At 36.6% G+C, this 121,896-nt stretch overlaps 2 protein-coding genes across 3 annotated transcripts; one reads left to right on the top strand and one right to left on the bottom strand.

The window, feature by feature from the left end:
- Positions 1-550: 550 nt before the first annotated feature.
- On the top strand, positions 551-45,891 carry DECR1 (2,4-dienoyl-CoA reductase 1). 2 transcript variants are annotated; one of them, XM_045896263.3, is made up of 11 exons: positions 581-679; positions 14,529-14,571; positions 16,455-16,657; positions 18,932-18,989; positions 19,115-19,201; positions 20,397-20,544; positions 37,284-37,383; positions 41,663-41,735; positions 44,973-45,119; positions 45,573-45,635; positions 45,738-45,891. In XM_045896263.3, the coding sequence occupies exons 2-11, from the start codon at positions 14,569-14,571 to the stop codon at positions 45,795-45,797; spliced, it is 942 nt and encodes a 313-aa protein (XP_045752219.1). In that variant the 5' UTR covers positions 581-679; positions 14,529-14,568; the 3' UTR covers positions 45,798-45,891. The 2 variants fall into 2 exon arrangements, with proteins under 2 accessions (XP_045752218.1, XP_045752219.1); XM_045896262.3 differs by lacking the exon at positions 14,529-14,571 and having other exon boundaries at positions 551-679.
- A 5,939-nt stretch (positions 45,892-51,830) lies between these two features.
- On the bottom strand, positions 51,831-74,077 carry CALB1 (calbindin 1). The gene is made up of 11 exons (XM_045899209.3): positions 73,829-74,077; positions 73,204-73,280; positions 69,157-69,231; positions 60,284-60,367; positions 60,116-60,172; positions 57,040-57,117; positions 54,261-54,316; positions 54,136-54,175; positions 53,957-54,010; positions 53,048-53,119; positions 51,831-52,720 (listed from the first exon to the last, which is right to left on the bottom strand). Exons 1-11 carry the CDS (start codon positions 73,905-73,907, stop codon positions 52,607-52,609), a joined length of 786 nt encoding a protein of 261 aa, XP_045755165.1. The 5' UTR covers positions 73,908-74,077; the 3' UTR covers positions 51,831-52,606.
- Between the last annotated feature and the right edge of the window lie 47,819 nt (positions 74,078-121,896).

Raw genomic sequence — 121,896 nt, 5'->3', positions numbered from 1 at the left:
CAGGGTGTCCCGCGGAAAGTCAAAGCCGCCCAGAAGCTGCCCCTTTTGTTGGATTTCAAGCGCTTCGCCCCTGGACAAGGGAGGCTGAGTTTTAAATCCAAGATGTTACTACTCTGATGATGTATAATTCAGCGCCACACCAACCACGAATTAGACTAGAGGTAGGGGGCGCGGGGCGTCGCAGTCACCTAGACTCGCCCCGGCTCCCCTCTCCCCGCTCCAGCCCCGGGCCACCCCAGCTCCCCTCTCCCGGCTCCAGCCCTCGCCCCGCCCCCTGCTCCCCCTTCCGCCCCCCCTCCTCGCGCCCGCCTGGCCGCGCCGAGCTTTCCGCGCCTGCTCGGCCCCGATCCCGCCCCCGCTCCCCTTTCCGCGCCCCCCTCCCCCTCTCCCACCTGCCCCTGCCCGGCCCCGATCGCGCCCCCGATCGGCCCCCGCCTGAGCACCGGCCCCCGCCTCGGAGACCCGAGCGCTCTCCGGATCGGCCCCAGCCCTGGCTCCGGCCCCGCCCCCCGCCCTGGCTCCGGCCCCGCCCCCGCTCCCCGGCCCGGCCCCGGCCCGCCCCTGCTCCGTACCCCGGCCCCGCCCCCTGAGCCTTGCGGGTTTCCAGACCAAGTCCTGGAGGCCGAAGATGGCGCTGCTAGGCCCGGTCTTCCTTGTTCGGGGCCACGGTCCTCGGCGGGTAAGGCGACGCTGGAGGGACTGAGGGCCCGGCTCGCCCCCAGCGAGCGTCCTGCCCGTGCGGGTCTCCGGGACGGCGGCCGGGGGCGCGCACAGCGAGGATTCGGACCCCGGGATGCGGGGAGCCAGGACAGCGGATTCCGGGGCGCGGGGACGCGCGGGGGGAGTGGGAGCCGGGGGATTGGGGTTAAGAAGGAGCAAAGACACGTTCTGCTGTCAGAGAAAGTGTGTGTGAAGTGCATGGTGTGGCTCTCAAAGTTTCATGTCCCTGGAAGTTTCAAAATTGTGTGTAAATAGGTAGAAAGACTGGAGGACACTCACTGCACACGTTGGCCCTTTGAGGGATGGGAGAGGAACTGGGGTGGGAGTGGGGTCCCAGGGAGCACTGGCCTTGTATGAGTCCTTGTTTTATGAGGAAAATCCATTCATGTGTTAGTTGTGCAAATTAAACATATAATACAAACATATTCACTTAAACATTTTTATAAGAAGAAAAAAACCCAAACCCAGCTGTCCAGACTCCCCTTCCTAGAGATAAAGCTGGGAGAGTTGTATCTTAGGCTGGCTTCCACCTCTATCTCCCCCATGCTTTGGGAGAGACAACTTTTTGTTTTGTCAACTTATGTATGTCCACTGGACCCAGAGTCCAAATAAAAAATGCAAGTGAAGACAGCTGGAGAGGATAAGGAAAGAGAAAGGAAGATATAGAAAAAAGCAGTAATAAAAAAAAAAAAAGAAAAAAGCAGTAATAGCCAAGACAGTCCCTTCCCCCAAGCAAATTCAAAAATCCTAATAAACTAAACCAAAAAGTTCAATTCCCTTAGCCAGGTAGAAATTATTCTGCCAGCCATGAAAAAAAAACTTTTTTAGTCCAACAGAATGGGCAGCCATGGTGTTCTTTTTTGAAAACCGGAGACAGCAGTTCCAAATGTGAACATGAGGAAATAGTATGGTTAAGTCTCTCAAGTAAGAGAACTTTCTTTTAAAAAGTGGTATTTGTTCAACACTAAGGTTTTGTTGATACCGTTTTCCTGTAAAGATTTTGGTTATAAGCCATTATGAAAGAAGCCTGTGTTTTCTGGCCTCTTCTCGAACTTTCTCTGTGTACAACAGCTCTGTGAGGTAGACAAGAGCCTTCAGAGGTCATCGTCTCCCCCAACCCCCAACAAATCATTAGGACTGTAGTAATAAGGTCACACAGACCATATCCCAACTCTTCTGAAGTGTCAGACAGTATTAGACAATACAGTATGAGAGGGAGAAAATGAACTCATTTAAAAATTAACTGTAATCTGTCAATTTTGAAATTCTTTTGCTTAAGAAAAACAAATTTTGAGGTTCAGGGTTCAGAGCCAGCAGAGGCGCCTTTTGGTGTGTTTTGTTTTCCTGGCACATGCAGCCTTGGGTTTGAATTCCTGGGAGAAGCATTTTCACATCTGTGAAGTGGGAGGTTGTTCCAGGGAACATCATGTTTTTGTGCTCAAATACTAGTTATTACTATTAAAACTCCTAATTTGAGTATTTTTGTTACCAAGAACCAAGAGAAATGTTTCATTTGTTAAACGTCGTATTTATGAAGTGTTATATTAAAATTGTGCTGTTGAGCTAGTAGGCCTCAATTCAGTGCAACAAACATTTATTTTGATCTCCACAAAGATCATTATAAAACAGTTTGCAGAACTGTCTCTGTGCCCGGCCCTGGGGTTGCAAAGATGGAAAAAAAAAAAAAATGACCTCTGCTCTCAAGTTGCTCTCAGGAAAATGTGCACACATTAAGTTGTTTATCAGGAAATGCTAATTAAGTGCCTATTAAATGTTGGGCATTCTTTGGAGATACTTGGTTGAAAAGGTACCTGTACCATTATTAAGCCTCATAGATATTTTTCAAGCTGTGGATAATCATGAGTGGACATGGAAATCAATTTTGTGGAGCAAAATGATTTTAAGAAAAATAGAATACAGTATGAAATACCAGAATTCATTCCATGTAGTAAAGTTAAGTTTACTTTGTGAAACCTGTTTTTTTTTCTCTTTTTTTTTATTCTTATGTTAATCCCCATACATTACATCATTAGTTTTAGATGTAGTGTTCCATGATTCATTGTTTGTGCATAACACCTAGTGCTCTATGCAGAACGTGCCCTCCTCAATACCCATCACCAGGCTAACCCAACCTCCCACCCCCCTCCCTTCTAGAACCCTCAGTTTGTTTTTCAGAGTCCGTCGTCTCTTCATGGTTCCTCTACCCCTCCGATTTCCCCCGCTTCATTCTTCCCCTCCCGCTACCTTCTTCTTCCTTTTTTTTTTTCTTAACATATATTGCATTATTTGTTTCAGAGGTAGACTTCCTTTTGTTTTTATCAAGAGTCATAACTTTAGGATTTTTATAAAAATGATATCTGACTAATATGAATTCAGGTAATATAGCTAAAAAAAAAAGTAACACAAGACCCTAAACTGGCCACCCAGAAATAACCAGTCTTGACATTTGGTGAACATCATTCCAGGTGTCTGTGCTGGTAAAAAGGATGGGTGCTGGTAAAAAGGATGGGGGCATAATTTTGCTTGGATGTATTATGTTTATTTTCCCCTTAGAACCGAAACAACATTGTTTTCATTGTCTTTTTTTTAAAGATTTTTTTAGTGTTTTATTTATTTATTCATGAGAGTCAGAGAGAGAGAGAGAGAGAGAGAGAGGCAGAGGCAGAGGGAGAAGCAGGCTTCCTGCAGAGCAGGGAGCCCGATGTGGGACTCGATCCCAGGACCCTGGGATCATGACCTGAGCCAAAGGCAGACGCTTAACCATCTGAGCCACTCAGGCGCCCAGTTTTCATTGTCTTCTAACACTGAATATTGTCAGGGAAAAATGGAAGGCCAGTGGATTTTTTTTTTCCATGTGTGTTTTGAGTTTTCTTTCTTTCTGAGCTTTCCTATCTGAAAAGCTTAAGAAATCTTTCTGTACCCAACCTAAAATTCCAGAATATAAGCTTCTTGGAGGCAAGGATTTATATCCTCTTTGTTCACTGCTGTATTTCTAGGCCTAGAAGAGTGCCTAGCATAGAGTAAACATGTAATAAATACCTGTTACATGAATGAATGTGTGTACTGTGTTGCAATATAAAGTGTATTTCTTGCTTTGCTTTATAGAATATATAAATGTCTGAAAACGGTAGTCTAGTAGGTCATCAGGATATGAGTAGACTGAAAATGCAGAGGTATGTTAGAATGCATATATAAACAAAATGGTATGTACCTGGAGGAGGCGGGGAAGGCTTCATGGAGGAGGTGGCTTCCAGGGCTGACTTTTAAAGGAGGAGTTGGAATATATGGGGCCTCAAATGTGATCTAGACCTAAGGAATAGCATATATCAAGAAGTGAGGGAGCATAGCCTATTTCTTAAAAAAAAAAAAAAAAAAGTGGCTTAGTATTGTGGAGTTTAAAATACAGGGTCAGAGAAGAGTGCAATGGAGATGAGACTGGAGAGGTTGCTGGGGTCAGGGCATGGTGGACTTCACTCACTCATATGGCAAATTGGGCATTTACTATTTGCTAGGCAGGGTACTAGGGATATGAGGATGAGAAAGAGCTGATTCCTGCTCTCAGGAAGCTTATAATAGAATGACATTATGGTATAATATGGTAAGTATTATGATGAGTGTTCTTGATCTCAGAAGAGGTCCAAAAATAAAGCATCTCTCTTCTCCAGTTTGGAAAACAAAGAGTAAAGATAGAGGCCAAAGTATCACTTATTACCATTCCATGTGAGAGCCAACTGGCCCTGTTAACTGGACTTCCTGAATTAGGCTGACTTGCTGCCTCAGAAGGACAGTAGAATTGCTCTCTGAGGGCAGCTAGCTCTCGAGGAGGAAGGCTTAAGGCCTACTCGTGCCCAATTATTCTCTCAAAATGTACCAGTCAGATAAACTATCTCCGGAGACCAGGAAACTAAGGGTGTGGAAAGAAGCCCGGAGTTACACTAACTGAGCTCCCCTCTGGGAAGGAAACGTCAGGATTGGGGAAGAAGCATTTCCCACTCCCAGTGGGAGGAGTGTACAATTTTTATGGAATATATTTTGGGGTACACATATAGGCTGAGACCTGAAGGATGAATAGGAGTTAGCTAAGGGGAGGAATATGAGAAAGTACTAGGTGGGAGAGTGGCTTGTGTGAAGGGCCAGGCTAAAGTGTATAAGTAGAGAGTAGGGAGGCAGGTGGGGAGAGGCTAATGAGCAGAAGCTAATGAGCAGCCAGTGGGCCACATTAAAGAGTGAGAGCTTTATCCTGACAGCATGGGAGTGGGTGTAAAAACAGGCATGTAGTCAAATCTGGGTACTCCTCTCTCCATGGTGGCCTCAGATCGGGAATGGCTATAGATGCAGAGAAACTCAAAGTCAAGTGATATTTAGGAGGTAAATTGAGAGGCCTTGGCAATTAGGAAGGTTGGGCCATATTGAGGTTATATAGCACCATCACAATTGTGAGCAGGAAAGTAATATTATCAGGTAAGACTTGAGATAGGGAGACGGGAAGTCAAACAAAAGTGATAGGAGTCTGCACTAAGGGCAGTGTTAGAGCTATTTAGGACTAAAACAAACTGGACTTTGTGGTTTGGATGTACTCTATGAAATGGAGCCCAGATTTCTGTCTGTGGCCCTTGAGCTAAGGGCCATGCCACTGAGAGAGGGCACTTACCAGGGGCAACTGGTTACAGGGATGGAGATAAGAATTTTAATTTTGTCTGGGAGTGTTAGGGAAGGCATCGGAACTCTTAGAACTACCTTTGAATGATGAATGTTGAGTGATGTGGGGATCGATTTGGTATAGATAGGGAGGTAGGAAACAGTTTATGTTTGGGGAACTCTGTGTATTTTGTTTTCCTGAGTGCAGATTGCAAGAGGGTAAAGAAGAGGGAAAAGAGGCTGGAGAGTTGGACAAGAGTCAAGTCACAAGGACTTGACATGCTGTGTGAAGCTAAGGAATCGACTTTATGCAGCTACCAGGGAGCTATAGATCGATCTTAAGGTGAAAAGTAGCATGAGCAGGTTTGCAGTATTCTGGAGGGCAGCATCACAGACAGGTTGGAGAAAGGAGACACTGGAGGCCAGAGACAAGAGATGACATAAAGTATGACCTCTGTATTTGTGGGTGACAGGAGATACGGACCTTTGAAGTCAAGCGGTGGATAGAGAGGAAAGATACTGACTGGGAGGTAAAATACGTGGGACTGGAGATGAATTGGATGTATCAGGTGAAGAAAAAGAGGCCTTGAAGGAGTCACTAGAGAGAGTCCCATAGATGAATGGTGGTTTCAGAGCTCAAATATGCATGTGAAGAAATTTCAAAACCAACTTCCTCCCAAAACTATAAAGCTAATTTTAAAATATTAAAAAATATGTACATGTCCACAAAGATCATTATAAAACACATCAAAAGAGGAGGGAATTTCTAAAGTTAGGGTTGTCTACAGCCCATAATAAAAGGCATTCCATCAAGGTTTGGCAACCCTTGGTTTTAAAGAAAATTCCAGGTAGAAAATGATTAGCATTCTCAGCTATCCTATGCTGTTCTCTCCCTGGGGTGATAATTCACCTTGGAATCAGAAATGCCTCAGTTTGTTTCCTAGAGTGGTGGGGGATGGGAGGGATGGGGTGACTGGGTGATAGACATTGGGGAGGGTATGTGCTATGGTGAGCGCTGTGAATTGTGTAAGACTGTTGAATCACAGACCTGTACCTCTGAAACAAATAATACATTATATATTAAAAAAAAAAAAAAAGGATAGCAGGAAGGGAAAAATGAAGGGGAGGAAATCGGAGGGGGAGATGAACCATAAGAGACCATGGACTCTGAGAAACAAACTGAGGGTTCTAGAGGGGAGGGAGGTGGGAGGATGGGTTAGCCTGGTGATGGGTATTAAAGAGGGCACGTACTGCATGGAGCACTGGGTGTTATACGCAAACAATGAATCATGGAACACTACATCAAAAACTAATGATGTAATGTATGGTGATTAACATAACATAAAAAAAAAAAAAAGAAATTCCTGGGTAAATATAAGTAAGTTAAGAGTAAGGGGACAACCATACTTTGGTCCCTTCCAGTCTGGGGAAACACCCACACTGCATTGCATCAGTGGTAGAACTGCAGGCTTTCGCAATTATTGAATAATGTTGCCATTTACATTTAGCCCTGAGTTAATTTTCTGGACTCCAAAACTGTATTTCCACCCGCAGGTTAGGTATGTTCACCTGAATGTCCCACAGGTGTTGCAGGTATGGCGTTTCCAATACAAAACTCATTGTCTTCAATCCTCCAACTTGGCTCTTCCCATGTCAATCCTGTCATTTATAGCAGCACCCAGCAAGTAGCCATGTAAACTCTCCCTTCTTGCTCACCACTTCCAGCTGGTTGGCTTCTGAATTCAGGCTGGACTACATGTTAAATTTGTGTGGAAAGTGTTGTCTTTATTTCTCCTGCCCTCGTTACTTCAACCCTAGACCAACACCTGTCTGACCGGTCTCCGTTTCCTTTTAGCTCAGAGTTAAATCTTACTTTCTAAAACACAAAAGCAATGCAAAGAGTAACAGAATACTGAGGTATAGGGGAGAGAGGTGGAGAAGGCTCTCTCAGCTGAATGGGCTTGATCTTTTCAGGAAAGTGGGGGGCCTCTTATCCACCTTTAGTGAAATAGGTCAACATGTGCTGAGGTTGGCTTTGAGGCAAGAAATAATTGGACCAGACAATATTAAGTACAGTGATAATTTATTATCTCCTCATTTTCTGGGCCCTTCCTACCAGCAAGTAATTTCATTTGCTAACTTCCTACCCCCTCTGATGATGGCATCCAGGTCTAAGCCATCATTACCTCTTGCCTGGCCTGCTACAGAAGCATCATCCCTGCTTCCAACCTTGCCTCCTACATTCCTTCTCAACATAGCAGGCAGAACAGTATAGAGTAGCCCTCTAAACACATATGTTTCCCCACAGCGTGTATTAGCTTTCAATATGCTAAGTATATATATTGTTTAATTTATCCCCACCCTCCAAAAATAATCTCTCAAGTAGAATATTGTATCTATTTTGCTCACTGCTGTATTGCCATTTCCTAGAAGAGTGCCTAGGGCATAGGAGATGCTCCTTAAAAACTTGTTAAAAATAGATAAATGAGTTAACCATACCATACCAAATCATAATATGTTAATCTCTAATATTTTTTCATATATGCAAATTCCCAAACCAAAACAAAGCCTTTTTAAGAACAGGGGTGTTATTTTTTTGGTTCAGAAAAGATAGTCATGTTAGTTATGACTAATGTGATGGGCATCAATGAGGTTACTCAAATGAGAGGTAAGCAGGAGTGAAGAACCCAGTTCAAAATTTCAAACTGCCTGCTAATTTATCTCCTTGATTTCATCTCCCTTTATTGGGAAGTATTCGTGAAGCATCTGTTTGGTCCACATCTAACTGCAGGCAAGTAAAAACTGTAATAAAAATGGGAAATATACCCTGAAGCTCAGAGCAACTACTTTTTCAAAGACTCATGTTCATTGCTATAAGGTGTATCATTACTTAAAAATGTAATTTCTGTCTTGCTACGGGCAACAACTGCATAATTCAGCCTAGCCACGGCAGCTTGGAGTCCAGCTCACTTTCTTTTATATTTGCTCAGCCTTACCTTCAAGTTGCTGTGGCAACGAGATCTGTGTTCTGCAGAAGCTTAGAATATCAGTGGCCTCTGTTCAGTGCCCTGCTTTAAGTGAAGGAGAGGGTAGAGGTACTCAAGCAATCCACACATGCAGAGAGCTCGAGTGCAACATGGCCTGTGGCAAGCCATTGATGTGGGTAGAGTTTAAGCTCCTCAGTTCTTTTACAGTCTGTAGGATCGCTATTGGTATGCGGGGGCGGGACAATTCTTCATTCTGCAGCACTGTTCTGTGCTGGAGCATCAAGTAGAGCATCCTGCCCAGCTCCCTCTTGTATTTCCAGATGCTTCCAGCTAAGAGCCACCTCTGCTGTGCTGAAGTGGCAGTGGTCTAGACATTGAAAAGTGCATGCAAAGCACAGACATGTGCCTTCTAACAACTGGACAAAATACATTGGGGAGTAGTTACTGGAGGCTTACTGTGTGCACAGACTATCGAGTTGCATTGGGAATGCAAAAATTCCCATTTTTCAAAGTCATCCTTTGAAAAATAAGATTGTCAGATCTTTATCAAGCTGATATTTTTATATGACAGTCAAGGCCCAGTCTGCAAAGCTCTTATCCTGTGAATTTGAGTCAGGATAAATTTATTCTTAAAAAATATTCATGTTAACCTAAACTAACAGGTACTGAGAAACCCCACAAAGATAAATAGGTATGTCATGTTTCATTTTCCTTAGAAGTATAGCTCACATTTAAGTGTGGAATATATAGACTTACACTTTAAATAACATTCTTGTAACACTGATCATATGCTAGTGTTCTTGCTGTAACTTTGTTTTCCTCTATACCCTTATTATATTGTGTGCTTGCATATATGATTTGATTTTGTGATAACTATTTTTTAAAAATATTTATTTGCTTAGAGAGAGAGAGAGAGAGCGCGTACAAGGTGGGGTGTGGGGGGCAGAGGGGAAGCAGATTCCCGCTGAGTGGGGAGCCCTGTGCTGGGCTCTTGATCCCACAACCCCAAGATCATGACCTGAGCTGAAACCAAGAGTTGGACACTCAACCAACTGAGACACGCAGGTGCCCCTATGTTAACTATTTTTAATAAAAAACTAATTTATGAACCTATCCAACACTACACAGTACAAAAGGATATCTAGTGACTGTACAGAAAGTCCCTCTTCCAAGAGGTTAGTGCTATGAATAGTTTCTTGTGGATCCTTCCAACAATTTTTGTTCATATATCAACATATGTATGAAGATATTTTCATTAAGAGACACCATACAAACGGGAACATTTTATATATATTTCCCTACCTTGGATTATTTTCCTTAACATGTAATGCCTTGCATTGCTGGTATTCAACAAATATTTGTTGAGTGATTGAATAACCATATATTGTTATTAGAATAGAATATATTAAAAGATATACAGTATTTTGTTATATGGATGTGCCCTAATTGGTTGGTTATGTCTGCTATTGAAATGCTGATAGATTGTTTTCTAGTCTTTTTGATTACAAACAATGCTTTCATATATTATATGTTTGACTATTCTGCATCCTTTGCATTTCTGAGTCCCTAAAAGTGAATTTTGAGATATGCTCGTCAACTTTTGCAAAAAGCCAACTGGGATTTTGATAGGAATTGCATTGAATCTGTAAATCAACTTGGGGAGTATTGTCATTTTAACAAAATTAAGTTTTCCAATCCATGAACACAGGGTGTCTTTTTATTTATTTAGGTCCTCTTTAATCTCTTATGATGTTTTATAGTTTTTAATTTATAAATTTTGTACTTTTATTACATTTATTAGTAGGCATTTTATTCCCATTGATGTGATTGTGAATAGAATTATTAATTTCATTTTCATCTTAGTGCATATCTTTGAACATAGCTTTTCCCTCCCACCCAAATGAATGAGTGTATCGTCGGATTAATTCCTAAATGTGGAGTTGCTGGGTTAAAGGGTGTGTATATTTTAGATAATATTTTGATATATGTTACCAAATTGGCCTCCAAAGAAGTTGCCCCAACTCCTATCAACAGATTTTAAGAGTGACTTTAATAAGCTATTTTTTGTACTATGTATTATGAAATTTTGAACCTTACCAATCTTGTGAGAGAAAAACGATATCTTCTTTGTTTAATTACATTCATCCAGTTACAAATATGGTTGTATTTTTTGCATGTGGACTATCTTTTTAAGGCCTTTGCCCAGTTTTTCTATTTGCAAATAACTTGTTAATATTCATGTATCAAGAGATTTGGATTTTGGGGGGTTAAACTAATTTTTAAGATGGCATAATTTAGAGTCATTGGAAGTGAGTATTTCAACTTGATGAAACAAGCAGCAGAGAGCTGGATTTGTAGCCATAGCTCCATAAGACTCTACTTGTCTGCACTCGTGTACTTTTGGCATTGGAGTCTGGCCAGTCAGGTGACAGTGAATAAAACAAGCATTTACTGAATGTCTAATTGGTGTTAGAAACCCTATTATAGTAATGAATGGAGACTGTTCTGTCTTCCTGGGTGCTCACAGTCTGGTGCAGAAAACTGATATCCTGATGGAGGGAAGGATTCATTTGGCCCATTTTTAACAGAGACATGTTCAAGAGTGTCAACAGTTTTTGACACTTTGGCTTGGTTTTGAAGGCTGGTTCTGCTAGGTTGACAAATAAAGTGGGGGGAGTTCAGGCAGATGATAAATCAGGAGCAAAGGCCAGAAGAAAGTTTTGGCAAGTTTCAGGAGTGCTGTGGGGTTGGTGGGCATTGGAGTATACCTCTAAGTGGTGGAACTGGTTAGAAGTAGGGCCAGGAAGGTAGGTTGAAGCCATGTTGTCCAGCTTGAATGTCAGGGTAAAGAGTTTAATTTTTGTATTTTTGACTCTGGAGGACATCAGTGTTGTTGTTGTTTATTTATTTTTAAGATTATTTATTTATTTGAGAGAGAGAGAAAGAGAGAGCAGGAGTGGGGAGGAGGGGCAGAGGGAGAGGGAGAAGCAGACTCCCTCCTGAACAGGGAACCTGAGGTGGAGCTCGATCCCAGGATCTCGAGATCATGACCTGAGCTGAAGGCAAATGCTTAACCAACTGAGCAATCCAGCACCCCATGGACATCAGTGTTTTTGAGGTATGGGATTTTAATGTGGAGGCCCAGTCAATTAGTAATGGTGACAATGATGGTAAGATTTCTAAGAGTCATTTAAATATTACCTTCCTTAGCTCCACAAATTCTGTGTGAGGGTCTGTTAATAGTGATTTTTACAGATTTGAAACTCAGTTTTCTTAATAGTATACCTAGAACATTAAATGATTATTTTTACATTGGTATAAAAAAATCATTTTTCTCCTTTCTATTTTGTATCGGATTCTTGGGTTTTATTTAGACGAGGAGTTATGCGCTCAAATGCCTCAAGTTCTGGATGGCCCTATAAATGACAGTGGTTGCCCAGTGAAAAGGGTTCATTTTACCTGTGTGTGTGGGGACTGGTCAGAGCTCAGGTGTTGTCTCAAGGGGGCATTAACTCAGTCTTATTAGAAGCTGGACCTGAGTGTTGGTAGAGCTTCTCATTTTTATCTGAATTCTCCCGGTATCCGAATATTGGCTCAAAAATTGCAAAATACTGGGCAGGCCTAACAAAACATCTGGCTTGGGTCACCAATCTGCCTTTATTGTAGGTGTTTATTCTAGCATTCGAGACCAGCCAAAATACTTAGGTAATTTAAGATTAAATCTCAATGCTATATAGTCTTCATCCTCTAGGGAAGAGACAGTCAAGACTCTTAAAAGAATTGCCATTCTGAGGATTAGAAGTATGATCACTTTTCATTAGTTTAGATGCTATCATTTAGGACCACATGAAGGAGGAAGATATTGTTTATATGATGTGGGAGAGTCATGAGTATGGAGCGGAAAGCAGATGATAGCTGGGTTTTTTGGGGGGAGGGGAGATTTTAGAACTTCTAATAAGTAAATTTGTTTGCCAAAATCGAAAACATTAGAGAGTTTAAGAATTTTAAATTTTAAAGCTGTCCAGAGAACGACAAATACCGTATAATTACACTCATATGTGGAATTTAAGAAACAAAACAGATGAACATAGCAGAAAGGAAGGAAAAATAAAATAAGATAAAAACAGAGAGAGAGGCAAACCATAAGAGACCCAGCTATAGGGAACAAACTGAGGGTTGTTGGAGAGGAGGTGGGCGCGGGGGTTGGGGTAACTGGGTGATAGGCATTACAGAGGGAACTTGATGTAATGAGCACTGGGTGTTACATGCAACTGGTGAATCACTAAATTCTACCCCTGAAACTAATAATACACTACATGTTAACTAACTTGAATTTAAATAAAAATTAAAAAAATAAAGATGTCCAGAGAAATAAATTTTGATATGAGAGATATTTATTTTCAGAAGACAACTTATTTCTAGAAAAAGCACAAAGCAAGATTTGAAAACTTAAAAGTCTATTTTGTATCCACTTTTTATGAGTCAAAAAGAAATGGCCAAAATGCTATTTCAGGTTATTCAGGATCCTTCTTTATAGAAGTAGGAGACCGAATAAAACATGATTCTGTGAGGTCTGTTCATCTCTATGGGTCTTAATATTGAAATGAACAACTTGTTTTTAGGCAAACAGATGGTTTGAATTTAATTTTTAATAGCATATATGCTATGAATTATCAGAAGGTAATATGAATTAAAATAGCATATCAATTTTTTCACTTTGGTTTGGTGGGAGAAACCAGTATTGATTAGATCAAATAAAATACAACAGGTAAGCCTGTGCTATGTAGTAACCTAATACCTTATAGATACTAGGAATTATTATCAAAGTGATTATATTTTTGCCTCTATATTCTTTCTTCTATTATTGGGGAGGTTGGGAAAATGTTTTAAGATAAATAAAAATATGTATATACAAATATTTTATTTATTTACTTAATTTATCTTTCATAAAGCACCACATCATATTCCCTGTACAAATCAACACTAATAAATAGAAGTTCCTTTTAGAGTCTTTGAACAATTAGAACACATTTTTTTCATTATTAATGGAAAATGACAAACTCACCAGCCTATTTGTGCAAATTTCCTGATTCATCATCTTAATGTAATAGTCCTGGAGGTGGCAGCAGCCTTAAGTAAAACTGTCATTTATGTAGAGAAAGATTATTATTGTAGGTTGCTTGGATTATTATGCTTTGGCAAAAGGATACAAAAAGAAAATGCTTTGTCAACATGAAGCTAAAGGAAATACAATGATCAGCATGGAACATAATCAGATTTACAAATTTGTCTTTACCAATTATTTTATACATGTTTTCAAATTCTATCTTTCAACAACACTTTTTCCTGATTATAAAAGCAAATCATACTTATTGAAAAGATTTTGAAAATACTAAATCCAGCCAAACAAAAAGCAAAAATAATCATCTGTAATCTCATCATCTAGAGATAATAACTGTGTAAGGAAAGTAGTGGATGGACTCTGAAGTCAGACACATCTTGGGTTTGAGTCAAGTCTTTTCTACTTACTGTTTGTCTTTAAAAGTTAGTTACTTGACTTTTCTATGTTTCAGCTTTTTCATCTATAAATTGGGGATAGTAATAGAATTTACCTTATAGGATTGTTGTGAGGTAATGCATTGAAAGTCTTTAGTAGACCTTTGCACATGGTAAATACTGAATCTACTACTTACTGTTGTTTTTTTGTTAGTCTTTTTTCCAAGCATATATTTTTATTTATAGTTAAGAACATATTGTATACTTTTTTCCCATATAACATCGTATCATATGCATTTTCTTGTGTAATTTCCAGTTGATAAACAGCCTTATCCTAAATCATTGACCATATTACCAGTTGTTTCTTTAGGCTAAATTTCTAGATATCCCAGACCAACTGATGGCAGCCCACTTAGCTTACAGGAATATTCTAGCAGGAAATGATAGATTCTGAGTTTTAATTTCCAACCATGACCTGATGGGGAAGATCATGTGCCTCTTTGGTGTGATCATTAAGCTCTGTGGGAGTTCAGTGAGTAGTGAGGAAATATATAAGATGATGATGAGGGAGGATTCTGGAGCCTGTCAGACCACATTTGAATCTTGGTTCTGTGACTTGGGCAATATGTTTAACTTCCCTGGGCCCCTCCTGTCCAGTGAGGTGTAAAAATAGTATCTATTTCATAGGGTGGTGAAGATGAACTGGTTTGATATCGAATCCTGACAAATGGTAAGCACTTAATGAAATTAGCTCTTTATTGTTTGTTATATTCAACACTTAAAGTTTGTTTTTATAATTAAATGTGAGAGAATGGCAGTGGTTTTCACAAGTAATGTGAGAATGTGAATTGTAAGACATAAGATAAGGCAATACAAATATTTTTAGTGTAAAATGTTATTTTCCCCCTATTTCAAATGTAACAAATAGTTATCTGTTCTAAATTTATTATCCAGAGACAACAAAGGAAGAGGCATTTGATTTAATAAACCTTATGAGGAAATTTTAATAGTTTTTTCAGTGATTCAAAAATGGAATGTGATTTTTATCCAAATTATTCTTGTTAAAAGATGAATATGCTTTATGTTATTTCTTTTTTTTGCATCTTTTTTTAGAATGCATCTTTCAACTAGGATCTTTTTTTATTTTTTATTTTTTTTATTAGTTTCAGAGGTAGAATTTAGTAATTTATCAGTTGTATGTAACACCCAGTGCTCATTACATCAAGTGCCCTCCTTAATGCCCATCTCCCAATTATTCCTTCCCCCCACCCACCTTCCCTCCAGCAACCCTTAGTTTGTTTCCTAGAGTTCAGCATCTCTTATGGCTTGCCTCCCTCTCAATTTTCATCTTATTTTTCCTTCCCTTCCCCTATGTTCATCTATTTTGTTTCCCAAATTCCACATATGAGTGAAATCACGTGGTATTTGTCTTTCTCTGACTGACTTATTTCACTTAGCATAATACCCTCTAGTTCCATCCACCTCATTGCAAATGGCAAGATTTCATTCTTTTTGATGGCTGAGTAATATTCCATTGTGTATATATGCCATCTCTTCTTTATCCATTCATCTGTTAATGGACATCTGGGCTCTTTCCATAGTTTGGCTTTTGTGGACATTGCTGCTATAAACATTGGGGTGCATGTGCCCCTTCATATCACTATTTTTGTATCCTTTGGATAAATACATAGTAGTGAAATTGCTGGGTCATAGGGTAGCTCTATTTTTAACCTCCATGCTGTTTTCCAGAGTGGCTGCATCAGATTCCATTCCCACCAAGAGTGTAAGAGGGTTCCCCTTTCTCCACATCCTCGCCAACATCTGTTGTTTCCAGAGTTGTTAATTTTAGCCATTCTGACCAGTGTGAGGTGGTATCTCATTGTGGTTTTGATTTGTATTTCCTTGATGCGGAGTGATGTTGGACATTTTTTCATGTGTCTGTTAGCCATTTGTTTGTCTTCTTTGGAGAAATACCTGTTCATGTCTTCTGTCCATTTCTTGACTGGGTTTTTTATTTTTTTGGGTGTTGAGTTTCTTAAGTTCTTTAGATTTTGGATACTAGCCCTTTATCTCATAAGACATTTGCAAATGTATTCTCCCATTACATAGGCTGCCTTTTAGTTTTGTTGACTGTTTCCTTGCTATGTTAGTGCTTTTTAAAGTTAAATTTAAGCAGAACCCCTGTAAATAATAATACTAACATTTATAAAGTGCTTGGCATATACTAAACAATGGACTTGGTATTTTACTTATATTTACTCATGTGATGCTTACAGTGTCCTATGAGTTAGGTTCTATTATTGTCTCCATTTATAGAAGAAACTGAGGCACAAAGTGGTTAAATCACTTGCTGAAGGTTATACAACTAATGAGATAATTCTGTCATATGTAGTCTTGCCCCAAAGACCATGCTTTTAACCTTCCATTCTGTTACTTAACATTCCAGTAGAAAAAGAGTCATAATTGATTAAATACAATACCAGTATGTTTACAGTGAGTTTGTTAACCCAAGAATTTGATTAATAATAAATTCAAGAGTAAGTTTTTTGAAATTCAACTATTTTGTGGAAATGCATTTATGAAAATTTCAATTAATCTTTTTTTCCCTTTCAGTTTTTCAGTTATGGAACAAAAATATTGTATCAAAACAATGAAGCTTTGCAGTCTAAATTCTTCCTACCCCTTCAAAAAGCCATGCTGCCACCTAATAGCTTTCAAGGAAAAGTGGCGTTTCTCACTGGGGGAGGTACTGGCCTTGGTAAAGGAATGACAGCTCTTCTGTCCAGCCTAGGTGCTCAGTGTGTGATCGCCAGCCGGTAAGTCACGCTCAGCGAGTTGCCTGGCAAGAGTCTGTTATAAAACAATTCTGTGCCATGATTTTGAAAACACTCTTTGCCAGAGTCTTTTGTTTTTCATCTTAATTTTCTACGAAATATCCTTTAGATTATTTAAATAAATTTCCTTGGAAAAATCAGTTACAATTTGTAATGGTAGAAATACAGATGGACCGTGATTTACATTGATTCAATTTAGGATTTTTCGACTTTACAGTGGTGTGAAAGTGATACATACATTCAGTAGAAACTGTACTTGAAATTTTGAATTTGGAACTTTTCCCAGGCTAATAATATGTGGTAAGATGCTCCTTCATGATGCTGGCAGTGAATCGCAGCTCGCAGTCAGCCACTCAGTCATGAAGATAAACAACCGATAATACAACCGTTTTGTACCCAGACAACCTTTCTGTTTTTCACTTTCAGTACAGTATTCAATAAGTTTACATGAGATATTCAACACTTTATTATAAAACAGGCTTTGTGTCAGATGATTTTGCCCAACTATAGGCTAATTTAAGGTAGGCCAGGTTAAGCTATGATGTTCAGTAGCTTAGGTGTATTAAAATGCATTTTCACATTATGGTATTTTAAACTTATGATGGGTTTACTATGGGTGTAACCCCACTGTTATGTTGAGGAAGATCAGTAATGATTGATTATGGAACTGATGATGTATACATTTCCCAAATTCAGTGATAAAATTTTTTTTCTTGTACCTGAAGCTTAAGTTAAAAAGTACTGTGTTGAGGCTGCTTTGTTTTCAGTAGGAGTGATTATAGTTACTGCTTCGAAGGATAGTTAGCCTTGTACTAGGATAATGGATATAATCCTTCCATTTTCTGTAAGATGGGCTGATGTTTCAAAACATCTATTGTGATAAATGTAGGAAGGATAAGGCCATGTAGATGGAATTTCTTACTTGGGCATATCCTGGGACCCTATAACTGTGTAAGTCTAGAACTTTAGAGACTGGTCAAAAAAATCTACACCTTCTTCCTATTTTGAATAGTGTAAAATTTTTAGATAAGCTGAATAAGAATCTGAATGACAAGTCACTATGTAATTTACAAAGGGCCAAAGGAATTTCTTTCAGATGTTTCCTTTAATGCAAATTGGCCGGAATATTTTTTTAAATATTATAATGTTTTTACAAATATTAAAATATTATTTTCTTTGTAACACTACATAATTTATTTTTTATATTTATTTCAAGAGTATAAAACAATGCATATAATGCTTTTTTATCCTTAAATTCAGTCTAAAATCTACTAACATAAATTTTATACATATCAGATTTTATATAGTATTAGTTCACGTTGTGTTTTCTTTCTAAAGGAGGCTTGGGCAAGGGAACAGAAATTATTGTAATTAAGGAAATAATTTTATTTATTTTATTTTTCATGTTTCAAGTTTTTATTTAAATTCTAGTTAGTTAACATATAGTGTAATATTGGTTTCAGGAGTAGAATTTAGTGATTCATCACTTACATATAACACCTAGTGCTCATCACAGGTGCCCTCTTTAATACCCATCACCCATCTAGTCCATCCCTCACCCACCTCCCTCCATCAACCCTCAGTTTGTTCTCTATAGTTAAGAGTCTCTTATGGTTTGCCCTGCTCTCTCTTTTTTTTTCCTTCCCCTATATTCATCTGTTTTGTTGCTTAAATTCCACATGAGTGAAATCATATGGTATTTGTCTTTCTTTGACTGACTTACTTCTCTTAGCATAATACTCTTAGTTCCATCCACATTGTTGCAAATGTCAAGATTTCATTCTTTTTGATCATTGAGTAATATTCCATTATATATATATGTGTATACATACACACACACACATACATACATGTATACTGTATTTTCTTTATCCATTCATCAGTTGATGGACATTTGGGCTCTTTCCATAATTTGGCTATTGTTGATAATGCTGCTATAAACAACAGGGTGCATGTACCCCTTTGAATCAGTATTTTTGTATTAAGGAAATAACTTTAAATCTGTGTGTAGATATAAAACAACTAGTTTAAAAGTAAATAATTCAATAATTGAATATTAGATATATAAAAATTGTAGGAATTTAACTTTTAGAAAGTGAATTCATTCAAACTGATTTGTTTATAGATACAGCTTTTGTATTTTGTCAAGATTGCATCTGTTTAAGCTATAGATTCTCTTTGTTTTTTAATTTATGGAATTGAAAAAATATGAAGTCATTTCAGAACTCATGCAAAGTACTGTGTGTTTATTTCTAGGAAGATTGATGTTTTAAAAGCGACTGCAGAACAAATTTCTTCTCAAACTGGAAATAAGGTACATTAAAAAGAGTTATTTAATTCAGATTTAGGAATTAAAGCATGCTTAAATAACTTATTCATGTTTTTGGTTTAAGAAGCTTGAAAAATTTAGGATTCCTTTTTCTCTCTGATATTTTTCAGGTTCATGCAATTCAGTGTGATGTGAGGAATCCTGAAATGGTGCAAAACACTGTGTCGGAATTGATCAAAGTTGCAGGACATCCTGATGTAAGTGTAATGGTGATGAGGCCAAAGTATGAGGTGTTTGATGTTGATGCCACCCACCAAAATGTGCTAAGGATGCACTAAGGAAATAAAATATTGATGTGAGCAAGTGCTATGTTGAGAAGCATGTATTTTTTGTCCTTAGGAAAGATCCAGCTTTGCTCAAAGCAGGGAACAGATTAGGTGAACTGCTACACCATTGCCTTTCGGAGATACTTTAAAAATGCATTTACAGGGCGCCTGGGTGGCTCAGTCATTAAGCGTCTGCCTTCGGCTCAGGTCATGATCCCAGGGTCCTGGGATCGAGTCCCACATCGGGCTCCCTGCTCTGCGGGAAGCCTGCTTCTCCCTGTCCCGCTCCCCCTGCTTGTGTTCCTGCTCTCGCTATATCTCTCTCTGTCAAAAAAATAAAATAAAATCTAAAAAAAAAAAAAAAAAATGCATTTACTGTCATATAGAACAAACTTGATTTCACTTTATTTAATAAGATTATGAAATAAGAAGAGCAGTTATCCAAGAGCACAATATCTAGTTTAAATCATGCATGCTCTTTGCTTTTCCTAATAACTTTTGATTATCTCTATCAGTAGAGAAGAATGGTACAAGTAAAGAAATCTATAAGATACTCCAAATTTTTCCTTTTAAGACCTGAGATGTGCATGGGTATTTTGCTGTTTTCTGGTTCACATATTGGAAAGAAGCAATTTCCTCCAGTAGTCTCAAAGAGAGCACTGTTCTAAGTTAAAGATATTTTCAGACAGACCAAGAATATTGAATCTGCTAATAGAACTAGGCAGAATCTTTATTGATAGTGAAGAAACATGTTATCAACCAAGAGTTTCATTGGGTAAATTAAGCCAAACTGTCACCAGAAATTAAAAGACATTTTGAGATTCCTTGAAATACAGTATAGACAAATGGTAGATATGCTTAATCTGTATTTGTTTTCTTAATGATAGATTCTACCCTAATTTTGAGACAGGGATTAGGATTCTGAGATTTGGTAGATAACACAGGAGATTTTCACAGACTCAAAAAAAGTAAAACCAAACCAAATCTCATGGTATTATTTTATAGCAGACTATCAACTTTAGCTTTATTGTATTATTTGTTAATAAGTTTTAGAAGTAAAAACTCTTCAGGGAAAATGTTCTTCCTTATCTAAAAAATTCTATTATTTGCCTTACTCATTTAATAGATTGTGATAAACAATGCAGCCGGGAATTTTATTTCTCCCACTGAAAGACTCTCTCCTAATGCTTGGAAGACCATAACTGACATAGTTCTAAATGGTACTGCCTATGTGACACTAGAAATTGGAAAGCAACTAATTAAAGCACAGAAAGGTATGTTTATTAATTTTTCGTATATTTATCGGGTCCCTACTGCACACAGGTTCTATGATAAGCCCTGGGATATTTTCAAAAGTCAATAGGACAGTATCGATACCTGTACAACTCATAGTCTAATGGAGAAGATAGATACTAAAATAATTACCACATGCTATGATATGAGCTATAATAAATACATATTTTGTGTGTATTGGAAACCCCAAGACAGGAATGACTAACTCTCCCTAGGGATGATTATCAGGTTGAGGAACAGGTGCAACTTGGGCTGAATTTTCAAAGATCTAGATGTGGAGAAGTGGGGGTGGAAGGAAGGTGGGAGGTAAATGTAAATGTCCATGGAAAGAGGCCTGATGGAGGAGAAAAATGAGGTTTAGGGATTGATGACAAATGTGATGTGGTTAGAGATGAGGAGGGAGAATGGTGGGAAATGACTATTTGGAGGTGGGTTGGGTGTAATTAGGAAAGTTCCCAGTACCAAAATAGAAAATTTGATTTTAATTCTGAAGGAAATGGGGAGTTATTTCCTTATGGATTTCTCTTGAAGGTGTTTCATGAAGAAAGTGACTTGATTGGAAAGGATACTGGCAACAGTGTGGAGGATGGAAAAGATTAGGGAAGCCATTCCGAAGGGTTTGACTTTTCTCTTGGCATGTAGCTGCATGACAAAATCAACAGGCCTTACTGATTAGATGAGAGAGTTTGTGCTGAGTGAATAGTTTGGATGATGATGATGTCAATGTGGTTGAGAACACCGGGGAGAATAGATCTAGAGGGAAATTCCTAGAACATTTTTGTTTAGTACTATGTACAAACCTTATAAAAGTTCATGCAATATAAGTAGTAAATATATGTATAATATATGTATGTATGTATATACTTATATGTCTAGAATCAGTGTATATATGTTCATTTAAGGGACACTTACTGATGACTTTTGTGTAGCAGGTCTTGTATGCCCAAATGACAGAGATGGACAAATCTCTGTCCCTGAACAAGGGGAATGGGTTGGGACTTGAAAGATAGGGGTATTTCTCAGGGTGGAGAGTATTCTGAGCAAGGAAAAGGAAGAAGAATCCTTGTGTTCCTTAAAGGATGTCCTTTGGGTCTTGAGGGGAGAAGAGAAGGCATGGAGCTGGCCAGTTTCCTTCCTCTGGTTCAGAAGTCTTTGCCTCATTAGATTCAATTTCTTCTTCTTTTAAAAAAATTTTTAAAAAGATCTTATTTATTTATTAGAGAGAGAGCAAGCACAAGCGGGGGGGGGGGGCAGCAAGGAGAGGGAGAGAGAGAAGCAGGCTCCCTGCTGAGCAGGGAGCCCGATGCAGGACTCGATCCCAGGACCCTGGGACCATGACCTGAGCTGAAGGCAGATGCTTAAGTGACTGAGACACCCAGACGCCCCATCAGTTTCTTCTTCTTTACTGTGTGGATAATTCTCAAGCCAGCTGGAGAAAGGATGTAGGAACAGGCAGAATGTTACTAGAGAGGTGCTGGCTGTTTCTGTGCATGTATAACCTCCATCCTTTCTCCATGCACTCATTGAAATCAAATCCCCAAGTCCCTCATTCCCACTACAGCAAAGTGGATATCAATTCCATTTGGAGTTTCCATGATTTTTGTTTGTTTTTGATTTTGTGGGGGTTTTTTGTTTGTTTGTGGCTTTTTTTTTCCCCCAGAAGAGATGAATGATTGGGAAGGGAGACAGAGAAGAATGGGCTGGCTCTTCTCTCTCTCTTTCCCTGTCCAAGGATCCTTGACCTCTGTGTCTCTTCTTTCTCCCTTTGACTCTATCTGATTTTCTCTCTCCTTATGTCTTATTCATTTCTATATTTCTTTCTCTGTCTCTGTCAGCTCTTCACTCTGGGTTCCTATTTTGCTTGGTCTCTCTCCTCTTTGTGTTTCTCTGCCTCATTGTCTCTTTTATTCCTTCTCTGACTCTTTTTTTTTTTTTTAAGATTTTATTTATTTATTTGAGACAGAGAGAATGAGAGAGAGAGAGCACATGAGAGGGGGGAGGGCCAGAGGCAGAAGCAGGCTCCCTGCCGAGCAGGGAGCCGGATGTGGGACTCTATCCTGGGACTCCAGGATCATGACCTGAGCCGAAGGCAGTCGCCCAACCAACTGAGCCACCCAGGCGCCCTCCTTCTCTGACTCTTGATTTCTGTCTGACTCTCCCTTCTTTTCTCATTATTGTCTTTCATTTTAACAGACTATGATCTATTTTTATTCTCACATTGGATTAAAATTTTGTGGGCTTCATTAAAAATATATTAGCTAAGACTTTTTAAAAGATGGAAGCCAGTTTTTATTCTTCCAAGATTCCTGTCAGTTATTGATGCCATAGCCTGACAGAGTTTGAAGTTGTACCACTAGGCTCTGGAGAGTACAATGCACAGGGTCTGTTCTGGTACTAGAGCAACAGTTAAGGAACTCAGGTGCTAATGATCTCTGAAGTATGTCAAAGAAGTCAGTTCAGGGGGTAAGCAATCTATGATTGTCTGTGGTCAGAAGTAGGTTTGGTGGTCTGGAATCGAAGGAGTCAGTCAAGGTGAGATATCCAGGGAAGTCAGACTAGAGAAGATAAGGGTACCAGCAACTGAAAGACAGACATTTGCTTGCAGGAATTGTTGACATACACTCGGAGAGGGGATAGCAGATGACTGAGGATCAAGAGAGCAGTGGCCGTAGCTAGAGAAGCTAAGAATTAGAAGGACATTATTAAACTATGTTTATAAGTAGCATTGATGCAAAATTAGTAATTATGAACAAATGAAAGATTTAGGAAACTCCTAAAGACATTAGCTCAGTGTGCTCTTATAACCACAAAGGTCAGTAAATACATGACTGATCCTTATTGAGAAGGATATTGAAAATATTATGCTGAGGTCCATTCATCTCTAGGATCATGTATCAGTATAAAAATTAGTGAACAGTATGGAAAAGAATACCTAATTTTATTGAAGAATGAGAGAACTTGCAATGAGAAGAGACTACAAAAGAGACTAATATGGGGTTTTATTTAAATCTAGTCACAAAGGATAGGATAAATATTAAATTTTTCCATCAAACCCTAGATCATTAGAAACAAGAGATACCTCTTGAAACTCACAAGAGGTGATTTTAGGACACGTAAGAAGTATTTTTTAAAAAGATTTATTATTTTAGAGAAAGGAAGAGTGTGGGTGGGGTGGGGCAGGGGAGAAGGAGGGAGAGAATCTCAAGCTGACTCCCTGCCAAGCATGGAGCATGACTTAGGGCTCGATCCCGAGATCACAGTCCAAGCCGAAATCAAGAGTTGGTTGCCTAACTGACTGAGCCACCCAGGTGCCCCAGGACAGATAAGGAATACTTTATTGAGGTAGCACTAATAATACGTTATACCACTATGGTACTTTTTAATTTACAAAGTACTTTCATATTATAGTATGCAAACAGTATGAAATCAAGATTATTACAAGCTGATTAAAGAAAAGAGTAAATCAATGCATAACATAACTTGAATGTATTAATTTTAGTTTGCTAAAATTGAGATACAATTTATATATAGTGAGATCCACAGATTTTATATGTTCAAATTGACTTTTGATAAACTTAAACACTTAGGTAACCATTGCCCCAGCCAAGACATAGAACATTTCCACTGCCACCAAAGGTTCCCTCTTGCTATCTTCTATTTACTCCTCACTATATATATATACTTTTTTTTTGAGAGAGAGAGAGAGAGAGCATGAGGGAGGGGAGGGAGGAGGGAGAGGGAGAGAGAGAATCCTAAGCAGACTCTGTGCTGAGTGTAGAGCCAACAATCTCATGACCTTGAGACCATGACCTGAGGCAAAAATCAAGAGTCAGACGCTTAACCAATTGAGCTACCCAGGCACCCCCACTATCTTAGTTTTTAATCCATTTTTATTGGATTGTTTGTCTTTTTTATTATTGATTTTTAGAAATTCTTTGTTTAATCTGAATACTTTGTCCGATATAGTATGTATTTAGAATATTTTCTCCCAATCTGTTGCTTCTCTTTTCATTTCCTTATCAGTATCTTTTGGGGAGCAGAAGAAACTACATTTTGACAAATCCACCAAACTGTTTTCCAAATTGGCTCTAGGAAGTTGCATTCCCAACAGCAATTTATAAGATGCATCTGCGCCACATTCCGGCCCACACCAGATTGGTTCTATTACATTTTAGCCTTCCTCAGTTTGTGTAGTGGTCCCTCATTTGTGATATTAACTTATATTTCCCTAGTAACTAATGAAGTTGAGCATCTTTTCATGTGATTATTTATCAGTTGTATAAATTCTTTGAAGTGTCTGTTCTAATCTTTTGTCCATTTTCTTATTAGGTTGTTTGTCTTCTTGGTGTTGAATTGAAAATTTATTTTACATATTCTGAATATAAATCTTTTATCAGATGTATGTTTTGCAAATATCTTTTCTCAGTCTATGATTTGTCTTTTCATGTTCTTAACAATGTCTTCTGAAGATGAAATATTCTTAATTTCGATGTTCAACATAATGAAATTTTTCTTTTATGACTCATGCTTTTTGAGTCCTAAGAGATCTTTCCTTAATCCAAGGTAACAATTAATTTCTCTGTTGTTTTCTTCTGGAACTATTTTAGTTTTCACTGTTACATTTAGGTTATCCATTTTGATTTAAGGTTTGCATTTGGAATGAGATAGCAGTCCAGGTGAATTTTTGGCATACATCTGTCCATCCTTTTCTCAGTGAAATACTTTGGTCCTATTGTGGAAAATCAGTTGATGATATAAATGTAGGTCAATTTCTGAGCTCTCTATTCTGTTCAAATGATATATCTATCATTATTTGATTACCTAGCTTTATAATACATACATACATCATATATAGATTACTTTAGCTTTATATTAACTTGACATCTGGTATTGTGAATCCTCCAACTATTATTTTTTTCAAAATTGCTTTCATTGTTCTGTGTTCTTAGCATTTTCATATAAATTTAGAATTCAGTAATTTTTACAAAAGAGTCTACTGAAATTTTGACCAAGGTTGTGGAAAATCTATAGATTATATTGGGGAGAAGTGACATTTTGACAATAACATCTTTCAGTCCATCAGCATGCAATGTCTTTCCATTTGTTTAGGTCTTTAATTTCTGTCAGCAATGTTTTGCTATTTTCAGTGTGTAGTCTTATATAAATTTTGTTAAATTTCTGCCAAATAGTTTTATATTTTTGGTGCTATTTTAAATTATACCGTTTTCTAAATTTTATAATTATTTGCTTCTGGTATTTAGAAACACAGTGGACTTGTTTTTGTATATTAACCTTTTTTCTATGAGCTTGCTACAATTACTTAATAGTTCTTACAGCTTTTTCAGTAGATGCCTTAGGATTTTCTATATTCTTAATAATTGTGAAAAAAGACAATTTTTATGTCTTCCTTTCTAATCTGTATTTCCTTTTCTTGCCTTATTTTACCAGCTAGGACTTCCAGTACAATGTTGAATAGCAGTGGTGAAAGCAAATATTTCTTCTTGATAGCAGGGGGAAAGCACTCAGATAGTCATCATTAATTAAAAATTTACCTGTAGGTTTTCATAAATGCTCTTTATCAGTTGAGGAAATTTGCTTCTGCATGTAGTTTGCTGACAGTTTTTTAAAAAAATCATGAATAGGTATTAAATTCATCTACCTTTATTGAGGTGCTGATTAGTATGGTAAATTCCATTGATTAATTTTTGAATTTTTAAACAAGCTTTGCGTTATGAATCTAAATCCTGCTTGGTTATGATATATTATCCTATTTGTATATTGCTAGATTTGTTTTGCTAAAATTTTCTTAAGGCTCACTTTTTCAGCTTCCAGATACTACTTTTAATTGAGTTTCTTAGAGCCATGACAGTGCTTGTTCAGTTCAGGGATGAGCCAGATATTTGAGGGGAATTTATATGCAGATGTTACATCCTCCTTTCCACCTGTTCTGGCAGTTCTCAGCTCTGATTTTTGTGAACAGATGATGTATTGGCTACAGCCCTGCTTTTTGAAATTGATATGTTTAACCTACATCCAAAAAATGTCTCTTGTGTCTCTCTGTCGAAAACATATTAGATGAGTGTTCAACATGTCATGATATACGTCCTATTTGGCTGTTTATCAGAATCTTAAATTACTTGATATTCAAATGAAAATATTGGCCACATATCCATGATTGTCTTTAAAAAACATACTTGTTTGGATTCTATCTAAATAAAACAATTTTTTCTTAAATTTTATTATAGGATAGACTACCCAGATATTATACTTGATTTTGGACTAGCTTTGGTAACTGAGTCACATGAACTACTTCATACCAAGAAGCTATAATTCCTTCCACATAAGATCATATGAGAATTCTGTAGTCATTACTGCAACTTCTGTAATTATTAAATAAAGATAGATGATGACCCAACAGGTGTTAGAATACTGAACAAGCAAAAAGCAAAACATTAATTATAAGGAAATGTTTTACTTTTAACCAAATTTTCTTCCTCTCTCTCTCTCCCCCTCTCCTTTCCTCCTTTCCTTTCATCTTTCCTTCTTTTTTAAAAACACCATTTATTGAGTGCTTATTCTGTATCAGGTCTTGTTCTAAATGCTGAACATTTATTAACTCATTTAATATTTGCAGTTACACTGTAAGATATGACCTATTTTATTCCCATATAGTTACAGGTGGATCAGAGTTAGTCTTTTTTAATAGATGACATAGATGTTTTAAATTCTCAGTTCTACAGATAAGAAACTATGGTTTATTAAATACCTAATAAGCATTAACTATTATTGTTAAAATTGACAATTGGCATTTTATTTTTAGAGAGAGAGAGTGTGTCTGAGTGGGTGCGGGGTGTGGAAGGGGAAGAGAGAATCTTAAGTAGGCTCCATGCTCAGCAGGGGGCCCTATGTGGGGCTGTGGGGCTCAGTCTCAGGACCCTGAGATCATGACCTGAGCCCTGAGCCAAAATCAAGAGTCAGATGCTTAACTGACTGAGCCACCCAGGTGCCCCTACAATTGACATATTTTTAAAGTCTAGTGAGAAAAAAGAAGGAATTGTAATTCAGTTTAAGTCATAGTCACTAGTTTATATGTGATACTTAGACACTTAGGGAGTTGTGATGTTTTTACATTTACTCAGCGTTCTCATCTATAAAACAAATTGCTTAATTAATTACTTCTCCAAGATTTAGTAATAAAACAAACTGAGAGCTACAAAAGCTTCATGAAAAATATAAATTGTTTTACCAATGTGCATGGGCTTCTTCATGCATGTGAATAAACATATGGTAGCCTAGATAATTTAAAGAATTTGGTGGAGATAATTTTCAGAGCTTCGGAGTATCTAAGCGTCAGGGATAGTCAGAAGCAGTCCAAGACAGCTTGAACCATGTGAGGCCTGTATGGGGGAGAGGGAGGGAGTGAAAGGTCACTGTTTAGGCAGATTAATCATGTAAAATGAGGGGAAAGAGGAAAGAGGAAAGTAAGAAACATCTCCAAAGGAAATTGTGGATAGATGGGTGTCATTGGAAGAATTCCTGAGGTAATCTTACCAGCAGCCTTGTGTAGAGGAAGAGTAAATTGAACCAATTCACTAATTGAAGAAAGAATTAAAAAAGAGAGCATCCTTTTGGTCAATAAATATGAAGAAATAGTTGAAAGCTTTGAACTGGGTAAAATACTTTATACCTTTCATATGCTAAGTTTTAATAAATTATCAGAAAACCCAAGGTTTTTAGTGATCTTGCTGTACTAGTCCCTAGTGTGTGAACTGTAAACACAAAAATAAATTTTAAAATAGTCTTATTTCCAACCCGTTGGTACTGTCCTTGGCCAGTTCCTTTTCCCTCACTCTCCGTCATCTAGTGCCCTCACCCTGTCTAATCTCACTTCCTTCCATAACCACCCCTTGTTTGGCTGTTCTTTTACATGTATTCTGACTAGAACCATTTGTCTCTAAGCAGTACAGAATCTTCATGCCCAACTCTAGTTCCACAACTCAATGAAAGATGCCTATTCAGGGGTGCCTGGGTGGCTCAGTCGTTAAGCATCTGCCTTCAGCTCAGGTCATGATCCCAGGGTCTTGGGATCGAGCCCCGCATCAGGCTCCCTGCTCCGCGGGGAGCCTGCTTCTCCCTCTCCCACTCCCCCTGCTTGTGTTCCTTCTCTCACTATCTCTCTCTCTGTCAAATAAATAAATAAAATCTTAAAAAAAAAAAAAGAAAGATGCCCATTCAGAGGCCATGATGCACACCTTAGCATTTCAAAGTACGCATGCTGCGTGTTGTTATTATTCCCTGTTGTAAGTCTTCTTGTCCCATCCACCAAGATTGGAAATGCTTTTACCTAACAGGATACATTACTCATATCCCACGTGCAAATCCTTTCTGCCCTGTCTCCATTCCTCTCCCCATGAGTTCCTAACTCATTACTAAGCACAAAGGTGATGCTTTGTTCGTGAAATGAAACATTTTTGAGACCGACAAAAACAAGAGGAGTTGAGGGCATATTTAACGCTTCTGTCAGTGATGTCAGTCAACTTCACTACTAGAAGAAAAGAAGACGACCGGTCATTTTGACAAAATCGAGTGGTATGGAAGCAGTGCTCCTTGTTTGACAAGAAAGGAATCGTAGATCAGGAGTAGAATGTGGCTATCTTTCAGTCATATGAGTGCAAGTTAAATGCTGTTTAGGTTTTAAAGTATATTAGGACCATATGGGTACCTTTCTGTGTATTGTGTCCATTGCCTTCCTTAGAAGAGTGGGTGCATTTAAAGAATGTTTAAAAACATTTCTAGGGGCACCTGGGTGGCTCAGTCGGTTAGGGTTCTTCCTTTGGCTCAGGTCATGATCCCATGGTCCTGGGATTGAGCCCTGTGTCAGGCTCCATGCTCAGCAGGGAGCCTGCTTCTTCCTCTCCCTCTGCCTGCCTGTCTGCCTACTTGTGATCTCTCTCTCTCTGTCAAATAAATAAATAAAATCTTTAAAAAAATAAAAAGTAAATAAAAAATAAAAACATTTCTAGTCATCATTTGGAATTTATTAAGGTAGCATTAGTATCCTTTTTAAAATCACTTTTGGGAGCGCCTGGGTGGCTCAGTCGTTAAGCATCTGCCTTCAGCTCAGGTTGTGATCCCAGGGTCCTGCTTCTCCCTCTCCCACTCCCCCTCCTTGTGTTCCCTCTCTCGCTGTGTCTCTCTCTGTCAAAAAAATAAATAAAATCTTTAAAAATAAATAAATAAAATCACTTTTTGCTGGAGTTATCTTGCTAGTTTGATGGAACATTTAAATTTCATTTGTTAAAATTTATTGTAGCAACCATATGTAGCTTACTTTGGTGTATTATGAAGATAATATAAAGGTAAATTTCCAAAATTTGGAAATTTTGAATCCTTTTTTCTTTTAAACTATGTAATTGGAAATTTCTTGGAGAGGCAATTTTACGTAGTGGTTAAGAGTGTAGGCTTTAGGGGGCGCCTGGGTGGCTCAGTTGGTTAAGCGACTGCCTTCGGCTCAGGTCATGATCCTGGAGTCCCTGGATCAAGTCCCGCATCAGGCTCCCTGCTCGGCGAGGAGTCTGCTTCTCCCTCTAACCCTCCCCCCTCTCATGTACTCTCTCTCTCTCATTCTCACTCTCTCAAATAAATAAATAAATCTTTAAAAAAAAAAAAGAGTGTAGGCTTTAGAATCACACTGTCTGTTCTCATCCTGGTTATACCTCTTAATACTCGTGTGAGCTTGAGCAGGTTCTTCTCTGTGCCTCAGTGTCTTCTGTAAATCAGGGATAATAGTAGAACTCCTCCCGAGGATTGCTATGATGATTAAGTGAACTAGTACCTGTAAAGTGTTAAGAACAATGCCTGGCCTAGACTAGTGCTCGGTAAGTGTTAGCTATTAAAGAAAATATTAAGTTCCTCCAAGATAAGTGTATTTTTACTACCTCTTTTACAAGGGGACCATAAAGTGTCTGAATTTGAGACCAGGACCTATAATTAAAATAGACTAGAAAAACCAGAGCCCTGATACCACTTATTGTAATTAAACTTGCAAATTTCAACCTATATGAAAGATGTGTATATTAAATGTTGAACTGAAATAAGGCTTTACTCAGTAAATAATATATTTTTAGGAAGTTATTTTGTTTTTTAAAGTTATATAATCCTCCTTTGATTAACTCTTAGAGCACTGATAATTTTTAGATTTAAATTTAATCTGAGCTTCTATTGAAAAGTGGCTGAGAGACAGGGTCCTCTGTTCCCTAATCCAAAAGACAGAGAAGCACAGTTTTCTCTTCTTGCCATGATTGGCAGTAAGATTAATTGCTGACAATAATGGAAGAGTTAAAACTGCAAATAATATCTCAATTGTATGTTTAGAAAGTATAAGGAGTCCAGTGTTACTTATGTGTAATGTATAATGCCAAGAGAGTTAAGAAATAAGGATAGGGGGTGTGGAGTTTACCCTCTGGAGATTAGTAAAGTATAATTGAAGAATCTTAAGAAGAGATACATTCTCAGTGGAGATTGAAGCATAATTGATGACTGAGGGGAAAACTCAGTGAAGAGAAGTGTTAAAGGAAAAAGAAGAAAGAACCAATGAAAGAATTGTCTAGTCCCAGGAGCTGTGAATCAGAAACACAGGTGGAGGGTCTTACTCTGGGGTATGGAAAAAGTTGATGGGTGATGTTGAGAGCCTAGGTGAAACTGCAGATGTATCTTTCCAATGGCATTCACCCTCAGTTTGTAATAGTGTTAAAATCCCTTCCTTGTAAGAGTGGAGAAAGCAGTACTAGTATTGAATTGAGGATGGATGTCTTGAGACAACATGGTGGCTAGGCATTAAGTGATTAATTCATGTAATTGTCTAGGTGGTAAATAAGCAAGTTAGAGCAGGAGGGAATTATAAGCCTAAAGAATATGAGAGGAAAAAACCCAGAATTTATAATGAGGTCTCAAGGAGCACATGCGGTATGAGGGTGTGAGAGAACTGGAAGGACAGGATCTAGAGAATGAGGCACTGTATCCATATTTTGGCATGATGACAAAGCTCAGGTTGTGGCTCTGTTGGGTAGTAGTGAAGGTTGTTGGGAATGGGGAGATCATAGAACTGTGAGATTTCTAATCTTGTCCACCTGGTTGTTGAATTCTATCAGGATGATGACAGAAGTTGGGTTTGAGATGTGGCTACAGATGCTTGTGTAGGTTTAAGGCCAGGAGTCAAATTTCAGCACAATTGGCAGAGTAACTGGGAAGACAAACATCAGTTGAAGTTACAGGTAGTAGTTAAAAAGCTGGATATTATCGGTTTCAAAATGGTGCTTTTTTCATGAGGGTAAAAGAATAATAGGTAGAATCAACAGCAACAATTAATTAATGAGTAATCCGTAAAATTGAATGACTTTTGCTGGACACTCCCTATTTTCCTATTTTACAGATGTTAAATCCTCAGCCCAGAGCAGGGAAGTGACTTGGCCAAGGTCACACAGCTGTACAACTAGTAAATAGTAGAATCAATATTCAGGCCCAGATATCTTTATACTATTCTACCTCTGTTGGTTATGGGAACTAAAATTGTTTATTATTTTAATTTTCATAACTTGGATTGAAACTAGATTTTAGAACTTTTGAGTCTTTTGAAATTGGACATAATCTTGCATTTTATTATTTTTAATAGACAATGTGATTTTTTTTAAAGATTTTATTTTTAAGTAATCTCTACATCTAATGTGGTGCTCGAACTTACAACCCAGATATCAAGAGTTACATGCTCCACTGACTGAGCCAGCCAGCTGTCTCTAGACTGTGATTTTTAGTGTTTCTTTGTTATTATTTTTTACCGTTTTTAAGTAATGAAGCCACTTGAAGCTTGAAATATGTGGTGATGAAGAGCTGGATTCTCTTATTAAGGCTACCATCACTGGGGGTGGTGTGATCCCGCACATCCACAAGTCTCTGATTGGAAAGAAGGGACAGCAGAAAACCATTAGAGCATTGTTTTAACTAACCCTCTTCCTCCCCATCATTGTACTATACCTGGGACAGAAGAAATAATGGGGATATGTGGAATTTTAAAAAGAGACAGATGGAAAAGCATAGATAGTTCCTGTAGATGCGATAAGAGACATTTGTATGTTCTTAGGCTCAAAGTTTGATAAAGTACCTTTCCATGTGGCAGCACTTGTGTGTTGACTGGCTAGGTTTCTCCTGTGTGTTTTATACAAAAAAAATGGAATTGATAAACCATTTTCTACAAAAAAAAAAAAAAAGACAGGCTATTTCTCCCTTTCTCCATTTACTTGATCTCAATAAATAACAGATTCATTTCTGCTTGTCTGCACTGGGATGTTAGAAATTTGGCATTTCCAAACCTCTTCTATAGGAAGTTATTCTAATTTAAAGAATTGGCCTTGGGATACCTGGGTGGCTCAGTCAGTTAAGCATCTACCTTTGGCTCAGGTCATGATCCCGGGGTCTTGGGATCAAATCCTGCATCAGGCTTCTTGCTAAGCGAGGAGCCTGCTTCTCCCTCTGCCTGCCGCACCCCCTGCTTGTACTCACTCTTTCTCTCTCTGACAAATAAATAAATAAATAAATAAATAAATAAATAAATAAATAAAAAATAAATAAATAAAATCTTTAAAAAAAGAAAAAAATAAAAACATAAAAAAATTAAAGAATTGGCCTTTCTTCAAAAAGAAAATTTATCAATGACTAATTGACTAATTGTCTAATTGACTAATATGACTAATAATCCTCAATGGGAATCTGAGAATTCTTTATTTTTGAGCTTTTAGCACCACTTTTCATTCTTTTTTTTTTTTTTAAGATTTATTCATTTATTTTAGAGAGTGTGTGTGAGTGGGGCAGGGGCAGAAGGAAACAGAGAGAAATCCTCAGGTGGACTCCACGCTGAGTCCAGAGCCTGACGTGGGGCTCTATCCCAGGACTCTGAGATCATGACCTGAGCCAAAATCAAGAGTCGGACACTTAACTGACTGAGACACCCAGGCGCTCTACCACTGTTCATTCTTTAAAGTCCAGCTGTGTTGTTCTACTCTGCAGCTTTAACCCAGTTAGGATAGTACAGTTTCAAAATTTTACCTCCTTCTTACACTCAGAGGCAGCGCTGTCTCATTCTAAGCAGTGGGTGACCCAGATCTTCTAGGCTGAGAAAATAAAACCTAAAGGGAGAAAGAAAAGAACAGTATCTTTCATCTTCAGTATCTGAATTATATAAAATGGTTTAATTCTTCCTCTTTCACACCTGAATAAACATTTGTTAAATCTGAATCAGAAGTTAGAGCACTTTCTACTGCAGCATTTGCTTTATATAAGTAATTATCACTTTTTAAGTAGTTTTTATGATTTTGCTGTAAGAGTGATGCAGTTATAGCATCTGTTGTCAATGTTCTGTAATTGTGTACATGATTGTTCTACATCCCCCCTTTTCCACAGAGTGATTTTGGAAGCAAAGTAATTTTCAGAGCTCTGAAAGAAGCAGAGTTTGATATAAAAAGGAGTTAACATAATGATTAACCATTATTTCTCATACCCTCAAAATGGCACTCCTGCCCCACTTTTCACCCCTCATGTTGTCCAGGATGTGCAGAGTTTTGTTACTATTTTGGAAAATGCAGAGGGAAGAGAAACTAAATATTTTTGGAGGAGGAATAAAATGTATCTGAATATTCTTCAAATTATTTTTATTATCTTTCAAACTTGTAGTCCTTTAAATTTCTTAAAGTATGTACTGCTTTATAAAATATATATAGTTTCATCCTTTTGCAAATATTAAACTTGCAATATTTTCTAGTGTAGAGCCTAATTAAGAAATAGAAAATCACTGATTTCTTAGCAGCTAAAGATTATTATTTTAAACTTTCATTCATTCATTCAATTTATTGAGAACCTATTATGTCCCAAGCACTGTTGATTACTGTAAGTTTGGTGTCACTTTTTAATATAGCTTTATACAGTCAGTTATTTTCAAAAGCAATTTGGAAAACCAAAAATGTAAATGTTTACTGACATATTTACTGCTTCTGACAGCCATCATTTCATCTGAAGATTTGAGTTTCTATTTAGTATCATTTTTATTTCGCCTAAAGAACTTTTTTCAGTATTTCTTGTAGTGCACATCTGCTGGTGTTGAATTCTTGCAGCCTTTGTTTGTCAGAAAATATTGCTTTTATTTTTGAGGCTATTTTTGCTGTGTACTGAATTCAGGGTTAACAGGTTTTTTTGTTTTGTTTTGTTTTGTTTTTCTTTTTCAGCACCTTCAAGTTATCATTCTCTTGTTCTCTAGCTAACATTGTTTCTGATGATGTCAGTGAATATTTTTATTATCTGTTCCCTTATTTATGTTGTTTTCTGTTTCCTCTGATTGCTATTAAGATTTTCTCTTTTGGGTACCTGGCTGGCTCAGTTGGTGGAGCAGGTGAGTCTTGATCTCAGACTTGTAAGTTCAAGCCCACGTTGGGTGTAGAGATTATTTAAAATAACATGTTGAAAAAAAGAAATATTCTCTTTATCACTGGTTTCGAGTGACTGCTTATAATATGCCCTGGTATGGTTTTCTTTGTATTTATCCTGCCTAGGATTTGTTTAGCACCCTGGATTATAGTTTTTGCCAAATATGGAAAATTTTCAAACCTTGTTTCTCCAAGTGATTTTTCTGCCCCTTCCTTCTGGGACACCAATTGTACACATGTTAGCATGCTAGATACTGTTCTACAACTCACTGAAGCTCTGGTTGTTTTTTTCCCTTCCCAACTATTTTCCTTCCATCGATCCTCCATTTTGAATGATAGGTGTTGCCTTGTCTTCAAGAGCATGGATCTTTTCTTCTACAACTAAGCCCATGCTTTAATTTTTCACTTTAGATATTGTATTTTTTTGCTTTAGAACTTCTATTTGGTTTTATTTTTGCATTTTGCATTTCACTTATTACACTCATTTTCCTTGAAATCTTTTAGAATATTTACAGTATCTTTTAAAGGTCTTTGTCTGCTAATTCCATCTTTCCTGTTATTTCTGAGGCTCTTTCTATTAACTGATTTTTCTCCCAGTTATACTTCTGTGTCTTTTTTGTGTAGCAAGTTTTGATTGCGAGCTATGAATGTTATGCTGTTGAGTGTTGTATGTGTATTAAAATTTTCCTTTGAAGTGTTTTGAATTTTATTTTAGCATATAGTTAAGTTACTTGTGGATCAGCTCCATCATTTCAGTGTTCATTTTTAAGCTTTATTTGGGTACATCTAGAGTAGCCTTTACTTTTGAGCTAATTCAACTCTCTCTTTTTTTTTTTTAAAAGATTTTATTTATTTATTTGACAGAGAGAGACACAGCAAGAGAGGGAACACAAGCAGGGGGAGTGGGAGAGGGAGAAGCAGACTTCCCACTGAGCAGGGAGCCCGATGCAGGGCTCGATCCCTGGACCCTGGGATCATGACCTGAGCCGAAGGCAGACACTTAACAACTGAGCCACCCAGTTTAACTCTCCTAATAAGGCCTGGCCTTTCTGAATTCTCCACTGAAAGTCCTGGATGTTCAGTGAAGCTGCCTAGAACTCACTCATCTCCCAGCCTATGTGAGCTCTGGGAATTGTTCAGCTTACAGCTCCCTGGCGGTTCTTTGCCTGGTCTAATGAAATCTCCCCTTAAACGTGTACAGCTTGATATTTGGCCAAAGACTCGAGGAGATACTCTGCAGATTTATGGAGCTCTATCTCTGCATACTTCCCTCCCTGGGGGAACTCTCCTCACAAATTCCAACTTGCTCAGTCTCCCCAAACTCTGATCTCCATCTCCTCAACTCAGTGAGAGTGCTATGTTTTGCTTGTATTTCCCCTCCTTATCTCACAGTCTATATAGTGTACAGTATATGTATGTATATACATATATATACAGTATGTGTATATTTGTAGTTTACACCATAGTATACTATATAGTATATAGTATATGTATAGTACCTTTAGGCAAAAGTCTGGGGTGACCTTAGGGCTCATTTCATTTTTCTTCTCTCAGGGATCATTGTCTTTCCCTGCTTGCTGTACAATATCTAAAAATAGTTGTATCATATAATTATATATCTTATACAGTTTTCTTGCTGTTTACAGGGGGAGGGCAAGTCCATCATGGCTGGAAGTCAAGTCCCTGCTAATATAGTCTTGATTCTGATTTATTCTTATTTTTAAGATTTTATTTATTTATTTATTTGTCAGAGAGAGAGAGAGAGTACAAGCAGGGGGAGCAACAGAGGGAGAGGGAGAAGCAGGCTCTCCACTGAGCAGGGAAGCCCAATGTGGGGCTCCATCCCAAGGCCCTGGGATCATGACCTGAGCTGAAGGCAGATGCTTAACCAACCGACTGAGCCACCCAGGCGTCCCTGATTTATTCTTATTTAAGTGGGTGCTTAGTTCATGGAAATCCAATCCAGCTGATTATGCAGGGGGTTATAGGGCCATGCCTCTGAGTTTTGGGTCACTGTCTTGACTCACCTGCCATAGGATTTCAGGTAAGCACAGACTGGGCCATCTTGAATGACAGCAAGATTAGCAATTTTATTAGATTACTCTCTCATTAATTTAGGGCTACTGAAGTTTAAAAAATGCTACATTTTTGTTAAATCCTCTTGAATCAGATCCCATTCTTGTAAATCATATTTTCCTGATGTGAATTGACTTAGCTGTATTGTTAATTACTATATCCTTTTCGAATTTCAGGAGCAGCATTTCTTGCTATTACAACCATCTATGCTGAAAGTGGGTCAGGTTTTGTAGTACCAAGTGCTTCTGCAAAAGCAGGAGTGGAAGCCATGAGCAAGTGAGTACTACTATGATAATCCCAGCACCGGAGATAAATAATGTACTTTGGTAGTTCATGGAGCTTAATTTCTCCTTTCTAGTCTCCATCCAGAGAAAAGTAAAACCAAAGATTAACTTGGATTCACTTAGAAACAGACGTTCTAGCTCTTGGATAAGTCTTATTTGTCTATATCAGCACTGTCCGATAGAACTTTCCGCAGTGATGGAAATGTTTTATAAATCTGCCCTATCCAGTAGCCACATACGAAACCCTTGAATTGTGGCTACTGTCACTGAGAAACTAAATTGTATTTAATTTTAATTACTTTAAAATTAAGATTAGATAGCCAAATGTAGCTAGTAGCTGCCATATGAGATAGCACAGGACTATAGCCTTTTTGCTCTCCCATATATCTTTATCGGTGCTGTTTCTAATTTCTGTTAAACACACCTTCATCCTTATATTGTACCTGCTGTGCAAGATTAATAGGACTAACATAAACCAGTGACCACTTGCCAGATCTTGTGGCCTTTTCTCAGCAGCATATGATTGCTTTTCGAATCTATTCCCCATTGGCCTTTTCTACTGTCTGTTATAATGTAGGTTCTCATCATGGCTTACTGTAATAATCCTATAATGTGTTTCTCTGCTACCAGTCTCTTCCCTCTTTATTTTTTATTCATCTTCCCACCAGAATCATCTTTCTAAAAATATGTCTGCTTATGATACTCCCTAGCTAAAATCTTAGATCATTTTTTCATTATTCTTTGGAATAAAAGCCAAACCTTAGTATGGTATTCTAAATAAACTTGTCCCTGGCCTTTGTTTATTCATTGATTAATTGGATAAATGTGTATTGTGTTCTTTTTGTGTGCCTGGCACTGCGCTAGGTCCAGGGATAGGGTATTGATAGAAGTAGAATAGTTCTCATCCTCCCCTGAGGGGATAGCATTATACTGTTTTTCTTGTGTTTTAATCTCTATTGAACTGCTCTGTATTTCCTTAAATATGCCATGCGTTTTCATCTCTCTATGTCTGGGCTATGCTGCTGTTGGAATTTGCTGTGATATTTTCCCTGCTTTCAAGGCTGTCATCATATCACCTCCTCTAGGAGGTTTTCTCTCATTGCTTTAGAACAGAATTAATTATTCTCTACTCTGTGCACCCTTAAAACTTTGTTTATTCCAATCTAGTGAGAAGACTAACACACTAATAAATAAATGCTATCTATAGATTTATAGATTCTAAAATAGATTCTAAAATTCTAAAAATCTAGTTATAGATTCTAAAATGAAGGTCATGTACCAATATGGTAAGGACACAGAGAAGGACATGCAAGGCTGCTTTCGAACATATTGTTAAAGCTATGTGGCCTCCCCACTGGGATGTGAGTTCTGTGAGGGAGGGACCATACCTTATTCATCTCAGTATACTTATTTCTCAGCAGGACCTGGTGCATGGCTGGTGCTCAGTGTTTGCCAAAACATCATTGTTCTTTTCTTCCAGTAGTCTCAAAGTATTTTTCAACATTGAAATCAGTAATACACATTTGTTTGAGATAAAAAGACATATTACTATACTTAGAAGTGGAATCTTAGTGTAAATAGAGGTAATTACTTTTTTAATGTCAGGTGGCATTGGAAATAAGGAATTAGAACTTGACTATTTTGGCATCATTTGTACAGTATCAGTATTTGTCTTGTTGGGAACTTTGATCTTGTTAGAGGTTTCAATGTCATGTCCTTTAAGAACTGTGATTCTGTGCTGCTTGTTTTTGTTTTGTTTTGTTTTATTGCATAGCATATTGCATGGAGTAGATACTTGGTAAATGTTTACTTCCTTTCCAGCCTGAGTTCCCGTCAGTCCTCTTCTCATATAGGACACAGTCATACTGGAATAGGCCTTGTAGGTCACCAAATACTGCATGTTGTTTGTACCTTTGTCCTTTACTCATACTGGCCCATTTACCTGGGCTGTCTTTTTTCTCCATCCTACACCCTATTATCTCCCATCCTCTTTTCCTCCCCCTTGCTTCCCACAATAAACTCCTAATCCTTCTTCAAGTGTCAACTCAAATATCACCTCCTCCAGGAAGGCTTCCCTCTTACTCTCACTAGACTTAGGTACTTTTTTGTAAGCAGTCATGGTGCACATTACACAATTCCCAGCAGAGTAACTAGTTTATTATACAACTAAGCTAACCTCCCTTGAGAGAGGACTGCTGTCTTGAGAGGCAGAGACTGCCTTCCTTAGAGGGTAAATAACACTTACAAAATGTTAACACATAGTAAATACACAATAAGCATCTGTTGATTTAACAACATAATGGCTAACATATATTGAGTATATTGTGCTTTGCATCTCAACATGCAAAACAAGCTCATGAGGTGGATTTCTTATCATGTTATGGTAGTTCTTCAGAATATAAGCTAATTTAATGAGAGCTAGGACTGGAAAAAGTGTATCTGTTGCACCTCTGAGCAGAGATAGGATGGCTTTTCCTCTATCTAGGCAGGTTTCCTTAATAGGTTGCTCAGTTTTTCACAGGATACCATAAACTGTGCTCAGCTTGTAATTCTGTTAAGACCTGAAGTTGCTGCTTCCCTAGCAGTTTGAAGCAGGTGCACTGCAAGTATGTGCCAAGGGGAGGTATAGTCATGAATTCTGTCAAAAGCATCACTCAGAAGCAATTTTTATGTATGATTTGCCTGAAAGAGATGCAGTTCACCCATTCTCTAAAATGCATCCATGGATTAAGATAGATTAACAGACTGTACTTGGAGCACTTGCCCCCTATCCTATAGAATGAGTTTTTGAAGTGATCTTGTCAGACTATATTAATTGATATCTTACAGTTTTGTAAGACTTACCTCTTTGTATCTATTGCAAGGATACAGTATTGTCTTACTGTATTATACAATTTTCATTTTAGAAGTCTTTTTGAAAAAAATATTTTTCTGATTTTTTTATCAGGAACAATTGTGCTTTTCCTGAGAAATTACCTTGCCTTTCCCTTACGGGCACTGCAAAGTGTGTAACTGATTAGGGCTTACCTTTTTTGCATTGCATCTTGGAAAGAATGGATGCAAATTTGTGACCCACCTATTGTGATTGTATAGAATGCCACAAAACATTTAGTTATTAGCTCCATTCTTGGCTCCTTTATCTTTCCTTATCCATTTTTCAATTCCTTTCTCCTTTCCTGCTTCCTTCTTTTGTCTGTGTCCTCTCTTTCCTTTAAATGATTTTATCTTCCTCATTTGCGTTATATGTATTTTTTAAAAGTTGTTACCTTAAGTCATTTTTTTATTTTTTTTTTTTTATTTTTTTTTTTTATTTATTTGAGACAGAGAGAATGAGAGACAGAGAGCATGAGAGGGAGGAGGGTCAGAGGGAGAAGCAGACTCCCTGCCGAGCAGGGAGCCTGATGCGGGACTCGATCCCGGGACTCCAGGATCATGACCTGAGCCGAAGGCAGTCGCTTAACCAACTGAGCCACCCAGGCGCCCTAAGTCATTTTTTAAAACTAGATTCAGTATATATACACACAGATATACATGAGTATAAAGTCCTAAAACGAGTTTAGATAATAAAAGTTAGACCTGTCTATCAAGTAGGCTTTTAAAACAGATTGCTTGAAGTTTCCATGTTTGCTATTATTGTTGTATTTTGCTTCATGACATTTAGTAAGATTTTGTTAGATTCCTATTTCCCTTTGAGTGCCGTGCAGCAATTGTATTAAAGCCTCGTTAAACATGGATGTGGTTAATATTTTATATCTATGTAATCCATCTCTTACTTAAAAGTACTCATGATGTTGCAAACATTGTAATCCAATGTACTATATATAAGTAGTACATGTTGCACTGAACTCCAGAAAATGTGGGGGAGGGGCATGATTCTCTCACCTCTTTATGCTAAATTATGATACTTATTCTAAAAATGTATTTTGATATTAGACTTAGTTCTGAAATGTAAGTGGTAGGTAGTATAGCATTGTGATTAAGGACACTAAGATGCAAATGGTAGATATTACAGCAGAGTGACTGAAGGCACAAACTCTGGAACTAGACCACTTGAGGTTTGTCAGTAACCAGATGACTCAGAGCAAGTGATTTAATCTCTCTGTGCCTCAGTTTCCTTGTCTGTAACATGAGGAATGATAATAGTACCTACTTGTTGGGGTTGTAGTCTCTGGCATATAGCAAGCATGCAGTGAGTCTGGATTATTAGTATTTTTGACATATAGTATAATATTTTAGAATATTAAAATAGTGGTGTTTATTTTAATTTTTAGGTCTCTTGCAGCAGAATGGGGTAGATATGGACTGCGATTTAATGTAATTCAACCAGGGCCTATAAAAACAAAAGTAAGTTTTAGTATGCCTGTTATCTCCTGAATGATTAAGGAATAAAATATTGATAGAAATATTCTGACTGTTGTGTGCAGGACTTGTCAGAGATGCCTGAGTTTGGATCCCTAGTGGTAGGGTAGAGGGCTTTGCCATTATCCAATATAAATGGAGGTGGGCAGGAATACAACAGCTATGTAACTTCTTGATAAGATTGATTTCAACCTCTTAATCTTCTGGGATCTTTTGTGCCATCCATTTTGGTATTTCGTCTGATTTGCTTCAGTAATCTGTTATTAACCTATATTTCTTAATCCTCACCATATTTTATGGATTCTTACTTTGATTGACGTCTCTTTTTTAGTTCATAGAAATGTAAGTATATTTTTATTTTAAGAGATGTTCTAGAAAGTTATCATACAGGCTTGGTCTTGCTATAGGTAGCATTTTCTTTGACTCACGTCTGTGCCTTTCACTTGCAAACACTCAATTATGCATGTCATTTAACTCCCATGTCTCTCTGATTACAAATCTTTCTGATGGCATGCTTTTCTCCTATAGTCAGTAATGCTTACAGATACTCATTGCAACTCATAATGATCACAAGTGCTGTTATAGTCAGAAGGCCCACAGGTTCTGTGTTCTCTTATATTGCCCCAGATCACTTCACTCTTACTTTTTGTTTTTATGTAAAGCAAGAATTTACAATCCCAACTGACCTGTAGCTCCGAAGGCCTAGGTGAAGAATGATAACTTGTTCTGGTTGTATAAATAAATAAATAAATAAATATTTAATCTAACAAAATCTTAATTTTAAATAATAAATTTTATTATTTTATTTTAAATAAATTTTAAATAATAAATAAATTTATAAATAAATATGTACGGTTGTATTACGTTAGAAAATAGTGCTGAGGAGCATTTGGATTGTAGGTAGTTCTGGGTGTTATATGGACATGGCCGCATTAGTTTATTTAGCAGTTTAAAGGGTGGAAAATGGGAAGAAGAACTACTTGAGTGAGTGAATCTTGATTATCTTGTCTGACACTCCAATAATAAAGAATCTAATACATTAATGGAAAAATAACTCAAAAGCATACATTAGGGGCACCTGGGTGGCTCAGTCGTTAAGTGTCTGCCTTCGGCTCAGGTCATGATCTCAGGGTCCTGGGATCGAGCCCCGCATAGGGCTCTCTGCTCAGCAGGAAGCCCGCTTCTCCCTCTCCCACTCCCCCTGCTTGTGTTCCCTCTCTGGCTCTCTCTCTCTCTGTCAAATAAATAAATAAAATCTTTAAAAAAAAAAAAAAGCATACATTAAAACATGATTCAGGGCAGCCCTGTGCTGAGCACTCTCTGAAGAGAAACCTGGAGTCACAGAAGCTTCTTTTTAGGACCCCAATCTCCAGGAGAGATCCCCTGCATTTTATTTATTTATTTAAAATATACTTGTTGAGGGACTGCTATGTGGGACGGTACTGAAGGTGCATTTGTTACAGAGTACTTGCCATCAAGGAGTTTACAGTGTAGCAATACAGGTATCCGTTGTACACAAGTAACAAGCATGTAGCTTTAAAGAGATTAAAAGGAAACGGAAGTGTAGAAACTACATAGCAATCCCGACAGAGCCAGGATTGGTGCTAGTTTGTATCCACCCAGGGAGGGCAGGAGGGCTGGAGGGCTCACAAGGAGCCTCCTGAGAGCTTGCTCTGTCTCTCACCTGTTTATTGAAGAAAACTGTCACCTAGACTTCCAGGCACTGGTACAGAGAAATTCAATATTATTATTATTCTTTCTTCTTCTTCTTCTTCTTCTTCTTCTTCTTCTTCTTCTTCTTCTTCTTCTTCTTCTTCTTCTTCTTCTTCTTCTTCTTCTTCTTCTTCTTCTTCTTCTTCTTCTTCTTCTTCTTCTTCTTCTTCTTCTTCTTCTTCTTCTTCTTCTTCTTCTTCTTCTTCTTCTTCTTCTTCTTCTTCTTCTTCTTCTTCTTCTTCTTCTTCTTCTTCTTCTTCTTCTTCTTCTTCTTCTTCTTCTTCTTCTTCTTCTTCTTCTTCTTCCTCTTCCTCTCCTTCTTCTCCTTCTTCTCCTTCTTCTCCTTCTTCTCCTTCTTCTCCTTCTCTCTTTCTTTCTTCTTCTCCTTCTTCTTCTTCTTCTTCTTCTTCTTCTTCTTCTTCTTCTTCTTCTTCTTCTCTTTTCTCCTTCTTCTCCTTTCTTTCTTTCTTTCTTTCTTTCTTTCTTTCTTTCTTTCTTTCTTTCTTTCTTTCTTTCTTCTTCTTCTTCTTCTTCTTCTTCTTCTTCTTCTTCTTCTTCTTCTTCTCCTCCTCCTCCTCCACCTCCTCCTCCTCCTCCTCCTTCTCCTTCCTCCTTCCTTCTTCTCCTTCCTCCTTCTCCTTCCTCCTTCCTTTCCTTTTTAAATCAGTGCACATGCATACTTCATCTTGGTCTGCACCTTCACATCATTAACAGAAGGCAGACATTGGTTGGCAAATTTAGTTACAGGGTTTTTTTTTTTTTTTTTTTTCTCAAGGATCTACTTGAATTTAATATTCCTACATACTTGTTTTCTTCCTTTCCAATTATTTTGAGAGAAAGAAGAAAAGGAATTTCCTTTTAAAGGTTTCCTACTTGAGTCACTTTTCTGCGATTATTCAGTCAAACAACATTAGTACCACTACATCCCCCACACTAAGCATGTACGGATTTCAGAGTACTATCATATACATTTTCTCATTTAATGCTCACAACAATTTTGTGAGGTAGCTAAAGACAGATCTCATTTTATTTATTTATTTATTTATTTATTTATTTATTTATTTATTATTTATTTATTTATTTTTAAAGATTTTATTTATTTATTTGAGAGAGAGAATGAGATAGAGAGAGCATGAGAGGGGGGAGGGTCAGAGGGAGAAGCAGACTCCCCGCCGAGCGGGGAGCCCGATGTGGGACTCCATCCCAGGACTCCAGGATCATGACCTGAACCGAAGGCAGTCGCTTAAACAACTGAGCCACCCAGGCGCCCAAGACAGATCTCATTTTATAGATGAAGGTAAAAAGGTTATATTTTCTGGTGATTTTTTAGGTCAGTATTAGGTAAAAAGACCTGTTTTGAGCTGAAGTGACTCTGGAAGAATTTGGCAAAATTCTCTGTTGTTTACAAGGCCTGAGGTATGAACAGGCTGCCATAGTAATATTCCATTTTATGCAGACTTGTTTCGTAAAATTTTTTAGTGCAACCTAACTATTTTCTTAATTTTTAAGGGTGCCTTTAGTCGTCTTGACCCAACCGGAACATTTGAGAAAGAAGTGATTGCTAGAATTCCTTGTGGTCGGCTAGGAACTGTGGAAGAACTTGCAAATCTTGCTGCTTTCCTTTGTAGTGATTATGCTTCTTGGATTAATGGGGCAGTAAGTATTGTTTTCTCTTGACTTTTTGGGGAGGTGGATTTGGGGTGAGAAGGCATTTTGTGGAACCATTCCTGACAATATTGAATATAAATATGATTTAAAATATTTTTAGGCTGTAAATAATATAAAAATATTAATATAGATTGTTTAGGCTATGGAATTTGTTCATTGATAAATTAATTTTATCAAATGCCAATTACTCTGGTAGACATGCCAGATGATCTTTAATATTGGGTAGAATTTGAAATTGTGGAGATGGGGGAAAGAGGATTCTAAAATGAGTAAATCAGATTAGGTTTAATCATGACTTTTCTTTTCAGACTTTGGGTTTTGATTGAAAGTGCCAAGGAGATGTTCTAGTCAATTAAGATGGGAAAATGGCTAATGGCTCAGAAACTTTTTAAAAGGAGTTAGTTTCAGAGTTGTTTTTGTTTTTGTTTTTTTTTTTTCCAGGTCATTAGATTTGATGGTGGAGAGGAAGTATTTATTTCAGGGGAATTCAACAGTCTGAGGAAGGTAATACCATTTTATGAATATAATATAATATTAGCAGCTAAGATACCAAGCTTTAAAAATATGCAAGAACCATATAAAATTGCCTTTTTCTGTTTGTGTTAGGTTACCAAGGAGCAGTGGGACATAATGGAAGGACTCATCAGGAAGACAAAAGGCTCCTAAGACCGCTCTGGCCTTCATCTTGGTTACAATGGAAATGATACAATCTATGATCTTTTGAATTATTTTCAAGTCTAATAAATTGTTAATTAACAAACATGGACTGAGTATGTATCATTGCCAGGCCAGTTGTAGTTAGACATTGTATATTAAGAGATACGTAGGATGGGATATTTTCCCTTCAAAATTTTTTTTAAGAATTAAAAAAAAAAGGCAAGTAAGAGAAGGCTTTGGTAGAGGTAAAATGCTTGGAAGTGCAGTGAAAGAAGCAGATATTATAACCTGGAAAAATCAGGAGAATCTTAATTGTGGAAGTAGCATTGAGTTATGTATTAAACCATGCCTATGGTTATGGGGCCTAAAAAAAAAAAAAAAAAAGAAGTAGAAGGTATGCAGTAAATTTAATGGACTCTGCCTTTCCATTATATTTCCTTTTCACTGAACTTGTGAATTATCTTCTTTAGAGAGCTCAATATTAATTCAAACAAACTTTTGCCGGGGCCTATTTTATAGCCTGGCATTTTATTTGGTACTGAGGATACAACATGAACCATCTACAGCCTTTGCCTTCTTAAAACATTATCTAGAAGGATAGAGAGACCTATAAATAATTATTTGCGATGCAATTGCGATGCAATGTGATAAAAAATATTATTCCAGCAGTGTAAAAGTGTGAAGGAGGAAGTAATTCATTTAGTCTCCAGAGTGTAGAGAAAATGACACTTAGGAGATCTCATTCCATCTCAGCTTTAAAGGAGGAGTAGATTTCTCTAGGTAGAGAAACTGAACAAGCTTATAAAATATATTTGTGTATAATTTCATTTCATTTCATATTTGGTTTGACTATTTTATCATCCCAAGAATCAAATAATAAACCCACAGTCTCAAATGTATATAGCTATAATTTTGAGCTTATATTAAAAAAAAGGTCTATTTTGCCTTCACAGGAATCACTCATAAACATGCTCACTAGACTGTCTCCATTGCTCAAATTACCAAGAGAGGGGACCAACTTCCATCTTAGCTCCTTTGAATAGATCTGCAAAGGAATCTAGTTTTCCTGTTTGACTATATATGCTGTGAGCCCCATATGGAAACACTTAACTACATTCAGAGTTAATTGTGTACATAATTTACATTAAATTGTATATATAAATAGGTAATGTTGTAGGTTTGCAATAAGTGGCCTTGACATTCTCAATCATACTGGGCTTTTTAAACACATTTTTCTTCTATTAATCATCTCTTAGTGTTTGCTTCATTATTATATATATATTTTAATATTTTTATTTTTTTTAAAGATTTATTTATTTAGGAGAGAGAGAGCAAGGGTGAGGGGTAGGGAGAGAGGGAGAGAGAAACTTTAGCAGACCTCCTCGCTGAGTGTGGATCCTAGGACCCTGTGATCAGGACCTGAGCTGAAACCAAGAGTGGGACACTTAACCAACTGCATCACCCAGGTGCCCACTCATTGTTGTATTCTATTACAAATGGTGAAGGAGGAAGAAAAACTTGTAAGCATGGAAGAGAAAGGTAGAAAAGAGAAATTATGAGCATATCAATTGATTGAAATTTCTTCCTAAGAAAGAAATGTTTTTAGGAAGTCTGAATGAGACATTATTGATGAATAGTCACTATATTTAATGATATACCTTGCGGCTATAACCATATCAATGTTTCACCTTAAGAATTGTTACTTTGCATAAGAATAAAAATAAATAAATAAAAAAAATAAAAGAATTGTTACTTTGTCATTTTACTTAGTATCTTCTTGAAGGGTCTTGCTTCCAATACCTAATGGAAGAGTTAGTACTCAGTAAATTAAAGTGAGGACGGTTGGTAACAATATCACCAATCTTACAATTAATAAATGAAAACAGCTCCAGGAAATGTTTCAGGCATGCAGTAACAGTTGTTAATATATTGTTCTTGTGCAAAAAACTAAAGCAGCAAGAATTTAAATGACTTTGAATAATAGAATTTAGAGCTGGGAAACCTTAGAAGATACGCCTTAACCACTTCATTTTATAATTGAGGAAACTGAGAGCTCAGCGAAGTTTTGACTTGCCTAAGGTCACTCAATTAGTCAAGGTTGTTTCCCAATTCGACTATTTCTTGGGATCATAATTTAAAACCAAGAGGCAATAACAGGGTCTTTATGAGATATAGCTCTATTGCAAAGGACTTCAAGGGGAAAAGCTTAGAAATTTATTTTGTTCTTGATCAATTTTATTATTTTGTTTATTGGACATAAAACTATTTATTAGGCTTTCATAAATTCATTCTCAACTTCAATCCCTTTAACTTGAATTTTCTTCTGAAGCCTTACATTTCTCAACTGTGAGGTAAAATTATCCTTGTTTGGAGACAGAATAAATGACGCTTAGTATAAAATCTCAGTTTACCCTGGCTGCAGAGGAGCTCTTGCCTGCTCTGCCTCAAACGTGCTCTCCCCTGAACCCAGGCTCTGCCACGGCAGCTTTCTTTCTGTTCCTTGGGGTTTTTTGACCTAGAACCTTTGCACTAGCTACTTCTTTGTTGTAGGAATGTGCTTTTCCTGATCTTTGGAGGGCTGGCTTCTTCAGAGAGGCTTCCCTAAATTCCTGCTCATGCACCATTAATTTTTTAAAACTTTTTATTTGATGTATGACTTCTTAATGGACACAAATCATGAATTATCACAAAATGAATACACTTGTGTAACCACCACCCAGGTGCAAAACAAAACCACTAGGAATCCAGAAGCCTTGCTTGTCTCCCACTGTGACTTCCCTTCTATGAAACTAGTCACTATCTTGACTTCTAACACCACAGCTAAGCTACTTTTGTTTATATAAGTAGAATCACACACTATGTATTCTTCTGTTTTTGGTTTTTACCTGTGTACCAATTGTTTATGTGCATTCTCGCTACTTGACATTCCGTTGCATGAATATACCACAACTTATATATTAGTTCTGCTATTGGAGATATTTGGGTTTCTAGTTTGCAGCTATGCCAAATACAATGATACTGTAAACATTCTTTTTTTTTTTTTTTTTGATGACAATACAGACCTTTCTCTGTCAGGTTGATAAAACCTAAAAGTGAAATTGCTGGGTTATAAGGTGTGTGTATATATTCAAATTTGGTAGATACTGCCAAAGTGCTTTCCAAAATTATCTCGATTTAACTTTTCACCCAGCAGTAAGAATTTCCATTGTGCCACATCATCACCAATACTTAGCATTCGATATCTCTTTAATTTTAACCTTTCTGATGAGTGCATGGCAGTATCCCATTTGTTTTAATTTGCATTTCTCCTGAGTACTAATAAAGTTGATTGCTTTTACTTATTTTGGCTATTTAGAGATCTTTTTTATTTGTAAAATGCCTACTCAACTTTCTTTTTTTTTTTAAGATTTTATTTATTTGACAGAGAGACATAGCAAGAGACGGAACACAAGCAGGGGGAGTGGGAGAGGGAGAAGCAGGCTTCCCGCTGAGCAGGGAGCCCGATGTGGGGCTCGATCCCAGGACCCTGGGATCATGACCTGAGCTGAAGGCAGATGCTTAACGACTGAGCCACCCAGGCGCCCCACCTGTTCAACTTTCTTACACATGTATTGGGTTATGCTTTTTAAAATTTATTTTTGGAGTAATGTTTGTATATCTCTGGATATGTACCTTTGTCAATTCTATGTGTTACAAATTGTTGGAGGAGGTCATCAAGACGACATGACCGCTGGTTGACCCCAGAGCTGCACCTGGGGAATCAGAGGCTTCTCACCCCTCCCCCACCCTTGGAATGTTGGTTCCACGTGCCCTCCATTTCCAGCTGGAGCGGTATTCAAGGACGCAGCTGGAGACAGCAATGCGTAGTTGAAACCACCTGGATGGTATACACGTGACTGAAGCCAGTTAAGGCCTCTATATAAGCTTTAAGATGCCGGTGGCGGGTGTGGGCATTTAGTTGTGGGGCTGCCCGAGACAAACCTCCTAAGTAAGTTCCCTAGCTTCTTAATCTGGTATCTCTAATTTGGAGTGGCCTGCTTCTTTCTTCAGTCTCTCCTTGCCCTCCGCCTATGGGGAAAAATTTCAGATTTCACCTGGAAAACTCCCGAGGTTTTTTGCCAACCCACATATCTTCTCACATTCTCATGTTTGATTTTTCATTTTCTTAGTAGTGACTTTTTGGGGACTAGAGTTCTTAAGTTTTTCCAACATATTTTTTCATAAGTTGTTGTTAAGGAATCCAATTTTTCAATCTGTTTTTTTTTTTTATAATTGGTTGTTAAGGAATCTTTCCATGCATGAGGGATGGGAGATATCCTAATACGTTGTTGTCTGCATACCTTTTGCATTTGGATTGATAATATACCTGCAATTAATTTTGCTTGTGATATGAGGTAGGTATGTATGAGCTATTTGTCCTGTCAGATTCATTTTCCACTCTTTGTTTTCTGCTCCAGGAGGCGGGCCTTCACTTAAAGGTAAGTGTGACTGATTTAGCTGAGTTGTAAGAATTTCTTTCCCTGATAGTGCTCGGGAGTTAAAGTTCACCATAATAGGCCAGGTGCTGGATTCATGACCATTATTATTATTATTATTTTAAATTTTTTTTAAAGATTTTATTTATTTATTTGACAGAGAAAGACACAGCGAGAGAGGGAACACAAACGGGGAGTGGGAGAGGGAGAAGCAGACTCCCTGCCGAGCAGGGAGCCCGATGCGGGACTCGATCCGGGGACTCCAGGATCATGACCTGAGCCGAAGGCAGTCGCTTAACCAACTGAGCCACCCAGGCACCCCATGACCATTATTATTATTGGCTCTCTACGAAGTCCCCCAGATATACTCCTCTCAGACTTTCTGTAGCTGTTGTTTTTCTTTCTTTCTTGGTGCTACAATTTTAAGAGTGCCAAACCTCTTATTTTGGTGTATACTTCATAATGAACAGGCATGTCATCTGTAATGAACGGATGAATGTAGAAAATCTGTGTATCCCTCCTACTTCTTTGGAGAAAATCTTTCACGAAGAACTATTTGATCATGTCAGTTGGGCAAGGAACTCCCCAATGCTTGGATTTTTTTGAGGTTTCTTTGTAAATCTTGATGTCAGAGGCTCCTGTTAAGGCATCCAATAATTCGCTTAATCAGGCAGATTGACATTTATTTAGATTTCTTAGGCCATAATAACTTGAGCATCTTACATTTTCACCTGGATTGATTACCGGTACATGTCAACTGACTTTTTGAGGAAGAAACAAAAATACAAGAGATTAAAGTATTTTCCTCTTACTTATTCTTCGTTAAATTCAACCTAAGGTCAGTGCTTCCATCTACACACTAGAAGCAAAGCCAATCTAACACATCATTTGATAAATTTTATTTTTTGGCAAGTCTCTTTTCTGCTCATCCTTGGGGGAAAGAGATACTTCACTTTTATTTTTTGTGATTTCTATGAATTGAGAAAAGTAGTGCTGAATTTATAGAATTGGGGACATTTAAACTGACCCAGAGCCATTAACTCTTTGGTGGTAACTTTATAAATTTCATACAGACACATATCGCTTAGCTCTTTGCTTCACAATCAAAGAATCAAATTACCACCTATTACATGTCAAGTGTAACCAGCACAGGATGTTCTAGCTACAAATCTATGAAACTGACTTGGATGTAGGTCAAAAGAGTGTTTTAGAATCTCCCTTGCTAAATAAGTTAAATGATTACATTAGTATTTCTCTTAAGATGTTATTTTAAACTCATTTGAAACTATTTGCAGATAGAAATAGAGCTATTTTGAATGCTGATCTCAATATGAAATATATAGAATTTACAGACTACACAAAATTATTGATATAACATTCAACAGTCAGGGTGCTATGAATTTTACATTAAAATTTAATTATGTAGTAAAAAATAGTTGTTATAGCTAGAAAAAAATATTTTCAGAGGCAGCAGATACCCTTGGTGGAAATGGACAGTCCTACATAGAAAGAAAATCCAGGAAGTATGCAAAGTAGACACCAGGATACTTGGCATATATAATTTAATCAGAGATCACACAATATGACATAAAAACAGCAATTGACTAGAATATAATCTGCAACACGTGAAAACAGTTTAGAAAATGGATTAAGGTCATACTCTGACAGTAGGCTTCTTGGAAATACAGATGTAGAATCAGACAGATTTATGTTTCATCTGGTGCTACCTTGTCATCAGATTAACTTGAACCAATAGCTTGGTATGGATTCAAGCAGTAGACGTGTTGTTGATTAACTAAGTCTTGTCTAGTGAGACTGTTAACCTCATAGAGCCACAAATAACTAACTATTGATCGATATTTTGGTATTTTTAGATGCAAAAGCACATTCTTCCTAATAATTGGAAATATAGCTTAAGACTATTTTGTGGGACAGACCTATGATTGTCTGAAATGATAACTTGTTAGGTATAATTCTCCTAATCAGTGACAAATGTGCATTTACACATCAGAGACTAGAATTTTATAGATTAATCCTAGTGGAATTTTTAGGGAAATCTTGTCCAACTATATTTATGAAAGCAAGAATATGTTCGGTTATTTTTTCAATTGGGTCTATTGGCTGGCTTAAGCCTAAGACTTTCTCCTTTTTCAGTCATATAGTTACAAAAACTGTACATTACATTGTAGAAACAAGCTGAAAAGAATGTGCCACATATCCTGGGTAATCATCTATATGCAGTTAAATTTACAGATACAAAAGAAAATACAGCCTACTCCCTTATAGTGCACAGTTATTTTTTAGATACAATGTATCGCTAGTAAATGGTCATGGTCACCAAATCTAGTTGTCTCCAGCAGAGAGAATGAGAGCAAGATCCGTTCGGTACAGCTTCCCCCCATCCGATAAAGCCATTATGCTTTTCTTGTATGTTGGAATATTATTAATATCCAGATCCTGTATAGGATATAGATGGCATTGTTATCCAGCTAAATATGGAAGTTAACCACTGTCAAATGATAAAATGTAGGATGAAAACTGCTTGTTACATCAATCCATTAAGAGCTAGATTAAGTTCTTCCCCAAATGTGAATAATCGCAAGGTTGTTTTAAAATCTATTTATCAGTTATACTGTTTTGGGCCAGTACCAAATCAGGATAAGAATTGAATTCTACTTCTGCTCTATAAATCTTTAAGGTAGATTTCCAAAAAAGGATGTGTGGTACTTCTGGATGGATCCTTATAGTCTGCTTAAGAAATAAGTGGCATGGTCACTAGATTACCTGTTTATTCTTCTCACACAGATCCTTCAGTAAAGCATCCAATTCATTTTCATCTATGTATCCATTGCCATCCTGAGGGAGCAGAAATAAACCAGTATACAACCAACTGGACAATAATGGGGAAAGTAATAGCTGATTCTTCAGAAAGTCTCCCCCCTGCATACTTGGCAGATATTCCAACATCTTAATGTCAGACCCTCAAAATTCTTACTTGCTCCAAAGGCCCAAAATACATGTGAATTGCCTCTCATGCAGCACCTTACATTTATAAAACACTTTGAATCTTTTGAAGTACTTTCATATATAATGTTTCACTTTATGTTAACAGTATCACCTCCTGTTGAAGTCATTAGTTGGTCATAAATATGTTCATGCGAACGAGGACCCTGAGGCCTGGGGAAGCCATGTGCTAGCCTGTGTCACACCAGGTAATGGCAGAGCTGTGCCAGAGCCCACAGAGGACAGATTTGGTCCAGGAGGAGAGAAATTAGAATAAAGGATGGTAACTATTGACACCACAAACCACCTTTCCTCATACACATGATGTTACCATCTATTACATGGGGGAGAATTCTGCTGGATATTTTCAACTAACTTAATCCTCATCCCACGCTGTAAAGTGGGTATGATCTCCTGATTACAAATGAGGAAATTGAGGTTTAGAGGAGTTTGGTATCTTTTTCAAAGCCTCAAAATAGATAAATTGTAGCATGGGACTTGAATCAAGATGCATCTAATTGGGACATACCGTACTACATTTCCTATGACAAGAATAAATTGGCTGAGTAATTTTAATAGCTCATGTTTCTTTTAATATGGACCTTGAGTTTGAGGGTTTTTCCCCTCTGTAAGTGAGGATTTTCCAAATTCTTCTAAGCAATCAAATTATAGATAAGAAAGAACTTTTACCTGATCATATAACTCAAAAGCTTTATTGAACTCTTTCCCACACATTTTGACTCCCTGGATGATAAAGAGAGCAAAGGTTAAAGTGCTACCATTATATTTAATTGCGTTTCCCTTGGCAAATCTCCCACAGTCTAACTTTTCAAGGAAAATATTGTTTATGGTAGGGAAAAGAGAAATACCTGAAATTTAAGAAGAAAATTCTCCTGTACAGGTAGTAACCTTTTGAGAGAGAAATATTAATAGATTAGATTTTTTTTGGACGAGGATCAACTTACTATAATACCTGTATACTTCCTAAACTCACCTGGCCATCTCAGTTAATTCCAGCTTCCCGTCATTATTTGAATCAAATAATTTCAGCTGAAAGACAGAATGTTATTGTAACCACTGAAGAATGATTTATTGCAGGAAGGAGAAGAAAATTCAAAGTAAAGTACTTTGAGTTATCAATTACTCATATAGACAGCAAAATTCTAGAAACTAGCTTTTATTAAACTTGGAGTGCAAATTTTCAGTTCTTTAAGTTGGGTCAATTGCCAAAGTTTATCAGGACAATATAGAATAGTCAAACAGGGTAATAGTGATCTTAGCTAGATTCTAGAATACCGTAATTTATATTTCTTGCAAATATGTATATTTGTCAAGATGTGGGAGAGATGGTGTCTGGCAGTATATAGCATACTCTAAAATTCTCCAAACAATGATATGAAAATAAATATTTGTCTCCCTCTTTTAGAGCATAAAAGTACAAAGAGAAGCAATAGGCAGGTAGTATGAATAAATTCTTAGAGAACAGAATTTTTGACTAATTTTCAATTGATTTATTTTCCCTTGGACTCTAGATACCTCCTCATTGCACTTACATTCACATCCTACACCAAGACCCATCCAGATATACACTCATACCCTTATTCAGGAAGCATGCATATTTTTAGAAAGTAGCAACTATTGCTGTACTATAATACATGGAGGGCTTATAGATGAGATGTATTAAAATGAAGGTTGTATGCTACACAACATTATTTTTGTTTTTTCAAAAAGGAATATGATCAGGGTCATAATGGGTATAGGTTTAGTGAAGTCTCTTTAGGGAGAAAAAGAACAGTCTATGGTTTGAAATGTAAGAATTCTTTGTAGGAGGGAGATTTTTTCAGGGTCTGATACACATTTTATAAACTGTTGACCATAAGTTCTGATATCATCAAACTGTCTACCAAGACACTGGACACTTGATCACGCAATTTAGTGTCTATAGGGGAATATTTCCCTACATATATATTTAAATCTTAATTAGTTCTCGATTAATTTGCATCTCGGATTTGAACTGGTTTGGACATTGAATCAGATATGCCAGGCCAATCCAACAGGGGGAAAACTCCCATCTGAGTAGTTTTTAAAAGACTGCTTCAGATTTCTACCTCGAAAGGAGTCTTTGCTTTAAATAGACATCCCATAAGGCTGGCACAAAACAGAAAATTGAGAAATGTAGGTTATTGTCCATTTCCCGTAAGTGGATCAAAGAGGATGCTTCCTTGCAATGAAAAATTTTTAATTGTTTTGAAATTAAAGATTAGTCCCACTTTATATTATTCTATAGTGAATAAGACAATAGTAAAGTTCTAGTGGTTTCTTTTTTCCCCCCTGAATAAAAGTAGGCTGACAGGTTGAAAGTAAACCTCATAACAGGTTTATAATCAAACCTTGTATAAAATGACTTTCCAGGGTAACTAAAAAGTCTAACTCCTTTATCAATCTAATAGAACATAATTTTTTTTTAAAGATTTTATTTATTTGAGAGAGAGAGAATGAGACAGAGCGAGTACATGGGGGGGGGTCAGAGGGAGAAGCAGACTCCCTGCCGAGCAGGGAGCCCGATGCGGGACTCGAACCCGGGACTCCAGGATCATGACCTGAGCCGAAGGCAGTCGCTTAACCAACTGAGCCACGCAGGCACCCAGAACACAATTTTTATAATATACACTTGTTTTGTGGGTTATTTATGTAAACCTGTAAGGTAAGAATTCACTGTACCTTTACAGTACTTAAAGCATGTATAAATATATGTACTGATTTGGACAACTTAAAATTTTGCCTGAATTTCAAAAATTAAAATGTTGCCAAAATATTGGCCCAGAGCTGAATCAGTTTGGCAAAGACTTTTCCTATAGTCCTAAGGCTATGAGTCAAAATGAGGAAACTACTACTTGAAATTAATGAAATTCATGGGCACTGGATTATTCTATCTAGAACTTCATAAATTTTTTCATCCCTAAAACATTAAAGGTCTATGTGTAAAGCAGTTTCCTTGGCTCTATTATCAATATTCTTTTTTTTTAATAAAGATTTTATTTATTTAATTGACAGACTGCGAGAGCTGGAACATGAGCAGGGGGGAGTGGGAGAGGGAGAAGCAGGCTTCCCGTGGAGCAGGGAGTCTGATGCAGGGCTCGGGATCATGACCTGAGCCGAAGGCAGTCGCTTAACCAACTGAGCCACCCAGGCGCCCCTCTATTATCAATATTCTATAAGAGATATTGGTTACACTTTATCATAGCATCAGTGTCAGGGTACATTTGGAACTCCTCACCCAAGCACCAAGACCATATTCTAAAATACCCTTTTTTTTTTTTGTCACTCAATAAAGTAGCTGTAAGTTTTGTTTAAACTCTAACAAAATTTATGATTTTGTGAGTCATGATAAAAATGGATTCAGAACCTCCAAAATGTTTTTAGTTATCTAATTTATATATCTACAATGTAACTTCCATGTGTATAAATTATATAATTTAGTGATATACTTACACTGGCTTTGTAAGAAAAATGAATGATCTTTTGATAGATATAAATTACCTCCACAAGAAAGGAAATGCTCATATGTTGAGCCTCAAATCCAATGACGACAGCACTCAGCCTTACAAGGTGTAAACATCCTTAAGTATTTCACTTTTCAAGTGAAATGATACCTGTATGCATGTGATACCCACATGGTTTATTTATTTCATCCTCCATAGCCTTGAGAATTAACGAGAACACAGTAATATTTCATAGGGTCTTGGCTACTGTCTCTCCAAGATCAGTCTTACCATTAGGTCTGTATACTCCGCTAGTTTTGTATCATCAACCGTCTTGTTGGCTTTTTCCAGCAGGTCCTTTAGAAAGTTCTGTTAAGACAAAGAACACTCAGATAAATGTCACAAGTAACTTACAATCTGTTTCCATTTCAGCTGCCTTGAAATGGAACGTCCCAAGAATGCAAAGAAAGCCTCTTTTTGAGGATAGAACTGGGTAAGGAGAAGACCTTAGAAGGGAGATTATTCCACTTGGTTCACTTGGCATTCCAGCCATGATGCTGCCTTTGACAGGTACGATATCTGCCTTTTACTGAGACCTGATCTTTTGTGGTCTATGTTGCACTGCTTTTATGACTTCAGTGTGTATCTGGATTGTGCACTGTGTAGGAATGTGAGTACAAGCTTGTATACCAGCCAGCCCAATGGGTGCATTTGTACATAATGATATCTTCATAAAATCTCATATGGCTTTTTTCTAAGAAACACAAGGGCCCCTCTCTCTGCCTTTGTAACATGAGGGAAAATTATTAGTAAGCCAGATGGAGAGCTACCTCTATTTTCAAGTGCATTTTCTATCTCACAAACTGTATTTTCACATCAGCTTATAGACAGTAGGAAGCTTGTTTCTCTGAAGGGCCAGTCACGTAGCTTTTGGGCTGAATGCAGTCCCAAACACCTTGGTTAGAATGCTTCAGCTGGCTGTTCAGACTAAGACAGTTGGTCACAAATGATGTTCTCTAATCCTTGAAGGGTATGCAAATCATATTAAAATACAGATTATTGTGGGAAGGATGAAAAAAGATAATTATTAATTTGGAGTTGGAGTTTAGGAGGGAGTTAATTTTCTTAAACAGAAATAAATCAAAAGCTTTACAAAATCCACATAAATGACAGTGTTAGCACTTAGGCATATAATATTCAATTTTGTCTAGCATTGTTCATTAGAGACTCCTTTATTTTTTCAAAAAATGAATTGATGCAGTTATGGAAAACTAAGTAGATACTGTGTTTGGATACATTGAGGGATTGGGTTTCTTTGGTTCTGCAGTGGTTTATCTTCTTCCCAAATATACCTGTTCTGCTGGGCTGATTTAACTTTATTCTTTTTGAGGAAGGAGACCTTTTTCTTGGTTTGATTAAATGTATTTTCATTTCAAGCATTCCATTTCAAATCCAAAGTGAAGCATGGAAAATTCAAAGTTATCTATTGGGGGTGAATTTTATTTTTGAGCCTTATGAGTCTTTTGTCAGAGATTAATTGGGTTAAAAAGCCTCACCAGAGACTAAAATGGTGGTCACAAAAATAGCCTGGGAGAAACCTCGGGACGCTGAGATTCAAAGTCGTGACTGAGAGCAAGTGATATTTTACTCTATTATGGATCTTAAAATTAGCTTTCTTGAAAGATCCATTAAAAAAGAATACCAACTTATCTTCAAAATTCCCCAGAGAGGAGGACTTCTATTTAGAATCTCTTTCTGAGAATAAAATGTAGAACAAAGAAGGTCAGTATTAGAAATGAGCTAAGGTTTTCATGATGAACTTGAAATGATTTTTAAAAGATTGTTTTTTTGTCCTATGGAATAAAAACACAATAGCTTAACTGTCACCTTGTGAGCTCCAGGTTGTGCTGCAAGTTTGTATAAAATATATTGTTTTCACATTAGAAATGTTTATATTTCCAAGAGGCTGCTGTTGATTGTGTTTTAGCAATTTTACTGTGGTGCATATGTCCTAGTTCCATCTCTAAAATTGTATGTGACTATGTGACTCAAGCCATGTTAAACCATGATGAGGAAACAGGGTTTGATATTCCTATTTCCACACTTGACAAGAGGAGAGGTAGCTCTTGATGACTGAAGTTTGGAAGCATGTGGTGTTGTGGCAGAAAAAATATTATTAGCATTATCCGATAGTCTAGATTCTTTCATAAGCAGCTAGGTAACATTGAAAAATTATCTAATCTCTCTAAATTTCAGTTTCTCTGTATAACGGGAATAATACCTGCTTTGCAGGTTTTCTGAGAGGATTAAATCTTAAAATAATTTCAAGCACCTAATATTATACCTGCCACATAAGTATTAATTTGCCTCCCTTTTAGTTACTCTATATCCTGAAGATTGACCAAAGAGGGTCTCTGGACTGAGAAATCTTGGGGTCGATTTAAGGAAATGAGAGAAAGAATGTTGCCATACTTCTAAAAGACTAGTAAATTATTGAGTTCATGAATAATACAATGTATTGTACCTTGTGTATTTCACAAAATCTTTCACATACAGAATTTACTTGAGCTTCACAATAAATCTGAGACAAAGGTGGTATTATCCCCATTTAAAAGATGAAAAAATCAGACAGAATAACTTGATTTTTAGATCTCTTTGCCTTCTCCTTTGTATCCTTTCCTCCCCCCCCCCCCACGAGCTCCTCTGTACATCTGGGAGAGATGAATTGAGAAATTCATTTTCAAAGTTAGAATTTTTCAGAAGTTAGATTATATTAGGACTTTGTTGACCTTGTTGAGAGGCACAAAGTTTTATGGAATGGGTAGGAGACTTGGAGGCAGAGGAGTTTGGGTTTAAATATTGCAGCCCAGCATCTTCTTTCTGTGTGGCCTCAGTATATCACTAAACCTCTCTTATCTTTTTCCTCATGAGGGTAGTACTAATCTCAGAACTGCCACAAAGATCAGATAAAATAATGTGCATAACATATAGTAGGTGTCCAACAAAATTGTTTCTTTGTCTTTCTCTTGAAAGAGAAATCTATTTATATTAGTTTAATTTATAAAGTAAAATGGCAAATTTCAATGAAAAGGAGCATCTTATTTGGCTTAGTATATTGTTATATCTGTCTAGCATAACCATTTGTTTATACCACAGAAAATGCCAATTTTTTTGCATTGCTGAGTAGAATTTGAAGAAGTACTTGAAGTCCCTTTTTTAATCGGGTACTTCATTAACAATGTGGAAGAGTGGGTGAAAATGTGCCATTGCTCAACAGAAGTTTCTTTTGTGGGAGGTTTTTTAAAAAAAGAGTTCATAATTCTATTTAAAAGGGAAAAAAACTTAGCACAGGTTTTTGTTTGCTTACCTTAAGCTCCTCAGTTTCTATGAAGCCACTGTGATCAGTATCATATTTTCTCCATGTCTGTAAGTAATTTTGGATAAGGAAAACCCAACACATTAAAAAAAAGCCAACAATTTTCCTACACTAAGTAGCTTTCTGAAGACCTCCCTCCTGGACAGAGCTCTGTTTTACCTTCATGAATTCCTCACAGGACTTGAGCTGCTGGCCTCGGAAGAGCAGCAGGAAGTTCTCTTCTGTAGGTAATACATGAGCCAACTGAAAAAGATTTAAAAAGTTGTAAGGGAAGCAAGCCTCTGTCATTACTTCCTGCTAAATTTTTCTTGAATATACTTATTAGAGGCAGTTTTATTGCCTAGAAAACTAGGAGAGGAAAAATGTTTGGGTTGACCTTCCCTTTCTGATACTTTGTTCCCTCAGAGAGCCATTGTCTTTTCCAAAGCTTGGGTGGCCTTGTGTGATGGGGCTCTCTGGTCAGTGAGGTGGCCACAGCAGGTGTACTCAGATAGCACTGGTTTGACCACTCCTCCTCTGCTGGACATCCACGCAGATTCATCCCGGTGGCTTGAACCCTTCATCTCTTCTGTGCCACAGAGCAGTGTTGCTCTCCTCAGGGTGCACAGAATGTGGTATATGTGGGGACATACATGTCACATAGGAGGAAAGAAACTATGAGAAATGCGAATGTAGGGTAAAGGAAGGAAGGACAAAAATGCATTCCCAGATCTGAGGAGAAAGCCTAAGAGAAGCAGGGAAGATAAACTGAAGACAGGGGCGCCTGGGTGGCTCAGTCGTTAAGCGTCTGCCTTCAGCTCAGGTGATGATCCCAGGGTCCTGAGATTGCGCCCTGCATCGGGCTCCCTGCTCAGTGGGGAGTCTGTTTTCCCTCTCCCTCTGCACCCCCCCCAATAAATAAATAAAATCTTAAAAAAAAAAAAAGATAAAGTGAAGACCGTTATAAGGCAGTGAAAAGAGAGGTGGAAAAGACAATTCACGATGAAGAGTGGAAATTGAACAGTAATAGGAAAAAACAGTTCTCAAACTGTTGGTTTTAGCTAAGAGGATGTCCACTGTCAGAATCCAGGGCTTGGGTTTATGATCTCTACTTCATGACCCTATGACCTGTGTCCTTAGTTCTCATTTCATAACTTTAGTACTGCCCCTCCTTTATTTTATTTATTTTTTTTGGAACAAAGGGCTCCAGATCCCATTTTAAGATGACTGTAATCTATCTGTTATGTGCAGGGAGGGAGGAAGGGAGGGAGGGAGCTGGATTGATGGCCCCATTGCAGGCATGGGTTCTATTCCTGGCTCAGCAGCTAATTAGCTGTGGTCCCCAGCAACTCCCTCAGCCACTTCTGGAACTTAGTACCCTCATCACTAAAATAAGGAGTTGAAGTAGAAACCAATGTCTCTTAAATGTACTGGGTTCAAAAGGACTTTGAGAATCTGTTAGAATCACTACGTCTTCACCATTAAAGAATGAACCTACGCATACTATGCTTCATCTAATTTCCTTGAAGTTCAGGCATGGACCCTTGTCCCTGGATTTTAGACCAAGCACCTGTGGTATGGATCAACCTTAAGTTCAGTATTAGTTCCAAAATTTCTACCAAATTATAGGAAAGTTTATCTCCCCCTGTCCCTTTAAAAAAAAATTTCACCCATTTAGGTATATTAAAAATTTTTAAGATAAAATGGATCATTTCAATTTATTTGCAAGTAATCTCTGTTTTTTTATGCCCATATAATATGTCCTTTAACTTGTTTTTAGGTCTTTAAAATAATACCTCAAATTAGATCCATTCAGCTTATAGACATTACATATGGAGGTGAAACTAAGGAACAGGCACATATATCTTACTAGAATGTTAATATGACTCTGTCAGAAGACATTTTCTTATTTTGGAATAAAGGTCACTAGTATAGTTGTGCAATAACATAAGCATTCATTTAGGAAATAAGAAATAGCTAATGCCAATTCTTTTAGTTATTGGTATGTAACTTGTCAGATACCACTTTGTAAGCTGTTGTTGGGCCATCCATTCAGGAGGGCAGGGACCATGCTTTGTCTGCATCTCCTGAATGCCCAGGGTGGTGCTCAGCATGTTATATGTCTGACATAAATGCTGGGGATTGGTTGATAATTTTACTTCATTAAAAATACCTACCTAACATGTTTTATAATATTTGTTTTTACTATCTTCATTCCAATTTTCTATATTGCTTGAATTTTAATAACTGTATTTTCACCAAAAAATAATTTTTCTTAAAAAAATTATACTTATCAAAATCCTCCAAATACATGAATAGAGGAAAAAAAATAAAAGAATGAACTAGTAAGCAATTACTAAATGTAAAATAAGGGAAAATTTAACCATCTTTGTTTCAAAAATTAAAGTTCATATAACTTGCATAAAGTTTAGAGGTCTCTAAAATGCCAAATATAGAGGCAGTAAAATTGTTCTGCATATATAGTATAAATGTGTATTTCTTTTCCCATGCCATTTTGGTCCTCCTTGGTTTCATTATTTAAAAAGATACAGGTTATATCTACATGCACATTTTCAATCTATTAATTTGAACTGTTAATGTTAAACTGAATATAGAGCCATCCTATTTTAGACATTAGAATGCATCTCAAACATTTAAAAGATTATAATAAGACAAGCCAGCCATTAAAAGAGAAGCAATGAATACATGTGGATAGGATGTAACTATAGTGAACATAAATCATCTTTTTAAAGGTGTGTTTCACAATGTAATGGTCCTGCTGTTGATGCTTTCATCAATATATTGTGAATCAATGTTTAAATTTCAGAGGTGGGTGCAGTAACTCTCCAGATCTAGTGTCTTAGAGCATATCTACAAAGTAGGAGAGGTCTTTTATTGAAGGTGTCAAGTAAGGCTGCTTTATTCTCACATTTGCTAAGTCCCTGCTGTCCATGGAAGTATTCAATACTGCCTGATCCAACGTTATTGGTAATTTCTTAATCCTTGGGCTGCCTGCCTGACCTTTTATGAACTCCCAAAACTTTGTTATGGGTTGGAAAATAAGGAAGAATATCAAGGCAATAAGTAGAAGGCAGATAGTTGTGACCAGAATTCCTCGGAGCGTCAGTTGTGAGAACTGGTGTCTGTCAGTGAGAGTGGGGATATAAAAGTTTGCCTGTCTCCCCTAGATGTATGAAGACTACACACATCTTGAGGATAGGGTCTGTGTCTTATTACTGTTTCTTTGCCCAGAACCTGCAAAAATGTCAGTAAATACCTTACTGAACTTATGAATGAAGGCAATTGACTATGGTCTAGGGTCAGCATAGGCTGTAAATAAAGTTCCTTTGGAGATAATTATTACTGACTTATTACTGAATTGTGGATAGGTTTGGGGTGGATATTGTGATGATCTACCCAGAGCTCCCTTTAGGTGCTGGGAATGTTATTTTGGGAGAGCCTTTAGGGTACCTTTGGGAGATTATCTAGGCTGAAGAGAGCTGCCTTCCCAAAGACACTGTGTCCTATGACTGATCCACATGAAGAGAAAAAGGCGCAGTCCTCTTACTCAATTTAGGACTTCTGTGAAGGGCCGTTGCAGCTTTCGAGCTCACTGTAGGGTCAGCTGAAGCCCCTATTGAGACTGTATCATGGCCCACTCTCTCCCTCTGCCCAGTCCTGTTCTTTTCATTTCCCCTCAACAGGTATGGTCCCAAGAGCACTTCCTAATAAATTTCCTTATTGATAATCTTCTACTTAGATCTGCTTCCCAGGGAACTGAGCATGTCACAGGGTTTTTACATCTTTGTTGTATTCCTAGGCATAATGTAGAACCCTTGTCTTATGTTTTGGAGTAGGTTGAAATTCTTTGCTATATCTCATATAGGTATGATTCAGAACCTACTAGGCACTGTGCTGGATACTGGGGATTCATAGTCACTGTGGGTAAGAACCTTATAGGGAGGCAGATAATTTCAAACATTATTCCCACAATTTCAAAAAAGGAGATGTAGTGATAAATCTAAGTATTAGGTGCAAAGAGAGTGCACACAAAGGGAAATTTTACTAAAAACATAAATGAGCTAAATAAGTCAAAGCACACATGAGGCGTAATTCTTAAATCCTAAAGACATTCATGGTACATGCTAGCCTCTTTCAACACATATTAGCAAAGCATTCAGTTCTTTCATTTGGAAACCAGAGAAGTATTTTTCCTAGGCAATTAAATGATTCCAGGAAACTTGAAAGGCAAATAATCTTATATAAACTTAAGGCTAGTTGAGTTTAATATTTGAATATGAAAAATTATATAAGAAGTGATTAAAAGTTTTGGCCTTCAGAAGAATTGTGTAGATTTTCAGTTTTTTAAAAAAAATAATTATAGCAAATACATTTATTGAGCTTTTAAGTATGCCAGGGTTGACGTATTTGTTTGACATGCTTTATCACATTTGATGTTGGTACTTATATACCATCCCTGTTTACAAAGAAACAGGCAGAGAGAATAAATGAACTGCTATCATTTAGTTTGAACCAGATTTGAAAACCGACCGTCTGACTTTCTTGACTTTTGGGGCCTTTGTCTTTAACCATCACCCTCCATTAAAATCTCCAATCAAAAACATTTTCCTAATCATTTAAAAATATTTATCCAGAGGGAAGTTTTTAATCTGACTTACTGTCCATCATTTCCCCAAATTCTGAGGTGGACAAGTAGTCTGCCATGAAAAATTACATTCACTATAGCTAAACTCAAGTGCTCAAATCCTACTGTGGAAGAAAAGAGGGAAAGTAGTGTCTGCTTCCCTGGGAGAGATGTTACAGTTTTAGTATTTAAATAGCTTTTAGATCTTTTTTTTTTTTTTTCCAGTGGATACACTGACCTGGGCAAATAGATACAAAAAAATTGAAGAGGATGGTAGTTTCCCTACACGTTGCCCAAGGGATCAGGTGAAAAGCTGAGAGAGTTGATATCCAACTAAGGGAAATATCTATACTTACTAGAAATTTCTTCTCTGGTACATATATTATCTGCTGAATCATTCAGTCTTCCTTTCTAATTATTTTAATCAGCCTTCCCTGCAATAGAGCTATTAGTCTGAATAAATTTAGAACATTTTTTGACTGTCATGGTATTTGTTAAAGTATCTCAGAATTTCAGTGCTCCTGTTTTGAGTTCATATTAACAGTCTCTTTATAAATGAACTATATTTGTGTGAATTTTAAAATCTAAAGACTTGAAATTTTAAAAGTTCAGAAGAACGACATCTATATACTACCCTTCATTTTACATATTTCTAGATAGCAAAAGCTTGTTGTTGGGAAGGTCAGTCCACTTCAGGATAGAACTTTGAAAATCACTATATTTTCTGATCTTTTGAACAAATTTCAATTAAAGTCAAATCACTTTAGCTTATTTCCAATGGGAAAGCAGACTATCACATGAATATCATTTGGTTTACCTTGATTAGATTTTTTTTTAAAGATTTTATTTATTTATTTGACAGAGAGAGACACAGCGAGAGAGGGAACACAAGTAGGGGGAGTGGGAGAGGGAGAAGGAGGCTTCCCGCAGAGCAGGGAGCCCAAGGTGGGGCTTGATCCTAGGACCCTGGGACCATGACCTGAGCTGAAGGCAGCTTAACGACTGAGCCACCCAAGTGCCCCTACCTTGATTAGATTTTGAGAAGCCCATCATTATACCTATTAAATATATAGGAACAACTAACTTCTTTTCCCTTTGAACACTAAAGCTACAATATCTTGATGTGAGTAGGTAGTTTATTATAAATTTTGGAAAACATGGGGTTTCCCATTCCATCATGGCTGGCTGGAGTGTGCGTATTTGTGTCCCATATTATATATAGGATTTCTTAGCAAGTGATACATGTCAAGTTGGAAAAAGAAAAGATGAACTTCATTTTATACAACTTCCTGGTGACACTAGAGGACATGTTATAAATTTGGGCATTCCCACTCTTCCTTTCCTCATTTTCAACATGTAATCTGTAACTTTCAATTTCTTCTTTCCAATGATTTTCAGAACCTCTTTACTCTCTTCACTCCTACTTACCCACCCTAGACCAAATCAACATGCCTATGAACTCCTGCAGTGATCATTCTTTCTGTTCTCCCATTCTAATTCTCTTCTCTCCAACTAATCACCACTCCACCCCTCCCCTTGCATGTGGCTGATAAATCAGATTAATGAAAAGAATTCTGGAATCATGGTTAGATCGAGGCTTGTATACACGTGTTGTCACTCCCTGACACTGGGACCTTGGACACATCATTTAACCTTTCTGGGTTTCAGTTTCTTCATCCTAAAATGAGGAATTTTGGCTAGTTTTTCCCTGGAGTCCCATCCAGCAAAAAATTCTTTGTCCTGGAATAGTTAAGTGAGACACATAAGAATGTATTAGAAAGTTTCTCTCCTTTTAGACTATTTCTTCTTCAGCTGATCTGAAAGTTTTGCCCAAATCATGTTTCAAATGCTTTAGCTGGATAATTTCTCTATACTTTGTGCATCCTTTTTTTTTTTTAAAGAGTTTATTTATTTATTTATTTGACAGAGATAGAGATAGCAAGAGCAGGAACACAAGCAGGGGCAGTGGGAGAGGGAGAAGCAGGTTTCCCGCAGAGCAGGGAGCCCGATGCGGGGCTCTATCCCAGGACCCTGGGATCATGACCTGAGCCAAAGGCTGACGCTTAACGACTGAGCCACCCAGGTGCCCCTATACTTTGTGCATCCTGTTCAAGGAGGCTTAAACTGCCCTAAGTAATCAACCAATTGAAGCTTGAAACTATTTTCTCTGAATGCAGAAAATGCTCAGATTGTTTATTATTTAAAAAAGGCAGAGTGGTTTAGAGGAACATGGCTGGGTTCTAGATGTTTCACCATTTATTTCTTATTTTTTCTTTAACTTTAGTCAAACTCTATTGAAGCCTTAGGTTCCCCAGCTATAAAAATAGGTCCTTATATTATATTTAGGCTTGCTTTATTTTGTCATTAGGATCAAATGAGAGAATGTATTTTAGAAATTGTATATTGTCATACTAATATAAATTTTCTTATTGTGATTACTATAAAAGTTCCTCAGTTCTTCATTTTAGCCTTCGTTAACGTCTTTATCCTCTTCTGTTACCTATCTTTTCTCACACACAAAACTTTTCTATAATAGTTTATTATCTCAAACTTCTAGAGAAACTTCTTTCCTCAAACCTCCAGGACAGTGCATCTGCTAGTGACCCCCAGCCTCTCATTCAAATATGCCTTCAAATTAGAATTCATAAGTGATTATATTACATAATGTATAGTAAAACCTGGATTCAAAACATACATTGAGTCCTTTTAAAAGTGTGACATGCATGTGAATTGGATCATGCTTTTTATACTATTGTTTAATCTACTATCACTGAAGAAATCAAGTAAAATAAATAGCTGAGACCACTGGAGTCCTTTAAAGTGAAGTATGTTAAATATAAGATGATGGTCCTTCCTCTACTGGAATTATAAACTTTGCCAAACTTTGAAATAACCACATCTATAATTTCACTGATTTTTGATTTTCTAACTCATTTTGAATAGATTTACCTCATCTTATTTATGTTCCTTTAAGTTATTTTCTTATCCTTAATGATTTCATATCTTGATTAGTTGCCCTCTATGTCAATCTGTATGTCCCAGTACTGTTAATTTATCTATTTATATTGTAATGAGTTATACATAGGCAAAGGGGAAAGTGTATACTCCAGGGAAATGTTTTAATTACAAAGGTAATAATAGTATGTCCTTTCTTAACTCCTTTTGTAGTGCTGCTTAAAAATAAGTATTTCACAATGACATGACAGATGTCCTTTAAGACCACTTAATTGAAAGCCAGGTTAATTCTCTGAATCGAAGGTAAATTATTACAACATGTTGTTGACAGCCAGAATACATCACAACCTAATACACTAAAAATATTATAATATAATGATACTTTTGATTTGGCAAATTTTTAAATATAACTTTATTAATTTTTATGGACAAAGCTGTCCACTCCATTTCTCTAATAGGTTGCAGAGATAAAGTAGCTGAGACACCCGAGTTTCAAAAAGTACAAGTAAAGAAAGTAAAGAAAGAAAGCTCTTGCACAAATCTGAGAATGCCAAAGAACTGATGCATAATCAAAGTCTGGCCTCCTTGATTCATAAACGAAAGTTGTCCTCCATAGGAATAGTCCTCATCAGAAGACAAGATTTGACACCCACAGTTTTATCTTTTAGAGACTCAAAAGAAATCCTTTCTGGGGTGCCTGGGTGGCTCAGTCGTTAAGCGTCTGCCTTCAGCTCAGGTCATGATCCCAGGGTCCTGGGATGGAGCCCTGCATCGGGCTCCCTGCTCAGCGGGAAGCTTGCTTCTCCCTCTCCCACTCCCCCTGCTTGTGTTCCCTCTCTCGCTGTGTCTCTCTCTGTCAAATAATTAAATAAATAAAATCTTAAAAAAAAAAAATCCTTTCCTATAACACATCATAAAGTATTCATTAATTTTAGTTAAGTTCTTTGGTTCTTTGTTTTTACTATGATCAACTGCCAGTCTAAAATAGAATTTCAGGAACCAGGATGTGGCTTTTTGCCATCGTCATAGGGATTACAAATATACAGAAAAATTTACACCGTTAACAAGGGATGCCAATGAACCCTGTACTTGGTTGGTGTTTTGTCCCGGTGAGGCAGGGTAATGTAATGGCCTGGGTACCCGTCCAGAAATCCTGGACCTGAGCTTCTATCTGTACCTATGCAAACAGGTGCCTGACCAAAGGCAAATCATTTCACCTCTCCACACTCTGGCTTCATAATGTGTTAAATTTAGGCTCTGGATTAGGCAAACTCTAAGGTCTCTTTCATTTCTGACCATTTTGATTTTAAGTTTTTGAAGAGAAGATAACATTTTACTTAGGCAAAATAAGCCTCTCAAAATTGGTTTTGCCATATCCTGTTTGAGTTGGATTCAAGGACAAAATGAAGCTCATTGATTAATAGTACATCAGAAAAATGCATAAATTCCTTACCTCTACAATTCCTATTTTTCCATCATCTCTCTGCCCATACTGATCCACAAAGGTTTTCATCTCCGGTGATAACTCCTAAAATTATATAAAAGAAGGTAAGAGGTTTATTTTAAAAACTATCAGTTATGCTTCTGATGGTGTTAATAACTTCTGCAAAGAAAAACTGGAATTGAAACCATTTAGAATTATGCACACCAATGAACGATTCTCATGAAAATTGAAGATATAACTGATACACAGTATTTACTGGTTTCAAATGAAAGGGTTATGATTATCACTTCTGAATCAATTACTTATTTATCTTCTATTAGTTTTGAGAATATGCTATCCTTTAAAAAGGTAGTCAGAATTATTGAGTTCATAACTTATTGAATTCAAATAAAATGTACTTTAAACATAGCTTGCTTCAGGAAAGATTCTTTTGTATTGCTACAACTAATTGCCCTATAACATTTTCCTTATTTTAACATGTTTTATCCATGGGAAGTAATAATAGGTGTTTTCAGTTTGGACAAGCAAAAAATGTGAGTGTTGAAGAGTGCCTCACATTGTCACTCTTCAGTGTTTCCAGTGTCTTTGTGTTTCCAACACAGAAGTGGCATTTATTGACTAAATAAATTGAACAATTAAATTAAAAAAAATAAGATAATAAAATGACCAATTTTTACTTTCATTAGAGACAGACAATTTTGATAACCTTAGTGTAAGCTATTGGTTATATGTTTAGGATCTTTGCCTCCCAGAATATAGGGAGTGGTTTTTCCAGTGTTTCCATTTTTTTCTGAGATGTTTTCTCTCCCATGTATTTTAGTACAAGAAGATATGTTTAAGGGGGACAAAATGAATGCTTTCATTTCATTTGAATTATTTTGTCCAATCTATTCTATTGCTTACATAATCTCTTCACATATTGACAGAGGGCCATGAACTGTAAACTAGTGATCTAAATATAGAACTAGTATTCAGGAAGTTGAATTTATACCCTTGGGTCTCCAACATAGCCCATTTTAGATAGCCCTGTTGCATTAACTGAAGCCAATTTAAAATAGGTCAGCCTTTACTAATGTCCTATTCTATGTCCTTGGGAAAGTGTATTAAGGTCTCAATTTTTTTCATAACTAGCAAGATGGTATTATCTCTCCTGAGTTTGCTTTAGGGATAGGTAGGTTAATATAGTTTGAGTTATATTGAGGCTGAATATCACTACGACTAATTGTTGCAGAATCCTTTTTGAACCAAAGTAAATATCTTTAGTAGAACTGAGGTAACAAATGGTAATCAAGCAATTTAATTATAAGTAGCCTTTAAAACAAAACTCTTCTATGGATTAATTGTAATATGCATTTATTAAATTTTATTACAGCAATAACTGTAAGAAAAGGAAAGAGTTCACCCCTTGACATTAATGGGACCATCAGTTTTGGTTTTTGCACATACCTTAAAGTAAACAAAAAACAAAGAATTTGATTTTAAACCTTAAAATCGTATAGTACCACTAGGTTAACTAGCAGAATCGACATTTAGTCTGTGAGTTTCTTGAGTGGTAATTATGTCATAATCTACATTTTAAACAGTACAAAATACAATGACAATGATAATAAAATAAAGCTTTATAAAAATGCACACTTAAAGACAAAATACCATGTTTAGTATAAAAGGGTAATTTTGAAAATATTTTGTGTTGTTATAGTTCATTACTGTTATATTCATTTGGGGCGCCTGGGTGTCTCAGTTGGCTAAACGTCTGCCTTCAGCTTGGGTTATGATCCCAGGGTCCTGGAATTGAGCTCCATAGCTGGCTCCCTGATCAATGGGGAGCCTGCTTCTCCCTCTCCCTTTGCCGCTCCCCCTGCTTATGCGCTCTCTCTCTCAAAATCTTTTTTAAAAATGTTATATTTATTTATAATATTAGTGAAATTTTTTAAATGCCAAACAGTGCTTCCCTTAATACAATGAAATTTGTTATCCTGTGGCCAGAAATGAAAAGAAACCTGGTTTTTAAGGTTAGTCTTTATGTTCTGAAAAAGAAGAAATATGTAAAAGGTTTACTACAATGGGGCCAGGAGTATAGGGACATATTTGTCCAGTACATGAACCTCTCAATTCAAACCTCAATTTAGATTTTAACTATCCAAAGCCTGTACACACAACCCAGAAAAATAGTCAACAATCAATGTATTAAGCAACTTGACATAATCTTGTACTTGTGCTCAAGTCTGCTATTTTTTTATTAATGTCTAAGAATTAGAATTTCCAGTAGCTTAAAATTAGAGCCTGGGCAGTAGAAAAAACTTTACAATCTTTAGAACTTTAACTGAAGTTATTTGTTTACAAAAAAGTACAAATATTAAAATGGGAAGAGAAAAAGAAAAATCTGAAAAAATGTAGTTTCTAAAGATTTGAATTTCTAAATTGAAAATAAATCACAATATTAAAATTACTTCTAGAAAAATTAAAATACAATCATTTAGCTACTGGAAGTGTCTTAAAATGTTTTAATTTGAAACTTTATGGCAAGTAAGATTTTTCCAAACAGATATTTTAAATATATATTTTTAAATGAAATAAGGAATTGTTTTTGCTTTATTAGTCAAAGATATATGGAGCTATAATAATACATGAATTTATTTATGGTAATATATAAGGAGGGGAGGGTGTACAGAGAGTACATAAAACATTTTCTATTTTATTTGATCCCAATCTACAATACCTTCAGGTTTATATAATATTAAATCTGGGTAAAACTATCCCCAGAGTGTTATCTGGTTTTAAATCCATTCGGTCCATGAAAGCAACCGATAGTTCTGTAATGCATTATAATGCATTTTAGAGTCCTCTGGTAGTCTTCTGAATATGTTATACAGGGATGTGTATCACACAATTTTCAATTTAGATAGAACAAAAAGGTAACTCTATTAGTAACTTATATATTTATAAAATATCTATATATCTATATATCAGTGCTTAAGGTGGTGATCTGCTAAAGGATCACACACATCTATGTTTTCCTCTAAAGACATAAAAGTTATATATAATCTGTAATGTAAAATTTCTAGCCAGTAGTTAAAAGGCCAAAGATCATTAACCTCTAACTAGCCCAAATCCAACACAGTGTTCTGAAATGCAGTCTTACATAAACCCCAATACACTAGTAAAATTCTTATCCTATTTTCCTCTGTGTTCCATCCTATTTTCCATCTGTGTTCTAAAGCTGGGTATATTTTATTTTTATGCTGAAAACATCTTAACAGATAAATTTATGCCCACAGGAAGTTATTCATAATTGGTAAGAATTGTCATTCATTTAATTACTTAATGGCTTAAGTCACGAATATAGCTTTTTTTCCAAACCCCATTAATTGTTTAAAGAAGCTTAGCTTTTTTAAAATACATGAAATTCTTAAAATTGTTTTACTTTTTACATCTCTGACTTTTGTGTTTCTCCCTCTCAACAGAAATGAACAGCTTTCTTGTTAAGTTCTTGCTCATTATTATGTTGCAAGTTGTCCAGCTTTCCCCCAGTGAGAAAGGTCAAGAAAGAACATTTTCTTATCCAACCACATCAACCTCACAATAATAAGTAGCAATAAAACAGGAGATCCGTAATCTGCAGATCTGTTTCCTGACCACCAAGGGGCAGAAATGTATTTCTACCCCCCCCCCCACTTCTCATGCAGTTAAAGAGAAGTTAAAAATTACTTAGTAGAACTCTATCGAAGAGGAGGTGATCTGCTAAAAGATCTCATGCACCCACACTTTTAAGCATTATTAAAGCAAGTACAAGTATAGAATCTATATTTTAAAATCTCTGATTTCATAGTGTAAGGTTTTTCCCTTTAGGGGATCTCTTTCTTTTCCCCTTTCATCTTCCCCCTACACAATTTGGAAAGGTGCTTTTTCCTCTCCTTTCTCAGTCAATAAATCTACATCCCCTCAGTCTACATTCCCTGGAAACCACTTGATCTCGCTGGCTCATTATGAAAAACTCTAGAATATTTATGTTTTAAGGTTGAAGGTCTTTTTCCTTGGTTGCAAACTTAAACCTACCAATCCAGCTTTCTTCCGTGCTTGCTGGAGTTCCTGAATCAAGTTCTGCAGCTCCTTTCCTTCCAGGTAGCCACTTCCTGCAAAGACAAAGAGGCACCCAGGTATCATACATCTCATTCTGAGCTTCTGCCCCTTTCAATTTCCATGACAGCTATAGTTCTGGCCACTTGCGAAGCTCTCTCTTGCCTCTACATTGATTAACCCTGAAAGGATGCGGATGCGGATGCGGAAGCCCGGCAGCGCTGCTCTCTCGGTGTGTCAAAGTTTGGACCCACTAAGGGCAAAGGAGGATGGTACGGATGTTAAATGTAGCCATAGAAACTTCAGGGTGCAGTGTCCCCCAATCTCTGCTTGTTCTCTCACTCCCCTCCTCCATCGCCTTCCTATTCTTAACATTCCTGGAGAGAAAAAAAAAGTTGAAGGTTTGGGGATAACATAGAAAAATATATATAAACTTTAAAGTTGATGGTTTGTTAGCCAGCCGGAGAGACAAGATTAGAGAGATGGGGGAAGAAGTAAAGAAACGAGGGATAATAGGATCAGGAGGCTCAGGGGGAGGAGAAAGGGTGGAAAGGGGCAGGGACAAAGGGGTCTTCAAACAGTTAAAAAGAGAGAAGATAATCACCGTCTGCGTCGAAATGAAGCCAGATCTCGAAAAACTGTGAGGCTGTGATCAGGGAGGATTGCAGGTGGGATTCTGCCATCGTACAGCCGAGTGTGTGTCTGCGTGTATGAGTATGCGTGTGTGTCCGTGAGAGTGTGTGGTGAGCAAGATCCTCAGGGTGTGTGTGTGAAAGAGATCTGGGCTGCGGAGGAAGACGGGGGCGGATGCTGCCGGGAGCTGTCCTCAGTCCTGCTCGGCTCAGGCGGTCCTCCGGAGTTCTCTCTCCACACCCCGCACCCAGTTCTCAGTATTTATTCTGACGGCCGAGCCGGGCCACGCCTCCTCCTGCCTCCCATTCCTCATTCCCGCCTCTAGCTCGCACCAACCTTTTTCCCCTCCCAGTTTTCTCCTCTCCTCGCAGGGAAGCTAGCTGGAGCAGGAGTTTTAAAGTGTAGGAAGCAGCAGGTGGTGGGAGATCCTAGCTCAGAGACTGAAGGCTGAAAACAGACACCCTTTCTCCCACATTCTCCTAATCCATAAAGTATCCTCATTCCTGAATATTATAGTGAAATAACATAAAGAGGTTTTGATTTTCAGATGTAAGAGGAAAGCTGATAAAGAATACAACCATATAAATAATGCGTGTGTGTGTGTTGTGTGCGTGTGTGTGTGAGGGAGAGAAAGAGAGAGACGGAGGGAGGGAGGAAGACTTCTCCGAGACATTTTAGTATTTGTTTAAACAAAGGCAGGTGAAAGTATTAGGTTAGTATTAGGTTACTTTGATTAATGTGTACAATTAATTTATTGGTATCAACCACTCTATTTTGGGTGCCTAGGGTTCCTAGGATGACTGGAGAGTCATCCTAGGAATGTTTCTTAAGATGGTTTATATGCACAAGACCTGCCAACATGATGAAGTAGGATTATGTGGGTTGTTTTTTTTTTCCAGCTTGAAGTAGACATATAACTAGAAAGTGATAAAATTAAGTTATAAAATCTTAAAATGTTAGAGAAGGAAGTGATCTTAGAGATACTATGGTTTCCTTCCTATGAGTTTAGAAAGAGTAAGCCAAAGCAAAGAGAAACCAAGAATCTGGTCTAAGTTTATGCCTAGGTGATTTAGTGACCCAGCCAGCACCCCATTTGGAGGCCTTAACGCGTGTATCTCTTCTTTCTATGCCAAGCAATCTTTGTTGAAGAATTTTTCAGGAACTGGAAGTGACCATCAGAGTTGGAAAAACCTACCTAACTGATTGCATGTTACATTTTAAATATGTAATAAATTTAGATAATTTATTTTTTACATAAATACTTCTAAAGTGTTTGGTTTTGAATCTTTTGAGACCTTAAGGTCCTCTAAAGGCATATCTTAAGTATCTGATTTACAATGGTACAAAAGCAAAATGAAGGAACAGCAGAAAATCCAAATATAGCCAATATAGACTTAAAGTGAATTAAAGTGAATTCACCAAATTTTATTTTTTTAACCTTGTGTAATTAAGTATGAGAACCCTCAAATTTATGTTTCTCAGACTACAACTCTACCCAGTAGCAGATTCATGGAATTTTTTATGTCTATCCTTTTCAGAGACCCATTATTTGAAAGCTGGTCTCTTTCAATAATCTTCTCAATGGAGTTCTCTCTTCTATAATACTTGGCAGGCAGTACACAAATTATTTTCATTTTTGTTACCTTATCTGATTCTCACTTTTAGTGACTGAGAGTGTTATGTGGAGCAATACTATTATTCTTAGTTTACACAAGAGGCAAATAACTATTCTTGGAGTAAATAGGTGTTCATTAAATGTTCAGTTATTTATATTTGTGTTCATCCAGCGAACATTTATTGATACTATGTCAAGCATTCTGCTAGACATTGGAAAATAAAAGACATGGTGGCAGCCTTCTTGAAGCTTAGACTTATGGGGGTATGGTCACATGCACGCAGATGACAGTACATGTGGATATAATAGAAGTATGCATAAGTTAATATGCCTGCATAAGCCTCCCTGTTTTTCTGCCTGTGAGAGTTGAAGCTTAAGTTGTCTAGCTTTACTTAGATAACAAGCACAGAGAAAACTTTGTTCCATGGAGGGCACTTCGGGTTATAAGGTGAAATGATCATAGGAGTGAAAGACCAATTAGCTGATGCAAGTTCTTCATAACTCCTGGAAAACTAATTCTAAGAAATTTCCTGTTGGGCGCCTGGGTGGCTCAGTTGGTTAAGCGACTGCCTTCGGCTCAGGTCATGATCCTGGAGTCCCAGGATCGAGTCCTGCATCGGGCTCCCTGCTCAGCAGGGAGTCTGCTTCTCCCTCTGACCCTCCCCCCTCTCATGCTCTCTGTCTCATTCTCTCTCAAATAAATAAATAAAATCTTTAAAAAAAAAAAAAAGAAATTTCCTGTTTGCCACCATATTAGCATCAGGATCGTTGTATGAAAAATATGGTATGTGAACTTGGAAGCAAATACTGGAGGATAAACTTTGAAAAGAGGGTGGAATGCCTTGAAGAAGCACTCTGACCCTTTATGGTCCTAATGCTAGCAATGTCTTGACTTTGGGTACAGTTCTGAGACAGAAAGCTAGAAAAAAAAAAAACAAACACATGAATTAAACGAGCCAATGAAAAGAAAACTAACATTTATATGCTTTTCGTTAATTACGACTAATTTCCTTCCTGAAACCCACTTCTTAACTCCCCCTGATGGGTGCGTGGGCACACACATGCACAAACTCAGTATAAATTCTTAAATATTTCCACAACTTTTTTTTTTACGAGTTTCATTTTAAAATATTACATGGCTTAAAAAAAAAAGATGTACGTGAGAAAGCCATCTCTTTTCCATTTCATTTCTCTGAAGCTATGATGACTTTAGAATTTCCATGTGGCAATGTTTAGGTGTGGTGATTTCATGGTGGGAGTGTGAGAAAGGAATGGGTTTCTTTCTTGTAGCTGTCTACAAATAGCAAGCATACTTTTTACTTTTTATGTTCATGTGGAGTAGCATTTAGGGGAACTAATGTAGATTATGGAGATCTAAAGCCCCCTTTTAAATCACCTCTTAATACTCTCACTACCCCAAAGTAATCAGTATTAAATGTCCTATGCTTATACAAACATGCAAATATACACGTATGGGTTTATTGTTGTTATTTGGTTCACAGAAAAGAGGCTATATTCTGTATATTACTCTAAATTTTACTACTAATTCAAGGACATCCCTCTAATATTAACACCAGTATTTAACTCATACTTTCCTAACAGTGAAATATTTGTTAACCATAATAATAGACATTCAGATTCTTTGTTATTTTTTTAATGTGACAAATACTGCTGCAACAAACACCTTTGTCAATTTATCTTAGATACATGTGTTTGTAATTACAACAGGACAGAGTCCCCAAAAGTAACATTATTAAAGAAGTATGCATATTTAAAATTTTAACACACATTTACAGATTATTTTCCCCAATTTGTAGTAACTCATATTCAAATGGAGTCTGAGGATGACTTACACACATTAGTTATGAGTGTTATTGCCTTTTAAACTTTGTGTTAATCTAATGGGTAAAAATAGGTTATTATTTCTCTTAATTTGCATTCACTATTCTTAAAATTTGCCTTCTGTTTTTCTAAGGGATAAAAATTCCTCTCTCGTACATGTGCATGCTCACTACATATACAGAATTTTTTTAATAGCAGAAATATAATTCCATAGACAATATTTTTCCTCAGGACTATTATTTGTCTATTATCCCACTCTCACTTCAGAAGAATATCTCTTTTCAGACTATCTTCAGCCATTTCTAGAATAAATTCTACTCTATGGTGCCAGTAAAGAAGTGTATATACTATATAGATTTGAAGCAACTTGATAAATACTTTTTATTATTGTTCCCAAATTCTTTGGTTCCTTAATTAAGGTAAGAAGGATCTTCTAAAATGCATGGGAATCCTTTCATTTCTAGGATTTTTGAGCTACAAATGATTTTAATAGTAAAGATTTTTCTTTAAGATTGGAGTTTCTAAAATCATTGCTAACAGAGCATTTTTATGACTTGCTTTATAGTCCTCATTACCCAACATTAAGGTGAATGGGTTCATGACCTGGTATTGTCATAAAAGTAGAAGTAATTTATTTGCAAAAAAATTTTCCAGGGTAATTAAACTGCATTTCCCATTTCATGTTACTGAATTACCTCATCTCCATTCATATTCAGGCTACTGCAGTTCCAATTCACTATGCAGATTGGAATACTCAGAACTTCCCAGGTTTAATGAATGCACTTAGCTTCCATTCAGAAAAGAAAACTCCCAGAAATCTTTTAGTGTGGATCCAATTGCAAGGGGAATATAGTGTATCACTTTCTCTTTGCATTCCAGCCCCTCATAGAAGTGCCTTTAATAAATGAATTAAACTTTCTTGGGGGGAGTTCATGGTTTTACCCACTTAAATTCTCTGAAGGATATCTCATCAGCATCATCTTGCTATTTGATGTGCTTTTCCCAAGGATTGGAGGATTTTGCATATATTTAGTCATGGAGAATTCTGTACTTTGGGTTAGCTAGACAACAATGCAAAAGAACTCTATTTCATTCTGGGTGTCACAGTTTTAGAAAAAGAAGTGACCGAATATAGCTCATATAGGGGACAGTAGGAAGTTTTGCAAACAATGGTATGTGGCAAATTGTGGAATGAAATAGCAAAGTTTGGCTTGGAGAAGAAGTTGCCTGTAAGTATTTGCAAGGCTTACATAAGGAAGAGGGGATAGACTTTACCAGAAGGCACCAGAGGTGGCTTTTAGTGTAGTTTCAACAGACTTCTCTTTTGATTTGAGTTCTCCCCCAAAGATGGGCACTACTACATGGGTGGTACAATTCCCCCACAAGAACACTCACTCACTTGTTCAGAAATATTTATTGACCTCAGTATATGATTCAAGAGGCTACAGTGGTGAAGAAGACAGAGTATCTGTCTTCATGAGTGTTAGAGTTTAGCAGGAAAGAATATGGAGGTCGAGGCTGAATGGCAGGCTGTGAGGAGGGTTGTTGAGGGGATACATGCACTGGGGAGATTTTACTTTATAACTTCTGTCATCTTTCCCAACTCTTCCATTCTATAATTTTGTGCTTCTGCTTGGCCTGTTGTTTTTGTGATGTGTAGTGTGCATTTGCAAAATAGATACCGAGTGAGGAGTATAGGCTATGGCCTTGAGCAAAAGTGATTTTTCTTAGTGATTAACTGGCCTACTTAGGATAATTCTGAAGTCCATGACCTCATTAACCCCATTATTTAACCTTTTGAGCTACAAACACTAGTAAATACCGTTCAAATATTTTCATTTTCATTAACAGTCTTTTTACTTTTTTGGATACAGAATCCTTTGATTTATGAAGATAAAGGGATATAAAACACAGAAGACAGATTTTACTAAGTTCCCCCCCCAGATATCTAAAGTCATCAGGCTTCTGCAATTGATAACTTACATCAATTCTGAACTTCATATTGTTTCACATTTTAGTATCTCTGCTAGCATTCCACAATTGTCAAGTTGAGACATGATAATCAGGTATCTTCAATCAATGGTATTTTAAACTTGACGAAATTGAATTTGCTTGACACAATTTTAGTGGGTACCTATTTACATGAAGTATAGAATTTAAATCCCTCAGCCTAGAATCCAAACACCCATACAGTATACTTTCAGTCTTATTTCCAACACCATTCCCATAATGTCCAAACTCTCCAGCCACAAAAATCTACATATTTGGAGTATATCTTTGCTCATGTTATTCTCTTTTTGAGGGGGAAATCTTTTCCCTTCTTCAATATTTTCCTGGAGTGCTGCCCATCAGCAGCTCCCCACAGGTGAAGATCTTGCTGGGCTGCTCTTTATTGGTCTCTCACAAGACATAATACTTCTGTCTGTAAAGTAACTGAGTAGCTTACTGTTCTCTATCTTCTCTGCCTGGCCTTTCAACTGGATTATGCAGTTATTTATAAAGTGGTTTTAAAGGCCCAGATAAAAGGAACTATATTCAGGAACTATATTTGGCTACTAACAGGGAGGAAATTTATCACATCTTGATTTTAATCTGAATTAATACCTGACTAGAAGAAAGCTATTATATGTTAATATCTTTGAATTTATAATTGTACTTTTTTTCCCCAATGGACCTTTGTAACATTTAAAAGTATGCAAGGTGGAAAGTTCTCAATACATGCAATGAATTAAAAAGTTAGCCTTTAAAAAATGTACCAGGAAATTGAAAATGGATAACTAGTTAATCAATGAAATGAGTATGTACTGTTCAAGAATTTCAAAGTCATTAACAATGTCTGATATCTGACTTTTTTCTGGAATAAATGTCTTTCCAGTACACTTGTTCTATTATATTTTGTGCCGCATCTGTACTCAATCTTTTTTTGGTTCTTCGGGACTCTTTTTCTCTAAGGTATTTGCGTATGTGCTTCACTCCTCCTCCATTTCCTGCTCCTTTGCCCCCTCCCCTTTCTTCTCCTTCTCCTCTATCTCCTTTCTCCCTCTCCCTTTTCCTCTCCTTCTCCCACTCCCCCTTATTTATATGCCTCCGCCTCTCATTGCATGCCTTGGAATCTCCAGCACAATTTGAATAGATCTGGTGACAGCAGACATTTTTGCCTTGTTCCTTAGGGGAAAAGCGTTCAGTATTCCTCCATTAAGTATGACATTAGTTAAAGATTTTTTTCACAGATATCTTTAACAGTTAAAGTAAGCTCATTTTTATTCCTGATACGATGAGTTTTTACAATCATGAATTGGTATTAGACAAAGAATATGTGGTGTGTGTGTGTGTGTGTGTTGGAATATTATAAAGTCATAAAAAATATATCTTGCCATGCAACAACATGGATGGACCTAGAGGGAATTATGCTAAGTGAAATAAGACAGAAGAAGACAAATACCATTTCATTTCACTTATACGTGGAATCTAAAAAAAGCAAATGAAAAACAAAAAAAGCAGGAACAGACGCATAAATATGGAGAACAAACTGATGATTATCAGAGGCGAGTGGGAAGTGCAGGGTTCCTGTTATGGAATGAACAAGTCATGGGGATGAAAGGTACAGCATAGGGAATATGGTGAGTGGTACTGTACTAATATTGTGAAGTGACAGATGGTAGCTACATTTGTTGTGAGCATAGCATGATGTATAAAGAGTTATCAAATCACCATGTTGTACACCTGAAACTAATGTAACATTGTGTGTCAACTGTACTGCAATAAAAAAATCATGAGTTGGTTTTGGATTTTGGCAAATACTTTTTTGTCCATTGAGATGACCCACATAGACACACAAATCACACATGCAAACCACACATGTGGTTCTTAGTCCTTTGTTCATTAATATGGTATTTACGTTAATTGATTTTTTGGGGATATTAAACCAAACTTACATTCTTTTTTTTTTTAAGATTTTATTTATTAGAGAGCACACGCATGAGAGAGAGAACACACAGGAGAAGCAGACTCCCAGCTGAGTAGGGAAGACCACATCTTCTTTATCCCAAAAGTTTTAATATGTTGTACTGGGATCATGACCTGAGCCAAAGGCAGACGCTTAACTGACTGAGCCATCCAGGCGCCTCACCAACCTTATATTCTTAGGATCAAACCAACTTGGTCATATTGTATAATCGTTTAATATATTGTTTAATTCAGTTTGCTAATATTTTGTTAATTTTTAAAACCTTAACATTTTATATTTTTGTGAATATTTTTGCATCTATATTCATGAACCATATTTTTTTTTTTATGATGTCTTTATTTGCCTTAGGTATCAGAGTCCTACTAGCCCTATAAGATGAGTTGGGAAGTGTTTCCTCCTCTGTTATGGAAGAATCTTTAAAGGATTGATATTATTTCTTATTTAAATATTTTCTAGAATTCATCTATAGAGCCCCCTCTAAGACTGAGATTTTCTTTTGAGAATACTTTTTCATTACTAATTCAACTTCATTACTTATTATAGGCCTATTCAGATTTTCTGCTTTTCCTTGATAATTTTTTTTATAATTTGTATCTTTCTAGGAATTTTCCTATTTCATCAATGTTGTTTAATTTTTTGGCATAAAATTGTTCATAATATCCTATTATAATGCTTTTAATTTAGGTAGGAATGCTAGGAATGTCCCCTTATTTTCCAGATTAGGTAAGGGTTTGCCAATTTACTTGATACTTTCAAAGGACCAACTTTGGAATTCATTGATATTTCTCTATTGGTTTTCATTTTTTAGTTTAATCTAAATTAATCTTTATTATTTGTTTCTAATTTAATCTTTATTATTTTCTTTCTGCTTGCTTTGAATTTAATTTGCTTTTTCTGGTGGTTTTGGTAGAAGTTTAATTTGAGATTTTTTTCTAATTAGATATTGGTATTTAAAGCTATAAAGAGAGTGCGTGGGTGGCTCAGTTGGTTAAACATCTGCCTTCGGCTTGGGTCTGATCTCAGGGTCCTGGGATCGAGCCCCACATTGGACTCCCTGCTCAGCGGGGAGCCTGCTTCTCTCTCTCCCTCTGGCTGCAGCTCCCTCTGCTTGTATTCTCTCTCTCTCTCTGCCAAATAAATAAATAAAAATAAAATAAAGCTATAAATATCTCTCTAAACACTGCTTTACCTGCATCCCAAAAGTTTTGAATTTCACTTTTTAAAAAAATTTTATTTTATTTTATTATGTAATGTTAGTCACCATACAGTACATCATTAGTGTTTGATGTAGTGTTCAATGATTCATTGTTTTTGTATAACACCCAGTGCTCCATGCAATACGTGCCCTCCTAATACCCAACACTGGGCCAACCCATCCCCCCAGCTCCCTCCCCCTCAGTTTGTTTCTCAGAGTCCATAGTCTCTGATGGTTCATCTCCCCCTCATATTCCCCCCCTTCATTTATCCCTTCCTTCTCCTAATGTCCTCCATGCTATTCCTTATGTTCTACAAATAAGTGAAACCATATGATAATTGACTTTGTCTGCTTGACTTTTTTCATTTAGCATAATCTCCTCCAGTCCCATCCATGCTGATGTAAAAGTTGGGTATTCATTCTTTCTGATGGCTGAGAATTATTCCATTTTATATATGGACCACATCTTCTTTATCCCAAAAGTTTTGATATGTTGTACTTTTGTTTTCATTTTGTTCAAAATATTTTAAAATTTCATTTGCAATTTTTTTATCCCATGCATTACTTAGTAGTGCACTATTTAATTTACAAATATTTCCAGTTTTATTTTATTTCTGTTTTTGATATCTAATGTAATTGTTATGGGCATAGAATATATGTTGTATAAATTCAGTCTTTTGACAATTATTGAGACTTGTTTTATGGCCCGTCAGATAGTCTATCCTAAATAATGTTCCATATGCATTTGAAAAACAAACAAACAAACAAACAAACAAACATGTATTCCACAGTCATTGGATGCTCTGCTTTAACATTGTACGTTTGGTCAAGTGGTAGATATTGTTGTTTATATCTTCTATATATTTGTTGAATTTCTGTGTAGATGTTCTTTCAACTATTGAGAGTGGGTCATTGACATATTCAACTATTCATGTTCAATTATCTCTTTTTCCTTTTAACTTTGTCAGTTTTTGCTTCATGTATTTGGACAATCTGTTCTTATGTGTATTCCTTTATGATTGTTATATATTCCTGATATACTGATGATTTTATCTTTATAAAAATTCCCTCTTTGTCTCTTGTAATATTTTTTATTTTAAAGTCAATTTGATGTTAAGGTACTTTTGCACATTATACATGTTTTCTATCCTTTTTCAACCTATCTGTAGTTTTTGAATCTAAAGTATTGTTCTTTTGGACAGCATATTGTTGGGTTTTGCTTTTTTATCCAGTCTGACAATTTTTTTTCCAGTGTATGGAAATAAGATTAAAAAACCCAACTTTTGACTGTTATTCCATTATTCATTAAGTGATAACATATTCCTTATTAGGAACTGTAGGATAATAGGAAAAGCACAGGCTTTGCAGTTAGGAATACTAGCTTAAAATCCTGATTTTGCTACTGGTTACTTTTGTGACCTTGGTTAAGAGTAGTTCTAAAATATGTAAAAATGGTGATATCTCTCTCATAGTATTGTGAGATAAAAAAGGAACCACAGGTAAAGAGCCTGGTAGGGTGTTGACCAGATCAAGTAGTCAGTAATTCAGTTATAATAAGCATCTATTAAGGTTAATATATTAAAGTGCTTAATTAGATTCAAGATTCTTATCTTAAGATGTATTAATCCCGATCCATTATAATTGACTGGGGAAACCATTCTCATGTCCTTTATGATAGCAAAATTCCATAGCAATTTTATTGGTGCATGATTATTAGATGGTTATTGTTAATTTCCATTCATGGTTCACAATTCATTAGCTAGAGGTGCTGTTTTGAATGATCTTTTGATTTCTGCATTTCAGACAATGCCAGCATGAAGTAAACCACGAAGGTGAGGGCAACTGATCATGATAAGAGTTCTTTATGTTTTTGAGGTACTTTGTGATTATTAAAACTGAGTTCAGTCTCAGCGACTTTGAGGATGTCCCCTTGCAACTAGCTAGGACACAAAAATGAAGAAATCTCCTGTGGAAAAATGCTTTCATGGAGGATGAAAAAAGGAGTATTTTAAGGCCCCTACAAAAATTACAAAAATTGTTTTGTAATGAAACAAAACAAAAGCAAACAAAAAGAATCCACCTTACACAAAACAAGTTTTATTCTAGCACCTTTGCTAGTGTATCTACTGGAAACAGATCACTAAGAATGTTCTCTAGCAGTAGGGAAAATTTGAAAATTGAATTCTATTTTGTTTCTTGGACTAATAGAGCTTTGGTATAGTAAGGGCTAATTCAGCCTGAGAGATTTTACATTATGGGCTTAATCTCCTTGAATAAAATGCTTTTAAAAAATTTTCCCCCAAAAAACATCATGTATGTGCTCAGGGAGAGCAGTGATGAACAGTAAACAAATATCTTGATAGATAGATGGAAAGAAATTAGAATGTGCTTAGAGATACTGTACCCAGCACTATGGCGTTTGGTACCATGAAAATGCAGATTAACTAAATCACCAATAATCATAATGTTAATGATGATGAGCATTTTTAAAAATTATTTGAAGATGAGTAGACAGAGCTTTATCTATAAATAGGTACTAAGTATGTGTGTATGTATATATATATTTATATATATACACATATATATGCAAGCATATGTAAAGAGCCATTTTTATCTTTATGAAATATATTTGTACTAATGAAGTTGAATTTGAAATGATTTGCCATGAAGCAAATCCTATTCTCTAATCTATCCCATTCATATAATTAGAAATGTTTTTCTGTGGAAGATAATGAAACTGAAAAGCAAATACTGGTCTGGAATTTGTTAATAAAGGTTTTTTCCAACAATCATTATGTGCCCTCCACTGTGTAGAAGCTGGGGATGCAATGCTGAATCAGAAGATCTCTATTTTCAAGGGGTTTATTCTTTAGTTAGAGACACAGAAAAGTAAACAAGGAATTTCAACACAATGTAATGTGTGTTATGAAAAGATAATGTTAAGTACTATGGGAGAGTACAGAGGGTACCCAATTCAGTCAGCTGGGGCAGAGAAAGTTTCCTGGAGGAGATGGTGTATAAGCACATGAAATAAATTTCTAGGTAAAAGTAGGATTGAGGGTAAATACAAGAGGCCTAATGATGGTGGTGGATGCAGGGGGATGGTGGTGTTGGTGATGGCAGAGGGTGTTCTAGGCAGGAGTCATAGAGGCAAGAGGGAGCATAGAGTGCTTGTGGCCCTGCACATTTTAAGTATTGCTAAAGGGTTTAATGTGGGGGAATGGAGAGATGTTGATGGTAAAAAATGAAGCCAGAAAAGTAAGCAGGAGCCAGAATATGAATAAATCTATAGTCTATGGAAGGAGAATTCCTGTTTTGTGGTGTGCTGGTAAACTGCTCTGTGAATAAAGTGCTCTGTTTTATATTGTTTGTCCATTTCTGTAGTGTAAGTACTCCCACTGTAGCCAGTTTCATGCTACCATTGGTTTAACCATTGCCTTGCAAAATTCCTCAGTCTTTAAGTGTTGGCTCTTGATAGCCAGTTAGAGCCAACTCCATCCAACACACAGCTGCTAGATACTAGATCTTGATTGGTGATCTGATACTAGGATGGCACCTTTAGAGAGGGAGGGAGGCAGATGCACTGGTTATTGTAATCCATCAGTAGTTTTAATAAACTTTCCTTTTGTAGGTTGTAACTGAACCCTATCTTCCCAACACAAATATATACCTATATACTCACAAAATCATCTCATTTTACTATGTGACATTTTGAATTCTGTGGGGCGACAAAACTAAGAATCATAAAATTTTTAGGGATCTTTAAAATTGTTGGGCATAATTCTCTCAGTTTTCAGGAAATTGAATCTCAGGTTACAACTAACAGTTGCAGAGCCAGGTATATAACCTGTATGTCTTTTTCAGCCCTTCTCAGCTCAGACATTAGCCATCTTCAGCATCCTCCAAACCCTACATTTTCTTGACAGTGTCAGTCACTAAATTTTAGTTCTTTACTCCTTTTCTAAATATATATGATTCAACTGAACTACAATATCATCCTTTATTGGTGTCAGAGTTCTCTCTTCAACATTTTAGGTTTTCAGGTTAAGCTCTTACCTAAGTTTGATTTTTTTTTAAAGCTGGATTTTTCCAATAAATATACATGTTCAGTTCAATTAGTAATTCTTAAAACAATGTTAAATGTCCTGCTTTAACTGTTAAACACAATTTAGAAAGCTCAAGTGGAGAGAAGTTCCTTAAACGTATTCATAATTTTATGTTTGCCATTGTTCTATCTTCCTTCCTGTTGTTCCAGGTTTCCTACATCGTTTTCTTTCTGTTTCAAAAACTTCATTTAACTATTCCTTTAGAGTAGGTCTGCAGGTGACAAATTCTTAGCTTTCCTTTATCTGGGAATGTCCTTTCTCCTTCAGTTTTTACAAATACTTTCACTGGACATAGAATTTGGGATTGATCTTTTAGTGCTTGAAAGAGGTTTTTCTACTTCTTCTGGTTTCCATGGTTTCTGACGAGAAATGAGCTCTCATTCCAATAGTTTTTCCACTGTAGGTAAGGTGTCTCTGTTTTCAATTTTTTTCTTGCTCTGTAGTTGTCAGAAATTTGAATATACTATGTCTTGGCATGGATTACTTTGGGTTTATCTTGTTTGTTTTGCCTCTTTAATATGTAGGTTTTATATCTTTTACTAAATTTGGGGATTTTAGGCCATTATTATCTTTTTTTTATTACTTTCCCAGGCCTGTTCCCTTTCTCTTCTCTTTCAAGGACTCCAATAGCATAAATATGTTTTGTTATAGTCTCTTTGGTTACAGTCTCACAGGACCTCAAAGCTCTGTTTGACTTTTTTTCAATCTATTTTCTACCCATTACTCAATTTAGGTAATTTTTATTCTATCTCCAAATTCATGAATTCTTTCCTCTGGTCTCCCATTCTGCTATTTTGCCTATCGCTGAGTTAAAAAAATTTTTTTGGATTTTAAAATTTCTTTTAATTCTATTTTATACCTCCTATATCTTTACCAAAACTTTCTATTTTTCCACCTAGGTGGTATGTTATTGCTAATTTAAACATTTTTTATGTGGCTGCTTTAAAATCCTTGTCAGATTATCCTATCATCTGGGTCATCTCTGTGTGTGTCTGTTGGCTGTCTTTTCTCCTTCATTTTGATATTTTCTTGGTTCTTGGTATGAGAAGGGATTTTCCACTGTATCTGGACATCTTGGGTATTTTATAATGAGACTATAAATTTTATTTAAACCTGATGGTGTCACAGGCCTCTTCTGTCACTGTGCCTGTGGGTAAAGTGGGATGTAGTCTCATTATTGGCATATGGGGGTGGAAGTTGAGGTTCTCCACTCAGCCTCTGTTGACAGCCTAGAGTACAGTTAGAGTTCCTTGTTATTGCTGGAGATCAGTGGGAATTGAAGCTCCTTTCCAAATCTGCACTGACACCACTGGCTGTGAGGGGAGGAGAGGTTGTTACTGCTGCCCAGGTGGCCTGCACTGACACTGTGGGGAGTGCTGCTCACTGCCATGCAGGAATGAAAGTTCTACCTCTCCACTCCACATTCTTGAGCACCACCCCAGTCAGGGGTTACCTTGTTATAGCCAGGAGAGGGTGGAAGTCAATATTTCTCACCTAGCCTTTCCTGGCAGGGGTGGAGTGTGGCCATAGGTTTCTCTTTTCTCTGTGATGTTTGGTTGCATGCAGTATGGTGATTATTGTCTAAAAGTTTACTGTTTTTCTAGGCAGCCCCTTTTTGATCCTTTGGCTAGAGAGAGTTGTCTTTTCTTCTCTTTTTTTTTTTCCTGCTCTGATTGGCATTTCTGGATTGTTGGATTCTTCAGCCCTTAATATGTCCTACACTATCTGCCTGCCATCCTGCCTTTTATTAAAAAGTTGCTTTAGAAGGCCAAATGGATAGACAATTTAGGAATTTTAAGGTGAGAAAAAGATTAAAAGTCAAAACTCTCCAGAAATGGAATCTGGGTAGGTAGATATTCTGTGTCATGGGTCATTGAAGATGAAATTCAGGAAACAAAAGGGGGGTTGGACTAACTGGCATTTAAGGTCCTCTCCAACTCTAAAATTCTATGATATTCTGAAACTAGTGGCTTGGAAAGTCTTCCCCACTGAAGGGGATTTTGACATTGGAGCACCACAACTTGAACATCCATCCCATGATCTTTCCATATCTTATCTACATAGTCCCTGTAAGAGTAACATGGAGAGAATGGGGGATAAGAGGGAAATGGGGAGAGAAGAACATTCATCATAAACATAGAATGAATATATTTGAGTAGTGTTTATGGACTTGAGACTGCCTATGTTATCAGCATGTTTACATTATGTTCAGCTTACTGAGATCACTGTGACTAGTTATAAAAATATTCCCAGTATTTAGCCCAAATAAATTTTGTATATACTAGATAGTCCTCAGGACAAAAGGCATTGGCCTTTATGTAAAATAAATGTGTTTGGTAATTTAAAACAAAAGTATTTTGAGTTCAGAACATTTGGATTTCAACTAATGAAATAAAAGGTTTTGCTTACATGTACATAACATAATTCCATTAATGTATTTGTTAGTTAGACCTCCAAGAGGTCATAATTATCCCTTGAGAAAAATAGTCATTTTAGTAACACATTGGAGCTAGAGGGATCTTTACTAAGGAGTTAACAGCCCTGAAACAAATACTGGAAATTCCGGATTGTGTAATTCCAAATGCTTCTATTATGGAAATAGGTCAATTACATGTGATTCAAAAACAAATATATGACTGGCATTTCAATAAAATGTTACATGGAAAAAAGCAGTAACTAAAGTACAGAGCCTGAAAAGGTTAACTAGTTCATCACTTGACCCCTGTGAACTTGAACTAGGTCAGTACTGCCACGGGGGATGATAGGGAAACTAGTTAGTGTAATTAGAATGTGCTAGTGCGAATTTGTTACTCAGCTGTGGAATTACCCCCAAGAGATTAATTTACCATGTCATCACCTACACTTATTTTCAGCTAGCCACTTTGGGGGCTCCAGTAACACGACATATTTGGCATTTTCATTAGCTTAGTGGGTGTGAAGTGTAAACAGAGAAGAATTATTTCCTTTTGCAGTTGTCAGAAATTGTGAAATGAGAGCCCTTGCAAAACAACTGAAATAGGTTTCTTTTTATTCACTGAGGAGTTTTGTTTGTTAATAGAAGACTAGATTTTTCAATATTACTTTATATCCAATCTGTGAACCTTATATGATTATTAGTAATGTTTTATGTAGGCAAAGATTAAGTGACCAGAAATCATAGCCTGGTTAGGAATTTTGTTATTAAGAGTGTCCTAATAATATAAAATTTAGGATACAGTGAGAGAGGATTGACATGTGATGAAAATTAGAATGAACAGGATTTATCTACCTATTTAATCTGTACATAAATATGAACTATGTATGTTTATATATGCAAATATATATCCATATATAATTTACATATATACATATACCCATAAATGTACATGCATACACATGTGTGTGAACTGTTAAAATATAGACTGAGGCATTAAAAATTTTTAAGAGTTGATCAGACCCTTTAAAGGGTCTGGGATTGGGATAGCCTTCTGGTTTTTCAAGTTCCCTATTTGTCTTGGGTCTTTCCCACACCCCGTACCTATTCCTAAAATTTGTCAGTTTCTCCCAGATCAGCAATGGGTTGTCCACTATCATAAATGTCTTGTTCCATGGGCTCAGCATGGATCAGCATCCCATACTAGGGGCTAGGGGAGGACTGGAATGTCTTGGCTTTCATTCCTGAAGTAAATGTGGCTGGATCAGCACCTTCAAAGTTAGGGTTATAGATGGCCTTTCTCATTCTTAACTTTCTAAGAATTTATTGTACTTCCTCCATAGATTTCAGGGTCCCATGTGCCCAGGGAGATTCCCCTCATTGGGACAAGATCCCTGCAGGCTAGAAAAATCCAATCTATGAGGGATTGAGTACCTTGAGTCCCCTGAATGCCATGCACTTACTGCCAGAGGGCAGTGTATGTGATAATGTTGCCCATCTTCTCTGCTTCCTGCCCAGTTAGAGAAATGCCGTTGTCCCCGCATATCCCATAGCATACCAACCATGCCCTAATAATTTCCCTGGCCATTTCCTGGAACTTAGCAGTTATATCAATAAGCTTTTCAGGGGTATATATTCTCTCATCATGAGTGTTTCCTGAATTGGAGCTGTCTCACTGGCTCGGGTTGTTGTTACTGTGCTTTTGCTTTTCTTTGTATTAGTGGTTGGATGGCATGGGGCATTTTGTCCATTTCACTGTCCATTACAACATCCCCTTCCATGCTGTCCTCACTTTTCCAGGAATTCCATCTTTTAGCATCCCATTCAGGTCTTGTCACAAGTACTGAGACCTTAATTCAAGGTAGCTTGTACCCTCCTAGCTTTGCAAAATGACACAGTAAGGTCTCCAACTTATTTTGCCACCCTCCCAACTGTCTTCCAGCCCTGAAGCTAGCAAAGAGCAGTGGACATCTGCATATCCTTCTCTTATCTCAGCTCTTCTTTCAACTTTCTAATTCAAGTTTCAGCCTCTCGTTGGGTATCTCTGGCCACCATACTGTCCACAGTAGAGGCCAGCCCACTATGGCAACCATTCATTTCCCTTCCTTGCCACAGCGTGCTATGTACAGTTCCTTGAACAAGCATATTAGACTGGCCAGCATTTTCAGGTGATCCACAAGCATCTAGCATACAGGCCACTCCTCTCCCCATAGAGGCTGATGGCCAACTTGGGAGGTGCCCTGCAGAGGTCATTTCCCCAAGACCCATTTCTTTGGTCTCCTGGATGGCTTGCCAATTGTTGATTTAAAACCTCAGGAGCTTTCCAGGTGAAATCTGAAACTAGCCCCCATAATGGAGAGCAAAGGGAGACCAAAAAGAGGTAGGGCACTCCAGATTGGTAAGTGACAGGTTTTATGAGCAAGGGAACTTAAATAGGAACTTTGTCTTTGATGGCTGCAAGACAAGTAGATCTCCTCACTTGCCTGCCAGAATCTTAAAAGTTTCTGTAGAGGACTCAACCTGTGTTCAGTTATGTCCCCATCTAGATGGTCTTAACTAACACATTGCTCTTTCAAGTCTGCATCCTTGAAAATGGCTCCAAATGTGGGAACAGTGGGCAGAATATACATTCCAAGGACAGGGGAGTGAGTGAGGAACCTCTCATTACCCAGGTGAGGCTCACAGGTCAACCGGCAGTCAAGTTTTCTTGATGACCTCCTCCAATGGTCTGCCAATCTGAATTTGGAAAGGACGGGACAAAGTGAAATTTTTTACCTTCCTCTCTCAAGAAGCACCAGAGACATATCCGGGAGAGCTGACTTTGATGAGAATTCTCATCCTTTGCTGGCTTCTGCCAGTTTTCTCAAGATGTCTGCAGGCTCTGGAGTGAGTGGGGTGTCCCAGCAGTTTTTATCCTAATTACCAGAAACTGTAGAGGAGGAAAAATAAATTTCCTTCCATACTTGATGGTGAGTATTTGGCTGAGACTCCCTTTTCTCTAGGACACCTCATAAATGGGTAAGCTTATCTAGGTTAAAAGTTCTCTACTGTGGCCCCTGTAATTCAGGATTTTCTTTGGTAAGGTTGACTTGCTCGCTTAGCCTTGAAGTTTTATCCATCTAAGGCCTCACCTCACACTGAATACAGTCCAGCTTAAATTGGACCATTTCTGATTTCTAAGTTGGACCCGGTCTGACTTCAGGCCCAGTCCAGTTTCCCATTCAGACCTAGTCCATCTCTGGACCCGGTCTGGTTTCCAAGTTGGACACATTCTGTCCCTGGACCCAGTCTGATTTCTAAGTTGGCCCAGTCTGACTCCAGCCTGTTTCTGGACCCAGTTTGGAAAAAGAAATGCTCAAAGTCTGAGTGCTCATAATGCAAAAGCTGTGGAGCTAGGATCTGAATGGGACTTACCCATGACCTTCAAAGACAGAAAGCAGCGAGCTCAAGGGGCTCTACCGGTACCTACATCTTGTTGCTTGTTGTTCCTGGGGACCTCTGAGAGTCTCTTTTGGTTCCGTCCTCTGATATCAGAACTGTTAAAAGATAACCTGAAGTATATTAAATATTTTAAGAATTTATTTGAACAAAAATTGATTTGAATCAGGCAGCATCCAATCTAACAGACAGAAAGGAGCTCTGAGTTGCTGTACAAAATGAGACTTACAGGCAGAAGGAAGCAGGAACAAGGAAGTCATACTACACAAAAAAAGCAGATTGGTTATTATAAGGTTACTCTCCTTTAGAGGATGGCAGAAGTCTATCAGGCAGATTAGCGAACTAATGCTGATTGGGCGATTTCCTGACCTACTAGTTTAAGATTACATTTCCAGGAGAGCTGAAACTATGATCAAGTTAAGTCTTGGTTTGTTGACATGGGCTTAGCATAAATACTCCATTTTGGGCTAGTTGTCTTGTTTTTAACAGTATACATATGTAGCTTTACATATACATAAAACTTTGACTTGAAGTTTTCTTCCTGTTAATTTCTCACTTTTGTAGTGAAGCATGATTTTGTTGTTGTTACTACTTTAGTCTTACATGTTAAAATAATTTTGCTTCTCCTTGTAAAATTCTGCCATAAAGGAAATGCATAGTTTTAGACCTTTTTTCTAATTTCTCAGTTTCATTGTTGTGAATTTTACCTAAAAAGCCCTTATTAGATGAATTCCTTGATGGTAGTCTGAATTATCTTTATTCCAAATAACAGTATGAATTCAAATTTAGATTAGATGGATCTTATTGCCAACTCTTTTGGGGAACCATCCATCAAATTAGAGACAAAATCAACTCCTTTGACTTAGCTCTAAAAGTTAATTTTAAAACTTGATGAAGTAAAAATTTGAAACATGTGCTTTCACATATCTTTAAATTTGGAATTCAAAGTCATTTTTATTTAATACAAACTCCCAAATTCAAGCAAGCTGTGCTACTGGCATATAATCAGGTCTCTGAAGAATAAGAGTTCATACAGTAATACTAACAGGAGTAGTACTGTGTAAAGAGAAAAGGGTAAAAACAGAAATGTAGTTTCAATATTTCCTAGAGTGATAAATATTGAGGTTTTTCATCAACTCTCCAACCCATGTTCCCCAAACCACAAGTTTATTTTTTGTCAATTATAACTGTGAAAATGTGTTTTCCAAGGTGAAAAAAATTAAGTCTGACCTAGGAATTCTAATTTTGGTGATTCCCAAATTAATGATATTGTCTTGAGCAGTCATTCCATCCTTCTGTCTCATCCCTCTACTTATAAATTGAAGAAGTAAGAATGGCCCATTCTTTAATGTGTTGGTGCAGATTAAGGCTTTTTAAATTTATAGGAATTGATAGTCCTTGAACCATAACTGAATCCTTCCAGAGGATAGAAAGTCTATTCTATAGAAAGAGGTTAAAACACCTCTTTGTTCTATTTTGACCTTTTTCTATCCTTATTCCAGCATTTAATGACCTTCACTTAAAATGAAACTTTCCTTACAAGTAGAATTTAGATCTTTTTCCTTCTGTTCTTGCTGTGCTGGAGAAAAGAAACACATAGACTTTAGAATCAGAGTATCTCATATCATTGCTTAGAAAGACTAAATTGTTTAAAGTGTCATTAATACTTGGTGATATTTCACTATCATGGCATGGTTAGAGCAGAGGACATTTATATAAATAAACAATTGCTGAGAAAAAGTACATTTAGTGAAACAGTATCCTTGAGTTTTAATCGTGTTTGCTTATGTATTTTCTAATCTACAAAATGTAATTGTCAATGTTCCCTATCATCATTAGTGCAAATTAGCAAGTGAGTTTCTCTAATCTGTGATTTATTAATGGGAAAAAGTTGAGATTACATTGCTTACTGGGAAATAGACAGAATACTGCAACCACAGGAACCTAGAATAATAGAGAATACAATACTGTGATTCAAGAAGTTCAGAACAAACCAATGTACTAGGAGCAGTAATAAGGGTAATGGAAAAACAGTTCCCTATAACAAGATGCAGTAGCTTCTTTATGCCAGTAGGGTATTAATAATGCCCTAGAAGAAGTAACTGGAATTCTAAAGGAATTGTTAATTCCAGGAGAGCATCAGGTGAAGCCGGCCATTTTACCATCTCTCCTTTCCTTCCATCAAGTTTTGGTGACGTTGGAACAGACTGCTATTTTTGTTTTTAAAAAAACTCTTGAGGGGGGTTGCCTGGGTGACTCAGTTGGTTAAGCATCTGCCTTCAGCTCGGGTCATGGTCTCAGGGTCCTGGGATCCAGTGGAATTGGGCTCCCTGCTCAGCGGGAAGCCTGCTTCTCCCTCTCCCACTCCCCCTGCTTGTATTCCCTTTCTTGCTGTCTCTCTCTCTGTCAAATAAATAAAAGCTTAAAAAAAAAACTCTTGAGAGGGAGATATTTTATTTAGGATGTCATAATTTCTCCCAGTGTCTAACTTTGTTCCCTCTTGTTTCTTTAGCAGAAATAGAGCAATAAAATGCTCAATATTTTATATCCTTTCTTGCTGAGAAAACTGAGTCTGAGGCAGACAAAGTAATTTTCCCCAGCCTACTCTGAAGTTGAATCAACTATTGATAAACCTGAAATAGGAAGTTTTATTTTCTTAATATTTTGTTCTTTTTTTTGTCACTATAGAGAATTTAAAAGATTATTAGCCAAGTGCATGGAAGAGATGGGTTGTTATTTCCAAATCTTATAGTCTGAGCACCTGGGCGGCTCAGTTGGTTAAGCGTTTGCCTTCGGCTCAGGTCATGATCCCAGGGTCCTGGGATGGAGCCCCTCGTTGGGCTCCCTGCTCAGCAGTGAGTCTGCTTCTCCCTCTGCCTGGAGCTTTGCCTGCTTATGCCCTTTCTCTATCTCAAATAAATAAGTAAAATCTTTTTTTTTTTTTTAAGATTTTATTTATTTATTTGAGAGAGAGAATGAGAGAGAGAGAACACATGAGAGGGGATAGGGTCAGAGGACGAAGCAGACTCCCTGCCGAGCAGGGAGCCCGACGCGGGACTCGATCCCGGAACTCCAGGACCATGACCTGAGCCGAAGGCAGTCGCCCAACCAACTGAGCCACCCAGGCGCCCAGTAAAATCTTTTTAAAAAGGCTCTTTGTTAACCCAAGAGCCTTGGGCTCCACCTACTTGTACTACTTTTTAAAAATAGAGTAATTCATATGTAACATTCAAATAGATTTGGAGATAAAATGAATTTATATTGCTGAAAATGTCTACACTGTACTTACTGGCTGGTTTGATCTCTGTGGAGGCAGCATGCTGAAGAGGGAAAAACCTAGTTTGGGGTCAGAAACTTGGGTTTAAAACTTGAATCCAGCATTTATCACCTTTGTGGATTTGGAAAAATTATTCCACTTCTCTTATGCTTTTTTCCTTATTTGTAATATAGGGATAATAAGATTTAACTAAGCTGTTGAAAGATTTAAATGAGAAGGTTCATGTGTTCCTCTTCATGTTCTCTTCTTCTCCTACCTTTTGTCATACTCAACTAACTGAACATTTATTGTGAGTTTCTATTCCTCTACAATATTTCTCAATAATCCAACCTAATTAATCATTTTATGCTGAGACAATTAGAGTTAACCAATGTGAGAAATTTGACGTGGAAATTTACTCAAGAACCCTATTGCTTTGGCTTTTAAAGTCAAGTAACTGTTAGCTGATTTTTTTTTTCATCAAATTGGCTGCTTTTTCCACTATTTAATCAAAATGACAAATAGGCACTTTGGTTATTGAGTAGACTTAGGTGTTAGGAATATTGCTTCTGTAACCTGGGGTCACATCTGCAAATTAGTTTACTAAATAGAAATAATCAACTAAGAGTTTGTTTATGGAACTAAATTGTTCATCCCAGAAAATGAATTTAAACACAGCATACCATATCTTCCAGATAAAAATATTCCACTCAATATTTCTGCTCTTGGAAAATGTGTTGTAAATATACTGTTTCAAATATTTTTTATATTTGTCACAAAAATCCCCCCCCCTTTTTTTTTTTTAAAGAGACTGGCTTTTTTTTTTTTTTTAAGATTTTATTTATTTATTTGAGAGAGAATGAGACAGAGAGAGCATGAGATGGGGAAGGATCAGAGGGAGAAGCAGACTCCCTGCTGAGCAGGAAGCCCGATGCGGGACTCGATCCCGGGACTCCAGGATCATGACCTGAGCCGAAGGCAGTAGCTTAACCAACTGAGCCACCCAGGCGCCCACAAAAATCCCTTTTATTAGTCTATCAAGATGAAACCTGAGATTGATTTAAAGGATAATTATATAACTACAAACTTTCAAAGACTAAACATTATTTATGTAGCAGACAGTGCTGTTTTTACTAACTGTTGTGTTTGAGGAGGTAAATATATGTTTGGAACATAAAAATATCTTACACTCCTAGACATAGAACATTTATTTAAAAGATGCACTTGGTTGGCTGATTGGTTAGATTTCATAGAATTGTATATAGGTTAATATACACTGTGTTAAGTGTACTCCTTTTTGTATGAAAAATGTGCATACCTTTTTGTTAGTAAAATTTTATTATAAATGAAAATGTTACAGTAGTTTCATAATGTTTGAGCAGACTAATAATATATAGTCACTTGGCATACACATGCCCTTCCTTCCTTCCTTCCTTCCTTCCTTCCTTCCTTCCTTCCTTCCTTCCTTCCTTCCTTCCTTCCTTCAAGTTTAAGTAATCTCTACTCTCAATATGGGGCTTGCACCCATGACCCCAAGATCAAGAGTTGCACACTCTTCCAACTGAGCTAGTCAGGCCCCCCTTTACATATGTTCTTTCCATTAAAACTAATGTGTGTCTTTGACAGAAAGAACAAATCCAGCGCTTTTGATCAATCTAATGAAAATTCACATTCCTTTGATCTTGTAAATTACCTCCATGTGTAGCTAGAAAATGTAAATGAGCAAATGAGTAGGTATGCCCAAACTAGTTGAAAAGCCTGTAACATTAAACTCAGTCATTGTTATCTATAACATATTAAGTCACTGATTGTATCTTCTGCTGATTTTTGTTCAATATTAATCATCAAATCCATCAAAAACATAAACTTGATTATTTTTTCCTGTTGTATGTAGAGTTTCTTTGTTAAGAATTTCAGATACCTTGGAGCTATAATGTTTACTTTGTTAGAAGTTTTTTTTTTAAACCATCAAAACTCGGGCGCTTGGGTGGCTCAGTTGGTTAAGCGACTGCCTTCGGCTCAGGTCATGATCCTGGAGTCCCAGGATCGAGTCCCGCATCGGGCTCCCTGCTCGGCAGGGAGTCTGCTTCTCCCTCTGACCCTCCTCCCTCTCATGCTCTCTGTCTCTCATTCTCTCTCTCTCAAATAAATAAATAAAATCTTAAAAAAACAAAACAAAACATCAAAACTCAGCTTTATTGTGGCTCCAGTATTAAAAATTTATTTTGCTTTAAATCACAATTTCTGGAACAAATAATACATTATATGTTTAAAAAAAAGAAGATAGTAGGAAGGGTAAAATTACGGGGTAGGGGGGAATCTGAGGGGGAGACAAACCATGAGAGACTATGGACTCTGAGAAACTGAGGGTTCTAGAGGGGAGAGGGGTGGGGAGATGGGTTAGCCTGGTGATGGGTATTAAAGAGGGTATTGAATGGAGCAATGGGTGTTATATGCAAACAATGAATCATGGAACACTACATCAAAAACTAATGATGTAATGTATGGTGATTAACATAATAAAATTTAAAAAAAATCACAATTTTATTCACAAGCTCTAAAAAGTCCCCTATTACTGCTGCTCATAGATGATATAAATATTTATTTAGGTCAGTGATTTCATTGGAAAGACAGGGATAAAAATGTGAGTCAAATGACTCCAAAATACTAAAATTTGATCATTCTTATTCATTTTTGTTTCAAAATGAAGATATTTTCCTGATAATACAAACCATGGTAAAAATTATGAAAAATTTGAAGTTCCCTTGTAATCTCCCCTTATAAAGCTATTTACTATTAATGTTTTAGTATATTTCCTTCCATCCTTTAAAATTATACATGTATATTTACATATAATCATAACTATACATTATATATATATATATATATATATAAAAGAATGCATGTGCTTATTTAACTTAAATGTATTTTGTGGACCCTGTTTCAAGTTAATACAAAAGTGATTGTTTTGAGAAGTTATTTAATATTATTTCCACAATGAACATTCCATTTTTTCTTTACGATTGTAACATTTCAATAAACATCTTTGTATTTATACCTTTGTTCTATTATTTGACTATTTTCTCAAATATTACTGAACCAAATAGTATGTAATTTTGAAAGATAATGAGGTGGCTATCCTAAAAGATGTTTTCAAACTGCATATCCATCACAATTATTTCTGTGTCTATTGTCTCACACCATGTGTCTTAAAACTGCCAATCTGGTAGGTTAAAAGACAATATGATCTTATTATTTTTATTTGAATTTTTAAAATTAAGGAATTTTTCATATTTTTCTTTTCTTTTTTCATATTTCATTTGTATATTGCAATATGATTCACCACCATGGTATTAGCTAACATCTCTATCACATAACATAATTATTTCTTTTCTGTGGTGGGAAACATTTAAGATCTGGTCTCAGGATCTTTGAAGTATATAGTTAGAGTACTTTTGACTCTAATCACCATTGGTGCATTAGAACTCCAGAACTTCTTTGTCTTTTAGCTGTAAGTTTGCCCTTTTTAGCAACATCTCCCCGACTCTCCTGCTCCCCCGTCCCTGGTAACCATCATTGCAACTCTCTGTTTTCTACAAGTTTGGCTTTTTTAGATTCTACATATAAGTGATATTATTCAGTATTTGTCTTCTTTGTCTGGATTATTTCATTTAGCGTGATGCCCCAAGTTCCATCCATGTCTCAAATGGCTGGATTTCCTTTTTCCTTATAGCTGCATAATATTCCATTGTGTGTATGTGTGTGTGCGCATGTGAGTGTGTGTGTGTGAGAGAGATCGATCAGTGACATCTTTATCCATTCATCTGTTGATGGACGCATAGGTTATTTCCATGTCTTGGAATAATGCCGCAGTAAACATAGGAGTGCAGATATGTCTTCTAACAGGTATGATGTGATAATCTCATTGTGCTTTTGATTTGCATTTCCCTGATGATTAGTGATGTTGAGCATCTCTTCAGGTATCTATTGGCTATTTGTATGTCTTTGGAAAAATATCTATTTAGGTTTTGTGCCCATTTTTTAATCAGATTTTTTTGTTATTTAGTTGTATGAGTGCTTTACATATTTTGGATATTAACCCTTTATTGGATATATGGTTACAAATATTTTCTCTCACTCTGTAAGTTAGTTTTTCATCATATTGTTTTTTGGGGTTTTTTTTGCTATGCAGAAGCCTTTTATTTCTTTTCTTTTTTTATTGAGGTAAAATTAATGTTATACACTTTCATATGCATAGCATAATGATTCAATATTTGTATATATATTGTGAAATGATCACAATAGGTCTAGTTAATACCTGTCACTATACATAGTTACACATTTTTTTCTTGTGATGAGAACTTTTAAGATTTATTCTCTTAGCAGCCTTCAGATATGCAAACATTATTATTAACTATAGTTATGCTGTGTATTACATTTCTCTTATTTATTTTATATCTGGAAGTTTATACGTTTTGACCCTCTTTACTCATTTTGCTTACTGCCCATCTACTGCCTTTGGCAGCCACCAATCTGTTCTGTATTATTATAACATAATGATATGGTACATAATATTAGAATCTTATATACTAGGGATATTGCCTGTCTACACTGTGATGTATTTCTGCTATCTTTTAATTTTGTTCATAATGGTTTTGCCTTAAAAAGCTTTTAAATTAATGTATAGTTATATAACTTTATAGTTTTGGATTTCTTATACCTAAGAAAGATCTCCTCTTTTTTCTTAAATATTAAAATAATATACTCCTCTGTTTGACTATAATAATTTTATGTATAAAATAACTTAAATATTAATACATCTGGATTTTGTCTGAGGCAGAGACTCAGTATTTTTCCAAGTGTTTACCCAGCTGTGCAAAATTATTTATTATATTTATTCATCATTTTTCCATCCGATTTGAAATGTCACATAATATGAAAGTTTTCATATATTTATGGATTTGGATCTTATTTAGTCTTTTTCATTTCTATGTTTATTCCTATGCCAATGATATATTGTTTTAATAATTATAGCTTTTAATAAATTTTGCCCAGTAGAACAGATCCTCCTTATTTTTCTCTTTCAAAAATTTCTTATCTTTGGGGTGGCTGGGTGGCTCAGTTGGTTAAGCATCTGACTCTTGATTTCAGCTCAGGTCATGATCTCAGGGTTGTGAGATTGAGACCCACGTCAGGCTCCATGCCCAGCATCTTAAGCAGGCTCCATGCCCAGCATGGAGATTCTCTCTCTCCCATTTTCTCTGCCCCTACTGCCTTTCTCCTGTCCTGCTCTCTCTCCCCCCCAAAATTTCTTGTCCTCATAAATTTACCCTTCTTCATGAAATTAACCATAGTTTTGGTATATTCCATACCATTACTACATTCCATTTCTATTAGTTCTTTAGGAATTTAATTAAAAGTGCATTGAATTTATAAATTGTACTGGAGAAAACTGAAACCTTTACAGTATTGAGTTCTCCCATCTAAGAATCTTTTATGTGTATCAGTAAAGTTTTATAGTTTTCTTCACAGGGGTTTTATATGGTTCTTTTTAGGTTTATTTCTATGAATAATATAGCTTATATTTCAATAGGACTGTGAATACAATGATTGAATTCAAACATCTAAAAATTATTACTAATGTTTAGGATTTACTAATTTTGTGTATTAATATTGTAATTTAGTCACTAAATTTTGTTACGGATTTCAGAATTTTTACTCTTGCCTTTTTTTTGGCTAGAAAATTATATCATTTGTAAATCATGATAATTTGCTTGCTTTCTTATCTATATGTACCTGTCTTCTCTTTGTTGTTTCATTGTATTGACTAGAAACTTCAGAGCAATATCAAATAATGGAAATGATAACAAATATCCTTGTTTATCCCTGACTTTTGTAGAAGTGCTTTCAATTTTTTTCACTATTAAGTATGATGATGCTAATTTTTTCCTGTTAGACTGAATCACATTAAGGAAGTTTTATTCATAATATAGGAATAGGTAAATTATATGTAATACTTTTTATCAGTTTTAGAAATAAATGCTTTTCTATAGATCTGTCAACATAATGAACTACAGAATTGAATTCTTAAGTTCGGTTATCTTTGTTTTTCTGGAATAAAGTCAACTTGGTCATGTTGCAATGTGCTTTTGATTTAATGGTGGATTTGATTTGCTAATATTTTAATTAGGATTTTTTTTTCCATTATACTCCCAAAAGATTTCTTTGTAGTTATTGAGTATGTGGGTGGGTGTGAGCTCACAGGTGGGTATACAAAGTCAATTAGTTTTTTATTAAAGTTATACTAGCTTCATAAAATCAACAGTGAAAAACTCTATTTTCTATAACAATTTAAATGACTTAGAATTAGGGCACCTGGGTGGCTCAGTTGGTTAAGCGACTGCTTTCGGCTCAGGTCATGATCCTGGAGTCCCTGGATCGAGTCCTGCATCGGGCTCCCTGCTCGACAGGGAGTCTGCTTCTCCCTCTGACCCTAACCCCTCTCATGTGCTCTCTCTCATTCTCTCTCTCTCAAATAAATAAAAATCTTAAAAAATAATAATAAATGACTTAGAATTAGTCTGTTCTTTAAATTTGTCTGGGATATTATCTTGGTCTGTTGCTCTAGGGGAAAGGTAGATGTTTGATAATCTCATCTTTATAATTCATTATATCAAACCTGCAGTTTGTTATTCAAGTCTCCTGGTTTGTTATTTTATGCCTACTTGGCCTATCAACTTCTGAGGAAGTTTTCAGTTTCCAGTTATGCATGTGATCTTCTTTCATGTATTTATGATGTTTTTCTTTATAAATTTGGAGCAGAAGTGTTATTTTAGCTTGGATTCAAGGGCAAGCAGTTTCTAGAAAGTATAGGTAAGAGCGTGGGGAGTTGGGACAGAGAAACTAGGGAGGCTACTAAAGGGTGCGTTAGCAAGCAATTTATCATTGTGAGCAACTGTAGCTTACTGCCTCTGGGAACTCCCAGGAGCCAGTGTAGAAAATTAACTTCAGAGTTATCTTTGCCAAGTTGGTGAGAGAGCTGGGATATTTATGCATCCACTGTAGTCAATTGGTTGAGACCTACTCCAGGGTTGTCAGGTATTAATTCTCCAGAATTTCTGTCCTGTTTTGTCTGCAATCAGTGTGGGCTCTGGTAAACAGAGAAAACCAGCATTAAGAAAAGAAACAAATAAACATAATTCAGGTGTCTGGCAGTTGGAAGTCAGCCCTGAGTAAGAATGAAACAGCATTTGCTACAAGGTTCACAATTGTTATAGGTTTGTGATACTTTGTACCTTTTAATGAATTCATTCATCTTATATTAATTCATTCTTTTATTGAACAAATGTTTACTTTCACACAAAAATAATAGTTCACTGGTACATAATTCTAGAATCGTAATCCTTTTCTCAAAAGAATTTCTCAACATCTGATTCATAGGCTGGGTTTTCAGAGCCATACTTGTCTGAAAAATCATTACTTCTATTGATTTATCTATTTAGCCAGTCATTTTTTTTGAGATTACTGAAATGTCTGCCCTTCTCTTGTGCTCTTTTTAAAAAATAGATGTTTACTCAAAAAAACCAAATACAATCCAATCAATATTCTCACATCTCATTGAGACTTCTTAGAATTTTTAAAAAGTTCTCTCCTGTTTCCAGAATTACATATTCACTGGTAGTAATTTGTTCTAATCCCCCAGTTTGGTACCTTCTTTTTTGGCTTCTGATTTTCTTTTCATTTTTAAGTATCTGCTGTTGTCATGTTGATAATGATGAAAATGACTAACTTAGATTCATAATTAATGTTAGCAGGTAGATTAGTAGTTCCAGACCTTTCCACGGAAGATCCAGTTTTAAAAAGTGGGGAAAGACATAGTATTGTTAATTTTTATATTTAATATATAAGTTAATTGAAAACCTATTATCTACTATTACAGTTTTATGAAAGAAAGGATATTTTAATTCCTCTGAAGTAGGAAAGATATAGTCTCTTAAAATTGTGCAAATTTGGCCATATACATTCTTATAACATTGATCTTTATTTTCTCTCTTCATAGTTTAATGGGAGTTTTCTCTCTCGAGGGGTAGGGACTAGGTGCTACTGTGGTCACAGTTTCACCCTCAGGCCTCACTTATAGTTGTCTATTCCATGAGTAGTGGAGGATATTTTCAGGTGGCTAAGCTCTATTTCATTCAGGTGCACATAATTAAGTGAAGCCTGGGTGCAAATGTGGTTACATTCTTTACCTGAGGGGTTTTGGTAGGTTTCCCAAAATCTATTAGTTTAGTCTCTTTAGTGATTCCTCAAACCTATTTTGGTCAGAAAAGATACTCTTGACTTCATGACTTTTTTTCAGCCCCACAAACTAGTACTAGAGGAAGTTAGTACTACCCTTCAGAATGTTCTCCATTTACCTTTGTGGCTCACTTTGTGCTTGTGAAGTGTAGTTTACACCCTAGGTTTGGTGAAGTTTTTATTCTTCTTTGCTACTATTTTTTAAAGTTGTCTTATGAAATTGGGGCCTTTCTTGGCTTAAGTATGGGTTAAAGTTTACTAGGTTATTTTTGGTGGATATTGTTGAGGTGTTTGTGTATCTTATGGATATTTTCAGGTTACTTACCTCGGGCCTTCATAGTTACCAGGAATGAATGGTCTGGATATTTTAGGCGATTAGGAAGAGCATGTATTCAATAGGAAAGAGAGGAGGAAGGAAACTTACTGTTAGTTCCTACTAGGTGCTAGGAAGTACTATGTTCTTCAGGTTTTTCTAAAACTCAAAAGGTAGTCATTTTTAGGTGGGGATTGTTATTATCTTTGACAGAGGAAGGAATAGGAGCTCAGTTTAAGCACCTTATTCTTTTTCATGTAACTAGTTAGTCGCAGGACTTAGATAGAACATAGATCTCTGACTCCTTAATCCTTATTTTTTTTCAACAGTGCACTATCTTTTCTTTTTTTAAAAGATTTTTAAAAGATTGTATTTATTTGACAGAGAGCACAAGTAGGCAGAGAGACAGGCAGAGGGAGAGGGAGAAGTAGGCTCTCCGCTGAGCAGGGAGCCCGATGTGGGACTTGATCCCAGGACCCTGGGATCAGGACCTGAGCCGAAGGCAGCTGCTTAACTGACTGAGCCACCCAGGCATCCTGCACTACATGTTCTTTTTTCTTTTCTTTTCTTTTTTTTTAAATGTTAACAGATTTCATGTTTATTATAGTATTCTACCTTTCCTAATGAATTTATTGAACTGCCATAATTCTTTACTGCGTGTTTAATGAGCACGTAGCCAAATAATTACTAATGACTTACCTGAAAGTTTTTTTTAATAGGGTTTATTTTAGACTCAGAAATACTAATCAAATTCTTCCTTTGATTCTAGTTCCTAGCATAAAAATAAGTTTAAACTAATTGGTGTTATTAAGTACTTTGAACATTTATACATAATTTCAGGGACTTCATGAATCTGTTGTCCATCCATGAACCCAAGGATAAAGTCTTGTCTTAGAAAGAAAGGATTATCACATTGGTCAGTTCTTATTGTATAACACTATGTCTCCCTTGAGACTAAACATTTAATGATATAAGAGAAGATATTGTTAGATACTAGTAGTTAATGGGAAATGTAACTTTTCAAGACCTATATTTTATATACCACTTAATACGCTCCTTCTTTCTGAGACAAACAGTTAATATATATATATGTAACATACACTATCAACTGTATTTTTTTTGCTTCTTATCTTTTAGTTCTCTAAGCTTAATTACCTGGCCTTTCCTTAAGATTTTCTCTCCTGGACCACACTGGCCTAGATGTTTACATTTTAAATTATAGTTGAGTTTGATGACCTTACAGATAATAAATTATTGAATCATAATAAACTTGCTAGCTTAGCTTTTTATTTGGAGAAGAATTTCAGGTGGCCAAATCCTTGCACGCTGGTTTCTCATGGGATATAAAAGTCAGATATTCTTTGTGCTTGTATATGGATGTGTAAAAACTACTGCACAGACTTATGATGAAAACTCTTCAAGTTGTTTTTGACTGCATATGATGAAAGAAAAGTGCTATTAGTTTTAATGGGGGAAGAACAGTATGTTGATTTTCTATCCATTTGTGAGACAGGTTATACAGGCCATTACTGAAATACTGTTCCTTATTAAAATTCCTTTACACATTGAAATATTTCAGCGTCTGTTGATGGTGGTATATTCATATAATGTAGATAAGTTACTGGATGAATCCATTGTTTCACCATATCTTTAAATGCTTAAAGATAAATAATTGATTTGCTTAAGAATTTATGAGATCAGGCTCTGCAGCCAAATATAAGTTTAGGAAGATGTAGAGTAGTTGGACAAGGTTCTGAATTCATGTGATAAAAAGACCTGACTCAGCAGAGACCACAAACCAGCCATGGGCTAGATGCAGCTTAGGCTATTTTGTTGTTTGGACTGAACAATGTTTTAAAAACAATTTGAACTACTTCTCAACATGTAAAAATTGGGCAGTTTTACAGAAAATCCTTGGGTTTTGCCTTTCATTGAAAAATTAGAAGCACTGGCATCACTGGCCAGATTTCTTGAGCTAAGTATCAGCAGCAGAATGAAACATAGTTTCCTTTTTGTTTATGTGATAGAGTCATAATTTCAGTTGCCATAAATCATTGCAGTTCTATTATTTTGTAGAGAAGATGAATGATTTCTTGTATTTTTATCTTTATCAAAAGAGGGAAAATGAATGATAAGCTGAGAGGGTAGCATATGGGAGAGAGCATACTTCTTTGCAAAAGTGAAGATTATTCCTATGTGTTTAATGTGCAAAATGTGCTTTTGTCCAAAAATACAACTTAAAATGCCATTACGTAAGCAATCATGGTAAGAAATATGATCGATAAATGGAAAACTTATTTGATGAGGAACTTAATGATCTGGAAAAGATTCCAATTTTTTTTTTTTTTTTTTTTTACTGGGCTTGCTTTTAGATTAAAAAAAAATCTGAGTAATACTGCCATAAAATTGAGTTAAGTCGTACCTATGAAAATATAAATTGGCATCAAGACTTAATTCCAACAAGAAATGTTAGCTCCGATTGTCAAAGAAATAGCTGATATCTTAAAAGATAAGTTGGAAGAAGAAGTTAAAATATTTATGTCATGTTCTGTTGCAGCTGACAAAAGCCCAGATGTAACAAATATCATCTGGTTAGCAGTATTTGTACGTGTTATAAATGAAAATATACACGAGACTGAAGAAATTTTGAATATAAAGTCCATAAGAGGTATAACATCAAAAAACAAACTGTGTTGAGGAAGTCTTGAAATGCTTAATGGAGACTGGCTAAGAAATATTAGGGAGTGACTAATATAAGGTGGCACCTCCATGGAAATTCAGGTTAATATCAAACTTCTGAGATGAAAATCTCAGATGGTAAAATTTGGAGGGACACATTGTAATTTGCCAGGAATTACTTTGTACCGAATGGTTAAAAAAAAAAAAAAATGGAGACTGTCTTTGTTGGAATAAGTGACACAAATTGGAAGTGCTTCTGTGGTGTGAAATGTAGAGAGCTCAATGCTGGATTTGATGCCCTGGAAGCACAATTGAGTAAGTTGTCTGTTGTATGCAGAGTCTAGTAACTTAGTTGTGACATTTTAATTGCATTGAAAAGTTTCTTATTTTCAGGAATTGAAAGAAATTGGTTTGCTCATGTCGTCTTGGGAAAATTTCTACTTCAGCTCACCAGAGACTCAGGGATGAATCTTGGGCTTTTTGGTTAATGTTACAACCCATCCAAACCCTTTAAAAGGAACTTCACAAGTGGTTACAAATGAATTTATGTGTCCAAGTCAAGCAAAACTGTATGTTTGGGAAACTCATATGACAAGGAATATTGTGGTTTATGTTCCTTTGATGAAAGTGGCTCCAGAAGTAATAGTTATGGCTTAAACTATATTCCCCCAAAAGGAACTGAATTCCAGAAGATATTCTCTGATTTCAAAGTTTATGAAGATATGCTAACATTTAGTTTTAATCAAATTAAGCTCTCTCAATTAACTTTAATCATGAGAACAGAGAGCTTCAAATGGAAGTTTCTGAATTGCATAAATGTTTTCTGAAAACTAAATAGAAGTTCTAGAATACTAGAATTCTACAAATGCCTTTGTATGGTAATTTTCTTAATTGTAAGAAACCATTGTGCAAAGGTTTTATACATGTCCGGATGTGCTTATGTTTGTGAACAGCTATTTTCTTTTCTGAATAAAACTCCCTACTAGAGGCTGAATTCTGTAGCAATATAAAATACTCAACTAGGCATGGCCATCTTGGTGTAGAAGAGAGGATGAATTTTCCAGTTCTAAATCAAAGAAGCAATTCATTAGGAAAGACAAATTTAATACTTAATAGCTTCTCTTTATTAAATATATATATTTAAGGTTCAATTTAAAATATAATCCCAACTATAATACATGTTTGCATTATAATATATATTCAAACTGTAATTCAATAAAAATAAACAATATTTATTAACAGTTAATACTTTTTTTTTTTTAAGTCAGTCTTACTTTACTCTTTTATTATCTTCCTGGAATCTAAAGGACTTGAATTTGACATCCTTCACTCAGTGTTTCATCTTAGCAAATGAAAAGCAGAAATCTGGTTTTGCCCTCTACACACCTTTCAAATAATGACTGGAAGCTGCTGCTGATTGACTTTTCTCAAGAGGCACAGGCTGATTTCTATGCTTACCATGACAGTGGCCTTTGGTGAAGTAGTAGACTACTTACTTCTTCTTTACCTTTCCTCAAACCTGCTAAAATTGTTGGTGTTCCTTTCAAAATGCTGCACATTTTAAGTAACTTGAAGCAAGTCTTGAATCAACTGTAAATAAATTATGTATTCTCACTAAAGTGAACACATTCTAATTTTGAGATTTTAGAAAAAAACACATATAATAATGCTATCCTTAATATTTTTATTACAGTATCTCCTGTATGTACCTCCTGTAACAACACAATGTTCTGTGTACTTAATGGTCACAATTACTGTTAGTAATTTTGATTTTCTTGATTAGAATATCAACTCCACAAGGACAGTACTTTACAAATGTTAACTAATAACATTCTAAATACCCAGTAGAGTTCCTGGCATACATTAGATACTCAATAAATGTATGATGAAATGTTTTTTAAAGATAGCTGAAAAAAATCCAATATTTGAGTAATATGTATTAACCAGACTAGGCTAAATTGCATTCTTGTTAACAAGCAACCTCCAAATCTCAATGGTTTAACATACAGAAGTTTATTTCTTGCTTCTGCAACAGGTCACTTTAGTTGATAAAGGATTCTGCACCCAGGTTGATGGAGGCTCCAGTCTTGTAGCGGCACCATCTAGAATTGAGGTCTCCATTCAGACATCATGTCAGGGGAAGAGAGAGACTGGCGAATCATATACAGGCTTTTCCCACTTTTATCTTTGGCCAGAAGTGGTTGTATGTCTTCACTGAGGTGCAGAGAGCCTGGGAATATAATACATAGATACAGATAATTTATAATATATAAATAGAATATTTGGATATTTGGTGTTACTGTCTCTGCTACAACATGATAAATAAACCAGTGACTAATTGTTACCTGAAGTTGCTGCATGTCACTCCTAAGACTGTTGTTAAACCCTTTGGTACAAATTTCCAGATATGAAAAGAAAGTCATCCCCTAAGAGGACTGTAAGGCAGGCTGCTATTATCACTCATTAGGGACTCTGGAAATTTACAGTAATGTCACACTGTTTAAAGTGACGATTTAGAGTGCTCTTTGAACTATATTTGATTGACAGTACCACATGGGCAGATTGACCCAAGGTAGTGAATTCTGTTGGAGGCTAAAAGGGTGGGTCTCCAAAGTGGATCCAGAAGTGAATTCTGATAGATTATCTCCCCCTTTTCAAGGAAGGGTTTTCTTTCTTCCCTGAAGTAGGGAATCTCAAGTAAGTTCTATAGAAACTGTTTCTCGTTGTGGATCATTTTGCTGATTCTGCCAAGGATGCTGGAATTATTCTCCATACTGATGATTGTTTTGGGCCCTGATCAGTGTTTTTTTGAAAGGTAGTCAGAATCTCATTCCTGGAAATGCTATATCTTGCATTGGCTTATCAAGAGATTTCCTTCTCTAAGGAGAAATGTGGTTCTAACTCCTAAGTCAATATCGTCACTTTACATGTTTACAAGAAGGAATGTAAAGTTCTAAGACCTCTTTCAGGTCTCTGTTTCTGAGTAAAATCTGTTTAATATGTATAATTTCTTTTTAGGCTATTTCTGTAATAACACGAAGACTCTACAGAATGATTTATAACCCTTTGCATATAGGTTAGGAACAGAATCATTCACCCAATAAATGTTTATTGAGAAAGTGTGCATAAAGAATGAAATAACTGATGATAATTGTTGAATAACACAAAGACAAATGGGATACAATGACTACCTTTGAGGTGTTCAAATTCTTGCTAGAGAAAGACATGTCAGTGGATAATTCTGGCACATTGAGATTACTACTGTAATTTATGAATAAAGTGAAAGAAAGGAAGGAGAGCTTTTTCCTTCTGTATGGATTTCAGGAAAGGCTTCTCAAACATTGCAGCTGACTTGTCAAAGTAGGTACTTTCTATTTGAGGCAGAGAATATCCCAAGGCAGAGGGGAGCACTGTAAGAGGAGAAGCCTGGCCCAAGTTAAGAAGGCATAAAAGTTGGTTACATGTATGGGAACCTGGGAGAAAAATTAGTGGGCTATGCGATTGGGTTCTTGTGAGGGGGGAGTGATGTAAAATAGATGTGTGGTTGCTACAATAATGGCTTCTAAGGAATCGTGCTTCCTGGAAGACTCATCTTGTATAATCTCTTCTCAGATTGACTAGGTTTGACCATGTGATATATACAGAGGCATGATAAATATTCATGCAGGAGACATACCTGCTTGGAGCCCTGAGACTGTCATGGTTGAAGAAGCCCAGATTATCCTCCTTGAGGATGGGCGATCCCATGGAAAAGAAGAAACAACATGGAGAGAGATTCTAAGACAGTAGGCAGACCACATGTAGAGAGATCCAAGAAACAGATCCAAGAGACAGGGGAAGAGAGAGATATTATAGAAAGAGAGAGCCAGTGAGAGGAAGGGAGGCACCATGTATAGAGAGAACCCATGAAAAGAAAGGGACCATGTGAATGTATGAGTTTATGACAGGAATTCATCCCTAGTGGATAAGCAGGCTGAATTCAATCATATGTGAACTTAGGCAAGATTAGCAGAAGCACCAAGTAGCCAACCCACAGAATTGTGAGAGGTAAGAATCATTATAGTTTTAAGGTACTAAGTTTGGAAACAGTTTCTTATGAAGCAATAGATAAGAGATACAGAAGGTAAATTAATTTATTCAACAAATATTTATTGAGTTTATTGAGTATCTACTATGTGCCAGGAACTCTGCTGAATTGAGACCGTATTTTGCAAGGCCTTATGTTTCATGGTAAGGAGTCCTATTCTTTCTGCCCTAACTCTAGCCATTATAAATGCCATGGCTATTGTTTTAAGTGAGGTCTTAATCATATCTTGCCTATTATATTAATGTTCCAATTGTTCTTTTTCTCATTCCAGCCTTTTTTCCCCCCTAAAACATAAACCTGATCCATGTTATTTTCCTGCTTAAATCTTTAATGGCTTATTGTAGGCTTCAGGTCAAATTTTAGACTCCTTTGTATGCATTTTCTAGTATCATTTATACTCTTTTACCCAATGTTCAATAACTTGTGTTTCCCTAAGTATGCAGTGCTTACTCAGGTATTAGAAACTTTGGATGTGTTGTCTTGGCCTGGAAGGCTTTCATTTGTTTGTCTGGAAAAAGTTTTTAAGATTTCACTTATTTATTTGACAGAGAGACAGTAAGAGAGGGAACACAAGCAGGGGGAGTGGGAGAGGGATAAGCAGGCTTCCTGCTGAGCAGGGAGCCCTATATGGGGCTTGATCCTGAGACCCCCTCATGACCTGAGCTGAAGGCAGACGCTTAATGACTGAGCCACTCTGGCGCCCCTGTCTGGAGAAAGTTTACATATACTTTAAGACACAGGCAAATCTATACATCTTTTTCAATACTTCCAGGTGGAATTGATCACTCTCTTGCATTTTATACTACCACTGACCATTAACATTACTCTAATATCTCAGTACTTGTCACACTATGTTGATATGCTATTTTCCCTTCTAGATTGTGAGTTCCTTGAGGATATGGGATTCTATCTTTCTTATCTTTGTATAGGAAGAAGTTAATGCCTAGTACACAGTAGGTATTCAATAAACGTTTCTTGAATAATGCCTTTAACTTATAGGCGGTAGGAAATTACTATTTTATGGGAAGAAATTTTAGAAAATTGATTCAGGCATCAGTGTGGAAGAAGAAAAAACAAAGGCAAATGAACCCACTTATTAAACCATTTAAATACATTATGGTCAAGGTGAAACATGAGCATTGTCAAAAGTAAGGTAGTGGGAATATGAAGGAGATCTACTTAAAAGACCCATTGGAAGTAGAATGGCCATAGCATGGTGGAAACCTAAATGTGGAGGAAGAGGAAGAGTGAATATTTTGAAAAAGATTTTGTGTTGTCTAGCTTGGACAAATGGGTAGATGGAGATGCCTTTAACTGAGATAGAAAATACCAGAAGAGGAGCAGGTTTAGAGAAAAGGAAGGCATAAGAAGGAGATAAGTATCACCATACTGCCTGTTCAGAGTGAATTTCAAGGATTTGTTAGCTCTCTCTGGTAAGGGAACTGCTAACTATAATGAGGAAGACTCTGTTAAGCAGAAGGCTGGAAATCATTGTGGTTCTAGGAAACCTTTGTGAAAGATGATCTGGTTGGACTAGTCCTCAGAAACTCAGATTAAAGGAAAATGAACCAGATCAGTAAATTATATGATAATCTTCAAATTTCTCCCAGACTGAGCTTGATATGTAGTCTAATAAAGAGTTGGGTTTTATGGCATAAGCTTTAATTGCAATTTCTTTAAGAAATTTATTCTTTAAGAAAACTGGTTGTCTATTTATTTATACCTAAATACACAATAATAGTGCCATTTTAGTGATTGCTATGACTGAGGTACCTATTGTAACACAGAATCACAGTGGTCACTGACTTAATTGGAAATGAAGTTGGTCGCTCCTACCATTACAGTGGCATGATAGAAATGATTCTCCAGAGATTTTATCCATATATTACAATATTGCAACATAGAGTTCTCTCTCTCTCTCTCTCTTTAAAGATTTTATTTATTTGACAGAGAGAGAGAGACAGTGAGAGAGGGAACACAAGCGGGCGGAGTGTGAGAGGGAGAAGCAGGGAGCCTGATGTGGGGCTCGGTCCCAGGACCCTGGGATCATGACCTGAGCTGAAGGCAGATGCTTAATGACTGAGCAACTCAGGCACCCCCATAGAGTTCTCTTTGATTCTTTAATCATTTATTGTTCAACAATTGTCCAATTGTTAGAATACCAAACTGGAGTCCTTTCCCTCTGATTAGAGTCTTAAATTTTCTAACAAGACTTTAGTTCTGTGTTTCTTACATCATCAGGGTCATAGATGAAGAGCTTTAGATAAAACATTGCCTAAGACAACCTCCCATCATGTTAGTTGCTCTGGGAAAATTGGCTTTCCTTTTTTGATTTTTCTCATAGATAAATTTAGGTAATAATAGATTCATGAGAAATAAGCTTACTGGAGAAAGGAGTAAAGAAAGGAAGCCATATGTTATTTCTTTATATTCCTTAATTTAAAGAAGAGACAAAATCAAATGAGGGCATGTGGGATATCAAAAAATAACATGAAACCAACACTTCAAAGCCTTGAGTTTGTGATAATTAGTGCAGCAAAGAAACACTTGATGTATCTGCAAAGCAAAAAATAGGGCAAATAGTGGGGATCAAAACAAAAATTAAAAACGCTGAAGACCAAACTTGGAGCCTGTTTTTTGTTTTTTGTTTTTTTTTTAACCAAAACTCTGATTGTATTGCTGTATGAACAAAAAGAGATAGGAGGTAGACTCTAATGATAAAATATATCAAGAAGCAGTAACATGTTGGTAACTGCTATTGTGTCTCTCATTGTTTTGCTTTAAGTTTAAGAAGTTGAGTAACAGCGGAGCCTCACAATAGATTTATTCCCCTTCTCCTAGTCACTACTGCAGAAGAAAGACAGCTCATGACATTCTTCTGATTCCTACAATGGTATCATATACAGTGGGCTCTGGAGGCCAACTGCGTTAGCTCTCAGAGGACAAAAATGTCATCACCCAAATGAAGTACTTACACAGCACCAACATATAATCCTGATGTACCTGGAAGCCTGTGTCTTGCCAGGAGGATGCCTCTGCCCCATCCCTCCTGCAGAGACTGCCCTTGGGATACTGTACACTACAATCTCCTTATACTGTATCAGCAAGTTGGAGCAGATCCTGTAACTGGATCCTCAGCTGATGCTTTGGTGACACAGGAACATATAACATCCACTCTTTGTAATTTGGGTAGCAGTATCTTGGAGGCTAGTGATAAGTTAGGTGGTAGTGAAATGTAGTCCCTTTGGCGGTGCGTGTGCTGTGTCAGTTTGTTGTGAAGCTGAATTTAGTTGCAAGGAGAGTAGTCCTGCCTGTGCAATTACCAGTAAGTTAAATTGAGACAGAAATATTCCTTTTTTTTTTTTTTAAAGATTTTATTTATTTATTTGAGAGAGAGAGAATGAGAGAGAGAGAGAACACATGAGAGGGGGTAGGGTCAGAGGACGAAGCAGATTCCCTGCCGAGCAGGGAGCCCGATGCGGGACTCGATCCAGGGACTCCAGGATCATGACCTGAGCCGAAGGCAGTCGCTTAACCAGCTGAGTCACCCAGGCGCCCGAGACAGAAATATTCCTTAAAAGAGTTGCTTTTATTAAGTGCAGCTTGTCACTGGCTGTGACGGATATGGACACTCTATTTCCAGAGCATGGCAAAGAGTGCGAAACCCTTAGCATAGCCAATACTTGTGGAACGTTTTTTGATTTTAGCCACTAATGTAACTTCACATTTTTGCTGCTACATTTTTTTTTAAGATTTTTTATTTATTTATTTGAGAGAGAGAATGAGATAGAGCATGAGAGGCGGGAGGGTCAGAGGGAGAAGCAGACTCCCCGCTGAGCAGGGAGCCCGACGCGGGACTCGATCCCGGGACTCCAGGATCATGACCTGAGCCGAAGGCAGTCGCTTAACCAACTGAGCCACCCAGGCGCCCTACATTTTGTTTTTAAAAGAGTTGCCTAAGTTTAAAAACGTCTTTTCAGAGAGTAGCCAGGAGTTGGTTATTGTAATAGTTTGATGATGGGTTCATTTTTCCATTTTATTTTTGTGAATGTTTATTTTTTTTATGAATAAGGTACTGAGAACAAAATGTCTTCTAGTCAGATTTTTCAATAGCCACTGGCCTTATACTGCTGCACATTCAAATTTGCAAATTTGAAACTACAACTTTTATACATAATGAAATCTCTGGGTAGGTACACACTTTCATTATATTTCCACTTGCCTATTTGTCACTGATTTGGTCCTTTAAGTCAGTCTTTATCATACTTAAGGAAAAAGGAGAATACATTTAATGGTGCTAATTTGAAAATTTAAGATCAAGATAAGTAAAATATTGTTCTTACTTTCCAGGAGATTACAGTCAATTTTTGAAGACAGATATATGCCACAAGTCAGACTTTTTTTTAAAAAAGATTTTATTTATTTATTAGAGCAGAAGCAGGGGGAGCAGCAGGGAGAAGCACACTCCCTGCTGAGCAGAGAGCCTGATGTGGGACTAGATCCCAGGACCCTGGCATCATGACCTGAGCCAAAGGCAGACGCTTAACGGATTTGCCACCCAGGCGCCCCACAAATCAGACTTTTGATAAGTATTTTAGTAAAGGTGGTTCTGTGAGGGTTAATTCTAGTAGGCCTGGAATTAGCCTGAGCTGTTCTACTTGCATCTGTGTGGCCCTGACCCCTAGTTAGTAAAAGCATTGTTCTGTAACCATGTGTCTGAAGAGTTTGGGGTGGTTTGTATCATTATTTATTGATAACAGTGAGATTGAGAAGTTATACCTGGACTTGGTGACATCTCTGAAGACATCCCTATTTGGGCCAGCTACACAGAATGAATATATCTACATGATCAGCAAAATGCAAAACAAAAATCCTAGTGATAACTTCCATTTTGGGATCTCTGGTTCTAGAGTGCTCAGTGTCATGTTGGTGGTTTATGATTCAAGAAAGTAAATACATACTGCCATGGTCCTTACAAAGGGAGGACAGTTGGATTTTGTACTTGGCCTCTCCAAATCTCCTACTGTGAGATAGCCTTTGGCTGTGATGCATATTCTCTCTTTAATGCTGTGGCTATATTGTATCATTTTTCTGCAATCCATTTTAAATGTGTAAGCACCTGCCATTTTGGGTCATTAATGAGAAGGTCCAATATGGACAGAGCTGATGGAAAAGACAGTGATTTTGTGGGGGCATGCTACATGTGTGTGTAGGCCCATAACTGCTTCACACAGAAAGTTGGGTTGGAGAGATTAATATACATATATTTTTAAAAGGAAGATGATTAAGATACTAGGGCCCAGTAAGCCAGAAATAGCTTGGGTGAAGGCATGGCACATTCCAGGAATAAGTCCATGTGAATAGTATAAATCTGGAACTCAGGTCTGAGCTCAAGTCTAGACATAGTGTTGGGAGTCACTAGCTAAGGAAGTAGATGCTAGTGTACAAAGAAAGTAGGAGACAATTTGTATTTATCCTTGGTAGAGAAATATCAAAGAAAAAAGTTTCAGAAACCAAGGAGGGAGGCAGTTCATCAAAATATTAAATCATCCTTGCTACCCAAAGCAATCTCCAGATTTAATGCAATCTCTATCAAAATACCAATAGCCTTTTTCACAGAACTAAAACAATACTAAATCTGCATGGAACTGTGAAAGACCTCAAATAGCCAAAGCAATCTTGAGAATCCCAAATTTCAAGATATACTACAAAGCTATAGTAATCAAAACAGTATGGTACTGGAACAAAAATACACATATCAACAGAACAGAATAGAGAGCCCAGAAATAAATCCACGCTTGAATGCTCAATTAACCTATAACAAAGGAGGAAAAAATATACAATGGAAAAAGACAGTCTCTTCAACAAATGGTACTGGGAGTATGGGATAGCTATGTGCAAAAGAATGAAAAAATACAACTTTCTTATACCATAAGCAAAAATAAACTCAAAATGGATTAAAAACATAAATGTGAGACCTGAAACCATAAAATTCTTAGAAAACATAAGCAGTAATGACTCTGACATTGGCCGTAGCGACATTTTTCTAGATAGGTCTCCTCAGGCAACAGAAACAAAAACACAATAAACCATTGGGAAAATCTTAAATTTGGTAGAGAGTTCAAGAAGAATGAATATAGTGAAGATATTTTTGATGTTTTTAAGTGAGAAGGTTGAAGACAACCTTCTGAAAAAGGTTTTAATTTAGAAAGGAATGGAATAGAAATTTGGTAGTAAAAGAGAAGGGAAGACATGAGGTTAGAGAATTTGTTTAGGATTGGTATAAAAACAAACAAACAAAAAAACCCCTGAAATGCATGGAGACTGAGAGGAAAGATCTAGAGGAGGGGACAGGTTGAAATGCAAGAGATGGGAAGAACTGATGGGCAATGCCTTAGGCAAGGGGATGAGGAGGAAATCAAGAGGGTGCTGCTGCTTTTGTGAAGGAAGAGAAAGAAGAAAGTATTAGTTGTATAGGGGTACCTGGGTGGCTTATTTAGTTAATCGTCTGACTCTTGATTTTGGCTCAGGTCAGGATCTCAGGGTTGTGATAGAGCCCAAAGCTGGGCTCCATGCTGGGTGTGGAGCCTGCTTAAGATTCTCTCTCTCCCTTTCCCCCTACTCCCATCTTGCCCTCTCTTAAAAAAAAGAAAGAAAATATTAGTTGTATAAAAAATAAAATAGAACATATATTTTATGGGCCAAGCTGTTTGGGACCTTAGGACAAGTATTTTGCCATTTTAAATAGCAGATAGCATGTAGGTGTACTTTATCAAAGCATGAAATGTGAGAGGTGCTATGGGCTGTCCTGGAGTTTAAAACTCTCACCAATGCTTACCAATCAATATTTATACCTTCATAAGTAATAATCATCTTCCCCTGGCCTCAGACTTTGACCATCTTGCTTTGCTCTCAAGCATTTTTTTAGCAATGGCTTTTCAGGACCTCAATACCTTCTGTTTCCATGTATAAATGTACTGAGATATAATACTAGGGCAGAGAGAGGTAGATTTTTTTTTTTTTTAACAAATGTTTCTATCAGAGTTGGTAGGTCTCCAAACTACTCAATCTGTGTTACAATATTTTTTTGCTCTTCAAATTCACTAATTCTTCTAAAATTAATCTTGACTATTACATTAATTTTCCATTTTTAATTTGTATCCTGTTATTTTGCACATAGAATTTTAATTAGCTTCACATATAATAATAGAAGACTTATGCTTTCACCAAAATGGAGTAATAGGGATTAGATTTACCTGCTTTCCAAAACAACCAAAAAATGGGCAAATTATAAGGAGCAATAAATTTTAAGACATTGGACAAAGGAAATGAAGGATAGTCATCCATGAGAGATGAAAAAAAATGGGATGAATTCTGATTGCCCATTTTTTTTTTTTCTTGAAAGAGTTTCTAGGCCATGGTATAGGAACCCAGGTAGAGTAGGCAGACTACCTCAGTTAAAGATCCAGAACTAAAGGCCAGGGAGATCAAGGAGGCTAGAATTCACAAGACAGTACCATAAATGAGAGATCTGTACAAAAAGAGAATTACTGAGATCTTCAGATGATCTTCTTTGAGTAGTCAGGTGATTATTAATCAGCATATGTATGAAGAGAAACTACCTGACTCTGGTGAAAGAACTGCCTGAAAGTATTAGAGGTAACAGTGCTTATATAAGCCAGAATTAAAAACCTCATGATTCATGGAATATTGGGAGACTACTCAGAGGGGCCTTGGTAATGGGGAATAATTAACCCCAGACTGCACTCCAGTCTTGCTTAACAAATCTTTTTTTTAAAGATTTATTTATTTGACAGAGAGAGAAAGAGCACAAATGGGGGGTTGTGGAGGAGCAGAGGGAGAGGTAGAGAATTGCTGAGTGCGGAGCCCGATGTGGGGCTCAGCCTCAGGACCCTGAAATCATGACCTAAGCTGAAAGCAAGAGACAGAGGCTTAACAAACTGAGCCACCCAGGTGCGCCTTGCCTAACAAATCTTAAAAGCAAGTTATGAAGGGCACCTGGGTGGCTAAGTTTGTTAAGCATCTGCCTTTAGCTCAGTTTGTGATCCCGGGGATCATGGGATTGAGCCCTGTGTCAGGTTCCCTGCTCAAGGGCGAGTCTGCTTCTCCCTTTCCCCTTACCCTCCTTCCCTTCCGCTTGTGTGTGTACTCTCTCTCTCAAATAAATCTTTTTTTTTTAAATACAAGTTATGAAAGGATCAAATTACTTCCAACAATAGGTACAAAAATACAAAAATATCCAGGAACTAGCAAGGCAATATTTGCAATGTGCAAGTTTGTGTCCAATAAAAAATTACCACTTATATAAGAAAGCAGGAAAATATCTACCATAATGAGGAGATAATCAAACCTAACCTGGAACTGACATAGATATTAGGATTAGCAGGAAGGGAAATTAAAGCATTTGTTATAACTGTATTCCATTTGTTCAAAAACTTATGTTGTGACATGAAAGCTATAAAAGACCCAAATTGAACTTCTAGAGATCAAAACTACAGTGTGTGAAGTGAAGAATACATGGGATAGGATTAGCATCCAATTAGATATTGCACAAGAAAAGATTAATGAACTTGAAGGCAGAACAATAGAAATAATCCAAAATAAAGAACACAGAGGAAAGAGAGTTAAATATTAAGAGAACATCAGTGAACTACGGAGAAACTTCAAGTGGCCTAATATATGTGGAAATGGCATCCCTGAAGGAGAAAACAGAGGTGGGAACAGAAAAACATTTGAAAAAATAATGGCCAAAATTTTTCCAAATTTAATTAAAAGTATAAACTCACAGGATCCAAGAATCTCCACAAACCCCACATTCAAGAAGCATGAAAAATCTCTACCAAGGCATATCAGAATCAAATTGCTCAAAACCAGCAGTAAGGAGAAAATCTTAATAGGATCCAGAGAGAAAAAATGGCATGTATAGTGGAACACAGAGATAAAGATGACATTGTATTTATTAAAAACAGTGTAAGATGAAGGTGGAACAGCATCCTTAAAGTACTGAAAAAATAAAAGATCAAACTAGAATACTATACCCAGTGAAAATTTCTTTGGTTTTTAGTAGTTTGATCTGGACACTGCTTTCTTGGTATTTATTTTCCTATATAACTCATGGAGTTTCTTGTATATATAAATCCATTTTTTTTTAAGTTGAGGCTATGCAGCCATTATTTATTCAAATATTTTTTGGCCCATTTTTTCTCTTCTCTCTTTTTGGAACTTCAATTACACTATGTTAGACCATTTTCTATCGTCCCACAGACCTCTGAGCCTCTGTATAGTTTTTCTTAGCTCCTCTCTCTCTCATTTTCAGTTTGAATAATTTTATTGACCTATATTAAAGTTTGGTGATTCTTTTCCTATTTCCAATCTAATAATGTGCCCATCCAGTATATATTTCATTTAATAAATTGTACTTTGCAATTTTTTCATTTCCATTTGGTTCTTTTTTTATACTTTCCATTTCTTTGTTGAGATTCTCATTTGTTTATTCATTATAACCATCTTTTCATCTAAAGCCTGATCATATTTATTCTAGATGATTTAAAGTCCTTATCTGGAAATTCCACATGAGTCATCTCAAGTTTCACCAACTATTCTTTTTATTATTCCACGTCAAGCATCTTAATTTTTGGTTTCTTCACACACGGCTAATAATATGATTAATGGACATAGTAATTCCTATATTGCTTAGAGTCTGGGTTTTTCATTGCTTTGTCTTTCTTTAATGAGCATTGCTTTTTGTTCTGGTATATGGTAAAATTACTGGTGGATAAGTCTGCTCCTTTTGAGACTTGTTTTTAAGCCCAGGTCAGGCAGCTCTAACGCATTCTCTATACTAGTAATAGAGTAGCCATACTTTTAGGGCATGTTCTTTCTGTGTCCTATGTATCCTAGCACTGGGAAACACCAGAATCTCTATTCAACTCATAGTTCACCAGCACACAATGAGAGTTTTATCTTAATAGCTTAATAACCAAAGACTGAAAGGAGACCCCATGCAGATTTCCAGAGCCCCTTCTCTGTGCTATTCTCTGCTCTCTAGTACTCTGCTCTCCAAATTCTACTACCTCAGCAACCCCAAACTCCTTTTCTTTTTCAGGATATATATATATATATTTTTTTTTTTTTGCTTGGACACCGTCTCTCCATTTTGTTGTATAGAAAATGCCCTCAGAAAGAAACTTGGGTTGATCTAGGGGCTTACTTCATGTATTTTCCTTCTCTTAGGGATCATAGACCTGTGCTAGCTGTTGTTTAAAAATTGAAATAGTTTTTCCATTTTTTCAACTCCTATGCATATATATTTTCATTTCCAGTGTTTGTGGTGGTTGTATATTACACTGGTATAAAATAATCCATTATGGTTTGAGATGGAAGTCACATCAGATTGTTTTAACTTTCAAATTTAGGTCTATGATCTATTTTACTGTTTTTTGTATGTTAGGAGATGGACAAGTTTTATTTTTTCCCCATACATATTCAATTAACCTAGAATCATTTATTTAAAAGACAATCTTTCCCCCATTGAATTACAGTAGAGGCTTTGCACTCTACCTTTTGAAAAATCTTATACTAATACAAAATATTTAAAAATTTAGTATCATTTAGATACAACTCATTGATTTTTTTTTTCCTCTTCTGATAGTATTTCTTTATACGTGAAGATAGAAACCACATTAGGTGATGACAGCAATTATAGGTCCAAAGCGTAAGAACTTCCAATTTTTTAAAGTCACAAAGCAAGTCAATAGCAAAATTGGACTTATCAGTGATTTCAGAATTAAATATTTCATTTCTCCTTTT

Source organism: Mirounga angustirostris, unplaced genomic scaffold (assembly GCF_029215605.1).
Source record: "Mirounga angustirostris isolate CCGP_5_RB_7025 unplaced genomic scaffold, mMirAng1.0.hap1 SCAF_4, whole genome shotgun sequence".
In the NCBI taxonomy this organism is placed as follows: domain Eukaryota; kingdom Metazoa; phylum Chordata; class Mammalia; order Carnivora; family Phocidae; genus Mirounga; species Mirounga angustirostris.
This window is presented reverse-complemented; position numbering and strand designations above follow the sequence as displayed.

Bases quoted from the DNA above. Each gene is read 5' to 3' on its own strand.
- DECR1 (XM_045896262.3), top strand. From the start codon at position 629: ATGGCGCTGCTAGGCCCGGTCTTCCTTGTTCGGGGCCACGGTCCTCGG. The intron at 45,120-45,572 runs GTAAGTATTGTT...TTTTTTTTCCAG, and splicing joins CTTCTTGGATTAATGGGGCA to GTCATTAGATTTGATGGTGG. The intron at 45,636-45,737 runs GTAATACCATTT...TGTTTGTGTTAG, and splicing joins AATTCAACAGTCTGAGGAAG to GTTACCAAGGAGCAGTGGGA.
- CALB1 (XM_045899209.3), bottom strand. From the start codon at position 73,907: ATGGCAGAATCCCACCTGCAATCCTCCCTGATCACAGCCTCACAGTTT. The intron at 69,232-73,203 runs GTAGGTTTAAGT...ATATAATTTTAG, and splicing joins CACGGAAGAAAGCTGGATTG to GAGTTATCACCGGAGATGAA. The intron at 60,173-60,283 runs GTAAAACAGAGC...AATTACTTACAG, and splicing joins CCTGTGAGGAATTCATGAAG to ACATGGAGAAAATATGATAC.